The sequence below is a fragment of the Lepidothrix coronata genome, unplaced genomic scaffold, assembly GCF_001604755.1.
Source record: "Lepidothrix coronata isolate B3197 unplaced genomic scaffold, Lepidothrix_coronata-1.0 Scaffold17, whole genome shotgun sequence".
Taxonomy (NCBI): Eukaryota; Metazoa; Chordata; class Aves; order Passeriformes; family Pipridae; genus Lepidothrix; species Lepidothrix coronata.
Window position 1 is genome coordinate 1550312 of NW_016690197.1, and position 111771 is coordinate 1662082.

Here is a 111771-nt window from a genome sequence, read left to right on the forward strand (position 1 = left end):
GTCGGGCTCTCAGCGCTGTGCAAACACCCGCACAAGGCAGCGCTTGGCGATCGCGCTCTGGGGCACGGGAAGCACCAGTGCTCTCTGCCCGGGCACTAACTGGGTGCTTTTCCCAGCTGGCAGTACTGGGAAGCGTCCTGCTGTGCTTCACACTGGGAGGGAAAGGCAAACCCAAGAACCGTGCTGTGTGAGGCCAAACCAAGCCGCGCACCCTGGGCATTTCCCAGCGCCCACGAGAAAGACCCAGGCCACCCAGACCCATTCTGTCCTTGGGGGACCCGCCGTGCCGGGTCGGATGCCATTCCCGGTGCTTTGGATGCCATTCCCGGTGTCCGGCTGCCGTGCGGAGCAGCCCCTCTCCCCCCTCCCCGCTGCCCCGCCGCCGCTCCGCCGGGCCGGCAGGGGGCGCTGGTGCTCAAGGGGAGGGCGCTCTCGCGAGAGCGCGCGGCGGTGTCGCGTGCCGGCGGAGGGCGGACGGCGCTGGTGAGGGAGCGGCGCGCGGGCCGCGGTGAGGGGCGGACGGGGGAGCGGGGCGGGGGGGTCCGTGCGGGATCCCGCCGGGAATCCCGAGGGGAATGCCGGGAGGGATCCAGTGGGGAATCCCGTGCGGGATCCCGTGCGGCGCAGCGGGAAGCGCGCGGTCGGGCCGGCCTGGCGCGGGCCGGTCGGTCGGGAAATGGGCGGAGGGCGGACGTGGAACACGAAAGACGCGGGGGTTTTGTGCTGGTCTCGCTTTCCCTTCGTGCCCCCGAGAGGGTGTGCTGCAGGCGCTCCTAAGGTCCCTTCTTTCATCGCGAAGCCAGAATCTTTTGTGAGCGGCCGCGCTCCTGGGAGGTTACATAAGCAATAGCGTCCCGAATGGTGGGGTCGTCCCGCCCCGGCGCTGGAAGTTTGTCAGACCTGTGTTGTTCGGTGCCTGGTAACTGGTGTGAGCCAGAGATCCCAGAGGGGCTGCTGTGCATTCTTTCGGCTTAAAACTCGGTGTTCGTGGGCGACATTAACGGGAAAAGCTGAGAGAGCAACCAGGTTGCTCTCCTCGGGGTTTTGGGTAAGGTGTGCAGTCACGGCAGGGTTTTTCCCTGGCAGTCGTGTGAAAACCGCCGCAAATGCACAGCGTTGGAGGGATGGATGTGCAGAGAGCGTGGCACTGCTATCTCTGAGGCCATATGCCTCAGGCAGAGCCAGGGATTTGTCACTTGTTTTCCAAAGGGTTTTAAATGCAAAAGCCTGGAAGACAGTTGAGTTGAAATGTGCAATCTCTGTTAAGATAACAGTTTGTCTTTCCCACTCTGGGACATATACTTTGGTATTGTCAGTAATTACAGCATAGAGATTTCAGGCCTTCGTTTTCAGATACTTTGTGATTTCACTTGTGTGCTGTGCATAAAACATATATTTACAATAGATGGAATTAAATGGTGACCAGACTTCTTGTCTCAGCTGCACTGGTGACTTGTAACTCTGTAGAGCCCAACTCTTGTGAGGGTGTCTGTGCAAGTGCTTTGTGCAAAGACTGTGCTCTTCTGGGGCTAAAACAGGCTGAAAAGGTGTTCAGGTCTGTGATGCAGATCATACACTGTGCAGGCAGGTAAAAACTAACTGAATTTTAGAGAATGTATTACCTAAACTTTTATTACTATTCCTTAAGGTGTTAATTTCACTTTCTCTCTTACTCAGAACTGCCAGAGGTCATTTTTTTCCTTCATGTGGCTTGTAACTTATACAGTAGGGTGGTACATACTTGTTTTGGAGGAAAATAATCCCCCCAGCAGGAGCTCCACACAGATCCTGACGCGTGATGCTGATGCTGTACTGTACAAAATGCTTGTTGTGCTTGGATCTAAATGGAAATTTCTGAGACTCAGCTCGTGTACTTACAGCACTTCACTCCCTGACCACAACTCCCACGTACCTAATTTGGGACAGTTACTTAAAAGGAACTACTGTTTTTTGGTGGAGTAAGAGTGAAATCCGTGGGGATTTCAGTTCAAACAAACCAGTGGGTTTAAAACCACATGAAGTCAGGTCAGACAGGGCTTTGGAGCAGCCTTGTCCAGCTGACTGGAAGAAATCATTCCACATTTATAAACAGAGCCTGTTTGATGTGAGGATTCATTCCCTTCAGAAGTTTTTCCCCAGTTCCTCTCTTTTTGAGGTGATTCCACACTCATTTGCAGTGGAAAACAATGCTCTTCCCAAGGGCAACGGGGATGGTTGTGCTGAAAGTGAAAAGCTGGTAAAACCAGTTTCCTGCTGGCCTGTTTGCAGCCTGTGCAGGCAAGGCAGGATTGTCCCGTCCTCCTCTGCTCCCCAGCCACCAGATACTTAATTAAAAACTAAAAAAAAATTTTTGTCGATCAGTTTCTGACCTACAAATAAAATAAAAGACAATTATGGGAAGTAACACCTCAGGGGTGGAGGGCAAGCAGCTAGGGAGGTTGCACAGAGCACCAGGAGAAGTAATACTGTGATGAGGATTTGGCTGTACGGTCTTCATGGTGACAACTCTAGCAAGCCCAAAATCTTCCTGCAAGAACTGGTAGTTATTTTATGATTAGGAACAATAATATCACCTTCCTGCCTCATTCAGGCACTATTTTTGGTTTCGTGGCTATAATATTTTGATTATGTACCGGCAAGTACATGTACGTGGCCCATCCCTGAGAGTGTTCAAGGCCAGGCTGGATGGGGCGCTGAGCAACCTGGTCCAGTGAGAAGTGTCCGTGCCCATGGCAGAGGGGTTGGAACTGGATGATCTGCAAGGCCTTTTCCAACCCAGGCCGTTCCGTGTGCTTTCCTCTGCTGTGTGGAATTGTGGACGCAAGAGTAGATGTGACAATAATTGTGTATGTGTGAGTGTCATTTTGGTCCTTCCAGGAGCTAACTGCACCCGAGCGATTTATTGTCCTGGTTTCTGGCAGTCCCAGGCGCAGTGCTGGATGGGGAGCCTCGCTGCTGGGCTGTGCATGGCCGGGGCGGACGGGAGGTTGAACTGTGCAGGCCAGCAGCCCTTGAGCCTTGGGGGCTGCAGCAGAAAGACGCGCTGGGTTTGCTTTGTTGCGTTTCTTGGGTGGAGAAGTCACATTGCCACACTCCCGAACTTGCAACAAACAGCGGTTTGGTTGCAAAACGTTGTGGTTTCGCGGTTTGAGCTGCCGGTGGGACGCTCGGAGGCCCTCGGTGTTCTGGATGAGCGGAGCGGGGCCGGTGCTGGGTCCGGCCCGGTCCCTCCCGGCGCTGCCGACGTGCGGCTCGGGCGGGCGCGGTGCCCGGGCCGGGGCGGGGCGCGGGCTGGGCCGCCCCGATAAGGGCTCGGGGCCGGGGCGGGGCCCGTCCGCTCCAGCGAGCGGGGCTCTGGAGCGGAATCCGCAGCTGGAGCAGTCGCGCGTGACCGCCCGAGAGCATTCCCGAGGCCGTGCCTCTGCGGAGCGGGAGGCTGGGAATGGGAGCGGCGTGATAAACAGGACGCTGAGGGATTGCTTCCTGCGCTCGGAAAGTAAGTGCGAGCTCAGCTGGCGGGGGGTGCGCATCCCGTGAGTCACGTACCCCTGGAGGGGACCCCTGTGTGCTTGGAAACAGATGGTACGGAAATGGCCAAAAAAGGTGACTGTGTTGCAGCCACGTGTCCTCTTGCAGAAGTAATTGTATTTTGTTACTGTTGAGCTGAAGTGTATGATCCCGGTAGTGTCAGAGCATGGGAACTGAAAACGGCTTTAACTCCCAGTGCTGTTGGGGGGTAACTGGAAAACGAGGAAATAGGTGGTTACCCCCACTTAGTTTTGTTAGAGGCTTGTGGAAATTGAAAAGAAGGCTGGATTGGCTCTAACCCTCAACTGTCGTGTGAGTTTTACTGCCTAATTTTTGACAAAGGATGTGAACAGCCATTTTAAGAGGAGTTGGCTGGCTGGAGGAAGGCAGCATTCATTCTCTCTGTACACATTTTGGAAAGAGTCTCGTGCAATCAAATGAAAAAACAGAAAAGCAATAAACAGTAGTTTCAGAAATCATTAGAGAAGCATGTATAAGCTTCTTAATTTTGACTGTACCAGTATGAAGTTGCTAATGCAGAGTATGAAAAAGTAGCATTTCTTCAGGCACTGAGTCCAGTTCCCTCATATAAATTCAGAAAACACATAAATGGTAACACAGCATTCTTTGGGCTTGGTATTTGTACGTACAGAGCTTAAAATAATTTTCACAGACGTTGTAAGTACATTATCTGCCATGTGAGCAAATATGGCAGTTATATTTAGCCTTTCAGACTTTGACTGGGTTGTTATGTAAGAATATAATAAATGAAATAATAAACAATATGATTTTTTTTGTTGTTTACTTGTGAGTATAGGATAGCTTTTAATGTATCAAATGCCCTTGTTTTCTTGGCTGGGTGTATCGCTGCCTTTGCATTAACATTTGTTAGATTACATCTGAGAACTAGGGCTCCCAGTTACATTTCCCTGTAGGCTGTACATGAGAGTTGACAAGCAAGATAAAGTCTGAGGACAGTTACGAGGAGAAAGATTACCTTTTACTGAACATTGCTAGCATGGTGAAGATCTTGAGACCTTACAGAATTGTGTATTGCACCTCTGAATGTGCAAATACAGGGACAACCCCAAAATTTATAGTGCAGCATGGGGAATGATGTATTTTTGATTTCTGTACCCTGTCTAATTTGGTGTAGAATAACATAAGCTTAAAAAATACATTCAAGTTCACTTCACCTGTAGTTGTGCTCTGCACTTCCTAGAAGATGGATGTTATGGTGAGGATGGGACTGAGTTGTGTGCAGGGTCTTTGGGTAGCTCCTGTGCCTGCTCCGTGTCTCGTGTCTGGGGGCACGAGAAACAAGAAGCCCGTTGTGTTGAGGGAACCAAGGGAGATGCAGCCTCTGCTCCTGCCCCACAGCAAACCTTGCTTTTTCTGTCAGCTTCCATGTGCAAGCCACTCCCAGCCCTCTGCTTTCTGAAACACACGTCTGTCTGGTGGGTCTTGGCTGTAGAAGGATTTTTGGGTTGCAGTTTATATGACCATGGGGCTTGGAAAGTGCAGACGAAGTAGCTGCTCAGTAACACAAGCTCCATGGTCGTCTTATCATATTCAAAACACTCTTTTCAGTTCCCTCCAGAGGAGTGGTAAAATCTGTGACATTTTAGATGGGCATGTGTACGCTTTAGTTAGTTCTGCTGGGAGTTTCCATAGCTGTCATTGCTGAGGACTTGTTTTAAATAGAACCTTCACTGTGAATGTTTCATTAGTGCTTCAGGAATTCCATGGCTGGGATTGAGGAGAGTTGAAACTCTTCAGTAATGAAATACCCACCATTTAGAAAAAATGCTTATAATGATCCTTCCCATTTTTACTAAAAACCCATACTATCTTTCCCCCTTTACTTGCAGAATCCTTACCAGTCTGACTTCTGCAGAAATTTTGTGTCTGAGCCCCTTTTACTTGAGGCTGTGCTGAAGCTACAGTAACTTGAAGTAAGTTACTGCTGCTGTGAGACCAGGACAAAAATAATGGGGAGCTGCTCTAAATTTTGGCCTTTGCAGCTTAGTAAAGAGTGATCTGTGGAGCAATATTTGGGTGTTCAGTTAATGGAGCTGTATTGGAATTTTCTGATTTATGGGAGCCAGTTCATTTGCCTGCAGCTGAAAAAGGGGTGACTGAAACATTTCCTGCCCCTGGCTGGGCCATTCTCCTCCAGCTCTGGCATTGCTGTGGAACTCTCCCTGAATCAGCCCCTCAGCTCTGGAGTTTTGCTGGCAAGACAGAAAAGCCAGAGCAAGCTGACTGGCAGGGGAGGATTGCCTAAGCTCCTGTGGTTGAAGCTGTTGTTAAATATCTGTGGGTTTTCCTGCAGTTGTGCAAATTCCATGGGCCGAGGTGTTAGAGAGGCCATTGTTGCTCCTGGAGAAAGCCTTTTCTGTGTCTGGAAAACTTCCATCCATACAGGGTCTTGGGGTTTTTTTGTTCACCTTTATAGTGAAGTAGAGCAGATGGCTCTTCATATGATGCCCTTCCTCTTCCGTTAAAAGAGGAATAGAAACTATTAAGAAATTGTTTTTCCACTGTGTTTCAGGAACACTTCAAGAATGAGTCCACCACAAGATAGAAATAGAAATTCCTGCAGCAGTGAGACTCTGGCAAAGTGCTTTCAAGCAAAGAAGGACTTGGAAACAGCTATATCTGGAATTGTCAAAGCTGAACAGCAGATTAAGGAGAACTGGCGGGAGGTAATTTTAAATTATATTTTAAAAATATTTTAATAACTAACATTACTGTAATGACAGTTTGTTATTCCAGAGTACTTACTATTGTCTTGATGATCTGAAATTTCCCTGGAGACTTGCAAGCATGTTGCTGTGTCATTTGGTCATGCTGTTGATAAATTCCTGTATTAAAAGCTTAGGCATGCAGAATTTCCTAAACCTGTTGGTTGAAACATTAGAATAGAGAGATATTGCAAGTAACACTGTTCTTTTTTACTTCTCTAAAGGTAGCTTTGGAACTTTTACTAACCTGAGTTATGTGGTGCTGTGGATGACTGTGGTTAGTTTTTGAGAAATAAGTTGCTCCAGCAGTACTTGTCACCTGCCTGTGACAAACAGCATTTTGTCATCAGCGCAGGAAGTGTTTGTTCACCCTGTTTGGCAGATGTTGTAGAAGTGGTGGGTGTTGCCTTGCAGGTCAAAGCGAAGATCCACAGCCACATCAGCCGGCACCTGGAATGCCTGCGCAGCCGCGAGGTCTGGCTCTTCGAGCAGGTGGATCTCATCCAGCAGCTCAAGGAGGAGGCCTTGCAGCAGCAGGCACAGCAGCTCTACTGGGTAAGGCTTGGAAAGTGCCTTGTGGTCACGTTGCACTGGATTTTTGAGCAAACTTCGTCCTTGCAAGTATTTCCTCAATTCTAATCCTAGAAGCCGAAACAATAACGTGTTTTGTCTTCCATGCAGTATTTGGGACAGTTCAATTGCCTTATTCATCAGCTGGAACACTCCTATAGCAATGAACTAGCAAACCAGATCTCAGTTTGCCTGGAGAGGTAAATATATTTTATTTATATTTTATCAACACAGTTGGTTTTATTTGACTTACGAATTTAGTCTGATTTTTTTTTTATTTTAATAGAACTAATAATAGATCTCACTCACTATTACTACATTTTTAATGGTTCCTAGAAATAAGATATTTGAAGCAATCTGAGATGATTCCTTTCATGTTTGGGTTTTTTTTTTTAATCTTAGATTGAAAAACAGGACTATAACAAGCAGGGAGGTACTCATTTGTGCAGATTATTTCAAATATTAGTTGATGATGGCAACTGAAGTAAGGAGAGGAAACTTGTGTTTTGCTGGCTATTTAATCTGTTCTGTGGTTTGTGGATAGGCATCTCTTTCTTTTATGAAAGTATTAATTTTTTTTTTTTTACCTAATTAGTGCCAAGTCAGCTAGGAAGCCTTTGTATGAAATTATGGAGTGACTTCCAAAACAGGACAGAAGAAGAAAATTGTAATTTTTTTTCCTTTCTGTAACTGTTGTCTTACTCTTTCAGACTGGAAGGTCTTACACTTAAACCAGAAGAGTCTTCCATCCTGAATTTTGAGGCTGACACCTCTTACCTTCGCCAGGCTATTACCTCATTTGGTTCAATTAAAACAATGGTAAGCACCAAGACTTCCCTGGGTTGAAATATTTGCCTCAAAAAGTAGTGTGATAAAATTCCAAGGGATAGTTCTGCTTGTTACAGCTTGAATGGAACCTGTGTTCAAGTCATATGGTTTTAGCTGAATAATTAACTGTTGCACGTAGTTTTCAGTTTCACTGAATTTAGTTATCTGCTTATGTACATGTTATTTTAATATATTTTGACAGAGGCTGAGGGAATGACTACTGTATTCTTACTCTATTCCACCAACTGGAAATTAATGTCACATTTTTCTTTAGATAGTAATAGTTAAAATGTTCACTTAACTAATGGTTAAAATTATCACTTTCTGTGATAAAAATGTTTTGGGATTCTTATATAAGCAGCATATTTCCTGTATTATTGGAGAAAATGCTCTTAAAGGAAGTGAACTGAAGGTAGTATTTTTAGTAAATCTTTCTCCATTCTGTTTGTAAATGTTGAGAACATGGTTAGCTACAAAGCACTGACCAGTTGTAACTGCACTTTACTTCTGCTTTATTGTAGAATTCATCTTTGAAACTGGACAAAATGGAGATTGAGATTAACTTTTACTTTTCTTTCAGCAAACCTCAGAGAGAGAGAATGCTTCTCCCTGGTTCCCGGGGCAGAACTGTGCCCTGATGAACTGTGAGCAGGTAAGATTAGAACTTGTGTCTGTGAGTGTTTAATTGCATTAAAGGGAAGAGGAGAACTCAAGCACGTTATGTGAGCTTGAGTAGCGACTTATGTTTGTTTAAGATGCTCGAGTAGTCAGTAACAGTGGCTGTGGTGAGCACCAGTGATCCGATGTTGTAGCTGCTCCAGGAACAGACACGCAAGAACATATTATGAAAGGGTATGTGGGGTGTGAGTGTCAGTCAGAATTTTTTAGTTGAATGTTGCTTGATGTTGTCAGGTCAGGACTTCGAACTATCCGATTCCTTTTAATGCAGAAATTCATGGGGAAATGTTATATTGGGCTCTGCACGGTGTCAGTGAAGGAGGGCAGCAAATCAGTAATGGGAATTGGGGCCAGGAGCAGGGGGATGGTTGGGTTACACATCTCAGAGCTCTGCGTTTTAGAAATTGTCGCTTCCCTTTCTTGTAATTTGCTCTCTGAAGAATCTGGGGTCACAAAACAATCAGTGCAGTGGCTTCAAGTCATATAGGCAATTGAAGATTTACTTTTTTTGTAATTAGAAGGGACTGGTTTTTCTTTTGGTGCAGAAATACTGATGTATGTTGATGTTCACCATAGATTGCCTCAGCAATTAGACATTCTCATGACCAACAACATTGTTTCTCAGCAGAAGACACTGTGTGGCACAGTGAGTGCCTCCCTTGCGGACTGGCTACTGGGAAGCAGACCCGTGGCTGCTCACCAGGCTCCCTATGTTCCCAGCACCAATCTTGAGGAATGGGTTACACAAAAATGTGTGTCAGAGCCCAGCCAGGTAAGCCTTTTGTGCTTAACCTAGTTTTTAATAGAGGGGAAAACAGAGTATCTGATAGCAGGCAGAATATGGTGGGAATTAAACCTTCTGTAATTCTCTTTAGTCTGCTTCATGTTCAGCTAATCCTTTGGCACTTACTGTCTGGATGCTCCAAGCTGTAACTATGCAAACAGTTACTGAACTTTGTCTTTTAGTCTTAATAGATGTATTTCAATGTGTCTTTACTAGGATTTGAATTCTTCCAAAGTTTGTTATTCTGAGCAAGCCTGGGGAAATCTGAAAGATCTGGAGAACTGGCTCCTGCAGAATCAGCAGTGTGATGTTGCTGGGAAGACAGACTCCCCTGGCCGCAAGGACTCCACCTCTACTTCCAGCTCATCCTTTTCCACTATTGAAAAGGTGGAGGAACTGGAATACCTTGGACAAGAAGAGATGGACCTTTCTGACTGGCTGATTACTGCTGACACAGAAAATGGAAATACTGCTTCAGATGAGAAATGGAAGTGTGAGTTTAAACCTTTTAGGGAAGAATGCAATTTGAGTGATTGGCTCCTCAAAGCTGAAACATGTACCAGTTGTCGTGGCAGCCAGATCAAAAATGTGGAAATTGAGAACCTGGGAAATCTGAAGTGCCTGAATGAGCATCTTGATGGAAAGAAGTCGCCCACTACATCTGCTGTAAATGCTTGGCTTCTTCAACATCCCCAGGCCCCCTTTAAAGTGGAAGATGTGTGCAAAGCCAATGAGCTGTGTGCCAGCTTTTCAGAATGTGTGTGTGATGAAAACTGTGGAAAAGAGGCTCTTTGTAAATGGCTTCTGAAGAAGGATTGGAAGGATAAAAATGGAGTTCCAGTCAGCCAGAAAGATACACCAGACCCTGAGTATGAGAAGACCAAGTCTGCTGCCAGTACCTGGCTTAACCCCACACAGCAGCTCACAGGGGAGCCCGTGAGTGCGGAGAAAGCGGATTATTCGGCCGAGATCGCAGAACCCTTGAAAGTGTTGCTGGAAAGGCCTCTGACGAGCTGGCTGGCCAAGGCTGAGCACAGAGCAGAAAGCGCAGAAGAAAAGGCGAGTCGGGAAAAAGCAGACAAGAGTTTCAAGAGTCCTTTCCTAGACCTCCTGGCTCCATTCCACCTCCCCTTGAATGTGAACAGTTGGGTGTTGACTTCAAATGACCTGGAAAATGCAAACCCGCCTCCAGCGGAAGATAAATGGCTTCTGCGCAAGAAAGCACAAGTGAGCATAGACTTGTTACTGCTCTGTCTTATGTGCTGGGTTTATTGTCTTACTCTAATGACTTCTCTTCCAATTTCATAGCTCTTCTGGGTAATACTGAGTGACAGTTTTAGGTTTCTTAGCTCTTTTAATATTTTCATGATTATTAGTTATTTAACACAAAACGATGTTATACTAAATGAAGAAAGTATTAATCTCAAAGACTCAGAAGTCAGTTTTGGTTTTGTTTTCGAACACTTAGCAGAATTTGAAGAGAAATCAGAATGTATTTGTGTTTGGGGATCAGTAATTAAGGTGACTTCTCTTTCAGGACTTTGGCCTTCCTACAGTTTGCGACCTTTTTGCCTGTATGAAACTCAGTGGAGATAACGAAAAGTGGCTGTATCGATCTCCTTTACAGGTAGGATGCACAGAGTGTGTTAGAACAGCTGAGCCTAAACATGACTTGGGGGTACAGAACACGGACACTGGCAGCTAATGGTCATCTTCAGTTCTTTAAATGTGATGCTTAGCAGTGTTGTAATTTCCTCCCAACAGACCTTTTCAATAGCTTGGACCATTCTCCTTTGTCATTATTCCTCCCTCTTTTGATAACAAGCCACAGAAGGAATGACATATGTTCTTGTGTAAATCACTCAACTGATTGACACTTGGTCACTTCAATTGGAACTAGAATGTGCAATTAATGTATAAATTTCCAGGTAGTAATATATTTACAACTGACATCACGTTTTTCCTTTCTGACAATGACTCTTTGTCATTGTTTTTGAAATTGATGAAAATAGTCCTTGGCAGGAGTACTTCAAACCCTAAAAGGCAAGATACTCATTCTAGGAGGAATTTTAGTATTATTTCCCCCCCCACCAGGGTATCTTATACGTGTTATTTTTGCCAAAGTGTTGCTTTCTATTTATCAAAGAGAGTAACCCCATTTTAAATTTGTTTAGATGTGAAGAACTGGAAGCGACAAATCATCCCCTTCCTGCCATCAGTCGCACATCGTGCTGAGTGACTGCAGCCAGCTGAGTTCTCGTGTTTTGTGTTCGGCCGCCTGCTTTTTCTTCTAAAATTATAACAAAAAGAAAGATTACTCATATAACAGAGTTATGGTGCAGAAGATGCCTTTTTGTTATGATTATTTCTGAAATGTAAACCCACTGAACATAAGCAATCTGATGCTATAGAGGTGTTGGCAAATTCCTGTCTGTTATGGGGATACAAGGATCTTCTTTCATGGGTTGTCACTTGAAGTATGTTGAAGCCAGTGCAAGTATAAAGCAAAATCTTCCTGGTGCTGTGAAACATCCACCTTTGGCAGTGACTTTAGAAGTGCTGCTGTTCCTTTCAGCTGCTACAACTTTGTCATGCATTGCATTCCAGCTTATGGGGATTGCAAGGTAACTTAGGCTGTATTTGGAAGCAATTTCTTTTATTGAGCAGTTGCCAACTTCGAAGGCTTCATTTGCATCATGTATTGGTGCATCTCCCAGCTGCGTATGTGTAGTCCAGATTTTGAAAAGAACATAGATTTATGGGACCTGGCATGCAACAGGAGAATTGGTAACTTATTTTTAAATGAAAACTTTTCTTGCAAATTTTTGAGCCGTTCAGAGAATATGGTAGGGTGTTGATTTTCATTCACCAGGAGATCAGATCCCACCGTGTCCCCAGCATTTAATAACTATTTGAATGTCACTGGAAAAGCTGTAAAATGGAATGTGTATGTTTCTGCTAGTTCTAGGTAATTCATAATGAATTTTTATTGACTGAACCACTGCAAAGTAGGCATCTTAGCCATATAATATTTAAAGGTAATATTTGGGGAATTAGATGCCTTTCAGCAGATTGATGTTATGCTGTTTCATTGGGAAACACTAACTTGGCAAACTGTGTGGCTCCCACTGATGCAGTTTAAAGGTATTTAATCTGTGGATTTCCCTGTGATTATGCATGTGAAAGTGCATCCAGTAACTCACATCCTTATAGCTGTGGACATAATATGAGCAATACCTCTTCAGATATTTAGCAGTTTGAGCCCGTAGGAAAGAATGCAAAGATGTTAGATGGAAATATGGATCATGAAAAACTGAAGTTTTGTAATTTCTGGTGCAGTTTCTATTCACTTAACAAATTGCTCTTTATGAAAATAGCCTCCCCTTCTCCCCTTCTGCAGCCTGCCTGGGAATGGAAGTTGAGTTCTTCACAACCCTGTAGAAAAGAAATTATTATCAAGATCTGACCTTGGTACCACTTTGCAGTGTGAACACATTCCTGTCTGATTGAACCTGTGCATTTGTTTAAAAATAAGTTTTTGGTCTGAGAAGGGGACTCTGCACATCTGAAACCAGACCCTGAAAGGGCTTAACATCAGCAAACCACTTGAGACTTTTGTACTTTCATAGCCAGGGCTTTCTGCTGGAGGCAGAAAGGTGTTTTGGAAGTCCACTGTCCCTTTCAAATGTGTCCTTGTTGCTGTATGGGAGGACTGCACTGTGACTACTCCAGTAATAGCCTGATGTGATTAGCAGTTGAATTTTATGAAGGTGATTGACGTGCAGCCCACCTCTTCTAATGAATTCCTTGTAGTTGTCATTGTGTGCTACTTTGTCAGTTCATTATGGGCCTTTAAAACTTGGGAGGTATGTATTCCTTTACTTACTCAACTGACTTGTTGTCACTAATTGATATTTATGTAAAACATTGATTAGTCTTTTCCATTAAAAAATAATTGCAACCAAAGGGTGTGTTATGTCTCCTTTGCAAGATGGTTAACAAAAAGTGCTGTGGCACAGGTCCTGGTTGGCCTCTGTCTGGGAGCTGCTGCAGTTGTGCTTCCATCCTCAGATGAGATTCATGTGCTTTAGTTCATTTCACCACTGCCTGGAGCTGCATGGAGCTCCACTGGGAAAGGGGGAAACCCTGGGACAGGGTACACAGCCAGTGGGGAAACTCCTGTCTTTTACTGCCCTGCAACGTGAGCTGCTGGACATGCAGCTTTGTGTCTGAGTCACCTGGGCTTTGCTCAGCTGCTCTGAGAAATACAGACTTGGACAAAGTGGCGCATTTGCTTCTTATCACTCTTGAATACTTAAAGAGGATTCATGGATTTCAGTAGCTTTTGCTGCTCTTCTCCCGTGGCTGAAAAACATCTGTGGTCTGTCTGGCTGTGCAATTGGAATCAAGTTCCTCTCTGGCTCTCCTGGTATTTGAACATCAGACTCCCTGCATGAGTGGTTCCTCCTCTGAGGATTTTCCATTCCTTTAAACTCCAGCCTGCCTTGTACCAGTAAGAGAACATTTACAGTTGGGCCTGGCAGCCTTTCAGCCAGGGTACTTTGAATTTCATGTGTGTATCCTGAATGTTTAGCTTTCAAAGATAGGGAAAAAGATACTATTAAGTCATCCCAAGACAAAGAGGTCAATAGCAGGAGCTGAGAATGCTCAAATGTTTGGAGAGCTTTCTTTGAACAATCTCAGATATTGGATTGTTGCCTTGTGGTGAGGAATGCTTCCTTCTCTCCCATACAGCTCCCTGGAGCAGGGTGCTTGCAGGGTTCCTGGGACACCAGCTCCACTCCTTGGCCCCAAACCAGCTGTGGTGCAATTGGGCAGCTGTTGTCAGAGGCAGGGAGAGCGTGGCTGGCAGACGGGAGAGAGACACCCAAGGGGGACACAAGACTGGTATTAATAATGCTGTGAAAGTACCAAAAAGGGTTGTGGTACCCTCTGGTGTCCCTGCATTGGGCTGGCACTCACCAGCACAGTCCAATGCTCACAGAGTACACAAAGCTCCACTTAAAACATACCAGTTTCCTATCCAGAATTTATTAAGGACAAGAGTAACCGTCTGTTAAAGCATAGAAAAGGATTTTCCCCTTCTTTTGCAGTCACAGGAAACACAGGCTATGAACACTGGATCATTTTTCTCCCCTAACATACGTTTGCCTCCTATTTTCAAAAGCAGCTTCTTTCTTCAGGGAAGCTGGAGATTTCTACCATGACTAGTAGAAATTTGTTGATCTTTTTTTCAACAAATTCCCCCAACCATAAGAAAAGTCACCTGCTGGCAGGGGATAGTGCAAGTGGTTTGCCTTTCTGTTCCAAAGACTAAGCAAACCCAGCTTTACAAGATTCAAAAAGCTTTCATTACACCTGTTGTCTCAGGCTCCCTCACTTGCTGCCACAGCACAGAAAGCTGCCTTGGATCTCTCAGCAAAGCTGGATGCCAGACTGGCACCAAAACCCTGCTCTTCAAGACAGCCAAGGTCTCCCATGCTCACATTTATGTAATCCTGCATGGGAGGGCTGTAACTTGCTTGCCAAATCCTGTTTGCAACTTGATTTTACTTCCTTTTATTCCTACTGAACTTGCATAAATTTTGGTATATTGATTGTTTGCCATTAAACTGTGAACACAGTATGTCATGACACAGAATATCGTAAACATGTTCCCTCTATTCCATATGCACAATTCACCTCCCTCACTGCTGCCTCCATGCTGGTTGTGTTTCAAAGCTCAAACTATGGATCACTCCATATACAAACAAATTATGAACCAAAGCTTTTAATAGCTGTAACACAGCTATTTCAGAAAAATGCACTCAGCTCTGCCCCTGAGGTAAGCAATTCCAGGAGATCTGGGGGTATTGCAGTCCAGATAACATGCTAAGTTGTTCAAGAGTCAGCCTAGACTCAGGTTGTGCTAACTCTGAACTTGAAAAGGCTTACTCCTACATTATCTCTGTTGTACCTAAAGGAGTAAAGACATTTGTTAAGCTTCAGAGTTTTCCCATTTAATTAGGGCGGAGAGCTCCTGGGTCATATTTTAGTCCTGAAAAAATCTCTAGAAAACCTAAAAGATACATTGCAAAGTTCCTGATTTAAAAAGCAATGCTCACCCACCATCAGCCCCCAAAGCAGCTCTCAATCCTTCATCCATCGTGGTCAAGAGCACTGGAACTTAAGTCCAACTAATGGTGACCAAGAAACGTGGGGGAGGAACTCACTGATGCCAATGGGGAGGGCAAAAGCTCAGAAGAGCGAGCACACGTTTTCCTGATGTCCCACGACAGTGCTGCCAGTGCCCACGTCACCGTTGTGCAGCCTGCGAGCAGGGCACAATTTCTTTGGTGGCAGCCCTCAAAAAATGCCCACTGGAAATTCCAGCTGTCACAACACAACAGTAATACGCAGCCCACTGATCACTGTGAAACATAGGGCTTAACAAAAACAGGCACTGCTGGCATAAAGCATCTAATTTGACCTGGTATCCAAGCAAAGCTAATTGAGTTCAGCTGTGAGGGCTCGTTAGCTGGAGCTCTATAAAAAGCTGGTCTTGGTGGCCATTTCTTCCTAAGGAGGCTTCTTAGTAAAAGCTGCATGTCTTTTTGGAGGAAGGTAAGAGTTACTGCCTTCCTATTACTGCTTTTTGGTTGCCTTTATTTTGTCAGGTGCACTGTAGTTATCGAGAGCTGTTTCAGGAGGGAGAACTCAAAGTAGACTCTTGTTTAGCTTAAAGTTGTCTGCGAAGCAGTGAGTTTCCTGTTTTTTCCTTGCCCTGTCTTCAGACCTGTTTAATGATTTACCTGATTAATTCTTTAAACACTGAAGGAATGAGCTGTTGTACAGTAACTCTAATTACTGAACTCATTAACATCTTATTGTTTAATTTATGCACAAATGATGCTTGGTACATGGTTTAATTTTAACACCGGAGAAGGTTTAGGTTCATCACAGCCTTCATTCTGCCAAAACCTTACGAATGGTATTTCAGGCAAAAAGCTTTGTGCTAATTAAAAGTCCTGTAATAAGCAATGAGAGGGGTCTTTATACTGTTCGGTTTTTAACTGTTGGCTAAATGAGCTCTGAGATACTGGAGCAACCAAGTGTTTTGATAATCCACTGGCAGCTGTTCTGCAACAGCAACTGTACCTCATCCATAAACAACCAGTTCCTTATTTATTAGCACAAATAAGGGCGTGCAGGGAAGCCCTGCTATGCCCCACCACAACCATGCATTACGAGACCCTCAGCCTGCTAGTCCACTTCTCCTCACCCACTGACTCCCCCAGGATCTTATCACGTTGGTCCTTCAAAATAAATCCATAAATAAGTCAGTGGATGCAGCACATTTCTGTCTTACCAGTAGTAGGAACAGCAAAGGATAGAAATGGCATTGAGTAAGTACCACCCTTTTTATTAATGATGATGTCCCTTTTTATAGCTTGCCTTGTGCTGTCAGAGTAACAAGCCTTGCCCTGTGCCAGTTGCCAGGTGATGTGTGCTGAGGCTGCAGGGAATGGTCTATGGACACAGACTTTATTACAGGGCTGTCGCTGCCGTGCCCCAACAAACCTGGCAGCGGGACTTGAGCAGGCCTTGTGGCTCTGGCCCAGGGCTGGCTGGTGAGCGTGCCAGGAAGACTGTCTTGGTGGCCACTCTGTTCACTTGCAAGTCCAACAAATATTGCTGCCTCTCCAGCAACTGGCTGGTGGGAAGGAAAGGGCCAGTCCAGCTACACGGTGTCAAGAGGTTCCTCCCAGCACAGCTTCCTTCGGTTTCACACTAATTGTAAATAAAATAGGAAGGGGCACCAGATATATCTCACAACTGATTTGATTGGTGACTATGCAAGTGTGTCCTCTGCCCTGCTCACAGGGACTGCCGGGCCAGGGAGCCCTTCATGTGCTCCCAGTTGTTGTACAGAGCGTAGAGGCCGGTCAGCGTCAGACCCGCGATCCCACCTCGTGCTATCCCACGCATTCCACCTGAAACAGAAAAAAACAGTAAAGCTCATTGAAGTTACATTTGAGGAAATGGTCAGTCAACAGCACTTCCAAGAAGATCTCTAAATCCAGAGACATTTTAATGAAACAGGTTTTCTTTTTTGAGTAACTTTCCAGAAAGGGTCCTTGTGCTAATTCTACCTTCCTCTCAAACCTGCTGCCAGGCTTGAGGTCAGTCGTTCCTGATCCTGACACTAATTCTGCTGTTATGGCTTCCTCTCAAAATGTGTTAGCACTAGTGCCTCATGGAACCACTATAGAGCCCTGGAAGCAAAGATGGCTTTTCCCAATCTATTCCAACTGTCCTTAACACAATTGTTTACAGTTAGGTATGATCTCTTCCTGCTGTAAGAACTCTTCCATTTAGGTTTTCAGAGGAGGAATATGTTTTTCAGTTATGGTAACTAGCGCTGGGCGGAAAGAGAAAGGGCAGGAGGGAAATAAGTGAACACAACAGCAGCTGATGTGGACATGGCCTTGGGCTCCAGAGATTTGTGAGGGCCATTGTGCAGAACTTATCACTGCTTTTGTGTCTTTGGAATTTTAAAACCCTTTGATAAAAAAAAAATAAAAAGTAGATGAGAGGGATTAACTGGCAAGAATTTACTAGGATGTACATTGACCAATTTATTTAGTTTTATTAATATTCTTAGTTTTATTAATATTCAAAATTATCACCTCACAACAGGTGATTAAGGTTTGTGAGCACCTTAGTGTAAGGCAAAAAGAGAGGGCAAGTTTGGCTACTACGTGGCTGAAGCTGGGAGTCAGATGGCACCCCAACTCCATTCCATCCATGTAAGTGTTGGGGTGTACAGGGGCAGAAGTAGAGACTTCTGATGCTTTTACTAAACAGCAAAATGCTTCTATTCCTCAGTAGTAGGAAGTGCCTCAGTAGAGCTCCCAGAATGCACCACAAATGCACAGCTGAGAGTATGACCCCCAATGCTAGGAAAACTTCACTGAGGTTGATTCTGCAATGTTTATCATTGCAGCTGAAGCAAGTTAGATAATGTGTACAGTGTATAGAACAAGGCCAGTTTCTGCTGACAGTGAGATAAAACCTGTCTGCCTTATTGGTGAAACTGGCAGTGCAATTCAGGTTCCTCAAACTTGAAAGCAAATCCATCTCAGTAATCAGGGATTTTTATTTTTTTTCCCCATTGTGGGTCATAAAGTTGTCTCACAGAATTGCTTTTAGGCTTGTATTGGGGCACAAAGCTGATGGTGTCAGTTAGACTGAGACTGTGTTACCTGTGTTGCAAGGTTAAAATGGATTTCATTGGAGTTGTTAAACCTCCTCCTATTGCCCAGGCACACAATAAAACCAAGAAGCTGTGGAAGTGGGACTTGATACTAGAAGCCATGTCTAGTCATAGTTTCTCAAAAATTCATTCCCAGACCAGCTGTGACCATTTGAGTTTTTTGGTGTATAAGCCTAAGTTTGCCACCCTAACTGCTGAGAATTCAACAGCTCTAAGAAAAGCCTTACTGAGTATGCTCTATGTGCCTAAATCAGCATTTAGGAAAGCAAATGTAGACTTCTGTGTTTGCTAATTGATCCTGAATTTGTTGCACAAAAAGCTTTTCATATGAAGGGGTTGCAGCTGGGTACACAAAACTAACCAAGTGCAAGCAGTGTCTGGCAAAAAGCCACAGGTGAAATTTAAAGGACACTTTGTGCAAAACAAGTATTTGAGATAATCTGTAAAAATATTGACTCCTCGTTTCTGCTGGGGAAAAATGAATAAAACATTAGAGCCTGATTTTCTGTTGTTATCAGGAATCAACTGATCACAGCAGAAAGCCCCAAAGGGGGCTCATAACCATTAGGGTGTACAGGGAAACGCACAGAATGTGGAACATCCCCACACAGCACAATGCAGACAGAGCTATGACTATTCCCATAGGTCCTTCCCTCAGCCCCCAGGTTCAATTCTTCTCCTTTCCTCTTAAAATCCTATTCTTATGGAAGGACAGGTAGTCAAAAGCTGACTGAGCTTGGTTCTAGATTCTGTGAAGTCAGGATTGTACAAGAAAGGTATCATCTTTAATTTGGATAGCTGAGCCACTTTGTAGCATCATGTGGACCCAGGGCACAGTTCTGCTAAGATGTACTACTTCTAACACAACAGATGTTGGTATTTCCATGTGCTGAGGTCAGCCAGGTAAGGATGGCAGCTCTGAACCCGCTTACAAGTGTCAACTTCAGGGCCTAAAGTCATCTGTAGGCTGGCAGACAACTTGGGGACATTGCTGAAGATGTTTTGTGAACAGGAACTAAACTTGTGCATTACTGAGAAAGAAAATATCCAAGGAAACAGGTAAAAAATGTTTCCTACCAGGTTGCCTATGCTTCTGCTACAAAACTTTTTAGTAATAGTAATTTTTTATTTTTTTTTTTTGTAGCAGTTTGTCCTGGTTTCTGAGCTATCCATGGTAAATACAAAAAAAGAGAAAGAGAAAACTTTCCCTAACCAGTCAGATTTGCATTTGAGTAAGTACGTGCAGGTCTGTGGTAGACTTCAAACAGTAATGCACTGTTGAATGCAGCCCTGTTGCTGGGCAGAAATGTTAGGCCCTCTGAGGAAAATTAACTTGTTAAGAAAAATAAAAAAAGAAATTCTCCACTCCCATCCCAGCTGTGTTTACATGATAGAACATGTTCCCACCCCTCCTCTGCAATCACTCTCTCTGCAAGCCTCTGATACCAAGTCTGCCCTGACAAACCCTGCTGAAACATGGTTGTGAGCCTCTAATCTTGTATGTCCCAGTAAGATAAAGGTTCCAGCTGACAGATGCTTCTGGAAGCAGGTATTTTGAGACCAGGCACCTTGCACAATAGTTGAGAACTGCTGTGGGTTTCCAAAGATACATCTGATGCTCTCTAAATGGGAGTTCAGTTCTCTGGCTTTGGCTGCTGCACCCTTTCACCATAAGGTATTGTCTCTATTCTGTGCATTTACAGTAGGTTCTGGTGTGCACCGTGCCATGACACACAGCACTGCATTCCGATGCAGCTGTGTTATGACACAGCATTCCAACAGCACAGCCCTGTGTTTCTTCATGGTAGGAGCCTCTCCTAACACTGAACTGTACTTGTGCAGTAGGTAAAACCATCACTACATGCCATAACATGAGGGCAAAGTCCTCAGAACCTTGCGGTCTCAATTTTCAGAATGTTACTCCACTATCCTGGGACAGTTCCTGGGATGTTAGAACCAAGAACCATCCAACAGCAAACACTGGAAATACCTTAACTGAAACCTCAGGCTGGCATACTCATGCCAAACAAAAGAAGTGTAATCATTAAATAGTTACTAGTTTTCTGTCTTCTAATCTCTCTCTTGGATACTCTGAATGAAAACAGTTTCTCTTCCTTTCAGGCTTCCAGGAACAAAAATATTTTTTTATTGAGCTCAGCTTCTCAAATGTACAATCTCAGTTTTGTTCCAAATTAAAGCACAGTGGTGCTAACCAGACCACCTGAACCATCAAGACATTTGTTTGAACATCCATAGGTAGTCCTAGTGGGCCTATGTCATTAGAAAATATGAACAGTTTCCTCCTGCTGCTCCATGGTGTTTATTTTATGAAATCTTTAAAGTGTGGGCAAAGTCTGTGGATACAGAAATTACTGAGGAAATTGATAAACTTATATATGGAAGCAAGATACATTCCAAAAAAGCATGCTCCATTTTCATATTGCTGCAGCTAAGGCAGTATTGTGGTTAAAATACAGAAACAACAAAGCTTGAAACAGGGAACATTTCCTGTAGTTACTGTGCTATGAAGGCTAAATTAGAAAAACAGTAGGAATTTACAATTTAATTTACAAGTTGAGAAGTACTAGAGCTGTTGAAATTACTTTGCAAACATGATTAAAATTTCCTATCTTCTCACTGAGTGAAAGCAGCAGCACCTGAGTGACAGGAGGCTACTTCAGCTGCTTTAAATGGCACCTGCAAATCCCTGCAGGAATGAGCCCTCAGTTCATTGTTCCTGCCTAGGAGAGCTGGGCAGCACTGAAGGCAGCACTGCTCTCAGTGGCCACTCATACTCTTAGACATCAGTCCTCATGTAACTAAGAAAGCCTCAACAAGCTATCATGCTGCTTGTACTTTGCCCTTATCTCTTCCTTCTTTCAGATCTGAAACAAAATCCTTTCACTAAACACCATTTGACTGATAATCCTATGGACCTGTTCTGCTGAAAGAGGTTTTAAGAGGTTCTTAATTTCTAAAATGCCTGACAGCCCTCAACTTCAATGTTCAGAGGCAAATCCCTTACTTGCTTTTCTCCAAATAATGCAGAACAGTAAGATATCCCAGGCCCACACCTGTAGCAGTCCCCCAAAAGCTCCTCTTTCCCCCTCCCCACGCCACAGGAACACGAAAACAATGTTTCCTGTCCGGCCCAAAGAAAAACCCAGGTTGAGCCCAAAGGGAACAGGCTTTTTATAGCTCAAGAAGTAGTCAGCTAACACAACTGCCCTGAACTACCCACTGAATGTCACAGAACTGATCTTGGGCTCCAGCCAGACTTTACTGCTGGCAATAAAACATTCATAATTCATAACGTATTGACTTTTCAGGGCTGTGTTTTGAGGTCTTAAAATGACAACTACGACCTTCAGCTATTGCTAGCATGCAGTTCCCTTCTTCTCGGACACACACACTTCATATACCAAATTACATAACATCTATTGTGCAAAAGGCATGAGATGCTGTGCTTAGTATCAGTTCCTACTGCACAAAAGTATATAAAACAAAGTAATTCAGTTTTTCCAAAGCACTACTTTACTTTTGTTCCTGTTACCCCTAACCTTGGGAGGGGTAATTATCTAAGAAAAAGAACATCTACAACCTGTGTAACCCTCAGATAAGAGGTAAAGGTTAGTTAACTTTTTTGCTTACTGAAGTCTCTGTCAGGAATTTCAGTGAGAAATTAATGGCTGTCACACAGGGTCAGACCAAAGTCCCACCTGGCTCAGTATCTTTTTCCTGAGTGATCAATCCTTGAGCAGTGCAAGATCCTCAGCCAGCTGTACCCTGGTGACATGATGACTTGAACCATGTGCATTTTCATGGTGGGAGATAATAACATAGTGCACGGTGCCAATCATCTTTTGTTACTTTTGGTTACTAGTAAAATTGTGAGGAAATGAAAGATGCATGGCTTAGAAAAGAGGTTGAAAACATGGGCAAGGGGGCTAAACGTTTGTTTAAGATGTATTTATGCTTCCTAACATTTATCAGAAAAAACCCTGGCATAACAGATATTAATTTCTGCCTTTTCTTGAAACTGAAGAATAAAGAATAGTATCTTATTAAATGGAAAAACCATCCTTGTGGACTTGGGATATCCAGACCTCCTTTTAGCCAAACTCAAACTGAATTGGCCGAGTCACAGTAACATTTCTACTACATATGCCACTGACAGAGGAACGCAAAGGGTTTTATTTTGTCTGTCACTCAAACTGAATGTTCTGGGTAGAAGTTAAGTGGTGAGCTCAAAAAGCTGCTTCCCTAAAGCTGTAAGTCTGGTGAAACAAGTTAATACTGTACTCTCATTACTACATTTGGGCTAAAATCTAGTAAGTAATATTGGTATTGAATTTAATTTAAAACAAATGTGAAAGCTAGAGATCACTTTGGTCAGAGGAATCAACCAGTATGATGTTTCAAAACTGCTTATATCAGTTTTATGTTTAAACTCAATTCATTGTCTGTTAACCTAAGCCATGCAGGGTGGGGAGATGGATTCCAGCTAACACTTGATTTATGATGGGGATTTAATGGCTTTAGTCACCTGCAATGGGGAACTTCCAGTGACTACTGCCACTTCCAGTGAACATGGGGGGAGGCTGAACTGCCACAGTTTGTCCTCACTTGCAGACTTTTCAATCCTCTTTTATCTTCTCACATACAGCCTGTGTGTCAAGTAGCCTTGCACAAAACTGCTCACAATCCAATGGCTTTAGAACGAACACGTTCTGTTTGACTCCTGGCATTTTGGTAATGATTAACACTTCCACAAGGACAAATTGTGAAAATGGGGACCAGTTTGGGGCAACAAATCTCAGCTTTCAAAAAGTCTTCCCACTACTTTTTTTTCCCTGGTCACTCATCAAATGCTTATCATTTGTTTAAGAAATTCACTCTAGGTTTTGTTGTGTACACAAGAGGATTTTTCAGTGCAGCACGGCTGCTGATGTGATTCTTCCATCAGTGCTGTGTTTAAATATGAAGTCATAATAAAAGACCTCCATACGTTATAGGTTTCTTCTTAAGTATGTTCCCGACCTCTTTACAAAGCAGGAATGATGGAAGTGGGAAATCTGAGTGTTTGAACAGCACTGTTTCCAACTCTGTAACTATACTTGGTGAATTACAGAACAGCCTTGATTTGCAATGGCATGTTTGTGGGAGTTTCCAGCTGACACTAAAATATGGAGGTTTATAACTAAGTGTCCTTGACAGCTTTTAATTTTTCCTTTTTTTTTTTTTTTATGCCAACACAACATGGCATTCCATGTAACAGAGGAAATGATTACAATCTTGATATGTCACAGATGTGTGCTGATGATTTGCATGGTTTAAATATTCAAGGTTTTTTAGGTGAATATATACACTGATGCTGAGCAAAGGCAGAACTTAGAAGTTTTACCATACAGAATAAGAAAGGGCATTCTGGCATAAGGTGACAGGAGAGGCAGAATGGGAGAAGCAGCAAGAGGGACAGTGCATGAAAGGAAAAAAAAAAATGACTGGAACTAAATTCTTGAAACAGATGTGAATATAATCTTTTTCACTTTGAGAACTAATCCTTGATCTTTGAGGTCACATTTCCTGCATATGGTGAAAAACTTATTTCTTTTAAGTTTCTCTGCACTGTGGTTCATATGCACGACACATACTTGAAATACAATACTGTAATGAATACAGATTTACTGACTACATTTGCCTTTATCAGTGCTACTATTAGCTCAGTAGATCTTATGTTACAAAACAGAAAGTCCCACTGTGTCCTGGTTAGAAGAACTTCAGTAGTGTCAGATGACTGTGCATGTGACTGGGGGAGTTATCTGTGGTTGCACTGTGACAAAACAAGATTACACGTAATGCCAGCTCTATACTTGGGAAAGGTAAGGGGGAAAGTTCTGCTGGAGACTAAGATGGCAGTTCTTATTAACCTACAGAAAATGTTAGACTTCTACACTGCTACCCTATCTGGCTGTTATTGCTAACCTGTCATATCACTCATGAAACCCCAAGGAAGTAGCAGATTACAATAGAGCTGTGTGCCCTTGCAGAGTTAAGAGCACAAGCTGGTATTTATGAGGGCTGCTGAAGCCAATTACTTTTGGTTTCAGTTCGTCTAGGCCAACAGGAAAATAAGATGGCTCAAAGTGTTTTGTCCCATATATAAAGCTGGACTTCAGGAATGCTTTTGAGACACTGAGGCTCAGTTAGATATGCAGAAGTACATAGGTTAATTCTAAAATTATCTCCTTAGTAAAATGCAGGTGACTCACATAGCCAAACCTTTATTGAGTTACTTAAGGCTTTACTCCATGTGCTAATATCAGTCTGTGGTACCCAGCAGTCCTCTAAAAAAGATGACACCTCCAATGGTCAAGCTTTGAACATGTGTTGACAGACATTTTGCTGATGAAGCTCAGACTCTCTCTTCTGCAAACAATTCAGGATGCATCAGCAAACTAACCTTAAAGCCATGCTGTTCTCAAATGATGTTGTTTGTTGGTTTTGATCACTATGCAAAGACCAGAGTCCTACCACAGGACAACAGTTTCACCAAGAGCTAAGTAATAACTTCATAAATACATCAGTTTCAGTGTGTGTAGGGTTTTGTGCAGCTCTGGGTGCTACTATCCCATGAATTCCTATCACGTGAATCACCTGTAGAAAGTTTCATGTTCATGCAGTCAAGCTCTATGTTCTGTGTGTTCCATCCCTGCCCCCACTTACTTTGCCTGCATTCACTCATGGACTTGGGAAACAATTAGTTTTATTCCTGCTGTCGCTGAAAAACATGGGTAGAATGAGGTGGGTATGTATTTTACACAACTCTACTATAGACCTGAGTAAATACTTGAGTGTTTCTTCAGTATATAGGTATAACAGTCATAATTTGGCTCTCATGATTATTGTCAGTCCTGTGCAAGTTGGAAAGAATCAAATTTAATTTAGCTTGATTTTTTTTTTTAAAGTGCAAATTCTCCTTAAGTAGTCTTAGTTGTGTGAAAAAACATTGTGTTAGGGGACTTTGAGCTCATAGTCATTTTTACACTGTCAATTTTCAGAGCAGGACAGTATTTAGTAGAAGTAATGAGGATCCTAATAACTAGGACGAAGTACAAGAGGAGGAAAAGGAGAAACACTTTGCTACTCTACCAGTGCTCTTGTATAGCATTCCTGTCAAGGTTCCAGCAGCTACGGTGTTCAGGTCATCTTCTGCACCTCGTGTTTTTTCAATGATGACTCCAAATGCACTGTAAAGTAGAGCTGGGGAAAAAAAAGATGAAGAAAACTCAAGTTAAAACCCCCATTGCCTGAGACACAAGGCTTGGAATCCAGGCTTGGTGTAGCTATTTAGACTGTGCTTCTGAAGCACTGATTTTCTGCTTATTTAAAGGAGAGGAATCCTCTGAAAAATCCCACCTTTGGTGGTTTTTTCCTCAGACCTCTTTCTATTTTATAGATGTTTAAATTAATATTGAATTGCTTGCGATTTGACATGCACAGGCAGAGAAGCAGCAGCTGGAAAATGAAAACTTTATCCCTAGAGCACATTTTGCTCTGGGACAACTTTAGACAACTAGAAAGAAAAATGCATGGGCTTTTCAGTATGGATGCATCTATCATCTATGCATTGTGATGAAGGGAAAAGGCACCACCATCACCATCCCTCGTGTATTTCACGCATTAAATGAAAGACATCAAAAACCCCACTTGTATTTCATGCTGACAATTTGAAATCTTTACTTCTGCTAAAAAGCATGTAAATCATTCCTGAACAACAACAATAATGTTGAAGAGTTGAACAGCAGCATCTTTCTCCTTTCAACACAGGCAATGGTATTTTAGCTTGCCTTAGCAGCAAGTAGTATTAAGAGTGAGGGGGAGGAAAAGCTGAATTCAACATAATTTTTTTAAGCAGTTCAACACAGATGTTGCCCCTGTTCAGGAACAGAATGACAAAAACTGTCAGTAGTGACAAAAAGAATCTTTGAGATACAGAAATGCTGGACAAGCAAAACCAAAAGCAAAAATAATTCAGCTCCTTTGAAAGGAACTTCTCTGGTAGCTACGACAAGACAGAGCTATACGAAATCCCCGAAGTTAAAGTTCAGCTCAACTCTCTGATTTTGGAGGCTGCATTTTGTAGGAAAATAACAATTTGTTACTGGAATGCACAAACACTTTCTTGAGTAATCTTTCTTCAAACACAGCTGAAAAAACATGTTAATGTGTCACTTAAACTGGAACCTTGAACTGCAGTGAATCTGCATCTCAGTTTTCAGACATGTTTTGATTAGATTTGGAACAAAAAATAAGAAAAGCCAACCAACCAAAAAATGGCACAATAAAACTCACTAGGCAATCAATGCATCTCCTATGAAACAAGTGCCACTTTTGCTGTAGTTCAGAATCCTGTCTCTGTGGCTTCTCTACTATGCCTCAAAAGGTAATGTCTGATTTGAATGGCAGCTAATCTGCTCTTTAGAAATAAGACTGAAACAAAATGTAATAAATGCAACTTATGCTTTGATGCATTTCTCAAAATTCAAATATATTACATGATGTCATCTGATTTAAATATTGCTAAGTTCCACTACAATGTTGTAGGGCAACGAGTTCAATCATTATTCTTCTTCAAAATAATTTCATCAGTTTTACATTTCTCCTTTCAAAGGTACTGTGTAACTTCTGGTCTTTAAGACTGGGAAAACAGGGTAGGGGGAGGCCAAAGAGCTTGTACTCCCTAGGGCATTAGGTATTTCACTGACTTCCATGAAATCTTCTCCAGTTTTTCTAAGGCAACTGATGTGATTTTATTTCACAGCCCATTCCCCACCCAAACCCCAGTTCACAAAAGTCTCTTTTTCATACAGGTTATTGATAATTTGTTTTTCTCTTTTTTCCTAACCCATATTAGTTATGAGCAATATTTAGGTTTAGAGTTGGTGGTGTCATATGTGACTTTTCTAGCTAATGGGCCATCATTAAAGGATAAATCTTTGTAATCACTATCACTTTTCTACTTCAGATAAATATTTTGTTGACTCTTCAAATGGAAACAAACATCAGGCAGTTGATCACATGATCTCTGTAGGTTAGAAAAGTTACTTCAGAAGTATTAAATTATATTTTTTTGCCTTAAGTTGCGAATTAACTGTAATTTATTAACAAATAAGCATTATCTATAATTTCTAGTTATTTCTTTTACTCTACAGATAGAGTTCTTGTTTGTAATATAGTAAAAACGTTGAGGTTTAATTAAAGGCTTTTGGTTACTTATGCTTCAAACCCTATTTTAGCCTTTAATTTCTTTTTTGATGTCTACTGAAATGTCCTCATGTCCCACAGAAAAAACTTGCATTTTTTCCACAATGGATTTAATAACTAAAATTTAGAGAATTCTGTTTAGAGAATACACAAATACACTTTCCCAATAATTACATCTTTAAGTAAATTGTTTTCCCTACAAAAGAATGACTTTACTTACCCAGTGATCCCAGTGTGTTAGCCCATAATGCTCCTTGCCTTGTCACCATATTTAGAATTCTAAAAAGGAGTTAAAAAGGTAGGAAAATGTTTACTGCTCTGTGTTTACATCAAGGTAGTGTTTATGACATCAGGTCTTGTGTGTTTACACTACACATTTGGTTAATAAAACTGGAATAATGAACTGAAAGCTCTTCAAAACAAACCACTAAGGCAAAACACACAGCTTGGTAATACATAATCTCTATCATGGATAGTGTGCAGGCAATACTGAAAGCAAATATTCAGTCCTGTCAAATCTTAAGAAAACCTTTATCTCTTTTCAGGGCAAACTTGACCCTTGCCAAGACTCAAATCTCTTCCCTGCAAATAGCCTTCTAACCCTGGGTGTTCCTTATGTGGTGACTACACAGAGTTACCAGAATGATGGGTACACCTTTGCTGAGGTAACTGGGTAAAAGACCTCTGGGAAAGCCAGAGTGCCCTTCTAGAAGGACCATGTGTCAGGGAGTGGGGCGATGCCTGAGCCAAGTGGTGTGAGACTAAAACCAATTCCAAACTAAAGCAAGTCAGGAAGAAGAGAGGCAATCCTTTGGAATTCCATTTGTCCAACTCAGCACCAACAGAAGGTGAAGAACCCTGGCTATGTCTGCATGTATGCTCCCAGACTAGCACTACAGAGGGAAAGGAAACCTCTAGTGCGCTCTCAGAGAAGCACAGGGACACTTCTTTTTGGCCTCAGCTGTCTCCAGAGCGGGGACAACAGCAGCCAGAAGAAATGACTGATCTTTATCTCCCAGCAGTGTAACACTATCACAGGCACAGTATTGCTCTGGACAGCTGACTACCACTGGAACTTGGTTTATCATTTAAAGCAAAAAAGTCACACGTTATGTCGTTTCTGGTTTAATTTTCTACTATTTTTCCTTTTTTTTTTTAAAATACTTTTCGTTAGGACACAGGTCATTACTGAATATGGTTAGGAAATGAACTAAACAATAATGGAAAATTTCGTTTTGAAACAAGAGAAAAAAAAATCCAAGAGGTTAGGGTACTGACAACCTGTCCTTAATTACAACCCCTAACCCACTTCTTAACTTTACATCAATTTTGAACTGATGAGAAAATTGATAATTTTCATAACCATGACACATTGAGATACTTGATTCAAATTCATTAAAAAAAAAATTTGTGCAGAGTTAGGATAAATTTGGAGGAAATCTAGGCAGGTCTCTTCCCTGCATCTTATAAGGAAAACACAGAACTTAATGCACTGTTTGAGGGTGATGACCTTCAGCAGGCCTTTCCCTTGCAGGGCCAGGATAACAGCAGGGTGTGCACTGACTGCCACCTCCTGGCCTCGACCTGCCAAAGTTTGTGCTTAACAACATGGTTCTGTCCATTCCAAATACATATACAATTCTGTTCATCTAGACAAGAGCTGTAATTATAGTGGTGAATATTTTGATAAAGGGATTGAATACAGAAATAGAATTTAAAATGGGGCAGACCCAGTATAAACTGTACGAGAAAATAATAAGTTCCTCCTCTAAAATTCCCTTGTTACCAAGTATTCTGGGAGTGAAAATTGTTTTCCCCCCATCATTCCACTCCTCCAATTTCCTACAGCTCCTTCACTTAGGTTTTCTTATAGTTGTGTCTAAACTACCATTAATTCTAGAAGAACCATCCTGTTGAAAAAAATGTTCCTGTTTCATACTGCTTTCTGTCAAACAATCAGGTAAGGTGAAATCATGGCAATGCCATGGGTGTTCATGGATGCCATAATCCAGAACAATTTCCACCTTGCAGCACTTGCTGAGCAGCATGCACCAATGTCAACCCTAATGCAAATCCAGGCAGGCCCATCTTCTGCATTTTAATCTTCTCCTGGTTTTGAAAAGCTTGGGAAAGAAGGGAGACTCACTCCTAGAAAAATGACAGCAAAAAATAGCTCAAAGCAAACTCTGCTGCCTCTGGGAGTATTTCAACATATAAAAACACTGCTTTGCCTTTGAAGTAGATTTTTAATAAACATCAAGGCAGTAATTTATTCTCAAGTATTTAAGGTAAGTCAGAGGACACACCAACTGTGACTAAATGAAAAGCAAAAAGCTTGAACTGAACATAATTATAATGAAAAACATTTGCTAACTTGTTGAAGACAAATATTGATTCCTGTTTGTCCCCACTGAAGAAAAAAAGGGCATTTATTTTTGCAGTATATTCATGTCTGATCTTGTACAAGGTGGAAGAAAGAGCTCTGTCACTAAGGTGTACTTTGCTTTGAGATGGAACACTTACTGTACGTTTCTAGGTTTTGACCACGGCATGTTCTGTGTCTCCTTCAAGCCAAGTCTCAAACCATTCAGTGCACCAAACGCTGCCCCTGGTTGGCACAACATCAGTCATTACTTTTTGAGAAGAAAAAGGAACAAAAAATCCCTGAAACAATACTAGAAACAAATACTGAGAGTAGACTTCAGTGTATACTGAAGTCAAATATCTGTTCATTTAAGACTAGAACAAAGAATGCCTTGCAGAACAAGACATTTACAAACTTATCAATTACTGTAGTGCACAGGTGTTACCTGGACAGTTGGGAAAAGTGGAAAACACAACCACCTACCTGTCATACAACATCCTCCAATGGTAAAAAAGGCCAGCTCAAATCTGCCTCGAGTTTTGTTGGCTCCTGTGGGCAAGATAAACTCATCTGTGTCCTGAGGGAAAACAAAAACAAATGCTTTTGTATTTTCCAAGCATACCTGCTTCAAAATGTAGGCTTATATTAATGTTTTTTCTTTAATTCATGCAATGAACTAAAGATGGATACAAGTGTTTCTGGAAATTTCTTGCCTACACTAGCAGAGAGAGGGAATACAGTATGTGTATGCTTTATTAAGTGTGAAAAAGGACTTTAAAAAGATAAACTGAGAGCTTTTTTTTTTTCCCCAGCTCTCTTAATTTTTAGAAATTACATCAGTCAGCCAAGGAACTCATACTGCGTGGGTTGTTGGTTGTTTTTGTTTTCAATGACTGTTTGCCTAATTATTTATTACATCTTCCAGCAGGCAAAACAAGCCCTCCAAAAACCTTCCTGTTTTCTGATTATGCAGCACTGTTTCCTCACTGAGCAACCTATATTGATGCAATAATGCCTTAATTAAGGTTTTTCACTACTCTGACACTAAAGAAAAACTACTTTTGTGCCAAAAGACGTATTTCCATGCACTGAAATAAGTGACCTATTTTGAAGAGGTGAAAAAAGAAGGAATAGACTCAAAATTAATGATCAGGTGAGGTCAGTAGTTTTTTACTTGTGCATCTTCCTCTTACAGAGACAGGTTTGTGTCCTTGTGAATGGCCTGAGAAGCTGTAGAGAAACCAGCAGATGTATAGAGATTAAGGTGGGTCAAAGAAAGTTTTCAATTAGACATGAACAGGATGCACGTGTTGATGAGGTGCTAAAGCAGCAAGATCTCTTTTATGCTTCTGTGCTTTCCAGACATAGTATTACTCACCCCCTCTGTAACTGATACATGACTGCAACAACTGCAAGCTCAAGGAATTGCATTCCAAGGGGTTTTATTGGTCCATACTTGACAGTAAATGTGGATGGCAATACAGGAAAAATATACAGCTTCTAAAACTGTGAATATTGTATCAATAAACTGAACCTGTAATATGGTTTCTATCTTCCTTCTAACTAAATTGTTGAAGAAATTCAGTGCATGCACTAGTTAGCAGCTTCTAACAGTTTTCACTACTGCCCCAAAAGTCAAGATGAACCAATCCTTGTCTGTATGTAACATTTAAGTTTCTATAACAACAACCAAGGAGCCCCATCCTCTGGGCTTCTGCCATAGCATTATAAAATGCTATTTTAGAATGCATGTTACCCTTGGAAGGCAGCAAAGCATTGCAGGAAAAACCTTGTTCTGTGCCTGCATTAATGGACCAACCAAGAAAGTGGGGCTTAAATAATGAGTACCATTGTCTCATTTGTTATTATGGGAAGGTCAGAATCAAAATGTAAGGTTCTCAACAATAAGGCTTTTCCTTTGCATTCAGAAAGCAAAGAGATGGTCTTTGAACACAGGAGACCCTCACCTCTCTTTTCTTCACAGAAACCCTAAATTTAAAGGCCAATAATTTAAGTTCTTGTATTCTAAAATATTAGCTATTTCTTTTTCCTTGAATATTTAGAATCCCAGGGACCTGTGGAGACTGCTTGGTGCAACCCACACTGCTAAAAGTAGGGTCAGGTAGTGCTGGGCACTCAGTTGCTCCCAGGTTTTGTGCTTCTCTAAGGATGGAGACCTCACAGCTTATCTGGGCAACTTCTTCAGGTAAAACACGAAACTTTCTCACATTTAAATGGAATTCCCTTTTTATTTCAATGCACTTTCCTTTTATTTCAACACATTAGTGCTAAACTTAAAGGCAGGGAAGTGTTATAACACAGACTGCAGCCTATGTGTTACATCAACAGGTATTTTTAGAACTGTACCACGACACTGATGCCAACACCTCTTAGTTTAAAGCAAATTTCTCTTCTGTTTTTAAAAACTCTTAGTATATACACAGGCTTTGTTCTACAGCCTCTGCTACACCGCTTTTAACACCACCATGTTCTCAGAAAAACTGTACTAAGGACACAAGACAACTTCAGAGAGTGTTTTGGGGAGAGGTCTAAATCACTCAGCATTTTTCTGGCCACTCAACAACAGCAGGCCCCACTAGTGAACACAAAAAGAGGCATATCCCCTGTTTTCTGCCATTATGGGAGTGTTACATTGTAATCTGGGCTACAACAGCTTCTAAGGAAAGAGAAACATAATAAACAGCCCCCAGAACTCCATTCAGAGTTTCCAGGTACAGAATAAACAGTGTACCATCAAACATAAGGCACACAGATAGCAGATCCTATGCAACTGTGCTAATTCTACAAAATTTAATGTTCTCAGATAATATGAGCCACATATAGAGAAAAATATTAACTAAATAAAATCATTAAGACATGCATCCTAATTGGACTAACTTAAACATTTTCAGCTACAGTTAATATTGCTGAAAAAGAAAAACACTACTGAAGTTCAAATATTTTTTTTTTCCTTATGGTGCCATCATTTTATATTAAGTAATGTTAAACTGTGTGTGACAACCATTATTCTGTAGAACAAAATGGGAAGTTTCACTTCGTGATGGTCCCCCTTCAGCTGGGAAATGACATAAGTGGTGTGACATTTGCTGCTGCTGTGATGACAAACCCTGTTATCAGGTCTGGGGTTTGGCCGAACACCTCTGTAAAGTTCAGAGCTTCACAGAGTTCTGGAGACCAATCCCTGAATCATCAGAATTCTCACAGTTGTGATGATGATCAGAAAATTCACACTTCAGAAAACTAATCCATGAGATGAGTGGAGAGATTCTGGCTGCTGTTACGGATTGAGGGGGCTCAGGGGAGGGTGTGACCAATGCCAGGATTGCTGTGAGGGTGCCTTGGGTGTGCCAGCCTCAGGGCAGGGAGGGACACCTCCTCTCCTCCCCAGCAGCAGGCTTATACTGACACAACAGCCTTACCAGTCCTCTGTATTTTCACTGGTTGTCTTCTACATGTCATGGCACTGCAAGCTTTTATTAAGTACAACACTCAAAAATTGTTTCTTTCCACTGTTCACCACTCAATACCTCAGCACACCCTGCACAGCACTGCAGGAGTTTTGGGGTGTTCACGTGTGGTTGTGCAAACACTGGGATCGAGTTCTACACGGTAAAAACAAGCCCCCGTCTCACCTGTACTAGATACTTGGGGTCCAAGTTTAAATACGGTGACAAAGGGCTCATTCCAGTCACTGAAAGGAAAAAAACAAATAAACAGAGCACTTTAACACCAGCTTCCCCAGTAACGATCCACATCCCGTGAGGCAGAAGGGGGCACACCTCGTGCGCGGAAGCAGGGAAGATTCCGCCGTGAAGTTGCACAACTCGTTACAAGGCGGCCCCGGCCTTTCAGGAAGCGGAACGGGAGCTCCGGGATGGGGCGGCCACGGCGTGACCAGCGATTGTCGCGACACGCGGCACGGCCGGGGCCTGGCCCTCCGCCCCCGTCCCGGCAGGGGTAGGAACAGCCGGGGACCGGCTTCCTGCGGGCGGGCCTGTCGATCCCCGTTCCGCCTTCCATCCCCGAGACCGGCCTCGCTCCGGCCGCCCGGCCCTGCCGCGCTGCCCGTGCGTGGACACTGCCCCCCGCCCCACCCCGCCCCCGCCGGCTGCCCCGGTACTCACGCGGCACCCCGGCGAGGTCGGCGTGCGAGTACCCGAGCCCGCCGGCGCCGAAGAGGCCGCCGAGCCCGGTGCCCTTGGAGTTCCCGCCGCCCTCCATGGCGGCCGCCCCGCCGCCCTCACCGCCCGCTGCCGCCCGGCAACGCCGCAAAGCGCCGCAAAGCGCCGCCGGGCCGCGCTGCTTTGCGGGTCACCATGGCGACGGGGTGAGGCGCGCCCGCCGCCATCTTGCCGCGAGCCGCGCTCCCCGGACGCGGCTCGTTCCCGGAGCCGCTCCCGCCGCGCCTCGGGAACGGCCAGGCGTGCGGGGCGGAGGATGCGGACGGGTCGAACCGCTGCCGGAGCGACGCGCCGTCCCCGGGGGGCGGGTGCCGGCCGGCCCCGGCGGGCAGGGCGGCCCCGCCGAGGATGAGCGCGGGCTGCGGGCGGGAACCGCCGCTCAAGAGAGCCCGGCTCGGCCCCGGCAGCCCCGGCGGCGCCCAGGGACAGCGGCAGGACGGGCCCGCGGGCAGCCCCGCCACCGCCGTGGGGAACAAAGGTTGGTTTGTGCGGGCCCGGGTCGGCGGGACGGGGCTCCCCGGGATCCGAGTGGCCCCCGCCCATTGTGCCGCTCCGTGTGGCCGTGCGGGGACGGGCCGGCGGGTCCCCCTGTGCCGCCCGGGGCAGCCCTGCGAGCCTCTGCTGCCCCGGGCATCCCTCGGCGGCGAGGCCGCCAGTGTCTCTGCGCGGAGCTTCCCTGGAGCTGCCCTTCCTTCGGGCTGGCGTGTCCCGTGGAGCCGAGCCCGCTGGTCAGTACGTGCTGCTCCCCCTTGGAGACGGCGCTGGGTGCGGGATCTTTAGCTTGGTTTTGTGCCTGACTCTTAGCGAACTTGCACTGACAGCGGAAACCATCCCAGAGAGGTGCGAACCACCAAAGGGAGCGTGTTCTGTAGGAGAGAAGGCGAATACTTGCTGCAGGAAAAATGGCTTTGGGCGGGGATTGTGCCGGGCTGTCACAGGGAAAGCCGAGAGCAATGACAGGAGCCCACATGGGCTGTGGCTGCCGGCCCGGAGCTGCTGGCCCCGTGGGGCGGGCAGGGGTGGCTGCTCCTCCTGCCGCCTCGCAGAGCTGCCCGGAAAAGTTCCCACGTGGCTTCCTTAGTTTTGTTTCTTATTTGGAGCTAACGCTGTCAGAATAAAATTTTAATGCACGACAAAGTGCCTCTTCCAGGAATAGAGAGGAATGGAGGGAAGGGGAAAAAGACCCCAAACAGATTTACTGTTGTCTGCAGCTGATGAGTTAAACCCCAGTGATCAGCAGGTAAGAGGCAACTTTGAGCAGATAATAGTTCGTAATTGTAGGTGTGCACTCCTACGGGGTTGGAAAGTAAGTTGTTTTTCTCAGAGGTAGACTGTGGGGAGTGGTTTCTTTTATGGAAATGATTTGGGGAATCTCGAGTAGAAATTTAGATACCACTTTAAAAATTACAGCAAAGTCTGGTTCTGTTGTTTACCCTGAAAGTAAGTTTGTGTTGTCTTTTTGTTGCCTGTTGTTTTCACCACCTTTTCTGCAGCAAAAAGCGATGCTGGCAGTGTGAAAGTGATGTGTGTTACGTTGGCTGTAGGACTTAAGTGGTTACTCAGTTGTTAAAGTTCAGACCAAAGCCATTTGGTTGTGATGCTGCTGCCATAATTTCTATTTATTGTGCTGTGAATAAGTATTTCTTCCTCAACACAAGTTTATACCTCAGGAGTTAGTCAGCTGCCTTTGAAGAGGTTTATTTGTCCCATGTTTTCACATGTCTTTTCAGGTTGTTTTTTTTTTTTTTCTGGCTTCTGCTTTTCCCTTACCTTAAATTTGGGTTAACACTTCAAATGTAGGAAGGTGAAATTTGGTAATCAGAATGACTAATAGACTTCAATTTAGTGAGTCTTTAGAAGTAAAAATATTGTAGTTCATAAAATCTGTCCATTTTTGTCTGAGTGTGGTGAGGCTGAGCATTTGTTGGAACATTGATTATGGCACAGGTATCCTTGTGCTTGTAACCTACACATACCTTGGCATTGCTCCCTGGTCACCCAGTCCCATAATGGCAATTTTGCGCTATTATTTGTGCCATTATAGAGGAACTTCAAACCATTTAAACATTTTCTGCAGATTACTTCTCATTCTAGAAATTCTGGTATGCTCTGATGAGGATATTTGATAACCAGCTGTGGGAAAGTGTTTATGAAACAATGTCTCTTAAGTTACCTATGGCCTAAGCTACCTTTGATTCAAGTTACACAACCTCCATTTGCAGAAAAAGCCCCTAGTGACTGTTAAATTAGAAGAGCCAGATCTACTATACTGGTTTTTAAGTTCTGCAAAACTATTGTTACAATAAGGGCACTACAAATGTTACCTGCCCAGTTGAAAGCATTGAGTGAACACTTTGCACAGTCAGCAGTAGCAGGTAGGTACTTTCTCTTGGCAAATGGAAGCTAGTTGCCACATTTGCGGAATTACCATTAAATAAAACAAACAAAAGACAACTAAAAACTCATTATGCTAATGAAGATATTTCCAGTTGTGAAATAACTGCTTTGAGTTTTTTCTCCCTAATCCCCCACCCAGGTTTCTGCATAATTAGTTCGATTGAAAGCTCGTCTGAGGTGCAAAAATATACAGATAAGACTGGAACTGTGTTGGTAGTAAATCTGAAAAAATTCTGTCCTTTGTTTTGTTGCTGTTTTTGGGTAGTAAGCACTGAAAAGCTTTTCAAACTGTTTGTGAATGGAGGGGAAAAGAAGAAATCCTTTTCGGAGCACTTGTCACTTCTAGTGTGTGCCATGGTTATATTAAGCCTTATGTTTCCCAGTATGCTATATACAAATAAGGTTCTTGGATGGGTCCTCTAAGATGTCTAGTTGTTCATTCTTTGTTTCTTTTAAGCTATGTCATGTTGGCTCTTGGTTCCAAAAATCAGCAGAAGGTTTTGGGACTCAGTGTGGTGGTGATTAAAGGTAATGATGAGGGCTGGAAACTTCAGATTGCCCCCTTTTTTTTTCCTAGACATTCACTGTATATTCTTAACCTTTTAATGATATTAAAAGAATGATGTTGGGTGAAAAAAAAAACCCACCACACACCAAGCCTGAAACTTATAAAGATCATCACAAAAGAGACAGCAGATTTAATACTGCTGGTGTCTGGATGCTCCCTACAGTAGAGACGCTAATGAGGATTTAATTGAGGTGTTTTATCCTCATCCAGTACAAGTTACCTTATTATTATGCAGTGATGTTGCAGTTTTATCGTGTTCCATGTAGTAACCAGTGAACTGTGGTTTTTCAGTTTGCAAACAGCAGACAATTACCAGTTGGTTGGAGAATAAAGGACCCAAGACAACGGAGTCCAAAAGGTAAAATGCACAGCATACCTGTTCAAAAGTTGTGTTCTGTGAGTGGGTCTGGGGAGAGATAAAGGTGCAGGTTGCCAGTATAGCTGGATAAGTAGGGGCAGCCCCAGTTCTGCTGCTTTCCTTACCTTGGCACATCCCCTTGAGTTACTAACTGAAAGACTTTCACTACAAAAAGCTAACTAGTCCCCCATCCATCTCCTCTAAACCCCCAAACCCAAACCTTTTGCTGACAGAGCTTCCTGAAGCATCTCACAGTTTAGGTGGAAAAACACGGCCGTTCCTACAAAGAAATAGATGGGAACCTGCAGCAAGGGAAGGCAAAGCGGGACTTGCTTCCAGTAGCAGTCAACACTGGATCAAGTTAGCTGTAATATCAAACTATGTCCTTGGTCAACAGCTCTGCTTTCAGTTTTGTTTAAAATAGGGCACTAACAGTTACAGATTTTGGCTGATAGTCCTGTGGTCAACTCACAGTTTTGTTGTTATTTTACATTTTGGTTTGTCTCATGGGACTGTGATTGTAGTTTAAATGTGGGCAGCTTGATTTGGTTTCAGCCAGAATTTACAGGTGCTCAAATGTGCATTCAGGTTATTTTATGAAAGATGTTCCAAAAGTTTTGCTGCTGAATGGCTTCAGGTAAAGTTTGGTATTTTTTGCTAATGTGCTGTCCAGAGCAGTGATTGCAAGGCAGTGTTAAAATTAAACTCCAAAGAGTTTAACTATGTGGTGCAGAGCAATATCAGATAATATTTTTCTATAGTTGCCAGTAAATGTGCTAGTTTATTTTTCACTGAGTTTTTCCTAATAAATACAAATTGAAATCTGTATCAGTGCTAAAATAGCTGGGAAGACTCATCCTAATGGTTAATACAGAAGTATGCAGAGCTAATTAGAGGCTCACAGGTTGCAGTAAATCAGGGATGTTAAAAGGATGCTTAAGGAGGAAATTAATTATTTTTTTTAATTCCCTTTAAAATAGTGTTCTTCCATCCCTGCTAACAAATTACAGCCTACTCAGTTTTAAGCAGCAGATTATTCATGTAAACATTTCATGTGCCTTTCTATTGCAATTAACATCACTATTTTAATTTAAACTCTGTCCTTGTGTTAGATTTGATATCTCAAGTTGGCAACACATGTTGTCAGTACCTTTAAAGAGTCATTCAGATGGGACTAGTAACATAAGTTTCATTTCTGTTCATCAAGACTTTCAGGAACAAATGCAGACATGGGAAATTAAATTATCATAACATAAACCCCTCCAAAATCCTTTCCAAGCTGTCATCTGTTGCTTCAAGCCCCCTTTTTTCTTTTTTGTTCTGTAGTGGTAGAGGTGTGAATGCTCTGTCCTAATCCTGAGTGGTCTTTTAGAAGAGGTCTGTTATCATTCATGGAGAGAATTAATGCCTTCAGGAATCTGCTAAGATGTTCAGTTGCTGAATTTAGGATTGTGTGATAATTGCATATTTTTCTTTTTACTGTAGATGGGAAGCTGGGCAATGACCAGACACAGAGTTTGGTTTGCATTGGTAATATACAGAGTTGTAACAATACATTCAGGAGAAGATACTGTTCAGAGCAATGTATTCACCAAGACTAATCAGGGGTTTTATAGTATTCATGTGCCATCTAAGTATTTTTCTTTATCAATGCACGGACACACAAATTAGTACGTAAATGTGAAATGACTTTCCTGTGTCGTCTTGAAAAGTTTCATCTCCTCATACAAAGCTCAGTTCGTTTCTCTGTGTAACCATTAGGACACATTTCTATCCTGCACTGTCTTACACAAGGACAAATCAAGTTATTTTTCTCCTAAAAAATAACTGATGTAATGTATCTTTTAAATTTATTATCAGTTCTAAATATATTTTACACTTGCGCCTTTGTATGGTGATTTTTTTTTTTTTTGAAGAGTCATGGGCTGTTAATAAAAGTAAGGGAGTAACTGGATGTTTTTGGGACTTTGGACTGCTGTGCCCTACTCTTCTAAAAGATGAATTTGTAGCTCTGAGGGAAAGGCCCTAAACCTACTGATTTCCTTGCTCACTGTATTAACAGATAAAAATGAAAGTTATGGAGGACTTTATCATGACCTCTAATGTTTTTTCATCTGCAGAAAATAGCTAAATATTTAGCTATTTAGCTGTAACAGTATGAGGGTAGCAGCCTCATACTGTTTAGGTATGAAAATAAGGATAATGAATAGATTCCTAAGGTAAGCAACTGGTTCATCATCTTTTGGAGCCTTTAAATGGAAATAGGTTGCTACTGAGCTGCATTCCTCAGTGCAGTAAAAGTTGTTGATCCTGGTAGTGCTCACTTACAGAGTAGAATGAGTAAAAATCTCTACTTTCTATTGTTTGGTTATCATTGTTCCTTAAAAAAAATACTTACAGGAATTTCATTTGGAAATAAGACATTGAATTCCCTGACTTCTCTTCCGCAGCTCACACAGCAAAATTAATAACAATACTGAAGTAAATCCCAAGATGACTTCCATTAGAAAAGAGAACTTTTGTGAGCGTGATGTGAAAAAACCAGAGAGCACTTGTCAGCAAAATTACACAAAAATGTCTGTGGAAGTTGGTGCAAAGCCTGTAAATTTGCTTCAGACGGGCAACATGTGTAACTGGGAGGCTGAGGACAAAGACACAGCCTTGGATACGGATCCTGTGAAGGGGCCGCAGTCTGGAGACCTCTTTAAAAATGCCAACATTGATCAGATGCACAAAACTGGCCAGCAGGCCCAGAGAGGCTGTGAGGAAAGCAGTGAGAGTTGGACTCAGAGGAAGTTGTCATCAGGCCAGTCTTTGAAAACAGGAAATACAAAACCTCCTTCCAAAGACAGTGACACGGATGGACAGGTGGCTCCATGCAATTCACAGAAGCCGAAGAGTTGCAATTCTGTCTGTTTAATGGGTGAACAAGAGGAAGGGGATGTAATTCCAGAAAGTCCACTTTCAGATGCTGGTTGTGATGCCTGTATACCTGATCTTGGAGGTCCTGGGAAACTGAGCAAATGTCAGAGCAGTTCAGGGGACTCACCTGCTTTTGAGAAAGAGAGTGAACCAGAGTCACCAATGGATGTAGATAATTCCAAAAATAGCTGCCATGGGTCAGAGGCTGATGAAGAAACAAGTCCATTTCTGGATGAGCGAGAGGAGAATAATATGTCAAAATCCATAAACAAATCTTTTAGAATTCAATATGGGGATGCTGAATTGGAGTCTAGAAAGTCACGTTTTTCTGCCAAGGTCTGTGGAAGCTTTGAGGAAACAGATAATTCGGTTAAGGAGGACGGTCTGCATACAAAGCCACCTGGAATCTCTCCTGCTCCGTCATCAGAATTCAAAGGTGCAAAGCAGAGTGTGAAGAGAGACTCCAAAATCACCTCTCACTTCATGAGGATACCTAAAGTTGAGGAGAAAAGGTAGTGTTCCATCTGTCTGCTCCATCTGTTATTTTCATGCTTGAAAATTTCCTGTTTGGCCACAGAACTTTGGAGGCTGGATTATATAAGGAGTTTTGGAAAATATAGTTTAAGACAAAAAGACAACTCTGATATAAGATTGAACTTATTTTTATTAGGACTGCTTGTCCCTTTAAAGGAGATGTTTGTCCAGTGAAATTTTTAAAATAATTTGAGATCTGTTAAAATTGGGGATTAAGACACTGTAGGAAGTTGATTTTCTTTGTCAAAGTAGTGATTTAAACCATAGGATTTTTAATGCTTGAAAATGAATGGTGATACAGGAGTGCTTTGTGGAGTATCTTTAGCATTCAGTGTTTAATTCAAAATACTTGAAGAAACTGATATTTTTTCGGTTTTATTAGTTTTACCTTTCAAAAATAGTGAATCTTACTTTGTTGAACCATCAGTGCTATTGATGCTTTGATTGAAATAGATATGAAAAAATTCACGTTTGAAAGCAGTTGTAGAGATCTGTTTCTTTTTTTGTTTGTTTGTTTTGTTTGGCTTTGTCCATAACTTGTTAGAGAGAAGGACCCATGGTTACACACTACAGCAATGGACATAGAAGCCATGAGCATGACACGGGACTCTGAACTCCAGGTGTTGTGTAAGGACAAAAGGATAATCTCTGCTCTGAAGAGCTTAGATTCCAGTGGGAGCTGAGAAAGTGAATTAGCAGCTAAGAAGTGAGCAGAAACAAAAGGGCTGTGTGTGTTGGTATAACATGCAATTACCTCACTAGACTCAAGTCCTGAAGGGCAAGGAAGTAGTTTCGCAGGTCTTTACTGGGACATGGTTTCTGGATGTGAGGAGCAGGACAAGGAACTTTTCAAGGAAATGGAAGAGAGTCTGACAGAGAGTGGCTAATGAGTGGCAGGAGCTTTCATTTGAGAAGTCTTAAGAATAGACTGAGCATGTGAAACAAAAAGAAAGGTGGTTCTTAGCAAATTCTTCATCCATTTTTTCTAAAAAAAAGTCTGGAAAGGGGGGTTTTCAAGTTTAAAATAATGGCTTTAGAGAGTTCTCTTTTCATTAATTTAAATGAATTGCTGTTGAGCAAAGCAGCAGAGGTTGAGGCTTGTATTTTTCAGAGCTAGAGCATTGTGTGTTAGAATAAACTGATGTTTGAGAAGGGAAACTCATGCAAAAGTGGGGGGTTTTTTGTGGGTAGATGGGAATTCTATCAGTGCTTTACAGAATAATCAGTAAAGTAGAGCATGAGGCTATAAAGAGATGATTTTTTCCTTCTGGGGCCTAAACAAGATAATATGAAGGTTATAAACCTTAGTGCCAGGAAAAATAGTGGTATTGCCTATAGTGCTTAAGAGGGTGATTAGAAAATCCTAAAGGTTTACTACTAAAGGTTTTTGTTAGACCAGGTCTACAGCAGATAAGACTGGCCCAGGTTTTAACTTGCAGGGGAAGAAGCAGTAGTGTATGAAGCAGGTTTCAGACATCAGTAATGCTGTGCCAGGGTTGTGCACAGGGGCCAGGACTCAGTGTGTTATGTCAAACATACAACAGGTTCAGATTTTTCTTCCCCAAAACATCTCAGAGCCATGCAAATACCTTTGACCATTAAAGATGATTAGTTCATCTGCTCTTGCCTGTATTTGAATGTTGCAAGTGGGTTTTTTTTTTTTGATTGCTTTTAAATGTCTACTTCCATTGCAAGTAGTATATGCCTGACGTGAGAAATACAACCCCAGTGAGAAAGGGTGCTAAAGGAATTTGTTTGCTTTTTTCTTTTTTTAATTTTCACTTTGAGGGAGGAATATGTGCATTTGTGCGTGCACACATTTGTTTTCTAACAGTTGGGAAAAGGCTGTAGAAGGTAGCCTGACAGATGCAGACCACTCAGTCTGCCTCCTGTCCATGGATAAAGAGATCCTGCTGGGAAGGATGGCTCTGCAGAGGAATACCCTGCCTTGATAACTCACTGCAGTTCTGTGAAGGTGTTTGCAGCCTGTAGAGAAGAGTGTTTTGGTAGACATCACGTACTTGTCTGTGCTGGGGAGGAGGAGGTTGGTGATGGTGGGAGTTTTCCCCAGACAGAGCTTTATCCTGGGGCCAGAGCAAAGGCTGGCAAATAAACTGACTGTGTTATGATTGTAACCCTGGGGTGGAAGTTTGTGTATTTGCCTACCAGGTTTTTTCAGTGGAAATAAAATGTTTCAACGCATTTTATTTTGACAGCAGGAAAGAAAAGTGTGAATTCAAACCCCAGAGGCCAGGAAGGAAGATTCCTAAATATGTGCCACCTCCCCTTCCAAGTAACAAGAAGTGGTTTGGAACACCGATCGAGGAGATGAGGAGGATGCCGACGTGTGGGGCCCGTCTGCCTCACCTGCGCCCCTCGGCCAACCACACCGTGACTGTCAGGGTATGATGGCTCAGTGTGTCACCTGACACCAAATTCCTTACTGGGCTGTTCAGGAACGGGAAATGCCAAAGGGTAGTCTTAGATTTCAACATCCTGCTAATACTGTTCTTTGCCATTCCTTGCGAGTGGGCTCGGGCAACTGATTTTCCTGAAAATTGACTTTTCTGATGCACAGAATTAGGATATTAAAATCCACAAGAAACATAATTATGGTTTTACTGCCTGTGTCTTCTTAGGAAGAAGTATTTTTGTTTTGCATGTGGGTGTGTGTGCTTCCTTGTCTGAGTTATAAACTGTGGGAATTTAAATACTTCTGCAAGTAAAATTTGTACTTCCAGCATTTTCATTCTGTATTTTCATTTTGATATGATTCTGGTTTGGGTTCAAGATGTACAAAAGGTTCAAGATATGAAAAAAGACAAAGAATGAAGAAGAATTTCTAGCAATTTTACTGCTTCATTTTAGATTGAATCTGATATGTTTGTCTTTAATCCTTTGGAGTAGTGTTCAGTCCAATTATTGTTGAAATAAAATGTGACCAGAAACCTGTAGGGTCATGGATAAATCCCAACCAAAACAAAAGCACCTTGAGTTTAAACACACATTGTGAGACAATCAGTTCTGCCTGAGGGCTATGTATCAAATTAAGTCTTTAAGAACATTGTGTTATTTGGTTTTATGTTTCTGATGTTCTGTGGAGAAAATTTGAAATATTGCTCTATCTGTAATAATTTCTCATCCTTTTCAGTGTTAGGTTAAAAAATATTATTTCTGAACATGACTATTTGGAACTATATTTTGAAAATATTTGGGTGAAACTGTACAGATACTTAAATTCATAAATGAGAAAATCTTTAACTGGTAGTTGGATAGTAATTAAATATATTACCTTTACTTGAGTGTGTTTCAAGAGGTCAAATGATAAGGTAGCATTCTTTTCAAGAAGTATAGTGTAAGATTAACAGATGGATTTTTTTCTAACTGAACATCCTTTGTGTGGTCAGTTTGTAGCTTACCCCTTTCCACAAAGGGGGGCTGTAGATGAGAGCTTTTTTAAACTATGTTTTTGCTTGCTTTTTATTTCTTCCATTTAGAAACTTGAAAGTAGAGTCTGAGCTTTTTCCCCCCTCTCTTTCTGTGTTGCAGGTAGATCTTCTGAGGGAAGGAGAGGTACCTAAACCTTTTCCAACTCACTACAAAGATTTGTGGGACAACAAGCATGTTAAAATGCCCTGCTCAGAACAAAATTTATACCCTGTAGAGGATGAGGTAAGACTAAGTATTTACAGTTGTGTAATCAAATAACTTTGTTTACACATAGATGAGTTTTCAGTCTACTGCATTTGCTCAGTTGTCAAACTGTGTATGGAATGAGAAAATCAAGTCTGAAAAGCTGGATTCTGGGTCATGATGCTCCAGACAGAGCAGAAGACTTTTTTCCCTGGTAATTATTTTAGCTAGCAAATGAGTTGGTGATGTGTATATTTCTATGCTTAAATGGAGTGAGTGGAAGCTTAAGCTCCTTATAAATCATGTATTTATTTACTTATGTGTTTATATGGTATATATTTTGTGTGTGTGTGTGTGAAGCAATTTGCAATGCCAACAGATGTGAGTGAATTTGTAACCACAGTTTGATAGTGAGGTGTGTCTGTTGTTCTGCTAAAACAGTGGCAGAGGTTAGAGTTGGCCCTGAATAGTTTGTTGATCTGGTATTTCTTGTCACTGCTGGAGACTTACTTAAACATACCCACTGAAATACTTCAGACTATAGTGAATAAAATCAGCAAGTGTGTCTTATAGTGAAAACTGCGTAATGATTATTGGTACTTGACTCTTGAACAGAAAATTCTTATGGCCTCTAGGAAATACACTCAGCCTTTTCATTTATCAATTTCAAAGATGGAGCATAATATGAATTTAATTGATGTTCCAGAGATAACATGTTGATAAGATAGATCTTTCTTTGCCAGATGAGCAAGATGATTTGTCTCTGCCCTTGTAAGAAATAGTCAAGATGTGGTAGTCTCAGAAGAAATGTCATTATTGCTTGCAGTGGGCAATATGACTTTCTGTTGAGGAAAAGTATCACAGAATGTCTTAAATTTGGGTTGGCATGAGTGTCAGCCACAGCAATATGCTTCTATCTTCCAAGCTCTTAATGTTCTTGAAGTTACATTTTTATGAAGTTCAGTTTATATTTTCGAGTTGCAGATTTTATAAAGTGTGGAGGTGTTTTATCCTCAAAATTCACTTTCTTTGCAAGGAATGTACGGAACACTATTTGTCCTTCTTGAGATGGCATGAGGAAGAGTGCTGTGGAAAAAGAGCTCTATGAATTTTGTGAATGCTTCAATTAAAAGTGAACTCTTGGAGAAGTAAAATGCAGTGGACTAGCAGTTGCAGAAGTTACTTTGCAGATACTCAAAAGATGTGTATTTTTAAAGAACTTTACAAATAAAGCAAAGTTTATTTAAAAAAAAATATGTGAAGGAAGACAATTATTAGTAAATGTGTCTTTCTGTTTTGGATAACTTAATCTGACATTGTTTTGGGCTTTTGCTTTAAAGAATGGAGATAGAACTGCTGGAAGTCGATGGGAGCTAATCCAAACTGCCTTACTTAACAAATTTACCTGCTCACATGATTTGAAGGTAAGGTTGTCAATTTGAAATCAAACCTAGGTACATATAAGTACATTCAGGTTCTCTGTGTACTAATAGTGATCCTGTCTCAAGCCTATTTGTTTCATTACTTGATAAATTATTAAAAAAATCCATGCTGTTCAAGGGATTACCTAATGAATTGAAGTTCTCAATGAGTCCTGAGTGTTACAACTGAATTTATTAGGTATTATTAAAATTGTTGTCTTTTTTAAGTTTACATAAAGCTGTGTTTGTCCAGCAGTATCTACTAGTTTGTGGTAAATGTAGCATGAGGGCTTTCTGTAGCCAGATGGTAGGGGATGCACAGGTGGGAGAGTTTGAAATAGTAACTTTTGCTTCAGTTCACTCCACTAGAATTGCAACCATTCAAGCTGCTGACAAAAATCTGGAGAGTTTGGAGACTAGAGCTCTGTTGATAACTTGTAGTTACATTACATGAATTGTGACTTGGAGCAGCTCAGAATTGGTATTATGTTTTTTTGTGAAGAATAATGTAATTTAGGTTATACCTGAAAGGCAGGGAAAGGAGGAGAATGCTACAGATAAACTTTAAATGAATAAATAGTGCTTCCCCAGCAACTGGTGAGACTCCCCTTGACAATACTATTTTATTTGGTATATTTTTCTTGTGAATTTTTTCAAGGTGGTGGTGTTGTAGAGGGCCTATTTAATTTTGTTTCTTTAAGTCCCTAAACTGGTACAACTTCTACTGTATTGCTAAGAGACACCTTTTATTGGTATTTTTAACAAGAGCAAGCATGGGGTGCAAACCATTGATGTTGTGTGCTGGCAGATCCAGGCATGGCTTGTCTTGTTTTGTGCCAGGAGGAAAAACCTGTAGACTGAAGCTTATTCAGGAGGGGTCAGTGTCATGGACTTGCACTGTATTAATACAGTGTTATGGATTTTGGTGGGCTCTATGGCAGGTTTTAGCCACCAGATGGTGCTGTTCCTTCAACAGGGAAATTTCCTGACCTGGTTTTTCTTCCCTTAATTATTATCTCTAAACTCTGTTTTGTTGTGCTCTTTCCCTAGGAAGCCATACTGAGGTACAACGTTGCTTATTCCAAGAAATGGGACTTCACAGCTCTTACTGACTTCTGTGAGAAGGTAAAACAAGTTGATGTAAAGTAGGAAGAAAAGTAAAATAAAAGTGACTACTTTGCCTATATACCTCAATGTTTTTGGCTTTTTTTCCATTTTCAAGAGTAAAGGGTTTGCAGCCATCATCTATGTGAACAGCTACTTGACTGGTAACTTCAGCTGAAACAATAATTATGCTTTATAAACTGGCTTAATTTTAAATCTTAAACATGTAATATGGGTGCTTCAGTAACACCTAAACTTACTGAAGGTAAGGTGAAAAATGCCCTTTCTCTGTTTTATGAAAACAATCCTGACTGATCATCAGAAACTTCTAATTAAAGCATTGCGGGAGATTAAATGAGATGCAGTAGAAATTGTATTTTTATTCCACCAACTCAGAAGTACTTCTAAAGCACATGTGCTTGTTTTCTTGGGAGGGGCTTGCTAAGCTCTATTAAGGTTCAGTGGAAACTAAATTTGATTTGAAGTTAGTTTCGCTGGTTGTGTGTGTAAATAGATGTCTGCTTGGGTCATGGGGTCAGAGGAGGTGTTCTCTCTCTTGCCTGTTTCCCTTACGTGTGGGGGCTCTTTCACAGAATGAGTTTTCTTTAGCATGCAGCACAGTATTGTTATTATTGACAAAAGGTAGTTATCAAAATGCTGGTGGTACCATATTTGCAAGCCATGAGAGCTACTGTGCTCACCCATCCTGCTGATTTAGTGCTCCCTCCTCTAACCTCTAGAGCCTCTCTTTTTTGGGCCACCTTGGCTTGATGATAGAGGTGTGGACATTTGGCCTCCTTGCTGCTGTTGGTGCTTGTACCAACTGAAATTCACTTGGCCTGTTCAACTGTTCACTCTTGTGTTATTAAAGTACACATATTTAAATTAGAATGTTTTAAACTGCAAGTGCTCCTTAGTTAAAAACCTGACTCAGGGATGTACCAGGTTTGCATCATATTGCTACAAGCGCAACTGAGCTTGTCCTGGCATGTTCATATCGTGCATTTGGGATTTTGGAAACTATGGGTGATTAGATCCAGAGATCATCAGCCAGAGAGCATAAGTAATATCAGTTGTCTCCAGAGAAGAGAGGGACAATAGGGAAATAAACTGTGTTTCAGTCATCAATCTTTCACTGGGATGAAAAGTAAATTTCTGTATCCTGGGAATGATGATTTATTTGTGGGGTTACCAGATGAAGGGGGGAGGGCTGTTTCATGCACAGATTTTAGACCAAGTTAAAGAATGTGCAGCAGTATATTAAATAAGAAAGAGTGAAGTGCTTGTGACACAGTGGCCTCTTGTAGACCAAAGGAGCAAAATCTTAGCCTGGCTTGCGTTGTTGAATGTATTGAGTTTAGTGAACAGACCACGTGGACATGGTACATTTTGTAGAGAAATACTTGAATCTTTTGTATTATAAAGGGATGTGTGAACTCTTCAAGATTTTTGAGTTAACAAGACATCTGCTTTCAAAGACTGTTTGCAGTCTACTTTAGCTCTTGAGTGAATATTGACATCTTCTGTGGAAATGACCTAAATATACAAACTGTAGTGAATTGTAGTGCTTTTGAATTTACTGTATTTGGCAGTTAGTGATAAGGGCCTGTGTATTTTCATGTTTATCCTACAGTTTTGAGAGTACAGGGGAACTGTTTCAGGTGATGTTTGCCCAGCAAAGGTTGAGGGGGTTGGTTGAAAGGAAAGCTGCCTTCAGCAATCAGCCCAAAGGGAGTGGCAGTAGCTCAACAGAAGGAAAAATAGGCACAAATATATATTAAAAGAAAAAGATTAGAGCAGAGTCTAGTTGTGTAAATATCTACTTATGTTCTTGGATGGTATTGACTTTCAGTGCATGCTTAGCCAAAAATTCTGTGGTCTGATTTAGAAGAGAGCTGTGTCCTCAAATCTAATGGTGTCTCTTTTAGGGATTGGAGGCCACTGTATTCAGATATTACTTCAATAGGTCTGTGTTTGATAAATTATAAAAAGCCATTTGTTGTTTTAACTTCTGATTATGGACACTGTTCACCTAATCTATTAATCTCTTGAAGGTTTTTTTGTCAGTCTTACATTGTGATTCTATTTTAGGTAGTTTCCTTCCAAGTTACACGATCAAAATATGCGTTATTTTTAAACCCTACTCTGTAAGATTCAAGTAAGTTGGCTTATAATAACAGTAGTTACCAGTTTCTTTGGCTTAAGTTTCTTTCCTTTAGGATTAAAACACTTTCAGCTTTCTTAAGTAATAAGAAATAAATACATAAAATGCATGTGAGCCAGAATTTTTTTCCAGAACAAGATAACCTGACCAGTTCTGCAGTTGTTCAAAGTGTTGGCAGAAGAGGGAGCTCTCAGACTTCTCAAAAGATTCTTTTGAATGTCAGTTTATGTGTGGAAGTAAAATTCCTGTTTGTATAGTGAAGTAAATTTGGAAGCTTGGATTTTTTTTGTTTGTTTCTTTTTAAAAATTCATAGAATTTATACATAGGACATAGAACTTGTTTCTAGAATAATGTACAAAAAGATCTGGGTGGCTTATTTGCTTCAGATATCTGATAGTTTTGTTGTCCTCTAAAGCATTTTCACACTGTATTAATTTGTTTTGCCATCTGTCTGTTAATATTGACAGACAGGCTTAGGATTTATTCAAGTTATTACTTAGTGGCTGCAAGTTATTAGTGTGAAGATTTTTCTTCTTGTGTGCAAAGTTCTTGTCACTTGGAAGTCATCCTTGCATCTGTTTCTCTAGGCCTTACCTAGGAAAAGTTTAGGAAAGAGTAAGCAAGAAGCAGAAAAGGAAAAGTGAGGAAGCCACTATGGATGGAGCTGTACTGGGACCCACAATGTGCTGTAGATGACCTTTTTTTATGTGAATGATGATGAGTTTGGTATTAATTACACTCTTTTGCTCAACAGTGCTATGTACTGTAGTACTTTTTATTTTTCTTTTTTTTGCAGATTTGCCCTTCCACTTCCAGGCAAGACCAAATTATTTTGCTTTTTCCCAAGTGCATGAAATGAAAAGTCTAGTTCAGTCATTAAAGACTTATGCCTTAGACTAATCTGCAACGGCAGCAACTTTATGTAAAGGAAGAAGTAGGGTTTTGTCATTTAATACAGTCACGTGGTCTGCTGCTTTAGATTGGGCCTGCTTGTTTTGGACATGCTTTGTTTTTAAAGTCTCATAGAGCTTAAGCATAACTCTTCTTCTTACTACTTGCATCTGTCCTGCTCTTCCAGGAACAGAAGAGTGTTTTAATCTGAAAATGATGTGACATTGTATAAGCAGGGCATAACTTCCTTGAAAGGTGATCCTTCCTTTAAACTCAGTTTTAGTTGCATAGTATACAAGAACTTAAGTCAGTAGGATTTATGTTGTGAAGCTTCAGGAACCTTGATGTTGGAGAACCTCTGTTATCCTTAAAATCGGAGTTAGCATTTAGGATTCCCCAAATACCTGTTTAAAATGTTACTTGTGAAATGATGTCTGTATGCTGTTCAGTGCTGAAAAGGATTATATCCAATACTTAGGCATGTGATTAGAAGACAAACTGTAGTCTTTGGTGCTTATTTGTGTATTGGAAATTGCCAGTAGTTTTGATGTAACTTTGATTGATCTCTTAAGTGTAGAGATTGAGTTCAGGTAAATTTGTGTGGCGTAGACAGTGATTATCTCTGAGCTTCTGTGAGTCATCAGAAAAATGGATCACAATATATCCTGGAGGGTGCAGTACATTGTATCCATAACTATTTTTGTTCTTCTGGACTCTTTGATCTTGATCATCTCAGTGGAAAGTTTGTATCTGTGAAATGGAGACGATCCAGAGAGAGGAGTCGGGAATGGTGTAAAGGTATCTAATAGTTCCCATATGAGGAATGTCTAAATAAGTTGGGAGAATTTCACCTTTTCATCTTAGGTAAGAGAGATGTGAGTAATGGGTATAACAGTGGTGCCCAAAATGAATGTAGGAGAGGGTAAAGAGGAAATGGCCGTGCTTTCTTCTAGTACAGCAGTTAAGGGACAGCAGCTGAGTGTTCCTACCAGGTAAAGGTTTCAACACCAGACTAAAGTAATTACTTACTGGGGTACTGAACAGAAGGCTGTGGAACCCCTTGTCATGGGACATAGAGGATGCTGTGGCCTTACATCAGGTTTTGAAGGGATTTGGAGAAGTTGCTGTAAGAAAAATCCCGTTGACACCGACACAGGTACTGTGATGGACTCTGGAAGTTTCTCAGACTGATTACTGCAAGCAAAGAGTGTTGTGAGGAAGTGCTGCTGATTACTTGGTTTTCTTGCTGTTAGACTTTTTGAGGCATCTTTTCTTGATGGGCTTTGATGAACTTTTGTCCATTTTTATGTTCTTATGACTTTTCTGGGTTGAAGTTGAGATAGAAGTGTCTTTGTCATGCAGGGCCCGTTGTGGCGTAGCATCGGTATGAGGTGTTGCTGACAGAAAGGCATGGGCTCTATACACTGCCCTCCTCTTTTAGGAGGAAAACATAATAAAGGTAATTGACATTTTAAATGAACCTCTCTTAAAGGCACTTCTGTCTTTTCAAATTTGCTTTTCCAGGCTCTCTGTAGAACTTTAAACCCTTGGTGCCTACTTGACTCAAGTAGGAATACTTAAAGGGGATTTGTTATCAGTATCTTTACAAAGACACTCTCCACTATATAATACTCAGTTTCCAGCTGTTAGATTTGGCTTTTAGTGTAGGAAGAAGTGTGTGGGTGGGTCTACAGTGCCTGTGTATGGATGGCTTGTGGTCTTTTTGTCTTCTGAGAAAGCTGTTTGAAGCCAATCAATCTATTCAATGACCAGAAATTGCATATTTGCTCTTGATTCCCATATAAATTAAGCATTGAGGAAATCTTTTTATATTATGAAAGAAGCTGTCTTAACTTTTACATTTGGGTTTTTCTATCAGATTGAAAGAAACATGACAATGCTCTTTAAAAAGACCAGTCTCTTCCCTGTCTATACTTAATTACAGAGAAGGACCTTCAGCATGAAGGAAGAACATACCAGAGCACTTTATCTGTGCTCCTTTTTCTCCTTTTCCAGTCAAGCATGAGTTCACTGTTATTTGCCTCAGAATTGACTGTTAGCAGTTGGGGTTTTTTATGGCAGAAATTTCAGCTTATCCTAAAATCTGATAAAAAGCCATGTAGAAAGAAAACAAAGTCACTTGCCAAGCTGAAGGAATATATTGCAATTTTTCTTCACCCTTTAGTTACGCTTTTACATGGTATTGAATATAGACTTTTCAAAATGTTTCCCTTACAATTACAGCTGTAAGTAGTTTTAAAAGAGGATTAGAAAAGAAGTTCCATTTCTCACTTCTTTCCACTAAAACTTGCATGATAATACTTCTGTATACTAGACCCCTTTAGAAGTCCAGAACATCTGTGATGTGAGGCTTTGTTACCATCTGCTTTTACATGCAAGTGTCTATGTAAATTTCTGGAATCTCACTAAATGCCTCTTTCAAATTTTCTATAAATATAATTTAAAAATACATAAACTTATTAATATGTAACACGAAAGATAAATATACAAAGAAATTCATGTATAAATACAACTTTTTATATTTTACACAAATATTGCACATCTGTATTACAAATGTTTTGCTCTTCCAAAAGTTTGGTTTCCTTCTCTTGAAAAATTGAAGTTAATTATTGTACTAGAAATGATTTTTTTGTTTGCACAAATGCTTACTATTTAAATTTTGGCCTAGCAATATTTATATGGTTGTGTGCTTTCTAAGATACCACTTTTTCTACTGTAGGTGTTTCACACAGATTCCAGAATATAGGAGAATATTCTTAAAGTGAGGAGTGGTGTAGCATGTTACAATCAGTCTTGTTTCTGTTAGTTTATGCTTTGCACTTTTGAATAATAAGTAGAAAACTAATATATTTCACTGAAACACCTAGCACATGTGTGTTGCTGAGTTGTGGTATAAACCTGTAAAATCTGGGATAATATCTACAGAATATGCTTAGTGCATTTTTTGGCCAAACTGTAGCATACATTTAAATGTATACTACAACACAGTATACTGGCACATTTGGCCTGGGCTTGTTACTTTTCAGAAAATGTCAAATGCAAGTAATTGATTTAAGGTAGAGAATACATAATGTTTGAGAACTGAGGAAGACAGTCAGATGTGCAAATACTGGCAGCGTGTCTGCTTCCTCTCTAAGAACAGTTGGTTGCATTTTGATATCACTGAATAAAATTAACTGTTTTGTCAATTAAATACTCAGAATGTGGCAGAACCACACAGCCTTTGTGTGTGTATGTGGTCTTATCCTTACTAACCTCAAACTTTGCTTGAGAAATTTTGGAAATCATCTGGACAGTTTTGGAAATTACACTTCCATTTTTTTTACCATTATTTCAAACCTTCATCTGAAAAAACACATCTGAAGATGATGCAAATGCATTATAGTCTAGTTGGATTGTGGTTTAACTCTGGATTTTCATTTATTTGAAAAAGACCAAACACAAAACACCCACTACAGTTAAGTATGTGCATATCTTGGTAAATTTTTATGTTCTAATAAGGCTTCACCTCGTTCCTGTCTCCTTGGTCTTAAGAACCATGTCAGTCTTTCTGGTATGTTTTGTTGTCTGAATGACCTGCTTGAAAAAAATGATTACTTTAATCAGTGATACTGGAATAGAAGGAATTTTGAAGTACCAAATTGTTCTAGTGACTGGGTTTTTGATAAGTCATTTTTATAATTGTCTGGACAGCACTAACAGAAGTGAGCATTGTATAGAGATGTCAGCACTACAAATGTAGGCTTTTAAGCAAGAAACAGAATGTCCCAAGGCTGAAAATAGCCTATCCAGTGCTCCTTGCTGGATTTTATTTTACTCCAGATGTTTTCAAGCAATTTTCATTACATCAGATTACCTTTGGAAAATCTAAACTGAAAAGGTCTTTTGAGTGTGCCATGAAGGGTTTTCTTTTCACAGTAGCAGAGAGGAATTTATTCCTGTATTGAACAAAAGGTGAGCTTTTCTGGGGTGGGGGGAGTATGCATTTTGTACACATTTAAAGCAGAAGCTAAGCATTGCAGAGGAGATAGAACACTGAATTACAGGTTTATTCTTAGTTTTCTGTACTTTCTTAGCTGAACAGTTGCGTATTTTTTAAGTGGTGTTTTGTAACTCTGTCGCAGTGACTGTTGAGTTGGAATTACCAGGGAAGGGATATCTGCACACACCACTGTAGAGTTATATTTACACTGTCTCTTAAGTGTTTGTGGATACTTAATGCTTTAATAAAGATCTTTATGAAGACATTCGGAGGGGCTCTTTCATAGTTTTTCACTGTATTGAGAACATTCCTGTTTGAAAAAGAAAAAACCCACAGTAAATATAAATGTCCTGGTTTTAAAAGCTGTCTTCTGATATTTGCCTTGTTTTGTTTTGGTGTCAGAGAGCTGGTGAATAGATTGATTTCCTTCCATTGGATTATGTGTAAGTCATCCTTTATGTGTGCCCACCTATCTACCAAATGACTGAGAAGCTCCTGTTGGTTGTGGGGGCTTTCCTTAGCTGCTTTGTGCTTTTGGATTTTTTTATTTTATTTTATGTTATTTTATTTATAGTGTATTGAACTGTTAGGGGGGAAAAAACCAAAAAAACAACCAACAAAAAAACTCAACCCCTCCCTCAAAACAACAAAACAAACCCTGATGGTCAAAGCTTTCAAGAGGAATGCTCATGGAAAAGGTGCACATGGAAGTAGAGAAGTGATAAAGAGGCATTGCCATTGTTTGGATGATTATGAAGGCATAAATGAAGTGTATTTTAACTATACCCCTGTTTTTTTTTTAATTTCTGCTTTTCATATGAAAAACTGAATTTGCTTATATTGCTTCCTTGAGGAGTTTGTTACCAGCTGCCATGCACTCTTTAAAGAGCAGGTTTACAAATTGTAGAGGGCAAAGTGTGTACCCTGAATATGGTCTGAGAGTCTTATTTGGCCAGTATAATATTAATTACAGGATATTTTTCTCAAATTATTGGTTATTTTGAGTCTATGTAATACTGACAGTCAAGCAAAAGATAATCTATAGATTTGATGAAATCTGCAATGCTATTGTGTTACCTTTACTGGATCCTTTTCCTCCTTCTGCCTCTGCTTGACCTTTTTTTTTTTTTTTTTTTGATATGTTAAAGAAAATACAGTTTTCATAAGAGTAATAGCTGTGTTATCTCATGAAGCTTTTACTGCCAAGGTTATCAGTTTCAAAAGTGGTTGAAAAAAGTTATATTAAATATCTAATGGCTTTCAAATGCTTCTACACTGTGGTTTTTAGCAGATGTTTTAAAGTCATAGCAGTATTAAACATTTTTCCCCAAGTACTGTATTTAGAGAGGTAACAGTTTTGAATAAACCTGGAAACATTGTTTTCACTCTTAACTTGTGTCAGTCAGGTGAAAGGTACTTTTTTTTCCCCTCCCATGTTACAGCCTTGCTGTAGAAACAAGGTCACTGTCCTCTCCACTCCTCTGCTTCCCAAGAGTAACTTGAAAGTACATAGAAAGTAGTATTTGACTTCTCATCCCAGGACTCTGCCACTGCTTTGGAAATGGTTGTGATGCCTCTAACAGTGATAGAATTCTTTGCAAGAGCACACAGGTAGAATCTGTTGGTGGCCTGTAGAGAATCAGGACTGAGATTTCACTCATTGGTAATGAAAACGATTGAGGGTGGATTTCCAGTACCTTGGAAGTATAAACTGGGCTTCTAAGACCATTAAGAGGTGATTGAAAAATTAATACACATTTTTCTCTCAGATTTTATTTAGAATGTTTAAAAGCTTTGAAAACAAAGCAGCAATTGCTACGGATGATACACCTGAGAGATCATTCCAGGGTTGGATTGGCAGAAGACATGAATGAGCCTTGGGGGGGGGGGGAATTAAACAAAAATGAATTAACCTCTGCCTTGTAAGCTGTCTTCTTTTTTGCTTTTGAAGTGTCAGTTTGTGGGTTTGATAAATGTCAGAAGCATTCTTCCTCTCAAATAAGATTCTTCTCTGCATAATCCAGTGTTGTGGCTTTTTCCCTCTTTCCTCCAAAGATTACTTTGTCCTCCCTTTGGTTTCTAATCAGACAAGTGCTTAAGAAATGGGATGGGTTTGACAGCTAAGTGTGTTTCCTACTGAATTAGTTTTGTAAGGGAACTAAAGGAGGCAGACGCAGTTTTGGAAGTTAATGAACTTAATAAAATGGGAACTAAAATGTTCACACACACCCCCCACTCCTTATTTTCTTATAGGTTTCAATCTGTTTATATGTATAATATTCGACATTATGGTAAGCAGTCCTTTTTACATAAGCATACAAGTCAGTGGGCTGCAGCCTAGTGTCTCTGTCTAGGTATGAGGTACACTAATAGTTATGGTACAATGTGTTTAAGTAGAATTCATCTTCTTCCTTGTTCAGAAGAAAAGGCTTTGTAGAGAGTACAACTTAGCGATGCTTGTTTGGAGGTGTATTAACTTAAATATATTAGTTTTTAAAGTCAACCAAGAAAAACTTGTTTTGGCTTTTTTGTTTTTCTTCCCAGCTGTTCCAACTAACAAATTGAGAAAGTCTGCTTTTAGGATTCTGTAATGTTTAAAAGCACTCATGACAAGGATTAGGGGAAGATGGGGAGTACAGGTTGCCAGTCTGAGGTTGGTTTACTTTCAGGTAAAACACTTCAATGTCATAGACAGTGGCTTGGTTGTTTTATTGGCACTGGGGTGTTCTAGTCATGGATTTAAGTGTTTAAACTTAAACACTTAAACACCATGTTTAAGTGTTAAAGAGTATACTGAAAGCGTGTGACTTCTGTATGAGACAGGAGAACAAGAAAGTAAGTACAGGCTGCTCTGGAAGGAAGAGAAAATGAAAACAACATTGCTCAGTGCAATAAAGGTGCAGCCACATGTTGTGATTGCTTGAGCACGCTCAGGTGTTTCAGTGTCTCAGAGTCATAGAATCATTTAGGTTGGAAAGGACCTTTCAGTTCACAGAATCAAACCGTTAACTCAACACTGCCAAGGTCACCACTAAACCATGTCCCTAAGCACACCACATCCACATGTTCTTTAAATACCTCCAAGGATGGTGTCTCATCGACTTCCCCGGGCAGCCTGTGCTAATGCTTTACAGCCCTTTGTGCCCTTATTTGCTACACCTCTCTGAAATCGAGTTTTTCAGCTTGGAAATATTTACCATGTGGCTCGAAATGCCCTGTAAAAATATACAGAAATATTTTATTTGAGACAAGTTATTTGGTTTGTCTAGTTACTTAGTTCAGCATTGCCACCTCTAACCATATGATATCTTACAATAAAATCATTAGGAAGCTTGTTACTGGAAAGACAGTTCAGTCTAGTAACTAATGGTACAGAGCACTTACAGCATGAGTCATTATGGCAGCTGGGAAGGAAAAAGTCAGACGCACAAAATCCATTAGAATTAGGAAATAAGAGACACATAGTCTAAAGGAAGCACTCTGGTTTTCCTCTTCATCCTTAAGAACATGATTCAATTGGTCCTTGTCCTGCCACAGAAGTTAGTGTGGGGATATAAAACCAAACAAATTGAAAGCATTAAGCCGTTGCTGTCTTAGCATGCTGGTTGTCTGTTGGCATGATGGCTCTGCCTTCCCATGTGATAGATGGAGCTGTCCAAATTTGTGTTCTCTATGTGCAGTTTGTTTGCTTTGATGAGCTGTCAGATCTAGATTTAAACTCTCTACCATCACTATCACCCCATGCTACTGCAGATCCTTCTTATTAGGACTGTCAGGATCCTCGTCCGTTACGTTTTGGAGGACTGGTTTATAGTGACAAGAGGCCATTACTTATGGCTGCATTTAGTCAGGCCTCTTTGCTGCAGTATAAATGCTCCTTTTGCTAAATTGCAGTGCAGGTTTGGCAAAGAGCTTGTCCCTCTGCCACGGCTCACTGAGCCATTTGCATCTGAGGAATTGGAGCCCTAAGTCATGTTCATTTAATCAGTCACTCCAGAGCAAATTGCCAAGTGATTTCTTTGGCAAAAGACAAGTCATGCTTTCCAACTTTGATTCCATACACTTTTCCCTCAGGGTATAACCCCTTCTTTTATTCAATTCCTACATATTTTGCATGATTGGAGGGCTGAATAAAGTCAACAGTGTATATATGTTTTTATTTCAAATCCTGAAGGAAGCTGCAAAGGACACGTATGGGTAATAAGGAAAGGAGAACCTGTTCAATTGTTCAAAACCGAAATTGCTATGGTACTTCATGTATTTTCCTTTATCAAAAAATTGTTGTCAACCATTTCATATTTTAGAATTCCTTAAGTTATAAAACAAATGTTTAGGTTTTTTTAAAAAATGCAAACTCAGTTCTTTCTCTTAATGTTTGCAGAGTTGTAGCCTTGAAAAAGGTTGTACACAGGTAAAAGTATGTTACTGAATTGAAACAGACATTCCTGTACTAACAGATTGACTTCCAAGTGAGATGCTTGTTGTAACAGCTTCAGTCTGAGTAGAATATTGCTGCTTTTTTCAGTGAGAAGACTTGCAACTGATATATCTGCCTTTTGTAGCCCACTGACAAGGGGCAGGACTGGTTCTGTCTCACTACCACCCACACTGCACACATCTAATAATGCATGACTTTTTGGTAGGCTGCTTTGACTTACTAATGCAGAGGAAGGCTATCCCCTACCCCTGGGTTATTTTCCTGTAGAATTAGCAAGCTGAAGGATCTCAGGAAATTGTCAGGTGAACATGGGAACTGGTGAAATGTGCTGATTGTGCATGTGTTTGAGGGGATAGAATGACACATCCCTCTTTCAGCAGCATCAAATAAGTAGAATAGCTAATGGCACTCTAAATATGCTGGATTTTACAGCAGTACAAGTCACTGCTCCCTGAAGAGGGTTTCCTTCTAAATAAATCTTCCTTCAGTTCTGTGCCCAGGTGTTCTCTGTGCTGATGCTGGATTCTCCCAGGTTGGCATTTGCATCGTGGGATGTCTGCCAGATGTAGCTGTGGTGTCAGCACTCCATGTCCTGGAATCCTTTTACTTTCCATGACTGAGTGTTCTTTTTTTACTACTTTCAAAGTCTGAAAAGACTGTCACAGATAACACCAGGCTCTGTGTTGCACTCAGCATAGCTGAGAATATGCAGTGACAGTGGTTGGTCTACAAAGCTGCACCTGTGATGGTGTGCTGGGTTAGTGGTCACAAGAGGCTGAGGGCAGGCAGGGATTTGCAGGTATTCTTTTCCATAGAAACCTCACAGGAATGTTACCTGTACAGGAAGAGTGTGGGCAGAAAGGGTAAGCTGTAGTTACATGGATGTGGCTGTTGATGCTTGGTCATTTGATAGAAAACAGTGCTGAGTTAGGAGTTTCTTGGCCAGGTCTGTGAACTCCTAAGAGTCATATTTTTGAAGTTGTGGGGTCCTCGTGGCACCCAATGCTTTTAAAAAAAATTCGGTTCATTTACATGTAAGAATAATGAGAAGTCAGTGAGAACTTGTGGGCATTAACAGCTCTAAATTTTGACGCTTTTCATTAGTGGAGGTCTAGTAAAAGCCATGCATAGAAATAATGTCAAGAGGAGGGCATATTCTGTTACAACATCAGGAAGGTAAGGAAAAGGAAAAGTAGAATTTCAGAGTTGAAGAAGTGACCTTTGTAGTTAAGCATTCTGCATCAGAGCTGAGCTGTGCAATTGCTGGCCTGCCCCTGTTTTGGGAGGAAATTGTCTTATACTATTATTATGTTGTTTTCAAAGAAGCATAAAGAAAAGGTTGAAGTCTTGACAGCTGTGACAAAGTCTGGTGCCATAATGTGTCACCAGATAAGTGATACTGTACAGTCTGTGGCAGTCAGCAAAGCATGGCAGCCACTATTTATATGTCAAGTTTAAAAGAGAGGAAGTGTTACCCGAAGGGGAGAGAATATCAGAATTTGACAGCCTGGTAGACATCTAAGGTTAAATGTCATCTTTTGAATAGATATAACTTACATATTCATTCTGTGTATTGAGATCTGAAATTCCAGACTTTAAACGCTTATTTTGTTACTTTATGGCACTTAAAAACATTGTGCCTAAGAACAGAGCAGAGTTTCCTGCTAGAGCAGATGATGTTAAAGGTTAGGTCATAGTTTTCAATATCTGACTTATACTGTATAAATATGTGGGTGCATATGCAGCCAGTGACAGGAGAGATGCATCTTGCTTATTTCCTAATCTTGAAAATAAATTTCCTTTCAGTAGTAATTTGTATATTACTTGGATTCCTCCTCTATTTTATCAAATGATTTTCGTGTTTCCTGGGCTTGCTGTTCTTTTTAAGTTCTTGTTTCATTTTAAAACTTTACATTAAAACCTTGTTTGCATGTCTCCACAAGCAGCATACATAATACATAGAAAGTAACTGTGTAGGTCTTGGGGTTTTTTTTATTTTCCCCCTTTTTCCTACCAGAAGTTGTTTGTCCTTTGAGCATTTGTTTGTGTTTTGGTTTTTAACTTCTTGAGTACTCTTATCCCTCTATATTACTTGGAGTGGGAGAGGATAGAGCAAAGATATTTCTATAGGTATTTTCATGATCTCAGAAGAAGAGACGTTGTAGCCTTTAAATGATATTTTCAGCCTTTATGGGGAACAGTATGCTTTGAATCAGAGGCACCAGATTTTCCTCTTCTCAAGAGATTTGCCAGTATCTTTTTTACACTCTGAAGGCTGTATGAGATTTTCCATTGAAATGTGAATTACAGTGCTCTGATCATATGGCTAAAAAGATCACTTTCTGTGATTTCACAGTTAGTCTTAAATGTTGCAGAGACCAAAATTAATAATACCTTCATGCTGTTTCATCCATTCTGGCTGCTGCTGTTTTTGTGTGAAATTGGTAGTAAATCAAATTGTTTTCCAAGTGTTACTCGAAAAATAATATTCTGTAGTTTTAAAGCCACCATTTCAGAATTTGAATGATTTTAATCTAGAAACTAGTAGAGGTAGTGGTCTCAAATACACATTCACTGGGTGCAGGGGAAGGAGGGAGGCAGCAGGCTGAACTGTGACCTTTGGATTCCGCTCCCCAGCTGCAGTGCAAGGTGTGTGTTCTATTCTCTCTGCTTTTTGCCTTAAATGCAGCATGCAAATCTAACAGCCAGTCACATCTGCTGCCTGCATCCCTAGATCAGGGGAAAAATGTCTACTGCAAGGAAGAATGTGCTTTTCTCTTCTTGATCTTCCTTCAGCCCATTCATATGGCAGAATGTGAGGGTTTTGAGGCTTTTGTGCTCCTTCATGTATTGCAGCTGCACTACTTTATGTTGCTTTTCTTCTTACAACCTCCTGCCCTAGCTTTTCTTAGAAGAGCATTGCCCACCATAAAGAACTTTTTGCACCTTTTAAGAACAGGTGTATGATACATGAATCAGGGTGTGAGTGGGTTCATCTAAAGCCTGGGGTTGTGATGTTGAGCTCAGAACTGGCTGCTGCAACTTAGAAGAGAAGCTCTGGACTTTCTCTGAATGTATTGGCTTGAGACACTTTGGCAGCTAAACATGTGGGCTAGACAGTATCAGGGAGGGAACTGAGAAAAGGGCATGAAGGATTTGGTGTGACTTGTCTTGAGTATAAAAGCTTTGAGAAGCCTTGTGAAACGTTGGTGCGTCCATCTGTTTTCAGTGTTGTCAATTCTGATCTTCCCTTCTCAGGAAGAATGTTAGAACAGGTAGAGAGAGAGAGGCAGCTTAAACAGTCACAGTATCACCTGTTTTACAGCAAGAGATGGAAAAGATTGCAGCATGTGGGACCAGGCAGGCTGCACCCACTACGTAATCCAGTGGCTGTGGTTCTTGAGGGAACACGGTGGGGATGGATGGCAGAAAATGCCCAGAATTGAATCCTCTTGCACAGGATTTCCTGTTTCTGCTGCAGAGGCCCAATGGTCTGAGCCAGGAGTGCATTTCAGCTGCCATTAGCAGGGGAATGTCACAGGTGCTCGTCTTGGACTATGACCTGAATATGAAATTCAGGTAAAGCGTTCCAGTACTTTTGTGGTTAGGTAGGGATTTTTCAGTTGAGAGTTTGGTTCATTGCTTTGGAAAGAGTCAAATGATAACTTATTCAAGGTTCCTTTAAAAGGGCATTTGGTGACATGTTTTCTCAACTGCAGCTTTTGAGAGTTGTTTCTGTATTTCCATCAGTGGATTCCTGCAAGGTAAATTCAGTGAGGTACCACTGTGAAAATATTACATATTTGCATAAAGACTTATTTTTTTTCTTATTTCTTGTGAATGGGTCCTGTTTCCACAAACTTTCTGTTCAGTCATTATTTCTGAGGTAAAATGCTTTTTTTTTCTTCTTTGTTTTTAACAGGTTCTTGAAGATGCAGAGGCTCAACATCTCTTCCAATCCATTCTTCCTGATATGGTCAAGCTGGCACTCTGTCTCCCTACTATCTGCACTCAGGTAAGTAACACAGCCAGCAGATGTTCTGTGGCAGACCATTCTCTGCAAACTGTAACTGATGGCTAAGTTCAGAACATCAGGACCATGTTATCTTCTTAATAAAAGCTATAGTTTTTGTGTTGAATGCAACTGAGGCCTCGGGAGCAGAACAGACAATACACATCTGAAATTATGTAATAGCATGTAAAAAAAAAAAGTAAATCTTACTGTCATAGTTTTATCCTGAGCTTCAGTAATACTTTCCTTTGTGTATGCTGGAGTTTCTTCTTGTGTTTCTTAAATGAAATGACCATGCAACATTTGAGGTTGTAAAATCACACTTAGAAACTGGAACAACTGAATAATCCTGAAACTTCTAATTTTTTATTTTAGATTTTTTTTAATCCTAGAAGGGGTATTTTCATAAAGCCCTCATTTGCTTGGGAACACATTGTATTCTGCTTAGAGCATAAAATACTTGCATGCATACAAACCTTAGATAATTCTTTATGAATGCTGTGGGAATTAGTTCTGGAAGTAATAAAACTGATAAAAGTGAATAAGACTGGTCAGGTGAGGATGTAGGTAACACATTAGCAGGGTAAACAACTCTTAATTTGTAAACTTCTTTGTTTTCATTTTCCAAATTGATTCCATTGGACAGGAAAATCTCTCCCTACTTTGTTATGCTGTGAGAGTCCTAAAGTAGATGCATAATTTCAAACTATGAATAGTTCTTAAATCTTTTTACCAGTAACTTGATGAAGGAAGTTATTTGAGACTGCTGTAAAGTTTCTGAACACAAAGTCGAGCACATGACTTGCAAGTTCATGTAGTAATGCCTTTTATAAAGATCATGTACTGCTAGGCAATGTAAATTGTGAAGACCTTTGTCAGACTCATTTCTTTGGTGAAGCTTAAAGCTAAATTTGTTGCAGTGTAACACTATCCAAAATATTCTGTTTTCATAAGGTTTTAGAACTTATTAGAGTGAGCTGCCCAGGCTTTTTTATCCTTTTAGCTGTATGACTTCAGACATCACAGTATAGTGTGTTAATTAAACAGCCAGAGACAGAATGAGAGTCAGTGAACATGAATGTAGTGGTTATAAGAATGAAGGAAAACCTGTTTGTTTTCTGGAGTAAACAGGGCTGTGTATGCTGCAGTCTAAATTAGCAGCAGTTTCTGTATTCACAACTGAAAGGATGAAAATGTAGCCACTCAGCTCTACTGGAGCCTGGCTAATGATGATGGCTGAGAATTTTGGAAGAAGAGGTGAAAACTATTCTCTTTCTCCTGTCAAGTGGGTTTACTATAATTGTTACTCCTAAGCAGTCAGAATTCTATATCCCCTCCACACCACATATTATCACATAATTAAAAAACCTACATAAAATGCCATGAATGCTGTGAGCCAAAGTTCCAAATCAGGAGGCTAATGCCTGATAAAAAAGATGTATAACAAAGTGAAGCTGAGCTTTTTGTTCATTCAGCTTATAAAAGAAATGGATAATTATGCACTTTCTGCAAATACTGTCACTGCTATTTCTTAAAGTAGGATGGAAAAAAATTCAAAAAGAGTCACAGAATTATGACTTCCCTGTTTCTTTGTAAAATTTAAAGCAGGGTTTTTGTAGCTGAAAGCATTCCTTAAGGGCTCTTAACCATACAGCTATTGAACGTGGATTTTTACTTCAGTTTTTAACATTACCCATTTGCAACATCTTGTCTATTTTCCCCCCTTTCCATTCCCCATGGTTTTGTTTGATAACTTGTGTTTTCCTGATCTTTCTTTTTATTATTGATTAGAAATCTGCAGTTTCTCAGGCGAGCCTTTTCTGAATTGTCTTGAATAAACTGTTCTTGACTTTAATGGTGCTGCTGATTAAAGGCTTTACCAACGGCCTAAATTACTCTTGCTCTAATATAACAAGTGTAATTTTGTGCTCCTGTTTTTTCTTTCAAAAAGGGTAAGCTAATTATTTTTCTCTCTCCTTCCCTCCCTGCCCCCTGCCCCTCCTTCCCCCTCACTTCTTTTGTTGGTAGCCAATACCTCTACTGAAACAGAAGATGAATCACTCCATCACCATGTCACAGGAACAGATCGCCAGCTTTCTGGCCAATGCTTTCTTCTGTACTTTTCCACGTCGCAATGCGAAGATGAAGTCTGAGTATTCTAGTTATCCAGACATTAACTTCAACAGGTATGGCACTCTGGAGTAAATGAAGCCGATAACCCTCCCAGGAAAATATTACTGGTGTCATTTGGGAGATACACTGGTTTGTTTCATGTTTCTGTCGCTGATTTCAGTAGTTTGCTGTATGGTTTTTTTTCTGTCCTCTAAGGGACAAGAAAACTGTGCAATGCTGCAATAAAGGATCCTGTGCACAGGAAGATATGATTAATATTCCCAATTTTTTTTTCCCCCCTGCGTGAACATACACAGACACACTCGTGCTCTGGCATTAATTAGATTGATAAAATTTCCTAACTCCTCATAAGCCAGTCATGTGCAAATGGTATATTTTAGTTGAGCTTGAAGTGTTCTATATATTTAAGTTAAAGATCAGTGTTTCCCCAGCCACATTTCTGTTGTCTCTGTGTCATCATCAGGGGTGATTGGCACATTAAGTCAGATCAATAGGACTTGGTTCTTCATCCATATAATCATTTTAAGGCAGTTGTAGAGCTGCATGTTAACCTGTCCTTTTTGCTGAAAGTTAACATAGAGAGATTTTAAGACCACAATAAGAATTTACCTAAAGATACTCTGATTTCTAAGCAAAGCTTTATTCTTTTTTCCTCAGTTCTAGCTTGCAAACAGATTTGATTAGAAATTTTTCTTCACATCTTTGTTATAATTTAAATATCCTTATACCACTTTTAAATGAGGGAAGAGGATGGAGACATTTTCTGCAGCAGAATATTATGGTTCACGTGGAATTGTAGATTAGAAATGAGGGTTTGTTTCTTGGCACTTCCATACAAGTCTGCATAGGTCCACCTTAAGGTTATTAGTCTGGAGCTTGGATAGATAATTGATCTAGAGCTTTTCTTATTCCTTACTGTTAACATATGTGGTGTATGTGCTCTGACAACTGAGATGAGATACAAAACCAGCGTTCCCTGTGATCCAGGACACTTGGGTGTGTGTATCATGAGAGCTGTATTGCACTAGAATTTCCTGTAATAACTTGTCAGGCATGCTGATGAACTAATAATGGCTTTGGTGCTTGCTGCCTTCAAGGGCTTTCACAGGTTTATGTAAATTGTGTATTTCAGAAGGGAGACCAGGGGCACTGTCTTGGTGTTTATTCCTAGAGTGCAATGGGTGTGGGTGGGCATTAATATGCCATTCAATTCAGCATATTTTTCTGCTAGTAGTTCACAAGAACAAGTAAATGAAAAATACCATTGATGCATTAAAAAATATTGATGTTCAGAGCAGTGAAAGAGGACAGAAAAGGTCTGGAAGGAGTTCTGTTCGACCACACGCTTCTAGCTGTATTTTGTGGTATTTTTAAAGGACTTTAAGCTACCATTTTTGTTGTAACTTAAACATTCTATAAACCAAGTGGTTGAATTTAAGTTGGATAATTTCTTACCAACTACAGAATAAAACACTGTTAAATAACTGGAGTAAATTCATATTCTCCTCTATGAACATTTCAGAGCAATGTAAAGTCACAGCAGTACAGTGAAATACTTGGGGTGTAGTGTCACAAGCTACTTTTAAATAAAAAAGCCTTGGCAAATTATTAGGTAAATAATTTCCTGCCACAGACTTAAAGAATGACCAGTATAAAGTATTAACCATTCAGAATTTTCTGCCCTATTCCAGTCAGTCCTCCATTGTTTTCTGACTCAGCTTCCTGATGCTCCCACTCACAGTAAGTTCCAGCAATGTTGTTCAGAAGGGGAATACAGCAGACAACCTTCAGGCTTTCCTCTTGCCTTATGGATGAAGTAATGCTCAGCTTCTAGTCACATGGGGTAGAAAGCCATTTTTATTTGTGCAAGAGCAAGAATATTATTGCCAAACTGGAGAAAAGAAGGGAAGCTGATGTCCTCTGGTTCTTGAGGATTAAAAGTGGCTCTTCCTCAGTGTTTGCCAATTTATGCATTTATTATATAAGTACAGTTTCCTTTTCCAGTCCTTTACTTTACTTAACCATTTGTTGCAGCAAATCCACACCCCTATACCCTCTGTACTTTGCATTCGATAATAAACAGATTAGTGAAGTAGAATAAAAGGTATGACAGGCAGTGGGTAAAATAAGAGGGAATGTGTTACTGAGAGGAGGACTGGCAGGATAAAAGCAAAAGAATATTGAAGAGTAGTGGAGAGACTACTACAAGACTGTATAGTTTTCTGTTACTGTATATAACCTGACTTAGTTAAAATCTAAAAGGAGGAGGGAGAAGTATCCAATTTCTTTTTTCCTCCTGCCAACCCTGTATTTTCTCACCCTTCAAAGTAAGTTCTTTAGTAGCAAGGACAGAGTAAAATATCACGTTTTCAACTGTTGTTTCAGGGTTACAGTGATGACAAGGTTTGGCTCACTGCATTGTGTATTTTCAGCTTTTAAAAAAAAGTCTTTTGTGAAGCTGGATATACTCTAAAGGCAATAGTCAGTGACTGAAATTAAAATGCTTGTGACTTCTTTTTTTCCTGTTTATAACAATGTTTTGATGTAAAGGCTTTGGAGGCTGCTGCTCTGCTCTCCGTGCTTAGCGATGGGCATAACAGATTGTTCACACAGCAACCTTTTGTCCCCATAGTATTATGGTCTGCAGCTTTTTCCAGACTTAGTTTTCCTCAGTCATCTGCTACATGACTGTGAATGAATGACTTTGTTCTTTGGGTACCAAAAAATATTCTGCCGTGGTTCCCTAACAAAGCAACATTACTGAGTGGATGCATTTGAGGGGTTTTTTTTCTTTAGCAAAGGTGGTGGTCCTTGATTCCACTCTCCATGTTCTGTCCACATTAATACAAAAGGCTTCCACCCCTCCCCTCTACTCCTTGAGACTGAAATACTGAAATTCTTGACTTTAAAGTTAGTAACACAACTGTGTAAGTTTTCTTGTTGTTTTTGGTTTTACACAGCAGTCTTTTTGCAGACTTCAACATTAGTGCCTTTTTATAAACTATGAAATAGTTATGGTTTTTGCATTTAAATGCCATTATGTTCCCTCTTTCCTCCTAGTCTTCTCCCTGCTCTAGGTTTTTATGTGGTATTAACTACCATAGTGTAAGTTCCACCCCTCCTCCCCTCAAGGTACGAATCTGTTTGACAAAACAGCAGACACTCAGTGCAAGATATTGAAAATTTACTCACAGAGACATAACTGCAGCTGTTTGGAAGGAGGGCTGTTCTGTGTGTTAGTATTAACATACATCATCTGTGCTTTACCTCTCCTCTCCTGCCTGTTAGCCTTGCCAAATGAGAGGAGGAAAAAAAGGTGGCCATTCCTCTTTTGCCAGTGAAGCACTCAGTTTAATAGTATGTTGTGACACTGTCTGTCTATTTTGATTATTCATCTTGCTAAAGACTGAAAGTCACCTGTGTATAATTAAATACTCAGTAATTTAATTGAATTCTTCCCTTTTGTACTTGGCAAGGTTGGGCCTATTATGATTCTTAAGCCATTAATAACATAATTCATTTGAAATATAGTTGATTAAAATGGAATTGGTAGTTTAAGAGCTTTAATATTTATGAATTCTAGTAGATAGAATGGCATCCATTCAGTGGCCAGACATTGGATCATACTAAGTAGCATAATGTACTGCCTCAAAATATCAAGCTAAACTTAGAGTGTTCTGTTCTTCTTTTTAAAAACACTACTTAATGTATTTGATGGCAAGAGATTGGGCAGCTTTATGTAAAAATAACCCATCACAAAAGAAAGAAATAATTGAATTTACAGTTTTATATATCTTATTAATGAATGTTTCATGGAAGTTGCATCCTAGTTGAATGTGGAGCCTGAATTGCATTGACTGTCTACATTTATGATGTTAGTTGCAGAGTTTAAAGTAGTTTCTTGTGATGATAGTTATAATTAACCTTCTTTGGTGAATAGTTTGTGGTTTAATTAGGACTTTCATGAAAAATATATTCCTCTTGAAATATACTGAGGTCAAACCATACTTTCTTGCATTTATTTTTTATAAGATGCTGACATGGATACCATCCACTGTTAGACAAGACTGCTCTTGGACATTTTTCTTTCCCACTGTTAACCAAGTTCTCAGACCTGTGTTCAGACACTATAGAATTTGGTAATTTAGGAAACTATTTGGTTTGGTTATACATGAAAGCAAAATACAAGGAAGAATGTCTGCAATCTTGGGTCAGTGTTCTGGAAAGGACATAGGTTTGTCAAGGACCTGCTTTGCTTCTGCTGGGTCTTTGACCTGCTACTGATCTGTTCTTAGCTGTTGTGTCAAGTTAGAATAACTCATCTGTTTTCCTTATTCAAAAAACTCCCATAGTTGAAGTGGAGATGTTATGTATCTATAGTAGCCCCCATTATAACTGAATGTAGTGTTTCTGATGACATAAGCCTGGTGGGTCTTTTGGCACACATATTAGTGGATGACCTGGCCTGAAACTACCAGTATTCCACTAGGACTGAATTTCTCCATGTTTATGAAACAAACCTTTAAAGTAACTTCAAGTGGTTGGAAATGACGGGAAAAACACACTAGTTAAGATATATATCTTTTATGGAATATATAATACATGAAAGGAAATGAGAAACTGTATAGTACATTTATGCAGGAGAATTGAAATCTAATTTACCAGTAATGCAATTGTCTCTCCATAAACAACATCAATTACACAACACTAATGAATATTCTCTGGGGAATAAATTATTTAGTGACTCTGAGAGATGACTGAGATGCATTGCTTCGCTTAAAGCTTCGCTGCATTGTTTCTAGATTTTCTGAGTTTACAGACACTGATCCTACAAAACTCATTCTGTTACGCCTGCCTTGGGTATATGTTCTCATTAGCCATGGATGGAATACTTTGAGTATAATTTTATGAAAAAAAATTAAATCAACATTTATGTTTGGTAAATGTGGAAATCCTCTTTAAATAGACGACTTCAAAAGGACACTGTTTATAACAAGTCTGGCATAATTACTTTGCTGTAGTGATTAAAACAGTACTTAATCTGAAGAGTTTTGTTAGCTTAGTAAATATAATAATTTAGTCCAGAACTTAGTTGTACCATGCTGTTGGACATCTCTGGTTTTAGATCCCCAGGGTAAAACAAAGTGAAACAAAGTGCTTTGATAAACTGTGCTTAGTACTGGAAATCAAAGCTTACAAAGTATTTCATGACAAGTATGATACTGGTTTTGAAAAAGAGGAAGTTCTATGTTTCTCTTCTATTCCTGGAACTCCACTTTTTTTTTAATTGTGCCAAGGGGTTGGGAATTGCAGGAGAAAGACAGAAGAGATGTGCTCCCTGGTGTAACTGATGCAATCCTAAATGATGTGCTTATTGGGCCATTCAGCACTATATTGGTTTTTCCTTCAGGGTGCTGTGTCTCAGTATGAAATTTCAGTGGTTCCCATTAAGGTTGCTGGCAATTGAGGATGCTCAGGCATTTAATCAAAATAGCCCTCAATCATATGGAGAGCAATACAAGTTGACAGTAACATACATAAACATACTATTTCCACTCCTACATGTATGTATATGTCAGATAACCATAGGCTTGAAATGCAGCAAGGTGGAAAAAGCAAAATACTTGGTTTATTCTCTTTTCCAAGTGTTTTATCATTCTATACTTTAGGCTAAAGCTCTGTTTAGTGATTAGCACTGTTGCTGAGGTCGAAGGAAATTGTTCAGTATTTTTGTTTCTGCCTTAACTTTCCATCCTTCCAACTGCTCGATCCCTTTACTGGGTGAAATTTGGCTATCCATAGTACTTCTTTTTAAGCCCTTCTTTCACTTTTATTGGTAGGAGAAAAATGATGTTTTAGTAAAATGTTTTATACTTGCTGGGATGTTATCTTTAGTGAGATCACACTAAAATATAAGAAACAACACAAGTGTATCTTCAACTATAGTAATAAAGAAAAAGGCACTTTTTAGTGCCTGTGGGGGAGTCAAGAAAAAAGCAGGTAGTTAATTGTAGGGATCACAACACAAAATTGTGTATCCACACTTCTGCAGACATCTCCTATGAAATGCCATGGATTTATGAATGGGAAGTATTCTTTAGATTATGATCCATACTGCTCTTACTGTTCTTAAATCACGTTCCTGTTGCGTCATTGGCAGTGCAGCCTTTGAAGTTCCTTGCAGATTTTCCACTTGCCTCATTGCTGGAAGGAGTTAAGAGCAGGTTCTTTAGAGCTTTTGGCTCCAGCTTTAGAAGGTGGAAATGCTGGTTGAAAATAGAATTGTGAGTTTGCAGTTTAGACTGCAAAAACCAAAATTATTGATTTTCAAATGCTTTTTTTTCCACTAATTTTTTTTTAGGAAAACACTAATGCAAAACAAATGCACATGTTTTTTGTAATAATTATTGAAATTACATAAACTATTGCCTTGTAACTTTACTGTAGGTTTGCTGACAGTTGTTTTAAATTTTCCCAATATCAGTTCTTAGTATTTTTAATATTTTATTTCTCATATATAGGATTTCTCTTCAGTACAATTAAGTCAGTTAAGTGTCTGAATATTTGCTAGGAAAGAGTTTTCATTTAGCCCCAGTGACTTTAACAATCTATTTTGTGTTTATGACATTGTTCACACATCTACTTATGTTTTAAAATATCTGACTTGATTGCTTGAATACTTAAGTGTATCTCTGTAGAGGTCTTCTGTGTGATTAACATTGCCACTACCGTGGCCTGGAAGCTGGAGAGCCAGAGATGAATTTACAGCTACGCTTGGTGGGCAGCCCTGGAAGCTTTCTTAGCTCCAGTACCTGCTAAATTTAAGTTTGCTGCATGGCAGTGGGAACATCCTGTACAAAGCAAAACAGCTTACGTATGCAATTGCCAGTAATATTTCAATTACTTCACCTGAAAGTGAGCTTGAAGTGCTTTGCATTTGATTTACAGTGCACTTCGTTTGGATGAGTTCTTTAATTGGAATTAATGGGTTTTGGCCCTGGGTGTTTCTGTCAGGAAATTATGTGGTTTGCACTTAGATTTTTGGCTGTTTTTTTAGTAGGATCTGTGCTGGAGGAAGAATTTTATTTAATATCTAGTGATGCCTTGATGTAGCTTTAGTCTTTAAAATATTTGCTTCAAAAATAAAATTTCCCATAATGTTGCCTAATTGATCATTTCAGAAATAAGGTTCAAGGTTAAAACATCCATAACTTTGTCATGTTATGTTCTGAGTTAAATTAATGGGGTAGGACTGGGCCATTTTCAAATCATGTAAAAATCACTTGCATTTGCTGTTGCATTCACAAATATGACTGGTTTTGGCTTGATCTGACTTATTTCAGGCATAGTTTTTCAAGTTCTGCACCACTTCTGCCCAATTTGCTTGTTATACAGAATCATCAATCACCTTTGTGACATGAAGTCTCCTGAGAGCTTACAACTTAAGCAAGATGTCAATTTGCTGTAAAGAGGCAAAAAAAAAAACTAGTAAAGGCATGATCAGGCTAATAAATAAATTAACCAGTTTAAAGGCTTCATAGCAAATAAGACTTGAAGATAAAAGGTCAGAATTAATTTTGGCATTTAGGTAAGACCTCCAGACATGCACACATTAGCTCCTTTTATGAACCCCTATTAGCTGTGCAGGCACAAACCCTTGATAGAACTTATAGATTGGCCCATTTTAGAATAGACTGTATAAGTCTGGAGTTTGCCTTCTTAAAGTCCTGATTCACTATTCAAAGAATAACAAGTTAATAAAATTAGCTTCTGTGACTTAATATAGGTTTTGGATGAAATCGATCTATTCAGCCTGTATACCTCGTAGGAATTTTCAAATACTGAAAAAATCTAGTTCACTTCACTGCTGAAAGCTGAATTCATCTGACAGAATTCTGGTTTTAAAGGCAGGTTGTCATTCCAGTACATGGAAACAAATGAATAATGTTGTGTCATTCCTTTACTTAAGACTGTTTATTGAGGGGGGAATCTTACATCCTCAGGGCTTTCAGTGGATCAGGCATCTTTTAGTGAACTTCCTATTCAAAGGGGATTATTTCTGCAGTCACTGCTATTCTCCCTTCCAGATAAATTCCATTATGTGTTGCCAATCACAATGCCTTGCCACTCTGTTGGAAATGAAATTAAGTAATGCGTTTTCAAGTTGCTGGAAGACAGATGATGCAGTAAAAGTATTTCAGCTAACCTTAAAAGCATACATTCACTTGGGGGCTAAAAATAGGATACTTCTTTTTAATGCTTGGGTTTTTTACAAATGAATGTTAGAATGCCATTAAAGCCCAGAGGATGGAGCCATTTCTTTTGGGGGAAGGTTCTTTCCTTTAGAAATGCTGCTGGTGCAGTGCAGCTCTTGAAAGCAACACGGTTGCATTAATTGTTCTGTGTAACTCACTGAGGTGAAAGAAGGGTAAGACATTTGGTTCTTGGAGTACTCAACAGACATGTTTTCACCCCTTGGTCACTTAATCCAAGCCTGTTAACCTTTGGATCTGTTGCAAATAAAACTGGTAGCTTTCCTGAATGTTGATATTGAAATGACATTTTTTTTTATATTCACTTGGCATCTTCATCAGAAACGTAGCAAGTCAACAAACTTGTTACTCCTAAAGGACTGTCTAGAGAGTTCTTTCTACAGTACAGTACTTAAATGCAAGACTAATGTAAAATGTGCATGATAGTTATAAAAAATCAAATTGCAGTTAGTAAGTAGCATTAATTACTATGCACTATATCCCTGAAATCTAGTTGATTCCTTTTATTTCTTGTTTTTCAGATTGTTTGAAGGAAGGTCACCAAGAAAGCCTGAGAAGCTTAAGACCCTTTTCTGCTATTTTAGAAGAGTCACAGAAAAAAGTATATCCTTTATTCTTTTTTTGAACTACAAAGCAGATGCATGTCAAATTTAATCTAAATTTAGAAATGGCTATGCAGCATTATGATGGAAGTGTCTAACAAAAGCCAGCTTGCAAAGTACAATGATATTCATATACATATGATTACCATGTACAGGATGCATGCAAGCAAATTCTTGCACAGGGCTTCTTCTGTTTTCTTTTTTCTGATAAATATATGTGTGTGTGTATATGGGGGGGGGGGTGTAAAATCCAGAGATATGTTTTCACCCCCTTGTAGATATATATATATAAAAGTGTGTGTGTATATCATTGTGTATATGTGTAGACATAAATATGTGTATAATGTTTGGAATATATGCACAGCATCACAATGAGAATGTAGGGGGAACTTGGCACCATATGCAGTCATTAAAATCACAGACTTAAAGATTTGGAGTCAGGTTTCAAGTTTCCTGCAGTACTCAATTCTTTGACTGGAATGTTTGTAGTTTGAGGGATTTTCCCCTACTTGTGTTGATATTTCAGGTATTTCCCTTCTATTGTCCCAAAGCAAAGCTGTTGTGAAGTTTGCCCAGTTCAAATAAAAAAGTGATAGCAAGACATGAGATATCTCCAACTCTTTGAGAAATTAGTGCATAGTCAGATCTGCTGTTATTACCATGAATTGAATATCTGCTCAAGCTTTCACAAATAGATTTATTTTTGTGATAACTGTATCATACCTTATATATTGCATTTTTGGGGAGAAGGAGATTTTACTGCAGTAGCATACATCACATCTGCAGCAATATCCTTACTATAGTCTTTTTTAAAGAACCATTTTTTTACATTTTTTTACATGCCAGCATTTCCCTATTAGGTTCATATTTTCTCAGAATGTTTTAAAAGAAAGACAGCTTTAAACTATTAAATATAAGAAGCCCTTGGTTCAGTCCATCTTCAGTTCATCATTTTAATTCACCACAAACTAAATGCAGCTATAGCCTGTTTCAGCTGTCAGACTTTCAACACTGTCAAGAGAACTAAATTTCTGAGGTAAAAAGTAAATTATGATTTATGTGTGGGACTGAGAAGAGATACAGTGTACTAGCTTTTTTTAATACTTGAGTTATAAAGTTTTCATGCAAACCAAATCCTAAATTTAGGCAGCTGTCCCTGACCCACTGTGGATATGAAATTTGTTGGGAACATGCTTTATGAACCTACCATATTAGATTCCCTAAGATTATAACTTTAAATAATATTTAATGAGACTCTTGAATGTTCTTTTCTTGAATTAAAAATTTTTTACTCTTTTTTTTTTTGTCTCAGGAATTCCTAAGACTGAATAACTCAGGAATTCCTAAGACTGAATAACTCTCTAAATTACTGTAATAACTTTGCAACTCCTTTTACTGTAAATAGTAATTGAATTCTGTGTAAAAGAACACAATGGAGACTGAAGAACTTTGCACTTAAAAGTTGAATGCTTAGTTTGTAAAATACTGCAACTGATACCAAGAGTTCCCATCTGGAAAAGCACTTGATTACTGAATGCTGTGCACTTTTCTTAAGAGCAAGTAACCCTTTTTTTCCCCTAAACCCCTATAAATTGTGAAGAAAAGCATAGGACAGTTTAAGGCTTTTAGAAGGATGAGTTTGTGCTTTACAGTAGACTTACTGCAGCAAAGAAATTACTCTCAAATGAAGTTTCTTTTAGGATGGCATCACCTAATAAAAGGCTGATATTTCCTTTCTGTTGCAAAACTGAACTTTTTTGAGTAACATAAGGAAAAAAGATGATCCTGCATCCTTCCTGCAGAGAGCAACACCTCTTTTTCTCTCGAGGGCAGGAGTCTTTTCTCAGTTGGAATACAGTGAATTTCACTAGCAGCTTGGCAGGGCTGAAAACTGCTTGGTTTGGAATCCACTAACACTGCATCTTTATTGACATAGTAGGACTTTCTTGGAAATATGAGCTGCTACTTCAGCCATCCATAGTACTCACTCTGTGGTTTGCCTGTTGGTACTGAACAGTAGCTGCTTTCAAACGTGTGCAGTTTCCTTTTTTCTAAGAGGCAGCACATTTTACTTCAATTACTGAGTCTTTATAGTAGTGTTTACTGTTAAAGGGAAAATCACTTAAGAAAAAGAACAATACTCAAACTACAAAGCTGTAAGAGAAGTAAATACTTTGATCTTCATGTTATTTGTCTTTAATTTGAGCGTAGGCTGTCAGGGAAAGGTTCAAAGCAGCTCTTGGGGAAAGTTAAGCTCTTGGTTTCTGCTAAGAATGACGATTGTAATTTTAAAAGCTTACCAGTTAAAATAATCTAAGGACTAAAGCTCCCCTACTTAATGCATTTTCCTTTGGGGTTGGTTTGCCTGTAGAACCTACGGGATTGGTGACGTTTACAAGGCAGTGTCTCCAGGAATTTCCAGACTGGGAGAGGTAAGTGAAACATCCTGTTAATGCAAGAAATGTCTTAAATCCATGATAACTGAATCTCATTCATTTGCAATTGATTCAGGCCTGGAAGAACTGCAGAAAACAATATTTGCTATGGATTGTTGCAGAAAGGAGCACAGGGGGAAGTGGGTGAACTGCCACAAATAGTTTGTGTCCTGATTTGTCCATAAAGCCAACAAGTCTTAAGTCAAGTTTTAAAACATAGCATGTCTTTGGTGCTGTTGCTTGAGTGGGGAAAAAAGAGAGAGATTACTTGGTTTAAGAAATGACAGGAAATATAACAAAATATGGGTGATAACCAGCATGAACACAAGTGTAGCAGTTTTCTTGCTGCTTAGCAAGTTAATGTGGGACAAGAAAAACACAGAACTCCAATTTCAAATTTGGGGCTTTATGGTGAAAGAGGTGAAGAAACTGAACAATTTACTATGTTAAACCTTTAGAAATTGTTTCTGAATGGCAAACGTATTTTCTTTAATCCTTCAGGGTTTGTGGTTTTTTTAAACCACCTTATGTTTAAGGTGTGTAAGAAGTTTGGGTTTGGCTGAGTTTTGTTTTAAAATGGATGCTTTTGTGTGGAGGTTCTGTAATTGTCCTTTCTGTACAATATTTTTCCTCAATGATAGATCTCAGAAAAAACTCTCTAGACTGCATGTCACCTATGAAGGCACCATCGAAAGCAATGGACAAGGTATGCTACAGGTAAGTTCATGCAACAGTTAATGTGGCTTTATGTCATGTTTTTGTTGTACTTTTATGGTCTGCCAGCTTAACGAAGTTATTTGTTTGCCCTCAATTGACTTAAATGACAAGATGTTATGCAGTGTAAAAGAAACATCAAAATTAATTCCATGGGCAGTCTTACACTGTCAGTGTTCCCCGGCTCTAGGTAGCACATGTACCTGCTACAGAAATGGCTGACAGAAAATCACAAGCCCTGGACAGCTTCAGGTCTTCTGGTTCAAGCCAGGATTGAAGATTGACAGGATAAAAGATTCAGGCTGTGATCTTGATGACTTGTCAACGGTTTCAGTTTATTTTTAAAAAATTATTCTTGTGCCCCAGACAGTGACCAGGTCAGTGGTTCAGGAGACTTTCTTGCTGCTGCCAGCACCACTGTTTCAGTCTGGGAGGCAGTCAGCAAAAGAAATTCATAAGGAGCATGTCCTGTCCATATCTATAGGAAGGAACACATTTGAGTTTTCAATATTTTTGTTTGCTTTCTGCCTTTCTTTTTAAAAAAATAGACCGCCTTTTAGAGTTCTTTTACCAAAAAAAAAACCAAAGCAACAAAAAACCAAACCAAACAAAAAAAAACCAAACAAAAAAAAAATCACGCAAAAAACCCCCAAACTACAAACAAACAAAACCCCCAAAACAAACAAACAAAAACAAAATTGGAACTTTCTTAGCAGGAACAAGTACTGCATAGGAAGAGGAGTAGAAAGAATAGGAGGACTTTTTTTTTTCTCCAATGCTTTTTGCTCAGACTTTAAAATGTCTCATGACTTTATGAAACATGAGCATTCAAATGAGTGTTGAAATTATTAAGAACTCAGCAACTGCTCAATAATAACCATTTTTATAGTGTTGCACTCTGTAGAAGTAAGTATTGCCTAGGATGTGATCTTCTTCCTCCTGGCTATTTCAAGCCAAATATTTCAGCTCAGATGAAGAGCAGTCACTCCAGGAGGGAGCAGGATGACCCAGGCAGGACAATGCAGGAGTCCCCAGTAACCCCAGCCTTGGCTGACTGGCACGAGCAGGGCAGGGACAGTGACAAGAACAGTTCCTGCTGACTTGCTGGTGGCCATCAGCCAAAGGTGATGAGTCAGGGCACCAAGGACAATCCGAGACATCCAAGAAGGGACATCCAAGCACCAGCAGGGACAGGGCTGGGCTGGGCCCACCCGTGATGTGTCTCAGGCGAGCTCCAGGACAAGGGGGTGTGTTTGTAACACAGGCCCGAAGGGTTACTCAGCACAGTTAAAGTGCTTTTGGGGCCTTGGCACACTGAACATTTGTGTAGCTTACATGTAACTTTTTTTATTGTAGTCAAGTTCAGTAAATCTCAAACAACTGGAAATGTGTTGGTATTTCCAGGATAGACTAAAGGAGCACCTGCTGCTGTAGTGTCTGGCTCTTGGTGTGCTTTAGGCTTGCCTCTGACTCCTGATCAGTTTGTAATCTACACAGGTGTTCATGTCACTCCAGCAAGTTCTGTTCTCCTCCTTATGTGCTCTTATCAGCTATCTAAATAAAAACCAGTAAGAAACTAATAGCATTTGGAAGATGAAGTGACTTTTTAAAATAATAAATTTCTATGGGCAGTTAATTTGCATAAATAGTAATTACTTTATTGAATAAACAAAATCCTTGTAAAACTGTTGTTTATATGAAACTGTAATTTGCAAAAATGTGTACTATTGCAGCAAAAAATAGTCCAGAGCTTCTCTGTTTCAAGCAGAAACTTTAATAGTCAAAATTACTTGCCTTGTTCAAGTGCATTTCAAGGAGAATTTGTAAGGGATTCTGTTTGTGCATTTCAAGGAGAATTCATAAGGGGTTTATGGGTATAGAACTCTTACAGGGACACTGCTAATCTAAAAATTCTTCAGTATGGACAGCTGGGGCATAATGCTTATTAAAGGACAACTTAATGATTTTTCAATATCCCTAAAAAGCAAAAAGACTGCTCTAATTTGCTGTTTTCCTCTTTCACATTTACTGAAATGTGTTTTATTCTTAAATATGTGCTCTTCAAGGAAAACCCACAAAACCGGGATTCAGAGTATTTGAGATGCCAAAGTTGTTTTGCTGTGTAATGTCTCACTTGTCTTAAGTTTTCTGAGAAGTGGAATGGAAAAAAAGAGAAAGGCATGATCATGTTAATCAGTCCCTCTGCTTGTATTTTTAAGTGATAGCAGCAGATTTCAACAGAATTATTGAGTTTGTACAGGACTTTATTTACCTTGGTAAATGAAAGGATTTTACTCTATTTGCTTATCTCATAATCCCCCTGAATGTATTTTTGTTAGGTTGATTTTGCAAACCGTTTTGTTGGAGGTGGTGTGACTGGGGCAGGACTAGTACAAGAAGAAATTCGGTTTTTAATCAATCCAGAACTGATTGTATCAAGACTCATCACCGAAGTCTTGGATCACAATGAATGTCTTATCATCACAGGTTAGTCTTTGCAGAAAATGTTTCACATCTAATTCTGATTTTGTATATAGAAAATATATTTCAGGTTGAAGTTCAGTATGTTTAAATGCTTTAGGGATAAAAAAAAAAGGAAAAAATAGTCAATACTCATTTGACAAAGAGCTTCCTACTTTATCCTACCCCTTAAGACCATGTTCCAATAGATGCTTTGTGAAACAGGCAAAAAGAATAAAAAGTGAGAGCAAGCAGACAGAACTTTTTTGTCCTGAGTGTCTCTAGCTAAAGAATGCTGTTGGACAATATAGGTGACAGCCACAATTACCAGCTATTAGCTGGTCCCAACTATCAGTGGGTAATGCTTCTGTTAAAGGATGGGCAATTTTTGTTCCTGTCTGGAATTTGTAACATTTGGTGTGATCAGTGGGATTGAAAACTGAGAAGAGGAACTACCTTCTGGTTACCTAAAAGGGGAGGAAGCGGAAGAGGAAAAAATCAGCATCCATTGAAAAAGGGTAGAAAGTCAGGAAGTGTCTCTTAAGGATTTTGATCCTGTAAGTTACACACATGTATTTGTGTTGCTTGTGAGTTTGCAATTACAACATCAAAAACTTAACTGCTTCTCCAGTATGTTGTTGAGGGGCTGTGCATGTCCAGTGCTTTGCTGAAAGAGATTTCCTTTTTCTGTCCACCTCTGTCATAGAACTTGGAATGTTTTATTATTTACTGGATCAAAATAGTTTGCATCAAAAGACCAAATGTCACTGTTAAAAACAGGAGCGGCCCAGGTCACGCCGTGTGTGTCTGGGTTCTATACATGAGAACAGTGAGCATTTCTCATGACTGAAAAATAAAATGATGCTACAATACTTTATTTACTCTAAAGAATAGCTGTACAGAAAAAATATATGATCAGAGAGATCCCGTGGGTAAATATTGTAATAGATTATGTTTATATTTTTCAGTCTGCTGAAGTAAAAATATCGTGTTTAGGTACCTGAGCTGTCTCAAAAATCAAGAATTTGTATAGGTTTTAGAATACAGTTCTTGGAAAAGTCCATCTATAGCACTTCTTTCTCTCATAGGCATACACAGTAGAAAATTGAACTTAAATCTTGCAAGGCTTACTCTCTCCTGAGTTATTGATTGTACTGGGCAGAACATCTTTTGTTTTCAATGTTATACTTGGTAATCTTCTTAAGACAGTGTTTTATTTTGTTTTTCCACCCTGCCAGAATTAATGCCTTTTCTGTGAAAACTTTTTGATAAATTGGCTTTTGTGATTACCTTTTAAAAAAATGAGTCAGAAAAAAAATTCCTGGCTATCACAAACTTCTTTTGTATATTTTGGATATGATACTGTATAAACATATTGAAGCACTGTTCTCTGGATGAGGGGGGTAAAAATAGAGCACAGCTATCAATCTGAGTAATAACTGATGGGGGAAAACTCTAAATGAATGTTTTGAAAGACCTTCTTCCATTCCCCTGCAAAAAAAAATGGACAAATAAAGGTGAGGTCGTTTTTTCACCGCAGAAACATTTGGTTTTCTTGAGTAGTTTACAGTGTTTTGCGATTAGTATTTGTGATATGGTGTTCTTCACTAATGGAAATATCCATTCCATCATTTTTATTTAATCCCTGGAGCTCTTCCACCTTGGTGCTTAGCCAAGTCTCCCCTGTGTCACAATCCTCTTGATAAATTACGTTCTTTGTGATGCATCTTGACTCAGTGGCCTAATGGGTATAACTGTGCAGCTTAAATTTGCAGAGGAGTCCAAGAAATTGGGAGATAAATTAAATTTGTTGTGATTGCACAGTATCTGGTTAATATCACTGCTGTAATGAATATGGAACTGGTCAAGCAAACAGTCAAGTTCTTCAGCACGGACATCTACCTACAGAAATGTCAACAGCAATGCCAGAGGTTCCCACAGCTGCATTTCTGGCAGAGCTGTGAATGAATGTGAGTGGTTTTCATTCAGATTTTTTTTTCATTCTGTTTTTCCCCTGTTTGAGCTCACATGTACTCAGGCAGCATTAAGAGCAATGAAGCTGTGTTCCATGTTTGCTTTGAATCTGCAGATGGCCAGTCTGGACCACATCTTAGCAATGCATTTTTAGAGGCTTCTGACCACATTACCCAGGCAGCAAATGAGATCAGATAATTGGTTCAGCTGAAAGTTTACTCAGGGGAAAATTGTTTTTCAGCTGGATTTAGCAGGCTGATCATGCCAGTGTCAGGAGAGCCAGAAGACTTAAGGTGGTGCAAGATAAGGATTGGAAGAACTGACTGAAAGGGAGAGAAGGACCTTCCCCTCACTTTTGACATTAATGTGCCTTTATGTTGGTGACTACAAAACTATACTCTTGCAATTTTCACATCTACTTTTTATTCCGTGCTAGTGGAACTGCCTCTCCAGAGGTAAAATCTCTAGCTCATAAGAAATACTAGAGGAACACTATAGCGGAGTTTTTCCCAATCCCTGGGAACACTATAATACTATACAAGTCATATGCAAATATAAAGCTGGACTGTGGAGTCTGAGAAAGGTCTATTTATTGTTAGTAGTAGTTGCAAATCTTTCTAGGTTGATAAGATCCCATCCCAAACACCAACACTTGGCAGTTTCACTTTCTGTCTAATGCTGTAACTTTTACCAGTTTCACAAAGTATAGGTTTTTGAATGGTACTTGTATAGATTCTTTTGACTTTAGGTAGGCTTTTTTAGGTTTTGTAGCTTTTTTTTTAAAGTTCTGATGGAACTCTGCTATTATGCATTATTTGTGGTTTGCCTTTTTTTAACCCTTTATTTTTTTAATAGGAAGAAAAAAGATTCAACAGAAACATTAGCTTATCCAGCTTATCCCGTACTGCTTCTGTTCTCCCAGAAACAAAAGTTTGTATCCCAGTAGTTCAGAGGCAAAAGTGCTGCCAGTTGAATAATCATTTTTGTTTTACAAATTTCCAGAGCTTCACTTATGAAAAGTCATTGATTTTCATTAACTTTGGGTTTCTGGAACATGACTTTAGAGTTTGTGTGATTTCTTTGAGTTTCTCTGCTATTGATTTTTTTATAAATGTGTGTGTGTTTGCTTGTTTGTTTGTTTCCTGGTGCTTTTGTCATCAGACACTGCAATTCCATAAAAATTAATGAAAACAATGAACATTGAAAAAGCCAGCTTAATACTTTAACTATCATTTAATCTATCCTGGTACAATATCTTGATAACCTAGTGTTTTCTTTCCACATGTTGGACACCAAAAGAAATGCTTCCTTCTTGAAGCTGGAAGTTTTGTTAGATTGTCCTCTAAAGAGAGCTCTCAGAAAAGTCACGTACTTCCCTTGTCTGTCTTTTCTTGCTGTACGCTCGGACACTTTTTCCAAGCATATCAGTAAAACTGAATTTTATGTATGTCAGGAAGAGTCTTGCTGAAGGTTGATAGCCTGCAATTCAATTAGAAAGCTGATTTCTGAATATTGAAGCTACTTGTGGTTGTCCTTTGTATGAGGGCACGGATGTGTGTGAATATATGGGCATACTCTGTCATCCACAGTTTTGAGATGGTTTGGTATCAGGAAGTGAACTCTTGGTGAGGAATCTTTTACCATCCCACTCATTTTGCATAGCAACTTCATAAAATAGCCTTGAGTGGGGTTTGTGTGCCCTCAGTGTGATTAATAATCTAGACAAATCTAAATAAATAATGAGTGGATAATAGGGCAGATGAGTTAAAGAAGCGCTGATAAGCCTTGGCAGTTAAAATTAATAAGGATAAATGGGGAAAGTGTCTTGAAGGATATGCATAATTTTAAACAGTTTTTAAGAGCTTGTTTCCTGCGCTTGAGACTACTGAAGGCCAACATTCAAATTCCCTTGTCAGTGAGGTTTAAAGTTAATAGTTTTATGGTTTTGATTGTTCAACTTTAATTGTATTTTTATTTTAGAGATTGGAAAACTAGATTAAATTTAAACATTTGTATTCTCAGGGTATTGCTGATCTACACAATAGTTAGGCACTACTCTTGTCTTAATAGTCAGATGTTTTTGCTGTCAGCTTGCACTTCTTTCTAAAATCTATTTTTTTCCTATTCTATTTATAGGCATAGCTGGTGTCATTAATTAAGGGGTTGCTCAACAGTTCTGTTCTTACTGTTTATAACTTGTGCCAAATCATACCTATTAAACTGAAATTCTCCAAACAAGTTATCTTTTTCAGTCCCTACTTCCAAATTTAGCTGGTGTGAGCTCAGAACTGGGGGAAAAGTTGTGATTTTTCTGTGGCATTACTTCAGGAGTATTTCTTTTAGGTGTTTGTGCAATCCCCAAGTTTTGAAGCAAGGTCCTGAAGCTCTACAAAATGAGGTGAAAGGCAGCCTTTTAGAAAGGTTATGATCCTTGTTCTCAGTTAAGATGTGCTCCTTCTTGGTCTTGGGATAAACCATTCAAAAGGAGTTGGTATAGCAGAGCACAGTAGCTGAAATTACTGGTGGCCTTAATAAGCTGCTTTCTTACAGCCCTTCATGCTTGACAAGATACGCTGTTGGACCTTTTCAAGAGCAGCCAAGTGTGTTCCAGACTGTGTTTTCTTGGGTCCTTGTGGTTCTACAGAAGTGGCTTGTGGTGCTGACCACTGCAGCTGAGAGCAGTGGCCTTTAGTCCATTCAGTGCCATTAATTGCTGTGAAATCTGACAGTTCCTGCCAGGAACCATAGTGCAGAAATGATGCTGAACCAATGTAAAACAAAACAAAAGGGAAGAGATGTATTGGGCAATGAGACAAAGTTTTAACAGCCCCACTTATGGTTGTGTAAGGTTGCCCTCAAGAGCCTGTAGGGCAACAACTTGGGTAACACTGGCATGTTGGAATCTGTTTGGTTTCTGACCATCAGGGTTTTCTTCAGCTGTATGGATTTCATTTAGTTAGGGAAATAAAACTCGTTAGAATAATAAAATGCGTAAACATATAGCTCACCAAATACATTTGAATTTCTTTATATTTTTCTTCTCATGTTTCCTAAACTGTCAGCCCAGATGTTTGCTAAACTGTGTTGAAGTGGCGCTGCCACATTTTTAATGGCAGAGTGACTGTTACCATTGTGTTTACAGGTAGTAAGTAACCTCAAAAACAAAAAAAGAAAGGCAAGATGCCATCGCAGTTCTTGTTAACCAGATATTAGCTGGTAAAACTTTAAAGATGACAGGCAGTGTATTGGGAAGCTATTGAACTAGGGAGTGGTGAAGTTGAAAACTGTCTTGTTGCTGTATGCTGGACAGCAGACGTAGATCTGCACTTGTCGTGTTCTGTGGTGGATGCTACTCCTCACCTGTGGAAAAGGAGCTTCACAAGAAGATCTTATTCTCTGTTTTCCATTGCTTCTGGAAGCTGCATGTTCATTGGGAGAAGCAGTGATTCCTATCAGAGTTTCGCCAAGTGAGAAAAATATGTACATATTTTATAAGTAATATGGAAAATCATTTGTTTCAGGTACTGAGCAGTACAGTGAGTATACAGGCTATGCAGAAACTTATCGGTGGGCAAGAAGCCATGAAGATAAGACCCCAAGGTAAAGTTTAAGTGAAGGAACAAATAAATGTTACAAATTTAATACCTTGGTGCTCTTAAGTATTTCCTAGCATTTGCCTTGATAGAGTATTTGACTGCTTGATGCTACTCTCTTCAGTAGAGCAAACAAGTTAAGAAAGTTATATTAATAATAAGATGTTAATGCTAACAAGTGGTACCTGACCATATGTTGGTTCTTAGACCAACATCTTTTATAGTTGTATGTATTTAATCCACATTTTTGTTAAGATACTGTGGATTGTAATGTCACAAGAAGTTTGACAATAATACCTCAGGTGCAGCAGTGCAGTTCATGTGTGGCAAAATAAGATTTAATATCATGAATCTGAGTAGAAAGCTCTGAGCTCTTGAATTTATTTATCCGACAATGTTGTTCTAGTGTATACAAAATATTATTCATTTGGTAGAGAAACATAAACAATATATTCATTTTTAAATGTAGGAGGAGGACAGACAGACACTGACCTTGCAGTGTTCTGATGTACTTAATAAATAGTGCTGTGTAATTGGATTTGTTTCACGTTTATGCCCAAATTTATGGTGTGACCTGTCTCACTTCTGATGCTGCTTTCCTTCCCAACCCACAGAGAGAGAGCACTCCATTGCCTGTTACGAGTTCACCTTTTTGACTGCTTGTAACAGAGAAGCTTTGCAGAGAACTACTCATTTTGAGTTCTGGTTATGTGGCCAATATTAAACAACTAATGCCATCTACTTTTCTTCCCCCTCCAATTTTAGGGATGAATGGCAACGCCGCCACACTGAAATTGTTGCTATAGATGCATTTCACTTCAGACGTTTCCTTGATCAGTTTGGTCCGGAGAAAATTAGAAGAGAGCTCAACAAGGCCAGTAACTTCTTAAATCAGCCTGCAGTCTAATGTTTACAGTACCTTTTCAAATATTTTTGTATTATTGTCTTCAGCTAAGGAAGTTCTTGCTTATTTGTGTCTCATATAAAAAAGGGTGAACTTCAGGGTTTTTCTATCCAATGTTAAACACAAGATGGTCAAAAATAACTCTTGTCCTTTGATACACCATTCAAAGGTATAAAATACTTTCAAAAATATAAATGAAACTTGCATATATGTTTTGTTGACTCTTCCCTGTCTTGCTTCTAAATGACAGGCTGAGAGTTGGGGTTCTTCAGCATGGAGAAGAGAAGGCTTCAGAGAGAGGCTTATTTCATCCTTCCAGTACCTAAAGGGGGCTTAAAAAAGGAGAGAGAGGGACCTTTTATACAGAACAAGGTTTTAAACTGAAAGAGGGCAGGTTTAGATTAGATATTAGGAAGAAATTCTTTATTGTGAGAGTGATGAAGCACTAGAACAGGTTGGAAGCTGTGGATGCCCCATCCCTGAGAGTGTTCAAGGCCAGCTAGGATGGGGCCCTGAACAACCTGATGTAGTGAATGTCATCCCTTCCCATGGCTTGGGGGTTAGAACTAGATGATCTTCAAGGTTCCTTCCAACTCAAATCACTCTATGATTCAAAATTATGGTATTAAGTTCTTTTCCTGTGCTTTGCTCTGTTGCATCCTACTCAGCCGTGCAGTCAAGGTGGAGAAGGAGGTGTTTTAACATGGTGACAGTTCATAGATGTGCCACTTCCTTTTCTTGCACCTTTCTTCTCTGCTCTTGGGGTATCGACATATTACCTGAGAGTTTATCTTTTCATATGTTGATGACTTCTTGAGTTCAGATCCAGCTGCTCATAAATCCCCATTCTTTATTTTCACAATAGCTGTAAGGGTGGTTGCAGCTGGATATGTGTATATACATGCCAGTTAGAGCACATAGTGTTCAGAAGACTGACAAATCAGGCCAGTTTTAATCCTTTAAACGAAACTTCTAGACTTACATTCGAAACCAGCACACTTCCTACTAATAATTATTAATCATTATCAGTGTGTATTCAAAGTTGTCAGTCCTTGACCTTTCCCTGAGTTATCTGTGTGTATACAGAACTGCACTTTGCAGTGTCTGTGGTTCTTGATAGTCTCAGACACCAAAGTTGCCAGGCTGAAGAGCTCTTTGACAAGGGAAGCTGTAACTGTGGTGGGCATGTTTTTTCCTGTCCTCTGCCTATTTTGGGATTTTGTCCTTAAAGAAGATATTTGAGATGGTTCCCAGCCCTTGGTCTCTGCCCTGGACTATGTGCTGCATAATGTTTGGGAACATTGGGTTACTTTCCCTAGCCGTTGCAGGTGCTTTAACATTTGCATGGCTGAGATTTTCCTGTTATTTGGTTTTCTTGTTTCACTGCTGCTCTTTAATTGAAGTTAAAGCAGTCTTTTCTCAGTTTTTGGGGTTGTACTTTTTCAGTGACTAGTAATTGCTATCAGCGAGCTGTTTATAGTTAAGAGATATTAGCTTTCAACCTGTGCCCATGTTTTCCAGACCTCTGCTGTTATCCCACACACAGATTTTTATCTCCTAACATGCTGTATCTGGAATCAGTCTCCAGTTCACATAGCAAATTTTTCTAAGCTGGTACTAATGCTACTGGGCTGGAAGAGGGCCTTGCATGGCTGGTGTGAGGCACAGGTGGTGAAAGGCCTGTTGCAGCAATGGCAGTGCTGTTTTTACTGAGCAGCTGAGTACAAGAATGGTAATTCAGTTATGCTGTATTAGTGTGCTTATGTTTGGGTTCAGAATGTGCTAATGATGAAGACTCCTTAGTGTCCTTCTACATTTAGAGATGCAGCATCTGCTTTAGCTTGGGTGCTGAATATAAGGGCTCTGTGCTGCAGGTGTTAAAGCCTCCTGCTTCCTGTAGTATAGCAGAGTGTAGAATAACATAGGATGTATTTTAAACAAATTCAAACAGAGGAGTAGGCTGCCCAGATTCTCAGCCAGAAGAGGAATACACCCCTTCAAGATGATGTACAGTGCTGAAGGACTAATTTAATTTAGTTGTAAAACCTTAGCATCTTGACTAAAGTAACATTTATCAGCTTGTTTCTTCATGGTTGATAATGAAATTAGCCCTGAAAAAGACAGTTAAGTACATTTTGTAAATTTCAGTGATATCTTAGAACAAAATTCAAATTACCTACACCAGCGAATTTATGATCTGCCCACAATTTTTAGTTTTATTGAGTGAGTTTGGATTTTTAAAATAAATTATGGTAGATCACTGCAACTTTTATAAAGTGTATTGGTTTGGCTGATGTTGTTTTATGAGGACTAATTGGTATTTAAAGAAAATTTTAAGCCTGAGTTAATTCTCTGCTTATTACAGTAAAAATTTCATCAAGCTTATTGGAGTTTCTTCAGTATTTTAATTATTCAAATATTTTTTCATGTACTGTGGTGGAGTTTTCCATTTCATTTAATATTAACCTTAAGAGTTTTCTGTGGGTAAAAGCAAGTTGATGGAATAAGCTGCAACTGCATTTCTGTAATAAATCAGGACCCATATACCCCAGTATATGCAAACAGGCTTTGAAATACAAGTGTTAGTAAACAGAGCTCAGGATCCAGAAGTTCTTTTGTTTGTCTGTTATTTTGTTGGACAGTATGAAATTATTGAGAACAACCTCAAGTGATTCTTCTTAAAACATGTATCTTCTTATAACCGTGTATGATTTCTCTAAGATCGTTTGTCTTAAAGAACCAGATGTTCATTCCCAGTTAGTTTTCTCAAAAGTTAGATGTCTGAGGCTGACCCTTGTTTTTGGTTTAACCCATACCCAGAAAACAAGATTAATGTGTCTGAAGCCAGCTGTTCAGAGTAAGAAAAAAATAAATCACTGTATCTGATTTCAGCATGAAGGTTTGCAGATCTGTGTGTAAGACATGTCACTGTTCTATCCCTTGAAATGATTGCCTAGTAAAGACTCTCGCTAGCAATGATTTCTCCAGTTAAAGTTTCACTTTCCAAATCCTGGGGAACAACTGACTTATAACTGGACTGGCAATCCCACTCATAAATGTCATTAAGACTATTTTTATAGTCCCCAATTAAAAAAAAAAGCTGCAGCTTCATATTTGACAAGAAATGCTTCCCTAAGAATTATGGTATGCAGAACATATTTCAAACGGTGCTGAGTGTGAGAATTATATGTAATAGTTTTATATGAAAACAAACCAATTGTAAGCATCACACAACTTCAAGTGTATGTTCTTTCATATTATTTAGAAGTTGTTACAACTTAAAATCAGATTCTTTTATGTAATTCAAAAGTAACAGCTTTTCTGCTTCTGATATGGAAGTAACTCCTTTAAAACTGCACAGAAACCTTTCATATTCCTGCATTCCTAGGTGAACCTTATCTAAAATATTGATGCATTGTCTCTAAAAAAAAAGTGATGAGTTTTCTTTGTCCTTTGTTTGCTATGAAAAATCATATGGGAGCACTTACTTAGATATTTTTCTTCATTGCTGCTGAAGTCCTCCCAAGTATTTGCTGATGACTTATTGTGTCTGATGAGACAGGTTTTGTTCTCCATGTCCTGGTAACTTGAGAAATACATGCCTATTAAGTAAAAGCTGAAAAGAAAATGGCATCCTGTTGCAACATCAATCCATTTCCCTGCTGGGAGGATGGAATTTGAAGAATTATTGTCCCCACAGCCAGTGTACTGGCTTGCTTGGCCCACGAGTTTGGTGCAAACTTGCTTTGGACATTAATCAGGCTAATGGCTCTGACTTGAAAGAGCTGCATGCACCTGATGATGTGTAAGTGCTCCTTATGTAAACTCTGAATCAGGGCACCCTGCTGAATTTAACTGAATTATAACAGAAGTCTGAATTTGCAGCTTAGATCAGATTGGAGTGAAACTGTGGGTACTTCAGTCTATATTAGACAATTGTACCAACTTAATACATTTTTGTACTGTTGAAAAACTTCCCAAAGAGATTTATCTTTTCTTCTGTACATGGAAGTACCTGCCTTTACTCAAGGTTTATTAGTGAATATCACACTTTCTCCTCCTACCCTCATGTGTTTCATTAGACCTGTACTGGAAGATGTCATTTTGTATTTTATTTTGAGTTCTGAGGAATTTTGGTGATACTGGATACAGCACTTCAGCTATTATGTAATCTAAACAGGTCAAAAAGCAACCAACATGCTACCATCTACTGTTAGTTATTCTCTGCTCTGGATATCCTGATAAGGTTCCTGTAGCTGTGGTGAAATCCCTGGGACTCAGCACTTGTATCTTAATTTTTAACTTGGATCCAAATAAGGCAAAATTCTTCTTGCCTTAAATGTTTTTGTTACTGATCTTAAATTTAAAGGAAGACTAATGGTATATTGAAGTAGTTTGAATTTGGCATTGCTAGAAGACAGTACTGATTATTGTTGTCATCTTACTGTTTGAAAGTGTTGCACCAGACTGCCTATCAAATTCATCTTCTGCCTCTTGTCTGCATGCAGGCCTACTGTGGCTTCTCTCGACCCAATGTTCCACCTCAACATCTCTCTGCAATAGCCACAGGAAACTGGGGATGTGGTGCCTTTGGAGGGGACTCCCGATTAAAAGGTAAATTGCAGAAATTTCCTTATGTCCAAAAGAATCAAATAACTTAGATTTTGATCCTTAGCCATATGTTTTCGTTCAAGTACATTTTTTGGTTTTATTCCAGTTAATACATTTTAGCCAAGAATTGGAATAGTAGTTAAAATACCCATAGAACTGGTTCATTAGCTTTGATTTTTAGGCCCTGAGTAATGTGGCCTTAAACAATAAAAAAGCACACTGCTTTTATGTGCTGTTTTCAGTTTAAAGTGTGAGGTAAGTACGTGATGGTAAAATGCCAGGTTTAGAGGGACCTGTAGCACTGAAACCTTCAAAAGCACAGATACACAGTTTTAGTTCTCAAAAGAACATGTTCATTGCAGTCGTCAGTCATATAAATCAGTTGGCCTTTCTGGAGCAGACTTTTTAGATTATGTCTGAAATTCATATCTCTGCAGAGCTGTTTAAAGTACCTGGTAATTTGCAAGGCTTCACAAATTTGCTGGCAATGCTTCATGTTTAGTTTTGCTCCTTAATATATTGCTGTATGCCAGAGAGGTTTCCAGTCACTTAGACATGCTTCTTTCTTTCCTGACTTGCCTGTTATATCACTCACTTTCTCATGTTCTTTTATATTTAATTAGAGTATTTATAATGCAGCAGATATCACATGCCTACATTCATTTAAGACCTTTTCCATCAAGTCAAGAACTGATGGATCCTGACATGTAAATTGATACCCTGACTCATATATAAGTCCTAAGTAGAAATTTACATTTTTCTTGTTTCCAGACATTTGGAGAGTATTTAAAATTTTCTTTTCTGAATGGCTTTAAGTAGCTACATTGAGACAAACAATCATCAGGCTCCCAGCTTCATTAGCTTTCTTTCTTAATGTGTTTTATTCATTGAGCATCTATTTTTTTCTCAATGCTCATTGATTTCCTGACAGTTGTTTTTTGATGTCCATTAGATAAAATGGGCTGCCAAGTGCAGATTGTCAATACCAGGAGCAGTATTCACTGCAGGATCTGAGCATATTTTGTTTGTGTTAGGGAGGTTTAATAAACACTTTAATTTGCATAAGGTCTTTGCCTTGGGTCTCAACTTTCATATCCCATGTATATGTTTTTTAATGTATGGCTTTCTGATAAAACTATGGCTCATCTGATTTAACTCATTATTTTTTCAACACTAGATGTAGGGGTTGCTCACTGCATCACTGAGTCCAAGTAAATAGCTTTTGTTGTCTGCAGTGGCTTGACAGTGTATTGGAATGACAAAATAGTTTTCATAGTTTAAAATCTTACTTTCTGACCTATATTCTCAAATATCCACCCTTGTCCTTTAAAAATTAATATCTGGATCTGTAACAGAGCCTTCAGAACCCCCAAAATATTTGATGCAATTGGATATAACTGGATAAGTGCCATAATGCACTATGATATTTCGTCATGATCTTTTTGAGTTGCAGATTAAAGGAACACAATTGTGTATAAAATATGGTTTCACTCAAGGTCACAAATGATGCAAAATCTTAAGTCTTCTTAAGGGAGGAAAAAATTAACCTGACTTGATAAAAAAGACCTGGTATGTAAACAAGCCAGATTCCAGCTAAGTTAGGGAAATTTCTACAGAATTTCAGTATAAACTCAAGACTTTCAATACTGAAAAAAATAGGTTTATATAATCAGGAGAAGTTGGAAGATCTTGTCTTGCTTTTGAAACCAGAGGATAATTTAACAATCAGTAGCTGCTGGAGCTCTGTGCAACTGTCTAAACACTGGAAAAGTGTTGTTTTATTGAAAATGCAAAGGAAGTGATCTGATGAGGCATCTCATAAATACATAAATTTAACTTGTGTCAGTTGTGAGAAAGTTCTCCTTAGCTGAATTGGTGTTCTTGCTTATGAAGTTCACTAGGAAGAGTGCTTTAAAAAGGCCCCTGTAGGATTAGTGGGAGGAGAGGAAAGCCGGCCTCTGGCCTCATGGAACTGCTGCTGAGGTGCTGCCGTGGTATTTCTGAGGTCCTGGCTGTGCCTCATGGGCAGCGAGTGCCGGGTGTTGGCCCCAGCGTGGCATCGCTGTGCCTGCAGTGGGAGTTCAGCTCTGCTGCTCTTCCCGTGATGCTTCTGTCTGTGTCAGCAGCATGGAAATCTCACATGGTGGTGTATATCACTAATGTCCAGAAGACTGAGAAGTCTGATTCCTGACAGAAACTTTGGTCCTAGTTTCATAAGATTTACAGCAATTCAAAATAAACAGGAGGATATTTTTAATATCTTCCGTAAAGTGAAACTGCATTGTTTGTATGGAATGAATAATAGTATTCATTAGGTTCTGTTCCCCTATGCAAGCCACTTAATTGGACTCTTTAAAAGCTGAACTACTGAAGCTTTACTAAATCTACAGCTGGTTCAGTAGTTTAATTAAAATATCATTCCCAGATTGAGATTAATTTCACATGTGAATCATGTAATTTATAATTTTAGCAATGGGTTTACAAGAGGGTTTTTTTGATTAAAGAATGCAATATTTTACTAGGTCTCTGTTTAAAAATGCGAAAGATTCTTTAGCTATGAACAGCTTTCTATTTAGCTTCCACTAGCAGGTGGCAATGCAGTATGTATGCTGTTTTATTTAACATTAATCTTTACAAAGACAATATTAATCACATTTTAATTAACTCTACTTACTGGGTAGAAAAGGAAAGAATTAATATCAGAACTGTACCAGTAGGCTCTGAAGTAAGACAAGCTGCAACAGATTAAATAGTTGCTGGGGTCCATTATTTGGACTGTTGTAACATTCCCTGGAATGAAGGTGTGACTGATCACTTGTCTCTGTGACACTCCAGCCTCGCAGGACTGGTTGGTGAAAGACCTGTGCTCTTTTAAGTTGGTGCTACCTGAGAGGGTCCTTGTTCTTCTTCCCCTCTTTCTCGTTCTTGGCTCTATAGTCTGGGGCCCTCCCTTGCCTCAGCTCTGGCTCTTGGCAAACCCTTCACTCAGCCAATTCAACTGCTGTTCTAGCAGAAAACAACTCCTACAGCTTTTCTGCCAGTTTGGTAAATGGAATTGGGACAATGAGATGTTTGAGTACCTGAGAGCTGCAGAAAAGTCAGGAGGTGGGTGAGAAGTGGACCAGAGCCACTTTCTCCAGTTGCAGTGGGTCATTAGCTTGGCTCAGCTGGACTGTTGATCAATACCCCACATCACTTCTCAAGATGAATCTTCAAAAACCTGTTTCCAAAATAGGAAACATTTTCTTTCTTCTCCATATAGAAGAACAGAGTCTTGTCTATATTGTAATGTTAGACATTAACAGAACTTGGGATGCAGCTTGGTCCAGTGAGGGATGCAGCTTGGTCCAGTGAGGGATGCAGCTTGGTCCAGTGAGTGTGACAGAAAGCTGGAGGTTAAATAACATGAATTGCATTCCTGGCATCAGCACTCACTTCCTACAGGTCAGCCTGAGCCATCGTATTCCATGCTGCTCGTCTCTGTTACGGGTGTGGTGGGCACCTTAAATTGCACAGTAAGAGGCTGCAGAACCACAGATCTCCTCTGGGAAGCTGAAAGTTGGGTCAGCTCCTGCTTTGCATAGCTTACCTAGGGTTGGCTCCATTCCTTCTGACAGGTGGCAGAGCATGGAAATGGTTTGTACCCCACTGTCTGTGACTCAATGCAAGCAGCTCAAACCAGGATGTGAGATGGGGCTCTGTTGCCTTGTGCTGCCACAGGCATTTATTGGCTAATTAGTGGCTGTGTCCTGCTTGGGGGCAGGCATAGACCAGAAGAAACCCCTCTGAGTTTCAAGCACATTGTTTATCTGCAAAGTAGGGGTGGTTGTCACTAGCAGGTCTAGCAGAATACTTCAGCATCTGAGCTGCAGTGCCCAGTATTCTTAATTTTAACTACCCGTTGTTCAGATTGCTTTGCAGTGTTCACCTCGAGATGGGTGCTGTGATTCTTTGGTGTAAAATTAGGCTGTGTTTTTCCCTTCAGCAAATGATTTGATCCTGTATTTATGTGTATAATCTCTTTTGTTGTTTCAGCCTTAATACAGATATTGGCAGCTGCTGAGGCTGGACGTGATATTGTTTATTTTACCTTTGGAGATGTGGAGCTGATGCGGGATATTTACAGCATGCATACTTTTCTCTGTGAGAAGGGCCAAACCATTGGTGAGCATAAAAAAATCTTTCCTTGCAGCAAAGAGACTTAACCATCTCTATAAGTAGAAATTATCCAATGGAATTATCATCATCAAGTCCTGAACACAAGAACATCGGTCTTAGTTTATTTGTACCTGTTTCCAGAATGAGGAACTCTTCTGATTCAGAGTCAACAGTGTAATCTGTTGGAAGACTTCTGGAATTCTTTCTAATTTTCTTGGGAGTTAAGCTGTAGAGTCTGGAAAACACAGATATATGTCGTAGGTAGAAGGTTTGCAAAAGCTTTTAATATAACTCAGTAATGCTTTAAAAAGGGGAAAATCTGCTTACACATTCCTGGTACAGATTTGTCTTACAGTGTAATTGGCAATGCATTTGTAAGTAATTGTATGCAAGCCCAGTGTTGGGGTAGCTGGTGCAGGAAGTTGAGGGAGCCCATCCTATGTTCTGAACAACCTGAAACAGTCACATTCCCATTACATGACTCCTCTACCACTGCTCATTTAGAGAGACATTCCTAGCCACTATGTCTGTGTGCATGTGCATTGCTAGCCTTCATTTGCAATCACGCATTGCTCATATGGCATGTTCTTACATGTTTTTTAATTATTTCTTTTTTGTTTTGTTTTTTTTTAAGGGGACATTTATAGGCTGTTGCTGAGATACTACAATGAAGAATGCAGGAACTGTTCCACTTCAGGACCAGATGTCAAGCTGTACTCTTTCATATACAACACCATTGAGTCCTATGCAGATTCTACTGATGATGATGATGAAGAAGAAAAAGGGTTGTGCTTTGAAGATTAAAATAAATGTATCTGATCAGAATAATGTTTATCTCCTCCCACTGGTATATTGTGTGAAATGCTGGACATAATGAATGAGCTGGCTTAACTCAATCTATATTGACTGCATTGGTAGTTATGTATAACATTCAAACAAAAAAACTACAAACACCTTTGAGAGACTAGATTTATTTGGTTGGTTTCATACATGAAAACCTTGTTCATGTGTGTACAGAAAAAATTCTTTGGTAAGTCTGGATTGTGTTATACCTTGTTAAGTAGAATATTTTGGTACATGCGTATTTCACTCAAGAGATTGCTGAAAGACTTTAGAATATTTCCCTGTACTCCTTTGCCTTTATTTTTCAGAACTCTTATGTAGATTCCTTACACAGACTCAGAGCTGGAGTGCAGGCAGCCATGGAACTCTGGGATGATGTCAGAGAGAAGCGCTGTAATGATTGTTCTTGCTGAAAATTGTCATAATCCTTAAGACTACCACGGTGCCATCAGTGTTCTTACCAAAGTTTTTGTTCGTTTAACTTAAAATGTCCTGGGTTTAATCTATTTTTTTAATAAATGGTTAAAAATTGAAAGATTCTGGAGGAGCTATAATGCATTTCACAACTGCATGGTCTCTATCAAATCAGGCATAAAGTGAGCATGAAGAAGTAGAGAAAAAACGAAGTATGGGAGAGTGGGAAAATGAGAAATGTGACCAAAGCAGAGGGAAACATTTTCATGTGAAACTGTTCAATACCATTTTGGTGGTGCTATCTGTTACCACATTGAACAAGGTCTTAGTCTATTTGAAGTTTCTCAAGGTTCAGTGCTGCTGGTGATATTTGAATTAAGGTCTGTTAGTTGTGTTTATGTTGTCATATCAGTTCTCCTTTATCACAGTGTGCATATATGTGAGTATAAGATCCCCATGGGATAATGTGAGTGAGGAAACAAATCACATATCAGTGGGAGGAAAGTCTGCAGGCTACAGATAAGGACATGAGGACTTGTTAGGAGTTTGCACCTGTGTCATTTTAGACATGGGAATGGTAACAAAGCGGAGTCGGCGACAGATGTGTAAAAACTGTGCTGTTACTACCTGTGAATACCAAATTAGTGTTGCTGTAGTACATTGATAGTTTACACAAAACTGCAGATACATCTGTGATGAAACTTCTTCAGGTCTACGTACAGGGCCAATCCAGTGAGATTTGTCTTTTAGTAGTTTAAGCTCGGATTAAGCCCAAATTCCTAAATTTAGCCTCTTCTTTGTTAGATTTTCAGGTCTGTCATGGTTGCTATTACGAGTTAGCAATACAAGTAAAACTGCAGCAGGAAATGTAGTGACCTAAGCCTCTAATATCAACGAATCCTTTTGACTTATGTCAGATAAAACTTCTCCAAGCCTCAAAGACACCGTGGTAATTAAATGCTGGAAGCTGTTGGCAGTCTGGCTCACAATAAAGCACTCACTGAGCTGCTCTGGGGGAAGCAACAGGGAAGAGTTTGGGTTGTTTATAAACACCTTCAGAGTGCTATGCCTTGGCATTAAGCCTAAGTGGGGGAAGGTGATGGACACAGCAGTTTAAGGGTTTTTTCCTGTTCTTCCCACCACCTGTAGTTTTCTCCACCCCTGTCCATTATAAGGAAAAGATTCGTGCTAGAATTCAGGCTTCTTTCTGTGTTTGCAATCTGTGTCCTCAGATTTAGCAGAAATCTTTTCCTCCTGATGTTTCAGTGTTGGCTCAGATTCTGCTAATAGGAATAAGTGTTTTATTAGCTGATTGGATCTTATTTGGGCATTTAGGTTAAACTACGATAGTGCTTCTAGATGCATTGCTGATGATAAATGTACCCTGTTAATTATGACAAGTGATGGAAAACTGGTGCTATCTGCCAAACCTTCTTCACCTTACTACTCAGGATTTCCTATAAGAAGAGATTAACAGAATTTGTTCCTAAACAACTGGAAAAAAATGGAGCAAAAAGCTTTAGATGGCTAGATATGACCTCCCCTTTATTGTAGCTAAATGCATTTTTGTTAGTGCAATATGAATTTTCTTTGTAAGAAGTGGTTGGTCAGGTATGAAAAATGTACCAAAATATGGTGGAATGAAATTCTACTTCGACTCTAGAAACAGAAGAATTTAACTTTGGAAGGATTCTCTGATGATCATATTAGAGGAATTCAGTTAAAAGAGTTCTTGCAGTGTCAAGTGCTTCCCTGGTAATCCTAGTCTTTTTATGCAGTCTGTAGTTTCAGTGATACTGAGAATTTTCTAATATGGGGAAGAATGCCTTTTGTTTGAGATCATTCATTAGGGTATGTTTACCATACTTGTTTTTTTTCCCTTATGAATTATGCTTGTATGGACAGGAGGAGAGGAAAATAACACATTTAATGTGGTGTCTGAATAAGAGTGACATATCCTGCTGCATTCTGTGGTGTGTTCCTGATCCTGTAAAGGGCAACATTGCAAGAATGCTTTGAATATGACTTTAATCACAGCAGGCTGAAGAATTTATTTTTCTTGGGGTTTTTTGGGGTTGGGGTTTTTTAAGTAGGGGTGTTTTTTTGGTGGTTTTTTTGTGGGGTTTTTTTTGGTTGGTTTTTGGGGGTTTTTTGGAGGGTTTTTTTGGTTGTTTTGTTTGTTTTTTCTTTAAGCAAAATAGCCCAAAATCAGCAAGTTAACAATGATGTTAAATTCTCATGATGTTCTAATTCAGGAAAAGCTGAACTGCCCAGAATGCTGCATGTCAGCCCAATATGTGCTCTGCATCTTTCTTTTTCCCTCCACCCACCACTCTCTGTTTACAAACTACCCAAAACGTTTTCTTTTAGTGAGGCCTTTGGTGCTCTGCTGGAAGTAGAGTGGAATGGAGATGCTGATGATCTCCTTGTGCAGCCTAGAAAGCTTCAGTTTCACTCTTCCAGAAACCTGTTTATGGAGTATTCCGGGTTTGGGGTTTTTTATTACTTTAGGGATGTTTGCTGTATGATTTCCAATAAAAATAAACTTCCTACCAAAACTTTTGGTTTATACTTTTTAGTGGCTAAATGGAATGTTTATGGTGGAACTACAACAGGCAGTCATGTCGATTGCAATGTTGCCTCGTAGCCAAGTTTGGTGTTGGAGCACTTCTGTTGTTTTACGGCTCTTGCACCTAAATGGCTCAGTTTTGAGGTTTTCTTATCCGATGAAGAGTACCCAATACTGTATATATTAATTTATAAACTGTTCAAGTGTTCCTGACAGTCCTCTAAACTTACAGTTTATGCACCATTATATTATATTGATTTTTCTGGATATGTATGCTAATGTTTACATAATTTTGTAGGAATATGATTAAAAAATTCTGACCGAAGCAAGGTTTCGTGATTTTTCCTTTCCAGGACAGAGAAATTCCAGCACATTTGAACACGCATGGCACAGCACTACAGTTAGTTTGAGCAGTAAGTTGACATATTAAACATAGCTGAGAAGTTTATTCTTACTGTACAGTGTAGTGGTTGCTTCCATCTGTGCAGCACTGTAAAAAGGAATTAGCTACTGTAAATTGGGAGGGTGTGGTTTCATCCATGTGTATGGCCATCTGCAGACATTTTGATGTTAGTTCCCAGGCTTTAGGTAAGCGAGCGTTGGGAATACTCTTTAAACTTCATGAAGGAAATGTCACTAAACAAAAGCAAATAACCCCCTAAAAAGTATAAACAATAAACATATTGCATAAGTGTTCATAGAGTTTGTAAGAGTGGGGCTGAAATCCTCCTAAATGAGATTTCAAACTGCTTTTCAAAAATCTTGTTTTAAGGCAGTAAGGAATCAATTTTTTTTTAGCACTGCAGAAAATTAGGATAAAAATATTGTATGATTGCACCAGGTTTTATATGCAGCTGTGGTTTTTGAGTTTGCAGTGTTAATACTGAAGGATTTAGTCCGTCGTACATGGATCCCATTCTCCATGAGCGGTGTCTGGCCGAGAGCAGGATGAGCTGGGGATGGCAGGGCTCTGACTGAGTGATGGCTGGGTAGGGAGAAGGGTGGATGCCCTTTGTGTTGTACCTTGTAAACCCCAGGTGGGGGGAGGCAGAAGGTGCTCGCACTGTGCTGCTGCAGTGCAAAAGCAGCTGCCAGTCTCTCCTGTCACTGATCAGCTGTCACTGATCTCACTGTAATCAGCAAACACCTTCAGGAATACACTGTATTAGTTCTTAAAAGCAGCTGGAGCCTGGGAAGATATCCCTGCGAATAAAACACAATTTGCTTCACCATGTGCTTTTCCCATTTTTCCCCATTGTTTTCCCACCTATGTCAGTTTGGATAGAGGAGTTACAGACAACTGAATTTCACACTTTTGACGTTTACATCTTAAACATTCTGCATCCTCTCGGCCTGAGCAGCATTATATGGCAGAAGGATGGACAGATGGATGTCAGACCTTGGGATTCCTAAAGCTGTTACAAACTCTGTCAGGGTCACTGAGGTAATTGCGAGTTAGTCAGTGTGGGGTGATGCAATGTTTGCTCTGGGAGGATGACTGGGGTTCTTTTTGTTTTTGAATATCTGCATAAAGTCGTCTTTCACTTTTTTTGTGGTACGTTCGTGACAGGAGTGAGAACATCCATAAAATCGTAGAAACTGCAAGATGCTACAGCTGTCTGAAGTTGTTAGTTTTTTTAGCTCAGAACTGAGTATTTATGATCTTGTTTTGTGCTAACAGTGTTTCATGCTCATTTATCATTGCTTAAGTGAGCGTGACCTGGAAGCTGCATAGGAGGTATCTGTCACTGATAACTCCATTACAGCAATGCCATCAATTCCTGCTTAGCTGAGCTGTCAGCCGGGGCTTCACTGCGCGCTTCTGGTAAGTGGCACTTGGTCTGCAGTTAAAGGAAGCACTGGTGTGTTCCAAGTCCTCTTGGCAGTGCTGTGTGACACTGGATGGTGGTGGGGGTGTGTGTGCTCTGCTGTGCCTGCACATGCATTGCAGGGGATTAAAGAAGCTGCCACGAACGACCGGGAGTGTGGATCGTTAATGTTGTTGTTAATCAGCTGCTGTAAATTTGCAAAGCAGGGCACAGGGGAACCTGAGCACTAGAGAGGGAGAGAGATTGCACTGTCTTTACAACCTGGCTGTGCTTGCTCAGGAGTTCAAACACATCAATCCTCTAAATCAGGTGGATTGCACTGAAAATCCTTTGCACAACTGATCTGCCAAACAACAAGAAAAAGACAGGTTTTTGTGCTGTTTCTTTGCTGTGTTTTTTCTTTATTTATTAATGGTATTTTAAACAGGTGATACTAAAAATGTGAGATTTTTTGCCCTTAGATACTCAACTTTTGTTGAGTATCTAAGAGGACCACTTTGATGTTCAAATTTGCAGAGTAATGGAATACGAGGGGATTTCTTTTTCGGGTGTAAAATGGCAAGAGCTTGCCTGATTGGGTAAAGATTACTGAAAAGCCTCAACTCCTCCTTCTACCCAAGTGTTAAATGTTGGTTTGTGTAAATCTTCTCTTGGAGAATTCATGTAACACGCAGGTAAGAACCTACTTACTCTGGACAGAACTTCCCACAGATGCTTTGTCTTCCCTGCTCTGTTATTTTCACTTGGAAGGCCCAGTTCAGTAACATATTTTTGTTTGTTTGTTTTTAAAGAGATGCCTTCTGCAAATTATTGGAATTTTGATACCTACTGTAGCTGCTTCCTATTAGTTATCGAAGTGAGATTCTGCACAGATAAAAACTGCATTTGCTAAATAAGAAGGAGGCAAAAGATCAATGAGGCAGATTTGTTTTTAAAGTCCATGTTTAGAGTTAACAAGAAACAAGAATGTAGTGCCACACATGACACTACCAGCTTGGATGGAAGACATATGTTACATGTGTTAGCATCTAATCACTGTCTCTATGCAAATAATGACATTTCCTTCCCAGGCTATTTTTGTGGGAAGGTACTAATGTCAAATTGCAAACTGTTTGTTTTAATACATCCCTGTGTTGTCACTTTTTTTAAATGTCTGACCTTAGCTAAAGGTTACAGGCATTAAGGATGTTTTTGCCTGGAAATACAGTGTTTGTAAGCTTTTGTGTAAACTGCAGTTTACACTGGGAACAACGTCTGGAGTATGTGAGGAATTAAACCTCTGTGAATCCTGCATGGATGTGCTCTGTAATGGCTGTTGAGCATCTGACATCTTTTCAGGGTGGAGGAGTGTGCTAGGAGACTTCTTGCTCAAAGACAGTGCTTTCATCCTTCTACACTCCCTTGGTGGAGACAGATAGAAAATTATTTTGCTTGTTGGAAACAGTTATATTTATTCTCAGAAACTGCTGATAGTACCTATTAGAAAACAGAACAAAGCAGGAAAGCAAAGACAGAATCAGGGGAAAACTTCAAAGTTTTCACATTTATTACAGAAGTCTGCTATAGTCATGCTCTCTAAACGTGATGTTTGGGTTCTCTCAGAAATTATCATCAAGACCAACTATAAGAGGGGCATGGATGTATGTTCCCAATTAGCCTTTAGTTTTAAAGTTTGCAAAGATGGCAGAAAACTCTTTAGGGAGGCAACTGGTTTTTGTTTCTGTGTTCCATTTGCTGGGTTGCCATCTCCCATGTGTTGGTGTCCGAGGAGAAATCTGTATGATTCCCTTGGGTGCCTATTTGATTAATGTTTTTCATTTGTGAAAGACTGTCCTGACTGGACACTGACATAGTCTTGCTTTGCTTACAGGGGAGGGAAAGAAAGGTGAGGTTTCTCTGAAAATAGCAACGTGAGCTCTGAGTGTGTCTGGGTAAGTCAAGTTCATTTCGGAACTCTGTGGGGAAATCACAAACTTAAGCACCTTCCATGGCCAAAATCTTGCAACTTTAGAATTGGGAATAAGAAAAACACGGAAAATTTTCTGCAGGCTGCCTGGTTAGGTCAAGTCGTTTTGTTTTGTGTACCTGGAACACCAGAAAGTAGTTTTTCAGTTAAATATTTCCACAGGGTTGTGTGTCTTCCCATGTTAATGGTGTCCTCTTTTGTGATCTTGAATAACCAGGCAAGTGAGTAACTGTATCCCTGTGTAGAGATGGCAGGGTGTCCCCTCTGGCACTGTTGGCCTTGCAGGACTGACCAGGGTGAAAAGCACAGTATTACAGATCTTGTCCCTGGAGTTTAACCTGCTCCATTCACAAAGGGAGCGTATTTGTTGAATTATTCTATTGTGCTATTTCAACATCAGGTGTTACCTACAAAGGGACACTTAGGAAAGTTCATGATCCTAAACTATGACATTAGTGTGGATTATAACTAAGCAGAAAGATGTTTTGTTTACTTCCATTTGAAAGGGGAGGAATTTAAATCAATCAATTAATTGTGTCCACTTAAGATTTAGATGTAGTTTATGTCAACTGCTTTAGAGATACTTCAGAAGAATCCTCTTCCATGGCCTTGTGACAAGGAGGATTTGGCTCCTCTGCACATGTACACCACCTTTCAGCTGGAAGTTGATGGGAAGTGCTGAATTTGCTCATTTTTTCATTTATCAAAGCATCTTGGCACACCAGATGCAATAAAGATATTGTATAGATCAAAGTGTTTCATCACGGCATGAAGCTAATTTTGCCAAGATTTGAAGACTTACCTTTTCAGAATTAAAGGTTTAGAAAATTGCTGTGAATAGCTAAATCCTGTTAATGAATAATGACAAAATTTTCCTTAATGTACTAGGAATTGATTGGATCTAAACCAAAATGTCTTGAAAATAAATTAAGGTAATTGTAAGTGTTTCGTACCCTTTTATGTAAAGGATATGGTCCTAAAAAATTGTATTTTCAAATCCAGAGCTAACTCTATCTTCAAAGTGCCTGCATTGTAAGGTAATCTTATTGCAGTTTTAAGTCATTATTTCCCCTGTTGCCTGAGGAATTTTACAGCAGAGCAGTATTAATAAGATGCCAGGAGTACAAATTTCACAACTTAATCTCTGTCATAAATAGAACTCGTATAAACAAAGTGGCATTTTCATTCATAATTACATGACCTGTGGCAAATGTGGGTCAGGAATGAAAGGATGTTTGATGTTACATTCTGTGGAAAATCAAAACTTTTGTATTTTGACAAGAAAAGTTAAAAAAAAAAATAAAATCGGTGTCTTCTGGACAAGGATTGAACATACTGCAACTCTGAGAAAAGGAGGCATCTAATTCATCCACACTGTAAATCTCAGCTAAATGGCATTTAGACTTTACTGTTGGTGATGACAATTTCCTGAGCATTCAGATGAAAAAAAGAGACCTACTGATTGATTGAGTGCACACCCCCCCCTCATTCTGCCAATTCCACAAACACAAAAACTAGGCAGCCAAACCCAGCAGATTGAATTTAAAATGCAACAGATTCGAAGCACTTTTTTTTTCTTGTCGAAGTTGGGCCATTTGATTGTGAGCAATCATGAGGATTAGATGTTTCTAATGACAACTAAGTACCTCCTAAAGTCATATGACTTCAGCGTCTCTGGCTCTGAATCTTTTGACTGACTTTTTTTGTTTGGTTTTGTTTTAAAGTTTTTGAAGTCTTAAAATTGTTTCCCAGTTGTTTGCATGTGAGCTGGAAACACTCAGATGAACCTGCACATTCTGCACATCAGTTTTGGAAGGGTTTTGTTACCCTGACTGACAGCAAGAACCTCTTTTGGCTGCCAGGAAAGCTTTTGGCCCCAGTAGTTTGAAGGATTTCAAGGCTAATAAGATTTCTGTTTGCTTTAAACAAGCATCCCCTTCTTTTTGCCTCAAATCTTGATTACATGTGACCTTCAGAGAGCCTCCAAATGTTAATACATTACTTGGAGATTGGTTTTTGCTACAGTCCAGTGTAAAATTGTAACCATGAAAAATGTTTAATCTGTGACCAAAATAAGGCATTTATATACTTAAATGAGCAGGGGAAGGATTTGCTGTTCTCAAAGTTTCTGTGGCAATGACCTGACAGAGCTATGACTTAAGTTAAATCCAACTTCAGGTTCTGATCTCTAGCGATACTTGGCCGATGTTTATTGGATGGAATGTATGGATCAAAATGAACGTCTTGAAACAACAAGTAGTGCCAGGCATTCTCTGCTGCCCTAATATTTCTCAAGGGCCGAGATATAACACAAGCAGCAGCCAGTGGCCCAAGTATTGTAATGAATTAGGTAGTTTGGTTTCTTAAAGCCTTTGAAAAATGAGCATTTGGAACGTCCCCAGGTGGGGGAAATTCTCTGAAGTGGGCTGAGAGAAAGAATGAGCCAAGAGGAGGCGAGGGACTCATGAGTGTCCCCTGCTCAGCCAGTGTCCAGCAGGCACAGGCAGGTCAAACACACAGTGCCACAACTCCCGGCTCGGTGGGTGAAACCCTCGTGTGTTTTGTCCCACGCTTGAGAGGGTGTTAATTCCTTGCAAAAGCCTCTTTGTTTACTGAAGTGCTTGCTTTATCTCTCTCTGTTCTGGTCTGATGGCCTCACTGCTCTGATGGCTCCTCAGAAGTGTCTAGCCGATGATCTCAGCCCCGGCCCGAAAGGCTCACCCTTGTCTGCAGGACGAGTCGTAATTCAGCCTCCCGGCTCGCTCCCGCTAAGCCGCTATGGCTTCGAGCGCTGCGGGGACAGCTGCGACCGCTGTGCTTAGCGGCTTTACAGTATTGACTGAACTGCCACATGCAAACTCATCTACTTAAGGCTTGGGCTAATCACAGTGCCCAAAATGACATGCAGTCCTTGCTCTTTGCAGCTAGAGCCTTCCCTTGCTACAAGGTCCGAGGCGGTAATGAGTGAGGATCGTGATTTGCTAGCTGGATTGAGTAAGAAACGACAGGTAGGATTTATTTCTCACTTGCCAAACACCTTCACAGACTTTTCAATAGCTTTCTATAATTGGCTTCAGTGACAGCCTCCCACAGGCGCTGTGCACATCCAGGGGAATGGGTCTGTGCAGGAAAGGTCTGTTCGTTAAGGCAACATCTGTAATTGCTTTAGGCTGCCACAACAATAACACTTAAACTCCAAACCTACCATCATTACCACCAAAACTCACCTTATTGTGGGCCGTGCTTTTCATTTAATGATGATCTTCTTCATGTAGTGTTCTGTGCATTATGATTAATCAGACTAGGATGTCATGCAGCTCAAAATGCCTTCAAATGGAGCTGTAGGGAGACTCTTTTCACAAGCACCATCCCGACATCCCCTGGTAACTGGCCTGCAGAGACTGGACAGCTGGACACTGTTATGGAACTGTGTCCTGAGCTCCACCACTTAAGCATTAGTGCAATTCAGTGAGCTTGGCATCGATGGGTGAGGACTTTGAAAAACAGGAGGATCTGTGCAATGTGACAGCATGGACTGCACAGCAAGTTAGTCTGAAAGGAATTCGGAGCCAAGTTAAAACAATTTATTCTGAGATGATAAAACAAGCACAAAATGACACACTGCAGGCAAGTTTGAGGTAAGTTGTTGCATTTTTCCTTTAACACCAACATTATTTTTCTGAAAGTTTCTTCAGTGATACGGTGGCTGCTAATGGATCAACAATCCATGTCAAGCATGGACAGTAATCTCACCTTGGTAACTGAGATGCTCAGGTGTCTACTCAGCTCAGATGTTTCTTTCTTTCTGGGGAACAATTGTACAGTTAACTGGCAACAAAAAATAAGGGAAGCACAGAGCTGTTTCAGCTGTGAAGCAGAATCTCTCTCTAATATTGTCCAGCTGAGTCCAGCACTGTGAATGTAATGTTTCCAAATGGCCACTGTCAGGAAAATAAGTACTGATTGTGACTCTGCACGTAATGGATTTGATAGTCACAGCCCACCCCGCCCCTTGGATATTTTACATTAGTACTTTCACTGAAGGTTGCTTTGGCTCAGGCACCACAGGAAAGAGTTGGGGGTTGCAAGAGGTAAGTGTTAGAAAGAAATTATAAACTTCTAACTGTACAACAAGTTTGAAGAGGAGCTCCAAAAGATATGTTTTTACTTCTGAAAAACAGAAGTAAACAGAAAAGCCTGTTTAGTTATTGCAGAATAACTCAGTAGGGACAGTGCATCTAAGGGAACTCTAGCTTTGAGGCACAACGTGGTGTTGATTAGTGCAAATAAAGCTCTTCAAGAGTCACCTTTCAGCAATTACAATCAGACACTGCCACTGTGGCTTCAAAAGCTTCATTAGCAAACCCTGCTCCCAGTGAGAGCTGCAAATCTCTGATACCCCAGAAGTTTTAGCTGATGGAGAACTGTCTTGCCTTATTTATTTTCTTCCAAATGAAAGAAGTGGGAAGATAATTACACATTCCTTCATCCTGATAAATAGCATTAAAAATCAAAATAGATCCTCCTGAAGAAAACGCAGCCAGTGGTATAGTTCTAAAGAGATGAGGATAATTTTCTAGTTGAGTATTATAAGTCAGGGTACCTTCATGTTTTATTTTCACCTAAAGGGACAACCTAAAAAAACGCAGTGTGTTTTAGCCAAAAGAAAGGTATCAAAACCGATTTATCTTTTTCTATTTTTGTTAGGACTCTCTTATGAAACACCTGCAAATTCTGAAAACAATTTTCTACCAGTTTTCTCCTAATCCACTGGTGACATAGAACATTCTTTCTTGGTTAGGGAAAGGGCAGTTGGCAGTGCTTTGTTCATCCTCATCCTGCCAAATGCTGGCAGGCTTTTTCACAGTGCCAGTGGTGATCTATTTCCACAGTAAGTGGGAAGACTTCTTGCTGTTTTGCCTGCCAATGTACTAACTTCCCATTAAAATACTGGGACAAATTAAGTTTAGTGCTCTTGCTAATTTCCACATGAATTCATTATTTGGCAGCTATAATAAATGTTGTATGCCAGAGTTCCTCCCTAACCTACGTCTCTTACTGACTCACTGCTTTGTATCTGCTGTAGTTATTTGTTTACTCTGAGAATTAAGTGATAATACAGTGAAATATCAAAGAAATAATTACAGCGATCGTTGCTTTTTTTCTTGTAGTTGTAATGGGCTAATTTATTAGGAAAGACTCATGAAACCACCAACTAGAAGCTGTGTTTTCTTGATTTTCAATGGTCTCTATTGTCTGGCTTGTCTCTCTCTAACAGATCTGTGGCCAGACAAATGGGCTCCTGCAGTTTGATTCTACCCAGGAATATGTTTGGACAATAAAGTCACTTGAGGACAACCTGTTGGCCAGAATCGATCGAGGAACAGTCTTCAGTGATATTGGTCTTCCAACAAAACACTCTGTACTTGTAAGCTGCTTCCTCCAGAGCAATTCAGCCTGAAATTTTAGAACAGAGAATAATTAAAAGCAAGATAGCTGCTATCTGTATAAAACTATCAATATGAGTTTGTCTGTTGACCAGATACTGATTGCATTCTTACCCTTAGGTTTGATGTGACTTCTGCTGTGAAATTGGTACAAATCACGGATGCTTCAGTCAGGTTTGAAGGAACCTGGGAGGTCATCCAGGGCAACTCCTGCTCAAAGCAGGATCAACACTGAAGTTAGACCAGGCTGATCAGGTCTTTGTTCAGCTGTGCCTGTAAGCCTCCAAGGATGGAAGATCCACCATATTTCTGGGTCCCTGTTGCAAGGTTTGTTTATCCTCTGAGCGAAAAATGTTTTCCTTGTGTCTGGATTGGACCATTTCTATTTCACCATCTCATCCTCCTGCCATGCAGCACCGTGAAGAGCCTGGCTTAGCTGGCTCTGTCTTCCTGTTGAACCCCCTCCCCTACCCATGTTATCCCTACAGATTTAAGGGCAGTAATTGCTTCCCTCCAGCTCCTGGCTCTGCTTCAGCTGGCACAGCCCAGCATGCCGTTGGCTTCCCTTGCTGCCTCACATTTAACCTGCCCAATGCAAGAAGCAGTGTGATACTGGGACTGATTTTTCTGTCCCTGAGACACCCAGCAATATGTCTCCTTTGCCATGGGAATTTTGTTCAGGGAAGTCAAGGATATTACTGAAGCTTATGGCACAAAGCCAAGGTTTCAGCAAGCAAAGGGAACACAAACAACCCATGTGAAATTCCTCACATACGCTTTTCTGCATATGTAATTAATATGCTTCTCCTAAGTAGGACTGGGAAGGGAAAAAAGCCTGATAAATGATATGTTGACAAAAAAAGGAAGATAAAAGAGACTGGGGGAAAGCACTGAAGTGAGCAGAAATTTGCTGCTGATTCATTAGGGTCATGGTTTCACCTGTTGACTCTGTAGTAGTTAAACACATAGAACAAGGCTCTGTAGCTACAACAGAGAAGTATCCGGGAAGGGATCTGCATTCAATGCAGATATATCTGCTAGAATAAAAACAAGAGCTGTGGAGCAAACCCAGAGAAGTTTAAATAAGAAATATTCCAGAGGAACTGCCTGGCAGCACTTGGCAATTGTCAGCTGCTGCTAAAAGTAATTTGTTTCCTCTGGAAGATATGGTAGGAACTGCAGGCTGAAAAGTATGTCTACAATTAATATCTTTTCACACTAACAGATGTAAGTGGAGTGCTGACAGCACAGGGTGCTTAACAGCAGGCAGGATGCTGGATACTGCACAGGGAGGGTATGGCATGGAATGGGAGCAGAGAGTGCTGGGCTGGAAGCGGAAAGGTCTCTGTTACATCCTGGGGGGAGTTTAAGCAAGAATTTGTGGTTAACCCTCCTATGTGAGTGCATCTGGTAGTAGGGCAGTTCTGGGGGGAAGGGTCAAGGCAGCTGTGATCAACCCGAGTGATGTACCTGCTGAGGAAAGGCTGCTGTGCTTGGCAGAGGGGGGGAATCTGGGAGCCTGCCAGATTAATTTCAGAATATTCCAACTGAAAGCATTGCAGAAATGGGTGAGAAATGTTGTACAAGGAACTGGTGCAAATCCCATCTGGAAGACTGAGCGTTGTTACTCTGCTACTATTTACAGGGATTAAGAAAGGGATTTTAGCACTTATTTGAAATGTTTACCTAGGATAAGCAGTAAATCCCCCAAAGCCTCCCCTCTGAAAACTGAATCATTTGTTGGAACTGTTTGGTCTAGGGTGCTCTGAGGGTTTTAAGTCTCAGTTTTAAATATTAGACAAGCCTAATGAGCAAAGTCTGTATAACATTCACAGCATTTATTGTTAGGCTCAGAGTGAGAGCATGTTTTACAATTTCCAAATTGCCTTGTTCTAAGAAAAGATGGTACTTTAGATTTGAACTTCTATTGGTTTCTAGACTGCTTGTGTAATAAACACATAGAGAAATAAAGGGAAATACAGTTCCTGGATTGGCTTGAGAGAACTTCTGGTAAACATTGTCTCTACTGGAATTACATTATCAACAACAATGAAGAGTTGCCAAAAATACATAAATGTATCTATCTCAGGGGGGGAAGCTATTAATGAGATTGTCCTTCTATAAGTAATCCTGTACCCAGACCACCTCCTATGAGATTATCCTTTGAAGAAACAAGCCCACTGAGAAGTCCTGCTGTGTTGGAAGGAGTGTTGTGTGGAGCAATTAACCACAGGAACAGCAGTGCTGATTGCAAGTGGCTGCTGATCCAGTGAGGAAGATCCACATACCAAAACCAAGCGAAGACAGGAGCAAGGCATGAGGGAGGTGTGGAGTACCACGTCGTGGAACAAAGAGTGAGTCACCTTGTGCCCTCAGTGGGCAACATGGTGAGTTTCCAAAACCAGCTTGGTTCTAGTTCTGTTAACTCATGCCTGAATTGAGAGATAAAGGAGGCAGAATTAAGTAAGCAAACATGTTAGATTGACACTGAGCTGCTACAGAAAATAAGGATGAATGTAAAAAATAAATCACGGGTAGGCAGTGTGTCTTTCAGCACGGCAGACAATTTCACATCTGACAGCATAGGGGTGCTGTTGTGACTATCCTGTGTTGTACATTTTATCCAGGCAAGACTTCTCTAGCACATAACACTTCCTCAGTGTGGAGCTGGCACGAGAATGACACAAGGCAGGCTGGCACACTTGGCTCTGCCTGCTACAAACTGTATTTTTTCTAAGTTTTCATTGCACTGGTGGACTTCCATTCCAGCCAATCTCAAAGTGTGATAGTTTAGCAGGAAGCAAAGCCAGTGCATGGATCTCCCCCTGGCTGGTAAGTGGGAGAGGTAAGTATACCACATAAATGGGCAGGTAAATGTGAATTGTAAATGGAAGTTGTAAGAATTAAAATGGGAATCACAAGAAAATAGCTTATTGTCCATCATAAGCTCACTGGAGAGCAAATGGAGGAGTGGCAAGAAGGTAATTTGCTCAGGGGGTGCAGACTGGTGACAAAGTGACACTGAAAGCTGGCAGCAGCAAGGCAATGCTTCAGTACACCAAGAGCTGCTGGAGCAGGCTGGTGGGACAACCCAGCCACAATAAATATTTGAGAATTTTGGAGCTGCTTCAAAGCACAATAAACCAGAATCTTGCAATTTCAAGCATACAAATTCCCACTGTGTGAAAAATTAAAAAAAAAAAAAGAAATAAAAAAAGAACATAAATGTGAAATTGGGCAAAGGCTTCCAGGAACAGCACAAGCACTTGAAATATACTGTAATATCTTAGTGTCTACCCAAGCATATTTACCCTGTTTGCTGCAATGGTATTCACAGTCAGATTTGACATGTGGGTTTCCCTCTGGAGTGAAGGGGAGGTCTGCTTGTCCTCACTGCAATTTTTAATTGAATTTATGCTCAGTCAGCATAACATGATTGCTCTAAAGATGGCTTCTGTGTGCTCATAATAAGGTTAAAACTCAAGTAGTAATTGCAGCACCTAATAATGTTACACCACTTGCCAGAAGGCCCAGCCAGCATCTGGCCAGCTGCAGGTACCAGTTCAGCACGTCCCTGGGCAGTGGTGATGGGCAGCACTGAGGTGGGACAGGCCATCCTGCAGGGCCTCCTCTTCCTGCCAAACCTCTCACAATCTGTTCCCTGCACTAAATACTGTATCACAAAAAAGTTAACACAACATCGTTCACACCTTTGCTCTGCAGTATTTATCAGTTCCTTGAAGATGCACAGCTGCCAGGAAAACTGCTGAGAGGATAATAAGGTTTTTGATGTATTTATGTGAGGATTAAGATTTTTTTTTCATCTTGAAGAAATTAATTTTCCTCTAATCAACAACTGTAACAACCAATAAGCCTCATGAAAATTTGTGTGACCATTAGGTGATAAAGCCTCAGATGAAGCCTGTTGTGTTCCTTCTTAAGGTTTTTACTTTTCATTTCTGTCCCACCTGACCCTGATAAACTCATTTTTCCACTATACTCTTAGCACAAAACAAATTATAGTTCTTTCTCTCTTTCCACCTTTTAAGGTGTGCCAAGGTTTCCCATTAATCATACCTTATTATTTACTCAGAAAGATACCAAAGACTGGGATTTGTCATGGTGTCAATATTTACCTAAAATACCAATTTTAG

General features: G+C 40.0%; 3 protein-coding genes across 10 annotated transcripts; 2 read left to right on the forward strand and 1 right to left on the reverse strand.

Annotated features, from left to right (window-relative positions):
• Positions 1–420: 420 nt before the first annotated feature.
• NCOA4 (nuclear receptor coactivator 4) lies at positions 421–13101 on the forward strand. 5 transcript variants are annotated; one of them, XM_017807104.1, is made up of 11 exons: positions 3384–3496; positions 5400–5483; positions 6083–6236; positions 6690–6830; positions 6957–7045; positions 7556–7664; positions 8254–8325; positions 8977–9123; positions 9352–10362; positions 10673–10762; positions 11310–13101. In XM_017807104.1, the coding sequence occupies exons 3-11, from the start codon at positions 6096–6098 to the stop codon at positions 11313–11315; spliced, it is 1806 nt and encodes a 601-aa protein (XP_017662593.1). In that variant the 5' UTR covers positions 3384–3496; positions 5400–5483; positions 6083–6095; the 3' UTR covers positions 11316–13101. The 5 variants fall into 5 exon arrangements, with proteins under 5 accessions (XP_017662594.1, XP_017662592.1, XP_017662596.1 ...); XM_017807105.1 differs by lacking the exons at positions 3384–3496; positions 5400–5483 and adding an exon at positions 421–483; XM_017807103.1 differs by lacking the exons at positions 3384–3496; positions 5400–5483 and adding an exon at positions 455–508.
• Positions 13102–16537: 3436 nt separating this feature from the next.
• LOC108493561 (mitochondrial import inner membrane translocase subunit Tim23) lies at positions 16538–34317 on the reverse strand. Its single transcript, XM_017807126.1, has 7 exons — positions 34190–34317; positions 33698–33756; positions 30528–30621; positions 30203–30287; positions 27900–27958; positions 25565–25675; positions 16538–17129 (listed from the first exon to the last, which is right to left on the reverse strand). Exons 1-7 carry the CDS (start codon positions 34284–34286, stop codon positions 17014–17016), a joined length of 621 nt encoding a protein of 206 aa, XP_017662615.1. The 5' UTR covers positions 34287–34317; the 3' UTR covers positions 16538–17013.
• Positions 34318–34594: 277 nt separating this feature from the next.
• PARG (poly(ADP-ribose) glycohydrolase) lies at positions 34595–98700 on the forward strand. 4 transcript variants are annotated; one of them, XM_017807128.1, is made up of 18 exons: positions 34595–34724; positions 37503–37569; positions 40020–41003; positions 43242–43428; positions 44575–44697; positions 45999–46082; positions 47130–47204; positions 62603–62695; positions 64721–64878; positions 73620–73699; positions 76072–76132; positions 76777–76852; positions 79189–79336; positions 84805–84883; positions 85642–85750; positions 90289–90394; positions 94427–94555; positions 95184–98700. In XM_017807128.1, exons 1-18 carry the CDS (start codon positions 34595–34597, stop codon positions 95351–95353), a joined length of 2859 nt encoding a protein of 952 aa, XP_017662617.1. In that variant the 3' UTR covers positions 95354–98700. The 4 variants fall into 4 exon arrangements, with proteins under 4 accessions (XP_017662617.1, XP_017662621.1, XP_017662618.1 ...); XM_017807132.1 differs by lacking the exon at positions 34595–34724 and adding an exon at positions 35406–35486; XM_017807129.1 differs by lacking the exon at positions 34595–34724 and adding an exon at positions 37093–37171.
• The last annotated feature ends 13071 nt before the right edge of the window (positions 98701–111771 follow it).

Bases quoted from the DNA above. Each gene is read 5' to 3' on its own strand.
- NCOA4 (XM_017807105.1), top strand. From the start codon at position 6,096: ATGAGTCCACCACAAGATAGAAATAGAAATTCCTGCAGCAGTGAGACT. The intron at 6,831-6,956 runs GTAAGGCTTGGA...TCTTCCATGCAG, and splicing joins AGGCACAGCAGCTCTACTGG to TATTTGGGACAGTTCAATTG. The intron at 9,124-9,351 runs GTAAGCCTTTTG...TGTCTTTACTAG, and splicing joins GTGTGTCAGAGCCCAGCCAG to GATTTGAATTCTTCCAAAGT.
- LOC108493561 (XM_017807126.1), bottom strand. From the start codon at position 34,286: ATGGAGGGCGGCGGGAACTCCAAGGGCACCGGGCTCGGCGGCCTCTTC. The intron at 30,622-33,697 runs GTGAGACGGGGG...GTTTTCCCTCAG, and splicing joins ACCCCAAGTATCTAGTACAG to GACACAGATGAGTTTATCTT. The intron at 17,130-25,564 runs GTAGAGTAGCAA...TTTCTGTTTCAG, and splicing joins AATGCTATACAAGAGCACTG to GTGGAATGCGTGGGATAGCA.
- PARG (XM_017807128.1), top strand. From the start codon at position 34,595: ATGAGCGCGGGCTGCGGGCGGGAACCGCCGCTCAAGAGAGCCCGGCTC. The intron at 76,133-76,776 runs GTAAGTGAAACA...CCTCAATGATAG, and splicing joins GAATTTCCAGACTGGGAGAG to ATCTCAGAAAAAACTCTCTA. The intron at 85,751-90,288 runs GCCAGTAACTTC...GTCTGCATGCAG, and splicing joins TTAGAAGAGAGCTCAACAAG to GCCTACTGTGGCTTCTCTCG.